Raw genomic sequence first — 144179 nt, forward strand, 5'->3', positions numbered from 1 at the left:
AGAGACATAAACACTGTCAAGGGATTTGGGGTCTAGCCAAGAGCTGACAATATCAAAAAATAACTTTGCAGAAGACAGCAAATTTCAAAGCCATACACTGTGACTGACACTGGATATTTAGTACTAAATTTCAATTAAGTTTTGTCAGGCCAAGAGAGAATGGAAATGAACATCAAGAACAAGTCGAGGATTTACGCTTCTCATTTTTTATTTTATTCAGCAAATCATACACCTAAAAAGTACATAAAACCACCACGTAAGCAAAAACCAGACAATACAGCAAACATGCCACAGACATGAATGAAATGTACCTAAATCCTCTTGCCAGGAATGTATTTTGTTTCTGAATTACAGTGTGTGTGTGTGGGGGGGGGGCACAGGTTGGGTCGGGTCACAGAAACTCATAGACTTGGTAATGTTTGCACACCCGGAGATTCTATGTGTATGTTTAGGAAGTATATGTATTTGAAATAAGGGACCCTGAATTATAAAACCGTGAATGGCTTGTAGAACGCAGCCTATTAAGTTAGGGCTTTGTTCATAGGAACCAGAGTAATCTCACCCTTGGAAAGTTGAAAAATATGTATCTTGTGTATTTCCAAAACTCGAGATCTGCTGTTAGTTTTCATCCTGGGTGGGGCTGGAGGGCCGCCCTCTCTCTTCAGTTGGCTGGCTGTGTCCCCGAAGGCTTGGAATCGCTGGGAGCACCCGGTTGGTTCTCAGGGGTTCTCCAGATAGAACTGGGTTGGAGAAGGGGGAGGGGACAGAATGAGAGACATTTAAGATTTTCTTCTCCCAGAGACCACCCATGGGATGGTGTAGGAGAAACCAGGCATTTCTCAAGGAGTGGAAGCACGTTCTAAGAGGCCAGCTGTTGTTGGGAGCTGGACTAAGGAGGAAAGTTGTGTGTCCATATCTAATCAGGGCTTACAAACACATCACATGTCAGGGATCTGAAAAATGCACAGGTACAAGATTGCAACGGGTCTGATCCCTCGGGCTCTGGCTGTGCATGCCGGCAGAGCGGTTCTCTGGGGCGGGGCAATAGTGGATGATCCAGTTAGCACTGGGCTCTGAACAAGCCTGGAGACGCCTGTTTCATGCAAACCTCCAAAGGCTCTCTGGTTTCCTTTAGGAAGAGCTCAGCTGCCCTGTTTGTTCTGCACTCAGCCAAGTGGATGAGATAACTTTGTCTTGTCTCTTGGAATTTAATTGTGAAAACCTTGGGCTGGACGTGGTGGCGCACACCTTTAATCCCAGTACTCAGGAGGCAGAGGCAGGCGGATCGCTGTGAGTTCGAGGCCAGCCTGGTCTCCAAAGTGAATCCAGGTCAGCCAAGGCTACACACAGAGAAACCCTGTCTCCAAAAACAAACAAACAAACAAACAAAAAAAAAAGAAGAAGAAGAAGAGGACATCAGCTTGAGTTTCCTCAGATGAGAAAAATCGACACCTCCCAGAACCTTCACTTTGACAAGTCAGGGAGGGCAGGGCGTCAGTCTGTCGAGGAAGAATCTTGGATTTCAACATCCAACTTCTTCTCTGGATAAACAGCTCCAGCTCTGAGCTTACCTCACTGTGAAAACTGGCGTAGCTCGACCTCAGAGCTCACTGCTTTGACTTAAGAGTTCTCCAACTGTTGGTTGCCCCCATTCAAACTCTAGCCTGGGGAAGAAAGGGCATCTTGCCTGCTCATTCTGTGTAAATAAATATGCTAAGTGTTTTAGGCATGTAAGTATGCATCTCATTTGCTCCCTTGACAGTCTCATGATGCGCAGCCACAGAGGGGAAAAGCTTAAGAACTTGTTTGAAATTGTTAGGCCGGTTCCAAAATGATCTAACTCACAGCTGAATGCAGAGAAGTTTTGTGCGAGAGAGCATGCCTCTGTGTGTGTGTGTGTGTGTGTGTGTGTGTGTGTGTGTGTGTGTGTACATGTACAAAGAAACTAATTGGCTTCCAATAAATGTCGCTTGTTTCCTGAGGTAGCTGATTCTCTACCGTTTAAGTTTTTTTCTTTTTCTAGACAGTATGTATATAGCCCAGGCTGTACTTGAACTAGCTATGTAGCGTGGGCTGACCTCACCTTCTTTGTGTTCTTACTTCAGCCTTGTAAGCTGTATACTGACAGGCATGGGCCACCAAGGTTGGGTTTGCCCCTGGCCGTGCTTTGTGCTACTCAAGTGCTGGGAAACCTCTTTCTGACCTTAGTTTTCCTGCCTGTCTAATGGGGATTGTGATAAAACCTGCCTCCTACGATGGATGTAAAAATATGAAAGCTCATAGTTTCTAGGTGTTGGGTCCCCTATAATAAGCGTACCAGGTGATGTTTGAGCTGGTTTCATTTGAAGGTTTCTGGTCTAAGAGAGTATATTTTACATTATGAGAGCTTTACATAAAATATTGTGGCATAAATAGATAAAGCTAACTAAATAAAGTAAAGGAATCTGGCTGGGCATGCTGGATAGATTGATAATCCTACGTTTTTGGGGGTGGGGTGGGGGTCTGAAGCAGGAGAATTGAGAACTTAAGCCCAGAGTGGGCTGCACAGTGAGACTATGTCTCTCAAACAAAATACCACAAAACCGAACAATTCCTTTCTGTTTAGAAATGTTTGGGCTGCACACAATTTCTGGATCCCTCACAGTAAGGAAATCAATCCCCTTCAGAGTCCTGCCCCAACCAGATCCCAGCCCCCTTTTTGAGACTTGTCTCATGCAGAACAGGCAGGCCTCAAATTCTAATATTATACATCCAAGACTGGACTTGAACTTCCATCCTTCTGAGTGCTGGGATTGAAGCCTTGCCCCAACACATCCAGCTTGAAGTACAGCCTTAAAGACATTAAACAATACATAATTCAATAAACTTTTGCTGCTGTGTTTGCACTCCAGGGGAGGGAAGACCATTTTTCACTTATTATTATTTTTTTGAAACAGGCATTATTAATTTCAAGAACCTTTTAGGGATTTTTCCTTTTTCCACAAGTATGTGGCACCTGACAGTCTTTTGAAAAAGGAAAGGAAAGCAAACTGCTTTTTTTTTTTTTTTTTGTCCAGACAAGTTAACACCTGTGGAGGGAGCTGGGGAGGCATGTGAGGACTTACATTTTTGGTCCGGCAGCGGTGCAAGGCTGTTCCGAGTGAAGGGTAGATCCCTGACTTTAGGTCTATTTGGAGACAGATGCTGAAGAGCTTGTCCTGGGAACAAACACATTCGTATCAATCATTTGAGACCCAACCAGAAGCAAATTATAAGGTGCAACGGACATGGGGAAGCATAAAAGTTGGTGAAGATCCCTTAAAGTAACAGACACAATGATGGTGATAATACCCACACTCTGTTATACGCCTCTCACGGAGTGAAAGAAGTGGCACCAGAAGGTATTAAAAATGTTTTGTCATGCTGGGCGTGGTGGCACACCCCTTTAGTCCCAGCACTCGGGAGGCAGAGGCAGGCAGATCTCTGTGAGTTCGAGGCCAGCCTGGTCTACAAAGTGAGTCCAGGACAGCCAAGGTTACACAGAGAAACCCTGTCTCAAAAACAAAAAAACAAAAACAAAAAATGTTTTGTCATATTTACACACCCATGGAGGATATCCCCAAGGGGAAGCTGAGTTTTTTTGTTTTACTTTTTTAAAAACAATTTTAGGGGTGTGTGTGTGTGTGTGTGTGTGTGTGTGTGTGTGTGTGTGTGTGAGAGAGAGAGAGAGAGAGAGAGAGAGAGAGAGAGAGAGAGAGAGAGAGAGAGAGATGTATGTGTGCACTTACATGTGAGTGTGGAGTTTGTTTTTTAAGCACTAGTGTCACAGGCAGGAGCCACCCCCTATGCTCGGCCTTTGGCTTTGCCCCCGGGCATGCTATGTGCTACCTAAGCGCTTTCCACCACGTAGATCCCAGGTCTAGCACTAGGTAACAAAGGGCCCTCACTCACCCCCCACGGTGCTGTCTGGCCACATATAGAAGTCACTTTTCGACTGAACTAATTTAAATAAAATGTCATGAACAAGTGCAATGAGTCCTTCCAGAGGGTTAAATTTATGAACTCTAAAGTTGGGTGAATAACAGTCTTGAGGATTGCAGTTACCGCCCCCTGCCTTGGCGTCTCTGCTAAGTGTGGTTGATGGCTGGGATGCCCTCCTGCCAGGACAGTGTCTCTCACTCCCTGCCTGTGCAGACCATCAGGTGAGCTTAGGTAAAGTGAAACGGCTGTCTTGGCCACACCCAAGTCCATGAAACCAGAACCTCTACAGGCGGAGCATCAGATTTTCACCTGCTCCCAAGTGATTTACACGTGCAGTCGGGATTAAAAATGGCAGGCCTATATGAAGGAAACTGAGTGAGACCTATAAAGGAAACTGAGTGATGCATTCGGGAGACGGAGACCAGGCTGACCTCAAACTCACAGGGATCCATCTGCCCCTGCCCCCCAAATGCTAAGACCAAAGGCCCGGCGTTGCCACACCTGGCCAAGAAATGGTTTCTCTTTGATGGAGGCCTTTGGTATGCAGGAACAATTTGTGAGTGCAGGCGAGCCTACTCTTCCGAGTAGATGGTTACATTGTTGGAACTTTATTGAGATTTTTAAGGACGCCCTTGGTGCTTTGTCTGTGGCTACAACTGGCAATAATTCCACCACAGAAGTAAACAAGCATTGATTTTTGAAGGCCAGTTGTTTAAAATGTAGCACATAAGTGATCACAAGAGATAGATTTTTCCAGCCCAGCATGGTGGCACATGTCTGTAATCCCAGCACTCAGGAGGCAGAGGTAGGCCCATCTCTGTGAGTTCAAGGCCAGCCTGGTCTACAAGGCAAGTATAGGACAGCCAAGGCTAAACAGAGAAACTCTGTCTCGGAAAATACCCAAAACAAAAACCAAAACCAAAAAAGCAGCTACGTTTAAAGGGGTAGGAGGCTGGAGAGATGGCTCAACTGCTTATAACTCCAGGTTCAGCACCCTGTTTTGTTTTTAGCCCCTTTGGGCACTGTACACAGGTGATGCACATATTTGAAGGCAAACATAGTCAAACGCAGAAAATAAAAAGTTAGGTGCTGAGGAGATGGCTCAGCAGTTAAGAGCACTGGCTACTCTTCCTGAGGACCCAGGTTCAATTCCCAGCACCACATGGTGTGGTTCACAAAACTGTCTGCAACTCCAGTTCCAGGGTATTCGATATCCTCTTCTGGCCTCCTTGGATGTCAAGGGCATATGTGGTGTACAGACATATATGAAAGCAAAATACCTACGCACAGAAAAAATAAAAATATGTATAACCATTAAAAAGCTACCTAAGCCCATCTTGCACGTGGACGGGGTAGAATGGTGTGAACAAGAATTCTGTCTTTGTCATCAGGCAGGAAAAGCCTTTTTTCCTGCTTCACCATGCTCTGGCTGGGTGGTCTTGCTCAAGTGATAGAAACTCTCTAAGCCCCAGGTTCCTATATGTAAAACGATGACTTGTATCTGTCTTTTCCAATTGTCCTGAAGACTGAGTCGGAGACTACAAGGAGGTCGACTTTTAGCTTTCAGGATGAAGGACTCAGTCAACCTTAGCTAAGGAAAACAAACAACAAAGCCACGCCCCTATGTGCGCATACACAAAAAATAATTTTATCGTTTGCCAAGTAGTCTGGTAAGGAACCCGACATCAGCAAAGTTTAGAGTTCAAGCTTTCTGTTTGGACCAAGCAGTCCTTAGAGTAAGGGGGGAGGGTCGGGTGTGGGGTGGGGTGGGGGAGGGGGGCATGAGCCAAGACTCCATCTGCTTAAGTGACTCCAAGAACACGCTATGCATGGCGGTCACCCAAGCAGTGTCACAGGACAAAGACTGAGCAAACGTTTGTTTCTGTGGTTCATATTTTGCCATTATATTTTATTCTTTTAACCTTGAAAGCAAAACAACCCGAGGGTCCATAATTTAGAGAGGAAATTAAACCCCCAAATGGATCACACTTGGGGAGAAATTAATAACTAGATACTGCTGGTTATGGGTGTGATTTGTTGGGACTCACTATTGTCGGGGGCTGGGCGAACTGCTGTAGGCATGATCTCCCCTCCTCCTCCCACCCCTCCCCTCTGACCTTGTGGTTTGGAGGAATTCTAAATATGTTCAAGGTCACTTTTTGTGCAATGACAGAAGCTAGGCTTCAGGCTAGCTGTATCCGACCTTGAAACTCACATTCTCTCTCCCTAGGCATTAAAGAAACATTGTTTGGATGGGAGAATGGATAGTGATCTGAAAGGTCCCATGCTGGCCTTCTGCCCTCTTCTGAGGGACAGGAAGGAGCTGTGCCTAGCCCAAAGCTTTCACTGGTGTCTCAAGAACTTTCAGGAAGCACATTCCTTATGGGACAATAAAATAATAAAGTTGGCAATTACCTGTTTATAACACACTCATTCTAGACCCAATCTGTGCTTACAGGGAAAGTAACAGTTTACACCAGATCCCGGTGTCCCTCAGGAGGTGCCATGACGTTCTGTGTAAGGTCACCTCAGTGGAAAGAGGGGTTGCATTAGCTCCTTTGTGTGTCTGATCGCAATGTTTTGGGGGGATATCTCAGACCTAAGCCCTACGGGAGAGCTGTTCTTGAATCCTGAAGGCCTCCCTCGCCTGTACGTCTGCCTCTTCCTATGCAGCCTCTATAGAGTGGCACCTGTAAAATGAGAAATGGGAGTAAAAAAAAATCTCTCTTCCAGTGTAACTGATGGAAAGTGCTTAAAGGGGGGGGGGCTATTTATAAATGTCACTGGGACCTTCAAACAGATGTGTTTTGACCTGGCATTTGGTTTTTGTTTTTGTTTTTGTTTTAGAAAGGGTCCTCTATGTAGCCCAGGCTGGCCTCCAACTCAACTGGAATTATAGGTATGTGTCATTGTGCCTGGCTCAAGCCAGCTCTTAAAATACTGTAGGGTTCTGTCCCACGTAGCAGTTAGAAGCTAAAATAACATGGGCAAAGACATCACACAGTGGGAAGGTAGCAGGTTTTCAAGAAACTGCTTGCCAAGGAGTTATGTGGCAGGGCTTTGAGATGGGAGATCCCCAGCTCAGAGCGAGGCACAGGCTAGTCCACACTGTGAGGGCTGGGTTTGTCCAGGCTAGGAATTTGGCTTTTGTCCTGGCAAAGCTGCTAATGTATTTAAATCCAGGTGTCAGTGGTTCTAATAACCTACCCAGCCCAAAGCGTGCACTGTTGCTGCAGTAATCTAGAAAGTTCTGGAGAAAGTTCTTTCTTAAGGGGAACAAGGAAGTGAGCACCTCCTCGCCTTTTCTTGTGATTGCTTGTAAATAACCAGGCTAGCAGAAAACGCCCCGCAGACCTTTCTGTTCCATTTTCTCTGCACACTGCTGGCAATGAAATAAGCTGAGGCACTCCAAATTCCAGCTAATTAGGCTAAAGTGCTTGTGCCCATCACTCATGCCACCCACAGACAGGTCTCAATAAACACTGAGCAATCGTGGTAAGGCTGAATGCTTGGGGTTGCTGAGCAAGCACAGGGCAGCAGCTGTCTAGAACTCGGACAGCTGAACCCTTAGCTCCTACCAGAATTGCTGAACCCAGGCAGGCGAGGAGCGGGATCCAGAGAGGAAGTGAGCATTCAGCAAGAACCCGCAGCACAGAGCTGTGCGGTTGCTTTGCCGCGTTAAGGTTTGCTGAGGAAACCTGGAAGTTCTTACAGAGTTTCATGAAATTTCAACCCACCCAAAATAACAACGTCAACCACTTTAGTGAGCCCCTTTGATTTTTTAAGCAGAATTTTAATACATTTATATGTGTGTGCATGTATGTATGTATGTATGCATGCATGCACACATGTATGTATATGTGCATATGTGTATGTGTGCTCGAGCCACAGCATGTGTGTGGAGGTCAGGGAACAGCCTGTAAGAGTGGGTTCTCTCCTACCTTGTGGGTTCCAGGCACTGCACTGAGGTCACCAGGCTTGAAGGCAAGCTCCTACACCTCTGAGCCACCTCACTGGCTCCTTCCATTTGAGTTTAAGGCAAAAAACTCAATAGATACATTTTTTAATTTTTTTTTTAGTTTTTTTAAGACTAGCTTGCTCTGTGTAGCCTTGGCTATCCCGGAACTCTGTAGACCAGGCTGCCCTCGAACTCACAGAGATCCGCCTGCCTCTGCCTCCCAAGCGCTGGGATTAAAGGCACATACCACCACCACCTGGCTTAATAGATATTTTCTTAAAAACAATGCATCAAATGGTGTTAAAAATATCCACAAAAATTAAGTTGAGAAGGTAGAAAAACTCTTCCTTTGGGGACAACATAATCGATAAAGAAAATTAACTATACAGAATTGGTAAGCATGCCAACAAATTCAGTGTCGATACTTAAGAGTTAGGAGTGCTGGGTTCAATTCCAAACACATCACCAATTGACTGGGATATTTTTGAACAAATCATTTAACTTTTTCTAGGTGATGCGAGCTAGGACTAGAAAGGGCCTTATGAGACAGACACGTCACAACCCTCATGTGTTGATGGTACCCTGATGCCCTAGTACAGAATGAGAGTTCTTGCTCTGCTAATCAGAGTTCATCCAGCAGAGCTCTCTAGGTCTTTCAAACAGAGGGAACTCCATACAGATGTTTGTTACACTCCTGGTAGAAAAGCTGGGAAGCCAAACACAAGCCCTAGATTGAGAGAGATGGTCCTGGGGTAATAGGAAGAGATGATGTTACCGTGGCCCAGAAACTGGGAGTCACAGCACTGGGCTATGCCTATGAAGGGTGTTGAAGGAGATGGTGGTACTGCAGCTCCCAGGAAGTGAGGTTGTCCCAGAGAACCATGGATTCTCATCCTCCTCATCCTCTCTCAGTGCCTCTTGGGTGCCAGCTTGTCTCTTAGTTGTAGTGCTGAGCACAAGGCCTAATGAAGGGCAGGTACGGTGTCTTACTCCTATATTCCCAACATTTGGGAGCCTAAGGCAGGAGGATTGCTGTGAGTTTAAGGTCTGAGCTGCAGAGTGAGACCTTGTCTCAAAAAACAAAAAGCAAATGAACAACCCCCAAAACAAAACAAAACCCAACCCAACCAAACCAAACCCAAACAAAACAACAATATCAAAACATATATGTCTGGTAACATGTGCTACTCACTGTTTTACTTTGTCCATACCAACTCAGGCTGTTCGTGTGTGTGTGTGTGTGTGTGTGTGTGTGTGTGTGTGTGTGTGGTGTTGTGTGTATGTGTATAGTGTGTGTATGTGTGGTGTTGTGTGTGTGTGTATAGTGTGTATGAGTGTATATGTGTGTGTGTAGTGTGGTGTTGTGTATATGTGTATAGTGTGTGTGTGTATGTGTGGTGTTGTGTGTATGTGTATAGTGTGTGTGTGGTGTTGTGTGAATGTCTGTAAGAGTGTGTGTGTGTATAGTATGTATGTGGTATTGTGTGAGTATTTATGTGTGAGAGTGTGTGTTTGTGTGTGGTGTGTGTGAGTATGTGTCTGTGTGTGTGGTGTTAGTTGTGCATATTTTGCATGTGTGTGGGCACTTATATGCATGTGCATGTGATGGCCCAAGGTTGGTGTCAATAGCCATACTTGACAACTCTTTAACCTTATTCTTTAAGGCAAGGTCTCTTAATCAAACAAAGAGCTAGCTGATATGGGTAGCTTTCCTAGGCAGCTTCCTCTTGGGGGTTTCCTGTTTCTGTCTCTCAAGGCTGCCACACCCACCTAGTATTTATGTGGTTTCTAGGGATCCAAACTCAAGCTCTTTTCCTATCAAGCACTGAGCCATCTCCTCAGCCTTCAAGCCATTTAACCCTAACAACTGCACATAACCACACGAGAAGGGGTTTTCCTCCCACTTTTGAGATGAGAAATGTTATGGTTTGGGGATTGAAATGACCCTCAAAGGTCATTTAATTTGCTAAAGACTTGGCTCTTCAGGCAGCGATGTGCAGAGATGGGGCTTTTGGGAAATGATTACTCTGAGAGAGATTCACAATTGATATGCTATCAAGATGTGATAGAAACTTAGGTGGTGACATGGAATTCAAGGGAGTGAGCCCTTGGAGCCAGTGTCCCTAGAGACTGTATCTTAACTTTTAACCCTTTTCTTTCTCTCCCTTTCCAAGCCTGTCCATAAAGTTAGGCCCAACCCCCAAAGTTATGCTGGGGCTGAGGGTGGAGTGCTTGCTCACATTCAAGGGGCCCCAAATGCAGTTGCATAACCATCTAGCAATTCTGTCCCCTTTAAAGTTCACTTATGAGCTAGAGAATCTTAGAAAATCTGTGTTATTATGACTCAGTTTTATTGAATGGCTCTTATCTATAACTACCACTAATAAGTACTGGTTAAAACAAAACAAAACAAAACAAATGTCTTGATGTAAGCACTTTTCATTCCTTCAGAATCCCTTAGTGACTTTCACATCTCTTTTTCTTTTCTTTCTTTCTCTTTTTTTCTTTTTTTTGGTTTTTCTGAGACAAGGTTTCTCTGTGTAGCCTTGGCTGCCCTACACTCTCTTTGTAGACCAGGCTAGCCTCGAACTCACAGCGATCCGCCTGCTGGGATTAAAGATGTGCGCCACCACGTCCAGCCCCACGTCTCCTTTTCATTGTTCTGAAGCTCAAGGACTTCGCTGGTTACCTCTCTGGGGACTGATCAAATCCCAAAGCAATCGTATTGAACGTCCTTTTAGTCAAATGATAAAGACGTCTTCGGAGGATGTGCCAGGCAGAGTCTACTAGTCTCTCACCCAATGTCTACTCCCTTTCTTCTCCCGTAGGAGCAGGAATCTGATTTGGAGGCGAGAGCAAGGTACCCAGCTCTAAAATGCTACAGTTCCCAATGCCCTTTGTAGATCGGTGTGAGCATGTGACCCACGTTCTGGCCAGTGAGATGCTAGCAGAAGTGCGGGCTTCTGTCAGACGACTCCTAAGGGAGCTGACTGAGCTGGGGGACATCCTTCCACCTGCTTCCGCTCCCCCCTGTTGCATCAGCCTTGGACTGTGGGGTGACCTGGGGAGAGGAAGCTGGACACCAGGCTGAGGGGCATACGGATGGAAGGATCTGGTGATCTCATATTCACCAAAAGTCTGGGAGATGCCTACTTCAGACTTAATGCAGGTGAGAATAAGACCAAACTCTTGTTAGGCGGGCTCCCCACCCCCAGCCTTTTTTGTTTGTTTGCGCTTTTGCTGGGAGTCCATTAAAGGAGGAGCTTAGAATTCTAAGTCTGTATCCTTTGAAGGATAAACCACATCTCTTAAGAGCCATTCTCAAGAGTGCAGATAACAAAATAAGTAGGCTGCAGCCTCCAAAGCTCTGCTGGAGAACAGCATTTTAGCTTTGATCATCACTGTCCTAGGAACACAGTTGGCCTAGGCTTAGTTACACTAAGCCAACTCTCTTTGCGTGTGTGTCTTACTAAACCTCTATGTCCCCACCCACCCCTGGCTTGTTTGCTTGTTCATTTAGAGACTGGCTGAAGATGGCCTTAAACTCACTGTGAATCAGAGGCTGGCCCTGAACTCCCGGCTCTCCTGCTCTGACCAGTTTTTTTTGTTGTTGTTGTTTTGTTTTGTTTTTGTTTTTACCCCTCCAGTGGTCTGCAGGTGCACATGCAGATAGAACAGTGTATACATAATAAATAAATCTTTTTTAGAAATTGAAAAACCAAAAAATAATTAATAAATAAATTGTGTTGGGCATAGTGGCTCATGCATATAATCCTAGGACTTGAGAGGCTGAGGCAGGAGGATTGCCGTGAGTTCAAGGAATACTATGTCTACACAGGAAATTCCATGGATGTAGAAAGAGACTGTCTCAAACACAGATGAAAGCAAAAATCACCAAATGGTAGTCACACAGCCACGTGGTGTGTTATTAAGTTTCCCCTAGGATGGCTTAGGTAACATCTCTGATGTAGAGTTTCCTGTGATAAGCAGCTGCTCAGATTATTTTTCACAGACTTGAGGTGAAACTTCACTGGGATGGTGCAAATGTCTGGTGAGGGACCCTAGGAGGTAAGAAGGTGAAATTCTGCTCTCAGGTCACGCTCGCAACGCCTTCTGAACACATGTCTTTGAAGAGTTGGCAAGTTAGATGATGTATGCCTTAGTCACCTCGCCTCCAGTCATCTTTCCTCCATGTCCTAGGTCGCCAGCATCTATACCCCATAAATACTCTTACACCCTGGCCTGGGGGAGGTGATCTGAGATGTCTGTTCCTGCCTCTTTGCTTGGTCCTGTTGCCGATCAACTCGTTCTTTCTTTTCTTTTTCTTTTTCTTTTCTAAAATGCTGAATTCATCAATTTGGTAAAGCTAGAAGAAGGCAGTAATTGAAATACCCCCTCCCCTCCCTCCCTCCTTCCCTCCCTCCCTCCCTCCCTCCCTCCTTCTGAGTCAGGGTCTCTTCAGAGACCCTGCTTCAGCCTCCCAAGTGCTGCGACAGGACTCTGCAACTGTGACGTGCCTTTGGCTCTTCTGTTACAGGTAGCTGAACCCAAATATTGCTTATAGTAAATAGTCAGGAAAAGAACAAGACGTCCAGGTTTTAAAAGGGTTCTCCACAGGAAGCATTATTAGCTTGGCCAGGCCAGAACTAACTCCAAAAGGAAGGCTTGACTGAAGCCTTCACAGCCACCAGACTGTCAAAGGTGGTAGAACCATGTGTTCCCTCTTGACATTTTTTGGGGGGTGGGGCCAACAACAGTGTAAAAACATCACCCATGCCACTAGCCAAAACTTTCAGTGCTCTGTGGTATAATCTTGATATCAATAAATCATCTTCATGCGCACATCCACAATTATCTTGTGTTGGAACATATGTATGCATATTTATGTACATGAGAAGAGCCCCTCTATTTTTCAAAAGCTTCATGCATCAAGCATATATCAATTATGGAGGGGTGCCCAACATGCCGCATATAAAATATGATGGTTGGGGCTGGAGGGGCGTCTCAGCTAGGATTTGATTGCTGTGAAGAGACGCCACGAGGATGGAAACTCTTATAAAGGAAAACATTTAACTGGGGCTAGCTCACAGTTCCAGAGGTTTAGTCCATTATCATCATGGTGGGAAGCATGGCGGCGTGCAGGCAGACATGGTGCTGGAGAAGGAGTTAAGAGTTCTACATCTGGATCCAAAGGCAGCAGGAAGAGAGAGAGAGAGAGAGTAACACTACACCTAGCTTGAGCATCTGCCACCTCAAAGTGACACACTTTCTCCAACAAGGCCACACCTACTCCAACAAGGCCACACCCACTCCAGCAAGGCTGCGCCTACTCCAACAAGGCCACGCCTCCTAATAGTACCATTCCCTGGTGACCAATATTTCAAACACCTGAGTATGTGGGGGCCATTCCTACTTAAACTACCACAAGGAGTGGCTCAGTTAGTAAAGCACCTTTCAAATACAAGGATCTGTGTTTCCCTGAGCACATGCAGAACCCCTGGATGTGCTGTTGTAATCTTGAGACCCAGCACTAGGGAGGTGGAGTCAGGAGAACCCCTAGGGCTCACAGCCAGATGGTCTAACTTAACGGGTTAACCCCAGGTCAATGAGAGGCCCTGTCTCAAACAGGTGGATGACATGCAAAACTGTCCCTTGACCTCCAAGGCATCGGTATACATGAGCATGCACGTGTGCGCGCACGTGCACGCGCACCCCCCCCCCCCAGTTAAAAAGTAATTAGTAAGAAAAGTTCCACATCCAAACAGAAACATGGCACTTCCAAACTTAGAAAAAAAATCTTAGTTTGTCCCTTTTCAAACTTGGGCAGAGGTATGGATTAAATAAGCCATTAATTTTCTACCTTTGCCCTACTATAAGGAAAAATGATAGCTGCAGTCTGTTGATAAGGAGTAGGTGAGGGAAATAAGTGGCACTCTGGAGAACAGCAGTTACCCCGAGCTAGTCAATTAGCATCCCATGAGAATGTCTGCTTCACTTTCTCAAGAGAAACTAGAATCTTTAGATTTTTATGTAAAATGTTTTGTTTAAACATTGGCAATTGATTCATTACAAAAACAAAGCCAAGGCACGGTGTGAGTGAGCAGAGTTTAGAAATCGTTGGGCAGCCTCAGAACCCCTTGTGAATCCCTCCTTTTTTCTTTTAAAGAAAAATAAGAGCTGGTCAAGATGGCATAAGCCAGGATCCAGCAATTGGAGGGTGAAGGCAGCAGATTAGGGGTCAAGGTTATCCTCAGCTCTGTAGCGAGTCCAGTGCAGCCCTCTCAAAAGGCAAACAGCAAAATTAACCGGGCAGTGTGATGCTTTATTTACAACAATTGGAATATTAAAATATCTAATATTCACACACACACAAATACACACACACATATAATGAAAGGTTTTTAAAATTAATTTTTTGAGAAAGGGCCTCACGATGTAAATCAGGCTGGTCAGGACCTCACTATATAGATCAGGCTAGCCTTGATGCACACATAAAGATCTACCCCTCTCTGCCTCTTGGGTTTTGGGATTAATGGTGTGAACCAACAAACTCTGCCAAAATTTAAGTTTTGTTTGTTTGTTTGCTTTTGTTTTGGTTTTTTGAGACAGGTTTCTCTGTGTAGCCTTGACTGTCCTAGACTCACTTTGCAGACCAGGCTGGCCTCAAACTCACAGCAATCCACCCCTCCTCTGCCTCCCAAGTGCTAAGATTAAAGGTGTGTGCCACCATGCCCGGCCCCAAAATTTAAGCTCTTTAGTGTGATAATTATTAATTTAAGTTCCTTAGTGTGATCGTGTTTATTTGTAGACATTATTTTAAAAGCCCAGGATAAGATTATTTGAGTTTGAGAGCAAAACAGCCAGCTACACAGAAAAGCAGAGGGTCCTTGAAACTGTCAGGAGCAGAGAGATAGAGAAGAGGAAAGAGAGGTTTCATGCCTGTAAATATAGACGGTTACACCAATCTGTAAAGTGTATCTGGAAGCATAAGCAAAAACCAAGTGACACTGGTAGTTTTGGATGAGGGGAGAGGCAGGAAGGAGAACAGCCGTGAACGCCTTTGGTGTGTGGGGAGATAAAAACCGTACATGTGCAAGCATGCCACCTTTCTACACAGGTACGAATACGGTGTTGCCATTTTTCTCATGGAAGGTTTTGGTTGGGTAGAACTTGGGTCGGGACTGAAGATGACTTAAAAGACACAACCACTGCACAAGCGAATTAGCAATTGGGGAATGAGAGTGCCACACAACTCCAGCACAGAATCCCTTCAGCCCACTCAGGGTGGAAAAGCTGAAAGTTTTCACTTCCCAGGAATCTTCAGACCAGGGCGGAGGACAGAAATAAAAGCGGCTATGGTTACCATTTTATTGCCCTTGCCTGCAGGCTGCACTCACCTGGCAGTTACTAGCTTAGTTCTACAGGAGACACTTCCTTCGCTTGAGAGAGGCCTTGAGGAAGGAGAACTACAATAGAAGGCCATTACCTGGTGAGGGATTATGTAGATGAGGAAGATGTGGTGGCCCAGGGAGCTCCTGGTGACCAGGCTGGCCAGCCAACAGCCTGTCTAGCAACTTATCAGAAGAAGACACGGTCCAAGCCTTGCAGGAGAACGTCTGCCTGGTGTCACCTTTCCAGGGACTGTCTAGTGACACTGGGCAGCCAGTCCTGTTATTTAATAAGTCCTGTTCACTTCGGCTTTTCTGGGAACGTTGGGCAGGATGCTGAGGACCACAGCCCAAGGCAGCATGGGAAGTAGTTCCATGGGAGGCTGTCAGGAAGTGACTGCCCAGAGTGATGGGTGGGAGACTCTGTGTTCTGATTGGTGGAAGCCCCTTCCGGGCCAGGGGTTTCTTTTCTGGCAAGAGATACTTTGAATTCTCGGAGGTCCTCTTCTTAAAGACAACCATAGGCACCTGGTCACCAGGCTGGTCTTGGCAGTTGGTATCCGCGACGCCGTCAAAGGCAGTGATGATGTCATTGACTTCCGAGGTGTCCTCTTGCTTGTGTTTGTCCCTGCTCTGGTCCTTCTGGGGGACTTTCTGCTCTTCCTTCTTGGTTTTGCAGAAGATTTGGTTGAACACGCTGAATCGTCCTTCCTTCTTCTGTGGTAGACTGATCTGGGAAGGAAGAGGTCGGACAGCCTCTGCTCTAGAGAAACAATAAAGAACAAGAATGCCGTGTGAGGACAGGAACAGGAAAGAACAGGCTACTGACGCCCCAACCCCATTCTATCTGCTTGAGCAGCTGGTGGGCTCACCCACAAATGCCCAGTCTTCAAGTCAAGGCTTCACTCAAAAACTCCCATCTTCTATTAACTCTTGCAGAGGTGGTACCCTCAATCTCTCTCTCTCTCTCCCTCTCCCTCCCCCCTCTCTCCCTCTCTCTCCCTCCCCTTCCCCGCCCCCTCGCTCTCAGTGGGGAATTTCTACATAATATAGCCTCAAACTGTTTGCTTCAGCCTCCTGAGTGCTGTGTGTGTGTGTGTGTGTGTGTGTGTGTGTGTGTGTGTGTGTGTGTGTGAGAGAGAGAGAGAGAGAGAGAGAGAGAGAGAGAGAGAGAGAGAGAGAGAGAATGAGAATAAGGGTTCTCTGAAAGAAGCTGTATCTCCCACTGACCCTTCTGTAATTAACGGATTAGAAGCAGAGAGATTGGGATGTTTCAAGTACAGAGCCAAATTGTCTCAGGACACTCTTATCCCTTTTAATAGCCATTGACTGCCCTCCTCTGTTGGCGACCATTAGGTAAGCCCTGTGGAACGAACAGACACCTAGCTCCCATCAACCAAAAGGCTAAGAGTGTCAGCTGATCCCTGAGGCCCATGTCAGAAGTTCTCCTGCTCTGTCCTGCCGGCCTACCAAATGTTCCCATCAATGGGTTGGCACAGTGCCTTGATGTGCAGCTTTCTTGGTTATGTTTCTGTAAAAACTTCATCTTGGAACATTTGAGGTAAGCTAAATCTATGTTCCCAGGCCATGGCCACTTATACTTGGCTCCAGAATAAACCATCTCTGTTCCCTTTTGAGGTGAGAGTGTGTTTTTATTCTGGCATTTGTGTATGTATGGTGTATGTAAGTGCGGGTACTTGCGTGCCAGGGCTGTCTGTGAAGGTCAGAGGACAACTTTGTCAATCTGATTCTCTCCTTTGACCTTTAAGTTTGCATTGCAAGCCACTTTACCTGCTGAACCATGTCTCTGGCCCAACCTCACTTTATCTATCTATCTATCTATCTATCTATCTATCTATCTATCTATCTATCTATCCACCTTTCCATCTATCTATCTATCCATCCATCCATCTATCTTTCCATCTCTTTCTTTCTATCTGTCTATCTATCTATCCACCTATCTATTTTTGTTTATTTGAGACAGGGAGTCTCACTGAGTCTGGAACTTGCTGTTAAGCTAGACTGGCTGGCCAGAAAACCACAAACACACCTTGGCTCCATTTCCCCAGTGCTGGAATTACAGCTGTGCCCTCCTATGCCTGGCTCTTACATGGTTGCTGCGTGCTCAAACTGAGGTCCTCATGTTTGTTGCACAAGCACTTACTGACATAACCATCTCCTGGGCCTCCAGAGGCTAAATTCTTTCAATTACCTCATGGCAATCTGTTTTCAACTATCAATTGACTAAGCTGAAAATAGCCTAACGTGACAGTCCACAGTAACAGGGGCCTAAGAAGTGTAAGGTGGCAGAGAGAGGGTGGGAGCTGCAGATGTGATGTGGTTTTATGTTTCCTCTGAGAGATCCCAGAAACCTAGCAGCACTGACTTTTATGTACCTTAGAATCTTGCTCGATTTATACTGTTTGTTCTTTGCTTTTCTTTTACATCTTAAAAAAAAAAAAAAAAAAAAAAAAAAAAGTCTAAATATGGTAGTAAAAATACTCTACCAAAGGAAACAGGTAGAGAAGACTTAAAGTTTGAGCTCCAGTGGAAGAGGAAGTTGTGAGTGCCAGAGGCTGGGCGTGGCAGGTGTGAGCCATGCTTAGCTCACAAGCAAATGCAAATGTAAAAAGGTCAGGATCAGTTTTTGTCAGTCTCCCTCAAGCAGAGTTTCTTTGGAAAGCCAGTGCTATTCTTTGACGCTACAGTCAAGTCAATGTTTTCTGCAATAGGGATCAACCATGAAACTGGACCCACAGCAGCTACCAAGAGGGAGATTACAACGTTGTTACTTTTTGGAATGAGATACTGTAGTCTGAGAAACACCAGCACTAAGTTTGGATGCAGAAATGGATGTTTTCTCCCTATTAATTTTTGTTCATATATATACATTGTCATTTGTTTTTCTTTCACATCACATATATATGTATCCATTTACATTTTTAAATTGTTAATACATTTTTAAAAATCTCCCTTTCACCATGGCAATCACATGATCAAATGAATGACTTCCTCAGAATGGAGACTACCTAAGTCACTCAGGTAGCTGCGTAGCAGAATGTATTAACGATGAAACAACACAAGGGCATGGATAAGAATAAAGGCTTTCAGGGAGAGAAGGGAAAAGCTGACTAAATTTTGTATTTATTCTCTTCACATTTTTTTTTTATATTAGTTTTTGATCTGATATTTTGTTGCTTCTGGATTTATAAATGAAACACTTTCTAGTGCTATAAAATATATACTCTACTTGGTTTGAAATCAAATGATTGGGACAGTTCTCTTTTAATTTATTTTAATATATTTTTATAATTTATATTTTATTTACTTTTTTTGGTTTTTGCTTTTGGAGCATGCTATTGATTGAACATTTCATCGAGACAGCTGTCAGTCAGCGTTATCAGTCTTATTCTGCAATGAGCCCAGCAACTAATGACAGACTCTGGAGGAACAGTACTTAAACTGGTTTGTTCTTGAACTGACCCAGTAGATCCGATGACATTTTGTCACCTTCAGGCTTGATCCCTCATACCCAACCCCTGTAGAATGAAGCATTCTGACATTGAAAGCTTGCACAGGGTTGTGTGGAACAAAGGCTAGTGGGACACGAAACCTGTAGATTGAATGGTAATCAGTCCTAGTGTGATGAAAGGAGGGAAAATTTTAGTGCCATTAATTTCTCTCTTCATTGGTATTGGGCATTCCTAGATGAAATTTCTGTACCGCAGTGAAGCTTCAACCAAATTTGGCTTAGTTGCCAAGAACATAAATAATTTGCTGAGAATGAACAGTGCTGCTCTTACTATTTTTTTTTGAAAAGAGCAACATTAAATGAAATTAAAAGCTATGTACTTATTCATTCATTTACTGACAGTGTCTCCTTACATGGCTAGCCCAAACTGGGCTCAAATTCATAATCATCCTGTTTCAGCTTCCAGAACCCCAGGGTTACAGCTACAATATTATTAATTAAAACACGGCTTTTATTCTAACACATAGCAATCACAAACTTATTATTACTTAAACAAATAACAAAACAAATATTTTATTAAAAACTTCTCAACTAAATATTTGGACACCATGATGGTGACTTTAAAAGCTCTTTGACATCTTCAGAAAGTTTTGAGGATGTAAAGCAATCTTGAGAAAAAGTGATTTTGGCAGAAGGAGGAAGAAGAAAAGAGGAGGAAGGGCGGGTTTAGCCCTATGAACCATCCTCGCCTGATGGATTCACACCTGTTACTATTACCGTGTTCCACCCAGTGGAGACCACGTCTCTCTGTGTTAGATGACAGCACACACATGTAATTAATTGGATAATTAATAATGATACTTATGTAATTCTTATACTATTAAATTACTGCAGCCAGCTAGATGGCTCAGTGGATAAAAATGTGTCACCAAGCCAGATGACCTGAGTTCCAGCCCTATAAGCTGTCCTCTGACCTCTATGTGTGTGTCACACACACACATGTGCACATGCACACATGCACTATTATTTTGGGTGTGTATGTTGATGGCTTATAAAAACATTAATGTTATGAGTATTTGAGAGGAAGACACTAGATAGACTCACCGGCCTTCTTGGGAGAGGAGCCTGACACAGGCTGTGTGACCACAGTACAGGGCATAGGCCAGGGGCGTGCTCTCATTAATGTCCCTCAGGTTGCTGTCCATGCCCAAATCCAGCAGTGACTGAACACATTCTGCCTTTCCGGCAGCTGCAGCCCAGTGCAGGGGTGTCCTGGAGGAACAGCACAGAAGAAACACAGGGGCCTGAGTCAGAGCCTTACAGGCTGTTTAGCCACGGTTGGCTTCCACCCAGAGGCAGGCCAAAGGAGGACAATCCTGTTTCTATCCAGGGTATGAAATAGCGTGCGTGGGCCTGGGGTAGGGAGGCGAGGGCGTGTGCAATGCTGCCCTGTGAGCTCTCTCTGCCTTCCCATGTCTGCTCTTCCTGGGAATTTCCTAGAAGAGGAAGTATGAGTGACTTTCAAAGTTCTTTATACACAGTGCCAACTGCCTTCCAGGAATGCTGACTCAATTTACCCTCTTACAGCTGCGTCCTTACTCCTTGAACACCGAGTATGTCACCATTTTAAAAACCTTTGCTCATTTGTTTGGCAAAGTGATACTTTGATATTGTTTTATTTTGCATTGCTTTACTAGTAAGGTTGACTTTGCCATATGAATTTCTTCATTGAAATCACTTTTAATGCCTTTTGTTTGTTTTTGCTTTTTTTTTTTTTTAAGGTAGATTCTCACTGTATAGCAGGGACTAACCTTGAATACACAATCCTACTGCCTCTGCTTGCATGTGTTGGGGTTATAGGAATATATTATAAACAGTTTCTATCATCTATTTCTTTATTACAGTATTAATGTTTTTCTTACTAATTTATATGGGATTTTTATGTATTAAAGATACTGGTCATTTATAGGTCACCTATAAAAAAAAACTCAAGATATTTTTTTTGTTCAATCCTTAAGTTTTTAGTCATTTTCCATAAAAAATAGAAAACCATTCACATTAAATTACATTTCATTTTATCTCTTTCATGTTTAGAAAGTTCTTTCTTAGCTAGAAGACAGATAATCTCTAGTACTTAATACTTTGTTAAATTGCAAAACCAGCATTTTCTTAATAGAATAAGGAGAAGTCAGAAAACAGGAAGAAATACTTACAAACCACATGTGCAACAAAAGGCTTAATATCAGAGTGTGTAGCGATTTCCAGAAAGTAAATTCGTTTGGAGAACAGCAGAAAATGAGAATAGACATTTCACCAAAAAAGATGTGTGTGTGTGGTGGGATGCCCAGCAAGAAGTGCTGTGGGCTCAAGGACAGTTTGTGAGGCCAGCGTGGTGGGACACACCTGAAGTCCCAGCATCCAGGAGGATGGGGATGAAGGTTTCTGTGAGCCTGAGGACAGCCTGGGCTACATAATGAGTTCCAGGTATATCTGCCCAATAGAGTGAGAGCCTGCCTCAACAACAACAAAATTGTTCTTAGGGAAATACAAATTAAAATGGCAAGGAGATACTACAGGCCTGTACAAAATGATTAAAATAAGGCAAAATCCAACAAAACCTGACAACAATTGATGCTGGCAAACCTCGAATTTGCCTACAGTCTTAGTGGGAATTTTACAGGGTTAACTATCTCCCAACTAAGTGACCCAGAAATCCCACTTCTAGGTAGCTAGGTGGAGAAACAAAAACTTGACACACATGCCCGCTCTCAAATGTTTATGGCAACTCCATCATAACGTCCGTAAACCGGAAGCAAGCCACCATCCTTCATAAAAAAACTGTGGCTCCTCTACACTGTGGGATATAACCCAGTGACAGAGCAAGCAGGCTGCTGATGGGATAAAGCCGCAAGCATGTCCTGCTGAGTGACATGAGCCAGTCTCAGCAGGCCCCGTAGTGACCTTTCCCCGTTTCAAAAATCTGGAATCTGAAATGGTCTGAGCACGAAGCACTGATGTGTCTCTGTCTGACCCTGTCTGACAGGTCAGAGCTAAAGTTGAAGCGCAGGTAAAATGCCATGTGGAATCACTCTCGGGCTGTGCTTAAACACGTTTTGTGCTCAGGCTTGGCTTCATCTCAAAATGTCTCATTATGTTGTATGAACGCCTTCCCAAATCCCAACAACTCAGAAATCAGAAACACTTCATTGAAAAGAAACCCAATATTTTCTTCTAGATTTATTTGGATTAAAAATAGGAAATGTGAGCCAGGTGGTAGTGGTGCACACCTTTAATCCCAGCACTTGGGAGGCAGAGGCAGGTGGATCGCTGTGAGTTCGAGGCCAGCCTGGTCTACAAAGCGAGTCCAGGACAGCCAAGGCTACACAGAGAGATCCTGTCTCAGGGGGAAAAGAAAGAAAGAAAGAAAGAAAGAAAGAAAGAAAGAAAGAAAAGAAATGTGTTTGGCATGGTGCTCACCTTTATACTTTCAGCATTCAGGAAGCTGAGGCATCAAAATTGGAAGTTATAGGCCAGCTGAGGTTATAAAGCAAATTCTTTCTTTTTCGAGACAGGGTTTCTCTGTGTAGCTTTGGCTCTCCTGGACTTGCTTTGTAGACCAGGCTGGCCTCAAACCCTAGTACCATTTTAAAAAATTTAGTTTCCTAAGAGCATAAAGGATCACTGAACTAAACAACACTAGGTACCGGACTCAGACTCTTTGGTAGAGCTTCTGGGAGGGAGGGGCCAGTCATGTCTGAGTGATGTGTCCAGGCAGTGGGACCCCCTGCAGCTCAGGATCAGCAGGCTCCCAAGAGCCGCCCAGAGAGAGGGAAGCCACATCAGCCATGAAAGGACAAAGATACGTATCAAGAGGGTCGGTCATCTCCCATCTCTAGTCTTACATATGTTGGTATGAAGAAAACTCTGTAATCAGCCAAAAGAGATGGAGGTTAAATTTTCCACTAGTCTATTTAGATGATAAAAATGAGAAATTACAGGGCTGCCGCGAGGGCTCAGAGGTAGTGTGCTCGCCTAGCATACTACGGGCCTAGGTTCAATTTCATACTGGAAAAAAGAAAGAATTAAATTATAGATAACAAAATTATTATTGTTTCTAAATATTTTTGGTTGTAATACAGCATTAATACTTTATATAGGGAACAGTCCACTCTTTCCCATGTAAGAAGAAAATAAGTGTATCTCACTTACTGTCTTGTACCTACAGCACACAGCACAACACCTAACCTTAGGGTCTCAACCAAACAGTTACTGCATGGATGCTTCCATATTACCTCGTTATTATACTATGGATAAAACAATTCTGGGTAACAATGTACTGTGGCTTTTCAAAGCTCCATGAGACATGAGATTTTGCACAGTTCCCTGTTCCAGGGGAGTCTTTAAGCATTTCACTGTGTACCAGAACTTCTTTTTTTGTAAAGCAATCTTAAAAAAAAAAAAAAAAAAAATATTTATTTATACGTGAGTGCTCTATCTGCATGTACACCTGCAGGCCAGGAGAGGGAATCAGATCCCAGTGTAGATGGTTGGGAGCCACCATGTGGTTGCTGGGAATTGAACTCGGGACCTCTGGAAGAGCAGCCAGTGCTCTTAACCGCTGAGCCATTTCTCCAGCCCCCCAGAACTTTTTATCTAAAGCAGAAGTTTTTGGGGCTCTATGACTTAGCCAACACACGTATCAACTTAACCACAGAGTGTGGCCAGGGGTGGGATGAGAGCACTGTGTCTCTTCAGAGTGTGTTCACTGTCTGCAAATGCCTTTTCCTTAGCTGTAGCTGTTTGCTGTTCTGCACTCATGTGCTTCTGGATGTCATAGACTTGTGATTGCTTGGAAGTGTCTATCAGATCAGAGGTGGCTGAGTAAGTAGCCTTGGCCTCCAGGCTTCTGGAAAGTACTGCGTAAAGGAAGGAGCCGCTTGAATCTACTGCAGTTTTAGTAAAACTTGGATAGGCCATATCTTGGATGATGTAATGCCACATGGGCAGGCTTCTTCTTCTTCTTCTTTTTTTCTGGGTACTGCTATTAGGAAAGCAAATGAGGGTCCCCTTGCAGAGAATGACCAAGCTTTCTGTCTGTCAGTCAGGAAAGGAGGCAGTTCTGGGACAGCAAGGAAGGGCATGTGCATGGCAGGCCTGGGGGTGCTGGAGAGGGCCAAATAACCCTCAGGCGCGGGAACACCTGGAGGTGGGCAGACAAGGGCCTTGGACCACAGTACGTGGAGGGCGCCTAGGTACTGGGTCCCCATGCTCAGGTTGTGTTCTCTGTGAAACACCCCTCTCTGCTCTTTGACACCTCAGAGCAGTGTTTCTCAGCCTTCCTTAATGCTGAGACGCTTTAACACAGTTCCTCATGTTGTGGTGACACCCCCCCTCACCCTCCCTGCAACCATAAAGTTATTTTTGTTGCTATTTCATAACTGCAGTTTTGCTACTATTATGAATTGTAATGCAAATATCTGATATACATGTGATATATGACCCCAAAGGGGGGGGGTCCCAACACACAGGGGACCACTGTCTTAGAGCAATGTCTCAGTCACACAGTGACTACACTGTGTATCTGAGTGTAGCATGTAGAATTTGTTCCATTCTACATAAGAGAGATCTCAGGCAATATTTTAGAACAGAATTAATCTTCAGCAGAATAATCTCTCCACATAAAAGGAAGCATTAACAATAACTTCAGTAGATAGAGGACTAAACATTGATCTAGTCAGGCTTACTGACATGCAACATTTCACTCTGAAGGTTTGTGAAATAAGTCCTGCCTTACACTTGCCAACAGCCACCATTTTGAATTGTTATGGCCATCATGGAAGGGGTACAGGAAACAAGCGGAACACATTGACAACCTCCGATGCACATACCGAGCACCTCTGTGGCAAATGTGTGACGCAGATTCTGCGTTGTCTGAGTTACGGTTCCTTTCCTGGCTGCAGGCTGCAGGATCATCCTGTAGACACTGCAGGCTGGCCTCAGCCATTGCAATTTGAGCAGGTCAGGACCCAGGATTTAAGGCAACGGAGTGGAGACCAGCACTGGGCGATGTGCTGGTCTCTGGGTGGTGAGGGATGATGGGTGGGACGGTTCAGGGTTGCTCCGGCTCTCAGTAGCTAACTAAGGGTTGATTTGTGAGGCCGATAAACATCCCTGGAGAATTCCCAGAAATACGCAGGGAGGAGAATCTGATAAAAGGCCGGCCTCCCTGAAGAGAAATGAGCTGTTTATTGAAGTGAATTATGACCTTGTAGACTGATGAGATTTGGGACATTTAAAACACGCAGGCTACTTCTGTGTTATCTATGACATGGCATTAATCTTAAGGTGAGTGCCATAGTATTTAAAACACCACAGATTTAGTATGTGACTCAGTCCCCCCCCCACCAACACTTATTTATTGTGTGTGAGAATGTTCAAGCATGCTTGTGTGCCATGCTGCTTGTGTGGGGATCAGAGGATAGCTTTGTGGGAATCAGGTCTCTCCTTCCATTGTACAGGGCAGAACTAAGTTTATCTGACTTGGTGACAAGTTCTTTTATCTTCTGACACATCCTGCTGGACATTAAAAAAAACAAAAACAAAACTGGGGTGTTTGTGAGGCAGAGTTCATGCAGTAGCCCATGTCGGCCTCCAGCCTGTGCTTCTCCTACCTCAGCACCCCCCCAGGGCTATGGTTATGGGGTGAACCACCATTGCCTGCTTCCTGGGGTGCTTTAACGTATAGGCAGACGAGCTCAAAAATCTTTGCTAGAAAAAAGGTAAGAAGGAAAGGGGTCGTGGATGCCTTAAGCATATGCTGGGTTTGAATGATTCAACTACGCACAGAGACTCATCGTTTCATGGAAGAGACGGTCTCGTGTTCAACGTGAGAATGCAAGAATGGGTTAAGCAGTGGCTTGGAGCAGGGGGTGAGCCTCCTGGAAACTGCACCTCTCTTCTCACCCTACCTCTTCGTCTGTCTGTATTGATTTTCTTATGTTTGCTTTCTTCCCCGAGGCCCAGGAAAAGGAATTTTCTTTGTTAAATGTGAGGCTCTGCAAAGTGGGGAAGCACCTATTTTGATCTGATTCTAGCAGCTTCTTGAAGTGTGCAAACTCTCTTTCATCTCTCAGTGCTAAAATGTGGTCCTTTCTCTCTATGGATCTTTGACTTCCCCACCTCATCTTACTAACATCTTCCTTTCTTACCTTCTCAGGATCAACACCTGCTCTTAGGAGACAGTATACTTCAATTCTAATTCAAACCATCAGGTTAGCCAATTCCAGCTCCCAAGACCCATGTGGGATGGGGTGCGCGTGTGCATGCGCATGTGCGCGCGCGCGCGCGCGTGCTCACACACACACACACACACACACAGAGAGAGAGAGAGAGAGAGAGAGAGAGAGAGAGAGAGAGAGAGAGAGAGAGAATCCCACATATCAGGGGAGGTACTCTTGTGGAACATTTAAGTTTAGGATATGCTCACTTTAACAGACAATGGCAAATACATACTCAGTTTGTAATTCTTACACTTATAAATAGTTTTGGTTATTGCTATATTTTTTTTTGTACTTCCATGGACTCAATGCCTAAACTAAACAAAAGGCAGTAAGCATATTGTTGAAGGTGGTGAGCGCTACATTTACAAGACACAGGTGCAATCCTTCACTGGGCTACTAGCAATCCCTGAGACAAATCATCTTACTTTTCTGGACCCAGATTCCTTTTCCAGACAATATACCATCAATGACTGAAAAGAAAATCCTCATTAGTAAGGTTTGTGGTTTCTAATTAAAATACTTTTCACACTCTATTCTCTGGATAAGAAATTGTGGGCATTGTGTTACAGCTCAGGGGCGAAGAAGAAAATACGAACTTCATTAAGAACCAGGGCCCATGGCTCAACTGAAAGCCTTCTGAGAACACTGCATATATTCAGTGCACAGGTGGAAAGTCTGACAGTGCTGTAGTCGTGACTTCTCTGCATAACAATGATTTTTCCTCCTCTTACTAAAATAGACCAAGGTGTGTTGTCACAAGCCCATGTATCACCAGCGACAGGATACGATCGGTCGGAAAGGAGAGCGCCTTCAATGTCAGGGGAAGTGCTGGTAGTTCCCAGCACTTTCTGAGTTGCCATGGATACCTGTCATCCACATCTAGAGCCTGCAGGTTACACTCAGGGACTTTTGCCAGATCGTTAATAATGTCACCGAAACCCGAAGCTGCTGCGATGTGGACACATGTCTTCCCACTCTCGTCGTCATAGTTGATAATGGACGGGCCCTGATGATGACTCAGGATGATGGAGCACAGAATCCGATTTCCACTCTGCGAAAGGGGTTGGAGAAAACCCGTCACGGGTCTGTGCATTGGGTAGGGGTTGGGGGAGGGAGATAGAGAGATAGAGAGATAGAGAGACAGAGAGAGAGGGAGACACACACACACAGAGACAAAGAGACAGAGACAGAGAGAGACAGGGAGCGAGGGGGACAGAGACAGAGAGACACACACATACAGAGAGAGAGACAGAGAGACAGACAGACACACACACACACACAGAGACAGAGACACACACAGAGACAGAGACAGACACATACACAGAGAGACAGAGAGACAGGGAGAGAGAGACAGGGAGAGAGACAGAAGACAAAGAGAGAGAGAGACAGACAGACAGACAAATAGACAGACAGACAGACAGACAGACAGGAAGGCAGACAGAGACAGAGCTTTAAAAGATAGAGGATGGCTCAAGAGGGAAAAAAACAGAAACAAGAAAAAACAGGTCAGTCATTTAAAAAATTCTCTCCTTGGAAGATAAGGACACCAGCTTGTCAGGTACTTGTCGGCATGTCCGGCCCTCTGCCTTTCCAATGTGACAGCTGTGTCACACGTTCACACTTTAGAAATACACAAATTGTTCCCTCTCTCCCATTAAAAAAAAAAAACTTGTAATGTTTTAAGTAAATTTACAGTTTGTGGTGGGTGATTAAGGCCTGGAAGAGTGAAAAATTGAAAAGGAGTGAACTTTATGAATGCATGGTTTGATCTGTGGAGAAGCTGCCGCCCTCCTCCCTCCTCTCCTGCCTTCTCAGAGGTTCAGGTAACAACTTCACTTGGCTTTGGTGAGATGCCGCTTAAACATGGTGACTCTATTTTGACTTTTCAGTCCTGGGGCCAGCACAGAAATCTAATCCCCTACAATTCATACTGAGTTTCTTCAACAAATTTCCATTTATCTCAGTTCTCTGTCAGGATTTTTTTTTGTCTCCAGTCGGGGTTAAGGTCTTCCACACCTAGTGAACTGACAACGGACGGCAGAGCTAGCCTGACAGACGGGTCACCTAGGCGACAAACTGCTCACTAGATCTCTCTTTTGACATCCTCATTTCACTGGACCGGTGGCCGTGAGGACACTTGTACATTTAAATTCAATGTTAATAGAGCGATGAGAAGGAGGACCGAGCAGTGACGTGAGCATGCAGAGAAAAGGCCTGTTCCTCAGTCCTGCATGATGGTATTTTGTTGCAGCTTACATTGGAGATTCCTACCACACCTCCACATCCTCTCAGGTGCCCAGGATCCATCCTGCAACGTGGCACATGCTGAGCTTTTCCATCCCATAGGACAGGGAAAGTGCCTGAGGACAGGAGCAGAGGGCAGTGGCAGAGGCTGGGCAGGAGCTGGGCTCCTGACGCAGGGACTCGAGGGTTAGAATTGTGTGTGCAGGCTTCATGGCCTAACCAGAGAATTTCAAGGTGGTGACCACACCGTCCTGGATCTCAGGTGTCTCAGGGAGAGGGCTCCCTCCTGGACCTTGGTCATCCAGCTAGCCTTTGTTCTATGGGACGTGGATATAACTCCATCAACTAGGTAACCGTGCGCCGTGCCTGCCTTTCACAAGAAGCGGGCTACTTTTATCACACAGGGTTTTTTTTTACCAGTTTTTTCTAGAGTCTTTCACAGGATATTCCTCAGTGCATTTTAAATGCTCAGGAATACAGATGAAACAATCAAGAGACTTTTTTCTTTTCTTGGAAAGTACCAGCTCCTAGGAAAGGAAAGGAAAGCAGAGAGTGCCAGCATGGTGTATTTGCTTTGTTTACAGTTTCCTGGAAGAGAAAAGGACTTCAGGTTGCCAAGGGGATTCAAAGGGCAAAACACCCCACGTACAGTTTCCCCTCTTTGTAGAAGAGGGAGCATTAAGGACAGATGAAAAAAAAAAAAAACAAAAGGATACACCTCACCTCTCTGTCCTTTTTCCTCGCCTGACCCATGCGAGGAGTCACTTGGCAGTGGCTGCAGCCCAGCTTAGGGTACCTGTGTCTGCCTCGTCTAAATTTCTGACCAGCTTGGGGCTGGAATACTGTAGACCGCCCTCTGAGTAAGGGCAGGCTAGAAATCGCACCTCACTCTACACTTTTCTTCCACTGTGGCTCTTGTTGTGGCTTTTCCAGGTAACTCCTTTGTGTGTTGCTGAGTCTCACATATAACATTGTTGTTATTTGTATTTTGCTTTTTTCTTTATGAGCTTTCTACAGACATAAGGGTGGTAGCTGAGTACATAGAGAGAGTGCACACTGCTTAATTATTTTTTTTTCCCTTCCTTCCTTCCTTCCTTCCTTTCTTTTTGGAGACAGGGTTTCTCTGTGTAGCCTTGGCTGTCCTAGATTCACTTTGTAGACCAGGCTGGCCTTGAACTCACAGTGCTCCTCCTGCCTCGGCCTCCTGAGTGCAGGGTGTGAGCCACCACACCGAGCTTGCTTAGTCCTTTTCTAAACCACTCCTGACAATGACCCCAGGGGGAAGCTACTGTCATTCTCTCCATAGTGGGGAGGTCAGACAACCAGGGTGAGGGGGACTGGGGAATTTGCTGCAGACTACAGCTAAGAATTAGCTGAGCCAGGATGCACTCTGGAGAGTTTGTATGCTTTGGTCTAGGAGAAAAGGGATCTTGAATTAATATGTTGCTGTATGTGAAAAAAAAGAAAAAAGAAAACAAACAAACCAAACCAAAACCCAAATCAACATATCCTGACTGTGGATCCCTTTTATTTTAGGTGTCTGTCTTGGTTTGAATGAGAACGGCCCGTATAGGCTCGTATATTTGAATGCTTGCTCCCTAGTTGGTGGAACTGTTTTGGAAGGATAAGAAGGTGTGGCCTTGTTGAAAGAGGTGCATCACTAGGTGTGGGCTTTGAGTCACAAGTCCAGTTTCTCTCTCTTTCCCTCCCTCCTTCCCCCACCCCTCTCTCTGCTGTCTGTTGATCAGGATGTAAGCTCTCAGCTACTACTCCAGCACCAAGCCCGCCTGCTTGCTGCCATGTTCCCCTCCATGATGGTCATGGACTAACCCTCTGAAACTGGAAGTCACTAAATACTTTCTAAGAATTGCTTTGGCCATGGTGTTTCATCACAGCAACAGAACAGTAACCAAGACAGCGCCCTTTGCAGGAGGCTCCGTAGGAGGCAATAGGACCAGTTGGTTATCTGCACATGTGCGGGGAACTGTAATGGTTAATCTTCATTATCAACCTGACTGTACTAGAATCATCAAATCACCATGGAAACACATCTCTGGGTGTCTGTATTGTGAAGGTGCTTCCACAGAAGTGTCACATCACTGGGTGTGTCTGTGAAGGTGCTTCCACAGAAGTGTAAGAGAATGGTAGACTTACTCTGAATGTGAGCAACACCATGCCACTGGCTAGAGTCCCAGACTGTATAAAAAAGGAAGGCAGCAGAGCACAAAAGTGCAACTGCTTCCTCCCTGTGGCTGCAATGTGATCAGCTGCCACCAGCTCTTGCTGCCGGCTTCCTTCCATGATGCACTGCGGCCCCTCAAAGTACCTTTTTATTCCTAAGTTGCCTTTGTCATAGCAACAAGGATAATAATTAATGCACAATAAGGTTTCAGGAAATTCTGGTAGTCTTCCTACCTTGAATGAGGGGATATAAACATCACTCATCATGTGCTAGTGAGCGTACAAAGCTCAGGCCAACGTGTTAGTGTCTATGCTTTAGTCACGTCTCCTGAAAAGCCTGCGTGTTTCTATGACGTGCTAAAGCTGTAGCCAGACAAATTAGACCGGGATGGAGATGATGAGTCTGCAGAGTAAGCATTTGAGAATTGGCTCCGGGCTAAGCAGCAGCTGAAAGGAACACAATACCTCTGAACTATTAGAGTCTGAACTGTTCCCCATCAACCTTTTAGGGGCCAGAGTCCTAACTATTGCAATAAGACAGGAGAATGGAGGGAAAATAGGATGACTGGGAAGGAAAAGCTATAATGGACTTTTCAGGTATAATGTGGGGGTCTAGGTAGAATAGTTGAAAATACAGCAAAACCCAAAGCACTAAAAGTAAGAAACAATCATAAGTTTTCAGGATATAAGACATATATTATACAAAAGACAAAATTTTGTTTTTGTATATATTGGCAACTAACAAATTGAATTTGAAATTAGAAACTGCTGTTTGGGATGTGGTTTGTCTTTTATAAAACTCATTCTGAAATTTAATTTCCAATAAAATGGAGTGTGTGTGTGTGTGTGTGTGTGTGTGTGTGTGTGTGTGTGTTGGGGAAGGGAAGGAGGGAGAAGAAGGGAGAGAAAAGGAGAGGAAAGGGAGGGAGGGAAGGAAGGAGGGAGGGAGGAAGAGAGAGACAGAGACAGAGAGATGGGTAGTGTGTGCCCGTATATGTACTAGTGCACACTCATATGTGTGCATATGTGGGGGCCAGAGGTTGATGTTGCGTGACTTTGCCCTCCACTCTCTACCTTGTTTTCTGAGACAGGGCATCTCATTGAACATGGAGCAGTGAGCTCTAGGGATCCTTCTGTTTCTCCAATGTAAGAGTATTGCACAGTGGGCCATCTAAGAGGTAATTACATTGTGTGTGTGTGTGTGTGCGCGCGCGCGTGCATGCACTCTTAGGAGATAATGTCGTTCTGGGGAGTGTGCCCCGGTTCTTCTGAGCGTGGGTTGTTGTGAAGTGTCTCTCTCCTCTGTTTTTATGTGCTCGCACACATGCCGTTTTCCTCCCTTCCTAGTTACCTTTTCTTCATGGAACAGTATGAGGCTCTTGTCAAACACTGAGCATACCTGGCACCATGCTCTTGAATTTCCAAATTATGAGCTAAATAAACATCTTTTCTTTCAAAATGACTGAGTCTCAGTGCTTCTTTTATAGGAAAATAAAACAGACCAAGATAAAAGCACAGTGTCAGCTTGGAAGCATGGCTGAGCAGTTATGAACACTGACTGCTGTTCCAGAGGACCTGGGTTTAAACCCTAGCACCCTCATGGTGGCTCATCTATAACCAACTCTAGTTCCAGGGCATCCATGCTCTCTTCCGACCTCCACAGACAACAAACATAGACGTGGTGCAAAGACATACATGAAGGCAAACTACCCATACACATTAAAAAGTAAATGCCATGTAGGTGAGCCTGAAATACTTTAACTAAACAAGGAAAGTTTTTCCATGATCACAGTTGGCAAAAGCAGTGTTGTCAAGATGCCTTTTCCTCTCAACTTGATCTTCTGTTTCAATGTATTTCCAATAAACATTGATTAACTGACTCTGAAGATTATATGAAGAAGCAAAACACCCAGAAAAGACAAAAAATGTCGAGGAAGAACAGTAGTCTGAGGACTGCTATTTTACTTAAAGACTTGCTATTATCCATAGCTGTCAAGACAGTATGGCTATAGACACACAGTGGAATCTTCTAGACAGACAGGAGGATAAGAAAGAGCCAATGGCCATTGTAGCGTATCCTTATAAAATAGGAGCCTATAAAATAGGAGCGGAAGTTGAAGTTAGTTTGAAGGTCCAATGTTCCACATCTCTACTGCTCTGGTTATTTGTGTCAAATACAAAGGCCTAATTATTTCCAAGCATTGTAGTTTCAGAGGTGATCTCATTGTACAGTCCGAGAGAAAGGCAGGAAGTTGAGGAAAGGACTAAGTGACAATGGGAAGTAGACTCATTCATGTGGAAACACTTGGGCCTGAGCAACAAGGAGCAAGATGCAGAAGACCAGGGTAGCAGTGATCGCCACAGTTACTCCTAGTCTTCGCTGTATAAAGGGCAGAATACACAGCCTGGGAATTTGACTATCAATACTAACCACGTGGAAGGGAAAGGGGACACCAGCCCTCCAGAGCCAGGGTTCTTTATACGTCGCTGTAGTTACCAACTGTCATTGAGTAGAGAGAGCTGTGGACTCTTGGCTCATTAAAAAGGAATGCAAGCACATACCACCTGCACATAGAATACTGGGCACCACTGTGGGGTACTGAAAGGAACCAGATCTATAGTAGATGCTCCAGAAGAAAAAAAAAGTTGAGTGATGGAGTAAGTACATGAGGCATTACCTGGGCACCATCACCGTCAGAATGCAAGCATTGAAGATGAGAGTAGATAAGACACTGGCGTCCATTAATGTGAGTTCTTCTATGACAGCAGTTCTTAATCCTAGAAGCATATTTTAATGTTCTGGGAGGAGGAAGGAGCTTTAATAACACCCACATCTGGGATCCATCTTAGAACAGCTGAAGGAGAATGTAAGAGCTGGGGCTAAGCATCCATATTACTTAAAAGCTCTTTAGATGAGCTGGCGTTGCTATCATTTACAGCACGATCACTTAGAGCAGAGGCTGTCAACCTTCCCGATGCTGTGACCCTGTAATACAGTTCCTCGTGTGGTGGTGACCCCAACCATGAAATTGTTTTCATTGCTACGTCATAACTATAATTGCTGGTATGAACCTTAACATAAATATCTGTGTTTTCCATTGGTTGTAGGTGACCCCTATGAAAGAGTCCTTCAACCCTCAAACGGGCCACAATCCACAGGCCGAGAACTGGTGATTTAGAGAGTAAGGTACTCAATACAACAAGCAATTGTCTTTAAAAGTTAGGGATCATGCCGTGCGGGGTGGCCTTTAATCCCAGCACTCCGGAGGCAGAGGGAGGCGGATTGCTGTGAGCTCAAGGCCAGCCTGGTCTACACAGAGGGTCCAGGATAGCCAGGGCTAAACAGAGAAACCCTGTCTAAAAAAAAAAAAAAGTTAGGGATCATAACAGAGCCACCCATTTCTTCCAGCTCCATCATACACCCTATAGCCGTCATGTGAACAGTTTCCTTCATACCCTCCCTTTCCTGTATAATTGGAGTTGAGCTGCACGGGTATGGGGGGCTCTCCTTAGATCAAACCCGGGCTGTCATGGAAATTGAGAGTGTGTTGCTCTGGCTTTAGCTAAACTGCCATCTGGATGATAGGAACAGAGACCTCATCTCCTGAGGGCTGGGGTGGAGTTCCGGAGTCAGCCATCGCGCAAGGCCTGCTGGGACTTCTTTCCATTGCGAGGGCTAATGTAGGGGCTGACCTGTGGCTGGGATTGAGGACAAGGGTGCACGTATGATTAAATAATGAGAGTGTGTAGGAGGACGCCAAGGCAGGAGGGGACGAAAAAAAACAACTCTTGCTCACTTTGTGATTTTGCCCAGGGCTGGGTCCAGTGCCCTGTAACTGCCCCCGCCAAGTTTAGAGGCATGAAAACAGAGCAGTTTCCAAATGGCTTGTTTTTCCTTTACCTCAGGCACACGTGTGAGTCCTGAAAGTCCCAGGTGCTACCTCTATCAACATGAAAACACTGAGTGAAACTGCAGCTGGGTAGCAGAGGTGACTTTCCCGCGGTTCTGAAAGGCTACCCTGCCTGGCCAGTCACAGGAAAGAGTGGGGGTCTCTGCAGCGGTGTGGAAAGCTGACTTGCTGAGGGCAGCAGCACCCAGCCGTTCTCCTTGAGGGTGAGGAATAGCTAACTCGGCTCATTTGTTTGTGAGCCATGCCCTTGGCAATAGGCTAGGCTTCAGAGCGATTAGCTGGCTTCTTCGGCTCAGTCTGACTTTCCTTGGACTCTAGAATTCACAGGCCTATTCTATTTATGGCTGTGCAGACTGAGGTGGCTTGAGTCCTGTAACTGTGACAGGGGAGTGCGAGTCCTTGGTTTTTTCACTGTTCTGTGCAAAAGTCAGGATCGTCTTCAGTGGCATGACTAGGGAGGGTTGGGATGGAAAAAAGTGAGCTCCAGTTGAAAGAGTTTGAAAGGATTTGCCCGATAATTCTCCGAAGGTTTCTGTAAACCAATAGTAACCGTTGAGAGTAAAGCGCACAAGCATGTGTATGTGCCTGCCTGGATGTGCGCATGCGCTCCTGTGCGTGTAGCTGTGGGTGGGTGCGTGCGTGCGTGCGTGCGTGCGTGCGTGTCTGCGTATCAGACTTGCTATTGCCTTTCTGGAGATGGGAGGAGGTAAAGGAGCAGAGACTGTCCTCGTTCTATCGTATACATTTCAAATAAATGTCAGGACCAGCATGTGTGACCGGTCCCACTTTTGTGGTTGACCTGTTCAGAAAATGCTTAACATGGCTTTACATCCTTTAAACGTGAGATAAGCTCACTCACGGCCTGCTTTCTCACCTGGACTGCCCAGTGGAGAGCTGTTTTAAAGTCCTTGTCCACGAGGGTGGGGTCTGCCCCCTTCTTCAATAGCATTTGGGTGTGCTGAGGCCGGTTGTGGAAAGCTGCCCAATGGAGTGGCGTCATTCCCTGCAACGTGATGATCAAAGGGAACAGAAGTAAACACAGGCTCCTGGGGGAAACAGGATCACATTCCTCCGGGGGCCAGCAGGCCACAGCCCCTATGGCTGCTACTTTTTACTTCATTCATTCATTAAACCGTTTGAGGGTTAGTTGGCGATTAACTTTTTTTTTTTTTTTTTTGTCAAGTTAATAGCTGTTGATTATCCAAAAGTCAGTGTGAGAAACAAGATGCCTGCCCTGGTTGGGATTGGGCTGTGGAAAAAAATGAAGGTGCATCTCAGTACTCGGGGAGGCAGAGGCAGGCAGATCTCTGTGAGGTAGAGGCCAGCCTGGCATCCAAAACGAGACCAAGGCAGCCAAGGCTACACAGGGAAACCCTATCTCAAAAAAACTAAAAACTGAAAATGAGAGGGGGGGGGGGATGTAAAATGAATTCTCCTTTAGTCTTTAGTGATTGCTGCTACCCGCTGGTCAATCTACACTTCAGAATTTTTGGCGAGTGTTCTAAAAGATCTCATTCTTAGAACCTCTACTAACTGAGGAGGAGATGGCCCAGTCTGTGAAGTTCTTAACCCCAAAGGCATGGGAACCTGAGTTTGGATCCCCAGCAGCCATGTTAAAAGGCCAGGCCCAGCAGCATGCATCTTTAACTCCAGTGCTGGAGCCGTAGAAGTAGGGTCATCCCATGGCTTTCTGGCCAGTCAGTCTAGCTCAATTGGTGAGCCCGGGGCTCACAGAGATACCCTGTCTCAAAAAATGAGGTAGAGGTTGACTAGGAAAGACATACAACACTGATCCTAGATGCAGAAGTCTGACTGTCCGCCCCTCCCCCCGCCCACCCACAAACAAAAGGAAATGTGCACGGAATGGCAAGGACTGTGCAGAACTGTGATGTAAGCATGCGGAAATTCACTGTGAAACACGGTTGTAAATTAAGCTGTGGTTGGCTGTACAGGGCTAGTTACTGTGTCCAACACAGCTTGCTGCATTTTAAGTATTATTCTTTTAAAACAACAGAACTTCAAAAGCAACCCACATACGTTTTGGTAAAGGAGCAGGACAATAAGAAAGTTACTATGTTTTGAAAATATGTATTTATTTATTTTGTATGGGGGGGGGTTGGGGGAGGCAGCCCACCCATGTGGAGGTCAAAGGACATCTTGTAGCTTTGTGTTTCTTTCTTTCCTGGATACAACTCAGGTTGCCTGGCTGGCTGGTAAGCACCTCTTCCTGCTTAGGCATCTGGACAACCCAAAATGTTACCTACTTGGCACCAAGACATGTGTATGTATTATCCCATGGACTTTTTACAGATAGGAGTTTTAGAATCATTTTTAAAGTGAGGAAGCTGAAACAGGCAGGTTAAGCAACTTGCCTAGGGCATGGGCTGGGCACTTGGTAAGGCTGGAATTCAAACCCATGTGTCTGTGTTCCTGGAGATAAGTGGTCTTCATCATATTGGTCGGCTTGGAAAGGCGCTCAGGAGCTGGGAGATTCTGTGTGTACGTGTGTGATCTTAACTGACTCAGGTTTTGTCGCTCTATGCACTGGTGGTTCTCACTAGGGCACAGGCTGTCACCCTATAGCTTGTGTTAGCTGTGCTATTTGACTCCGTTTGTTTGTTTGTTTGTTGTTTTCGAGACAGGGTTTCTCTGTGTAGCACTGGCTGTCCCAGAACTCGCTCTGTAGACCAGGCTGGCCTCCAACTCAGAGATCTGCCTGTCTCTGCCTCCCAAGTGCTGGGATTAAAGGTGTGTGCCCCCCCCCCACCCTCCTGCTAAGGGTACTATTTTATTTTTGCTTTATTTTGTTGGTTTTTTTTTTTCAAGACAGGATTTCTCTGTGTAGCCTTGGCTGTCCTGGACTCACATTGTAGACCAGGCTGGCCTCGAACCGCCTCTGCCTCCTGAGTCCTGGGATTAAAGGTGTCTGCCATCACTGCCCAGCTGAGGGAGTACTATTTTAAATGTAATTTTTACCCCACTTTTATTGGTTAGAAAAGCAGTCAGGCATTCTGTCAGGCATTGCCAAACCTTCATCTCCAGTAGGGTTCATTCTGAAAGAACAGTAATGGGCCTCTTCTCATTTCCCCTTTTCTACTGAGTGCTGGGATTAAAGGCGTGGACAACCATGGCTGGCTAGAAATGACTCTATGCCCACCCACCATGACTTGACTCAACTTCCCTGAATACTATTATATTGTAAACAATGTGTAAACTTTCAGTCAAGAGAAATTTCCTGTTGCTCCAGCTGAGCTAATGAAAAAAATAAAAATAAATCCCTGTAGCATTAGTAATCTGAAAACCAAAGCATTCAAAAGCTCCCAAGCAGCTGGCTAAGTCATTCAGGCAGCCTGGCTGGGTAGCCACCGGTATTGTGTAAGTCATCACTGAGGGACATTTTCCCTCAGCATCTGTGGAGCCTGCAGGCTGAGCATAGTGAAGGCTCTAGGGACCATATACAGGCAGGCTTGAGGCTTGGAAGCTGGTCTGCACTAAGCAGCGATAGTCATCACAATGCAAATGTGACACAGGTAAATGACGCTGTCTACTGCACCAAGCACACAGCAAGTTACTCAAGAAGTGGTGAGTTCCAGCTTATCACAGATCTCTGAGACATAGGAAGTATGGAATCTGTTGGATGTGAGACAGCTACCCTCATCTTCTCTCACCATCTGTCTGCTCAGTGCCGTTGAGGATTTAGTTGGGCCATAGAAACATTCAGGTGATTTGTTGGTTGGTTGGTTGGTTGGTTTTTTGAGACAGGGTTTCTCTGTGTTGCCTTGGCTGTCCAGGACTCTGTTTGTGGACCAGGCTGGCCTCAAACTCATTGAGATCTGACTGCCTTTGCCTCCCAGAGTTCTGGGATTAAATGTGTGTGCCACCACACCCAGCAACATCAGGAGGTGAAAACCTAGGAATCATAGACACAGTGGGAATAAATCCCCAGATGGCCTTGGTGACAACAAAGTTCCACTTTTAGGAAAAAATAAACATCAGTTCAAAGACTGAGAACAATTCATGGTAAGTTAGGGATACACGCTCTCCAGGGTGTGTTTCTTTGACATGGGATGTCCTTTGAAGTTACTCCAGGCCTCAGGGCCCTTTGTTGCTGGTGGGTGCACAGCAGGGCTGTTGTGATCCATGATGTGCCATTTTATCTTCCGCTTAGCTGTCACATTCTGAGAGAATCTCAGATCTCTCTCTCTGACAACCACTGGTTTTTTTTTTTTTCTTTTTCTGAACCACAAATCTGATTTGTGGGAAGCAATTTTACCAGTGCTATTCAACACTGAAAGCAATGTTGATCAGGCCACAGGCAGTGCCTGGCTTGTCTAGGTATGTGAAGGACAGATTAGCAGGAGGCTGAGAGACCAGCAAAACAGCCCCACACCTTGAAGGGTCTAGAACTGCACAGAAGCCTGGTCTCTTCCTCACTGATATTTAAAAGCTGAATTAAAAAAAAAAAATAAGGACATGATTGTGCCTAGACATGGACTGAGAAGGTTTTCTACCAGAGACATCTGGAAGGGTCCAGACTGAACAGGGCCATGAGTGGAGAGGGGGAGGGGGGAGCAAAAGAGGAAGAGAAGAGAGAGGGTGGGTGAGAGGCCAGGAGTGTGCCAGCAGACCAAGAGGCCGAGAGACCGACGTCCAAAATGATGGAAGTCATATGGGAAAGAGAAGCTGAGGGGAAGAGAAGCCATGAGGGTTAGGGTAGGGGTGGGGTGAGGAATGCCAGGAGGAGCCACAGATACTGGGATGCTGGGAGAGCTAGCCAAGGTCTCCTTTGATATAGCCTCGGCACCTCAGTTAGCCACTGGTGCCTGGTTTCCTTGAAATCTAACAAAATGCACTTGACATTTAGTCCCCAACCACATGTGGGTATTCCCCACAAAGTTAGAGAGTATCCCTGATGGCAGTGGTGGGGGTTGGGGGATGCGGGTGTGGGGTAGGGGTAGGGGGAATGGGTAGTTTAGGAACACATGATGTACTCTAAAGGACTTTTAAAACTCTCTGGTGTTACAAGTGCAGTAGTGAAACCATTTTATTTCACTTCTATTTGGAAAACAACAACAGCAACAACAAACCCCAAGGTCTCACAGATCAGAAAGATCAGTAATCAATCCCTGCCTTTGCCTTGGAGGTTTCTAACCTAGAAAACCAGTTAACATCACAACAGCCAAGGATTACTGCTGGGGATGGGCATCTGCGGTTGAAGATGGCTACAGTAATGTTGCGTTGCAGGAGCTTTCTCTCCAAATGAGAGAGGTTGCCAAAATGATGAGGCCACTAAAAATGCGTTTAGAATGGAGGCTTCTGTAATGTGAGTCAGACACTAATGCAAGGGGGAAAAAATAAACCACAGTAAAATGGAGGTCATAAAGTACAAGCAAATTCTAACAGGAACAAACAAACATACAAAATAAGTAGAAGTTGTGTGTAGTGGTGCAGAATTTTGGAGGCAGATCTCTGAGTTTGAAGACAGCAGTCTGCACAGTGAGTTCCAGGTCAGCCAGGGCTACATAGAGAGACTCTGTCTTGAAATAACAACCAACAACCAAGACAAAACAAAAGAAAAGTAAGAGACCAAAGTTGTGCCTAATTTTCAACAGAATTGACTAGTTCCATTCTTCTAAACTCCATGGTAAGCTCCGCCAGAGCAGGGATAAACTCTAAAAACATAGTAGGGACATAACAAATACTTATTGAAAGAATAAAATAACTATACTGGCTGGGGAGACCAAGTATTCTATTCAGTGCTCAAAATGTTTTTGTAAGATATTTTCTTTGAAAGGCCACTAGCTAGAGTAGCAGTTATACTCATGAAATAAGGAAAGAAATAGGCGAGGTTGGGTCAGAGAAATAAGCCCCATCTTCCTGTACATTGGGAATGACTTACAGTTGTCAACAGTTTTAACAGTACCTGTTACCTTGCCACAGGGATACTCAGTGACCACAGACACCTCACAGTATCCTTTACATGAGTCACTATTTCAGAGTTGTAGATGTTGGTCCCTGCGTCAAATCTTACTTAATGCATCAATAAAAAGCTTGTGTAAGTCAGACCTAGTGTTAAGGGCTGGTAATCCCAGGCATTTAGGGAGATGGTAAATCCAAGGCCAATCTGTGCTATGAAAGTAAGTTCAGGGCTGGAGAGATGGCTCAGAGGTTAAGGGCACTGACTGCTCCTCCAGAGGTCCTGAGTTCAATTCCTAGCAACCACATGGTGGCTCATAACCATCTATAATGTGATCTGATGCCCTCTTTGGCTTGCAGGTGTACATGCAGCTAGAACATTGTATGCATAATAATTAACTAATTAATTAATTAATATAAAAAGGAAAGTAAGTTCAAGGCTGATTTTGTCAATCTAACTGGACCGTGTCTAAAAATGAAAGAAAGAAAGAAAGAAAGAAAGAAAGAAAGAAAGAAAGAAAGGGAAAAGACTGGGAATATAGTTTAATGGTAGAGCTACTAAGCTATTTCCCCTGGAATATGCTAGACCATAGGTTCCATCTATGGATCCCCAATACCTCAAAAGAAGTTTGCTCAACAAATACAGCTTGTGTATTACTATTATCAGTTTGCTCCTCGAAACATTCTGATAGCTATATTTCAAAACCATTTATTACTTTTGTACTATGTATTAGTTTGTATTATGTTTTGTTTTGTGTAGCTCAGATATCTTCTGAGTAGAGATCCACAGGCCTCACCAGCAGGTAAAACCTATCCATGCTGCAAAACACAAGTAGGAATTTCCTGCTCTTGAGTCTATAGGACATTTTTAGAAGATACTAAGTGATAATAATAATAATAATAATAATAATAATAATAATAATAATAATAATAATAATAATAATTTTATTTTGGTTTTTTGGAGACAAGTTTTCTCTATGTAGCTTTGGCTGTCCTGGATTCAACTTTGTAGACCTGGCTGGCCTTGAACTCAGAGATTCATCTGCCTCTGCCTCCCTGAGTGCTGGGATTAAAGATGTGTACCACCATGCCCAGCAGAAAATATTACTTTTGAGAATAGATTCTGAAAATAACTAGTGTCACCAAGAATTGTCTAATATTTGAAATGTGTAATTCAGTTAGATAACAAAACAGAGGGGAAAATACACTTTAATATAGAAAAAACATGAATTGCACAACTTTTTCTTGAATTAAAATGTTCTATTTCTTCCTATAATATGTATTGATATGTAATGTGTATATCATATTATATGTAATGTGTATATCGTATTAAAGAAAATTTATATATATGCACAGTTTTAAAGATATTTATTTTATTATATTGAAGTGTGTGTGTGTGTGTGTGTCTGTGTAAGAGAGAGACTTGCATTCCAGTATCCATGGAGGCCAGGGGAATTGAGTCCTCAGATGCTGAGTTAATAGGTGATTATGAATCATCCTGATATGGGTGCTGGGAACTAAACTTGGGACTCCTGAAAGAGTAGTGCATGGTCTTAGCCACTGAGCTACCTTTCCAATCAAGCACACACCACACACACACACACACATGCACACGCACATGCACATGCACATACACACACAGGCACACACATGCAGATACATACACATACACATGTGCACACACATGTGTGCATGCATGAACACACACACATACACAAATGCATGCACACACATGCAGGCACACACAAACAAGTACCCACACATGCAGGCACACACAAACAGGTACACATAACACACTCACACACACACTTTTCTGTAGCTACTATGTGTAAGTAACTAGAGTCATGGAGAACAAAGATGGTTGTCCTCACACACTTCTGGAGTTGGGGGACCAGGATGGAGGGAGTGAAGGCTCTTAAGTAGGTGTGACCTTACTCCACTTTAAAATATGGTCAGTTTTAGCATAAAGTTTTGGTGTATTTGGAAATGCTTTAATGTTTTGCCTTTTCTTGACCGTCATGTGAGATGTCTACAGTCAGGGACTGTTTCTTCTGGTTTTGCCTTTTGGGCGCACACTGGCCACGGTTACACATTAGGAATGCAGCGTGGAGCTGCTGCTGTGACTCCTGGCCAGAACCTCACATCTGGCTTTGCAAATTAAGCTTATTTTCTCAGAGTAGTGTTATGACTGGTATTTGGATTATGAGGCCACTACCCCAAAAATCTATTAACATAAAATTGTGCATATGATCAACAGTGAGTGTATCAACAGTGAGTGTATCCTAATAACCACGCAGGATGGTGCTTCGGGTGGATGCACTGAGAATTCTAAGCCTGATACTAAGTTATTCTAGAATAGCATTATTCTAACCAGATACCAAAGCTAAGATGAGAGCAGGAGAGGCTAGACTCCAGACCCACGGCAGCTGGAGAGTACACTTTCTGAAACAGACAAGCCTCTGCTGATTTTTCTGAGCTCCTTTTAGACTGACTATGCAAAGGACACCTGGCCATCCTGCCTTCTTCTGTGTGGAGAGCTTCCAAAGAAGTCACTTTGCAATCAGATGACACAGTAAGAATGAAACAGGAAAAACAAGAAAACAAGAAAGAGTTCAGAAGTGAAACCATAGACAAAACTAAGAGAAAATTTAGCACTGTGTAATCAAGTTTCTGAGGGTAGATAGGCATTCTTTAAAAAAAAAAAAAAAAAAAAAAAACCCTAAGTAAAATCAGTAACAGAAAAAAACAAACAAACAAAAACAAAACAAAAAACCCAAAACAAACAAACAAACAAACAAAAAACCCAAACAAAACAACAACAATCTTTTTTTTGGGGGGGGGGTTGGGTTTTGGTTTTTGGAGACAGGGTTTCTCTGTGTATCCTTGACTGTCCTGGACTCCCTTTGTAGACCAGGCTGGCCTCGAACTCACAGCGATCCGCCTGCCTCTGCCTCCCTGTGCTGGGATTAAAGGCGTGCGCCACCAAAGCTGGCACAACGATCATTTTGATAAATCGGATTCACAAGTCTCTGAACATGAACTGTGAATAGTTCAAGAAGCTGAGAATATATTTTAACCCTAGCCTAGGCAACGGCCGAGCATCCAAAATACATGAAACAGTAAGAAAGCGACAAGTGTCTCTGCAGATTAATCAGATAGAGATGTAAAAGAGACAGACCATGAGAGAAAGTATAGGAAGAGTGTCAAACGCATGGGAGATGCAGCCTCGAGGGAGGAGTGCAAACAAACGAGAGAACAACTCAGCAACACTGAGAGAGGAGCGCTCCTTAGCCTGCTGGGGGAACTATACGTTGATGTTTGGGGAAACAGGTAGGCAGTGTCCATTAAACTAAAAACTAACATGCTGACATACAGATATGAGTTTTCTAGAGGAGTTCTTCCGTAAGGAGCCCAAGGAGACGTGCACAAGACTGCATTTAGATTGGTGTTACGAAGGAGGAAAAACTGGAGACAACTGGAAGATCCACCCACAGGGAAATGGTTACGTGGAACACTGCGACGCCATTCAAAGGAATGAACCAGATCTCTACCTAGGAGCATGGGGAGCTGAAAAAGTGAACCCGAAGAATGTCAACACACAGAGTGTGACGCCTTCTATGTGACATTCTGTGGTTTCTACGAATGTATGGGAAGACTGGGAGGGCGAAATAATGACCTGGGGGCAAAGGTGGTTGGTTGGAATCAGTGAGGGGCTTTCAATGGTATGTGCTATCACCGAAGTCGCATGCCACGAGCTCACATAGGGCTGTCCTTGAAATAATGCCCGTTTTTTTGACATAAGAGCATCACATTCCAGTCTTAGTATGATTTCAGAAACTGATATTTTTTTTCCCTCTTTTCATGACCCTTTACGTCTTTGGGCTTCACATCCACAGATTCAACCCAACGAGGATTAAAAATATTTGTGGAAATCACCACTGTCTTAATCATGCACAGAGGTCTTTCTTGTCATTAAGTCATTGCTTACATTGCACTAGGTATTTATTGTAATCGATCTAGACAAGGTTTCAAGCCCAAGAGAAGGTGAGAAGTTACTGGCAAAAGCTACTGTTTTATAGAAGGCACTTGAACTTGCGATTTTGGGCATCCTGGAAAGCTCAGGACTAGTTAGTTCCCCATACATACAGAGGGCAGACCTTATATTAAATCTATATATGTAGTCATCTAGACGCATACTGTATGAGAAACACAGGTGCTAGGAACATAAGTGGAACCATTTTTGTGTGATTTAGTATAAGCCTGTAAGCTTGCGGCCAAGCAGCTCCGGTAAGAAATAGGCCTCAGAAGCAAGCTCTAATGTGTTAATGGACCAACCATGTAACCGTGCAAGGTGGCATTGATAGGTTAGTGAGCTAGCCCACAAGCTTTGAACCCAGATAGCCCCGAAAGCCTAGCGAAACGATACAAAAATTGGAACTTTGGAAGTGCTCTCTAGGGTATTACAGCCATGCTGCCAGATGCCTTCTCTAGCCCCTGTGTTGATGATACTCTTCAGCACAGAACCTGAGATTGGCTTCTGAGTGTGGCTTTGGCTTCAGTGACCTTTGAACTTCTGACACCATTGCTGGGCTCACACACACCTGCCCATCTGTTAGCACTAACCACTGGCCATGACCTTCTAAACCTCCACCGGTGCCAGCCTGTCAGCCTGCCACAGTGAAGGACTTTAGTGCTGAGCTAAGCTGAGTCTGCAAAGTTCCTGAAGAATTCTCTCTGTAGAAAAATCCCCAGTTGAATCCCACAGAAATATTTCCTGCCCAACTAACTAACTGTTCCCCGATTGGTGAGATGTCTGTAGCATGGCATTCATAAGAGATATTTGTGTGAATATACCAAGATTGTTTGCAGAGCACCTCACAGCCCACCAGCCGTGCTGTCTGCAACAGATGGGTGCAGACTTGCTGAGATACGGGTCAAAGAGGAAACTGTGACATTGGGCAGAACATCTTCAAAGCTGTCGTTTTCTGTACTTAGAACTCAGTTGGTCCAAATACCGGCATGACAGTAGGAGAAATTTTTGTTGTTGTTATTTTGAGATAGGGTCTCTCTATGTAGTCCTGACTATCCTGGAGCTTGCTATACAGAGCAGGCTTGTCTCCAACTCAGAGATCCTCCTGCCTCTGCCTCTGGAGGTGTCCAGGGATTAAAGGCATATGCCACTATGCCCCTCAGATTTTTTTTTTTTAAACAGAGGTCACTTTGCATGAGGAAGAACCAGAAGTCTTTGAAAGATCTGTGTTCGTCTCAGCATCCCTGGGTGGAGGAGGGCATGGAGAGCTATGACTTTCCTGGGAACACGAGTTCAGCTTCCAAGTGGCCAGAGTTGCAGGTCTGCCAATGGAATCTGGCTTTATGGTATGGATGCCCAAATCAGCAGCTACCTAAAATAAGATCCACTCTGGGTGTGAGGCTGGGGCTGCAGTAGTGGAAGTGGTTGGTAGCTTGCTTAGCGTCTAGACACCCCCAGCATGCTGACATAACTGCAGCTGTCCAAACATTCTGCTTCACACGTGGACACCGAGTGATCGATATGCCACCCAGCCTCTGCTTCTCCTTTTTTTAAAAGCAGAAGTCTAAAAGCATACACTACTCTGTCCTCTGAGATTTGGCTCTGGGCCATTCAAGATTTGTGGAGTGAACACAGTGTGCGGCCACAAGTCAGGGGAGATGTCTGGCCTCAAACCCCAGTTGTAAACAGGGGCTTTTGGGTGTGGTCAGGGGGCCGGGACCCCTGATGAAAGGCTCTAGACAGTTGAGGGGCAGAGGTGTATATCAAAATCAGTGTAGTGTGATGTCTTGTGTAGCTATGTTTTTGGGGTGACTAGACTTTTCTCAATATTTTCAGCTCTTTTTTTTTTTTTTTTTTAAAACAATTTATTTATTTTATTTGCATCGGTGTTTGGCATGCATGTATGTCTGAGAGAGGGTGTCAGATCTTCTGGAACTGAAGTTATAGACAGTTGTGAGCTGCCACGTGGGTGCTGGGAATTGAACTCAGGACCTCTGGGAGAGCAGCCAGGGCTCTTAACCACTGACTCATCTCTCCAGCCCATTCCAGCTCTTCTCAACTGATGAGTAACCTAACCAAGCACACGTATGTAGAAAGCCCATTAAGAGCCCCAGGTATTTCATTTGGATTTGCAATGCTTGTAATAGAAATCCATCGGCCAGTGAAAATCAGTACTCACCTTTGAACAACTTGACATAGGTGTAATAAATAAACAGCTATAACAAACCCCTAAGCTGCCCTGGGCAGCATTGCAGGGTCTGACCAAGAACTCTGCTCAAGGATGGGGACGGATGATTTGGAAGCCTTCAGCAAGGATGCTTTAGCAATGTGAAGGAAACAACAATTGCAATTAACAAGGACTAGTAATGCTGACAGGGGACTAGCCCATCTGTTCTCCTAATTCAGAAAACACAAAAACAAAAACAAACAAACTAAAACACATCTGGAGCCATTGCTTGTTATTTATGTTTGGGGGTGGGGGACTGAAGAAGACAGGACAGGGAATGCCTAGAGGGAAATTATAAAATTTCAGTCACATGATTAATGCTTAAGTACTTACTCAATGCAAGGAAACCCCTCCTTGGTAGAAGTCGCCCGCACCCAACATGCTAGAGGTCAGCCTGAAGGTAGGAGTGGAGAGGCTTGCCTGCTGGGAGGGGCGCACAAAGGACAGCTTGCACCCTCGCGTGCAGAGACGGCCGACTCACCTCGGTGTCCTGGTGGTTGATCTCACCGAGGCTGGACTGCTGCAGGAGGACTAGGAGAAGCCTGTTGGGAAGGACAGGACGGGCTCAGCCGCAGGGACAGCCATGGGTGCTTAGAGTGGCTAGCGAAGTGCAGCCCCAGGAAGGCGGTCAGAGGCCTCAGAATAAAGCGAGGCCCTTCCTGTCTATTCTAGATGTTAACATAGAAAACAGAGGATCGCACCTGCCTCCTCATGGTGGTAGTGCTCCTGGAGACTGAGGCAAAGCAGGACAGCAAGCCTTTAGCCTCACCCTCTGTCACGTAGGTAGCAATCTAGTAGCCAAATGCATGTGCTGTCTGGTCTCCCCCCCACCCCTTTGCATAAGTATATGCAGTGCTTGCGTTCACACCTTCACATACCAGTAAATCGAGAACATCTGAACAGGCAAAGACAGGACTCAGTGTGAAACATCTTGAACTTGATTCTCAGGTTCACACTGGCCTGTGCTTGGTTGTCTGAGGGTAAACATTCCTTCCAGGAGACAGAGGCCATTGGCTGCATTGGTTCTAGAGCAAGGCTCTGGAGCCAGACTGTGTGAATTCATATGTCAGTCCTGCCAAAATCTGTACTCTGAAGGTAAGTTACTTACCTTCTCTGTGCCTAAGCTTCCTGTCTTTGGGTGTAAAAAGTCCTGGTCTCACAGGTCCAGTGTGAAGATCTATTGAGGTAACACCCATAGAGTGTGCAGACCATGGCTCAAAGACAAAAGTGTTATTTATAGAAACATTAATCCTAGAGTTTTGAGCCTTGGCCCCATCTCTGAGCCACCAGGGACAGTTTTAAAATCACAAACAACTGGACTGTACTCAATGGGTCTTGGAGAAGCCTAGTCCCTAGTGTTGAAAAGCACCTGTTTCGGATCAATCTGGTGAACTGACAGGTTTGGAAACCATTGAGAAGGTGCTTGTGCCTGGTCAGCGAACTCCCACATTGAGGGCTGAGGAGAGCGCAGGCAAAGAGGCTCAAAACGATTTTTATAAGAATCATTTGAAAAATGAAATTGTTTATTCCTATTCTCCAATTCAGTTTTCTTCTCTCTTTGCATGTGTCCTGTATGTGTGTGTGTGTCCTGTGTAAGTGTGTGTGTCCTGTGTATGTGTGTGTCCTGTGTGTGTGTGTGTGTGTGTGTGTGTGTGTGTGTGTGTGTGTGTGTGTGTGTGTAGGGCAGAGGTGGGTATCAGCTGTCTTCTTTAACTGCTCTCCATCTTTTTTTTTTTTTTTTTTTTTTGAGACAGGGTCTCTCACTGTGCCTGGAGCTCTCTAATTGTTCAGGGTGGCCTTCTCAGGGGTCCCTGGAGTTTCTCTTGTCTCTACCTCCTCTCCCCCAACACTGGGTTATAAATCTGAGTTGTCATGATTTTGTTTGGGTGCTAGGTTCCACACTCCCAGTCTCCGTGCTTGCACAGCAAGTCCTTTGGTGACAAGAGCCCTCTCCCCAGTTCCCTCAAACCAGTTTTCATTGTGTCTCAGCTTAGATGACATCTCAAACCCTAAGTATGGAACCACCACCACCAAGAGAGGAAAAGCATGATGGGCCAATCGTATTGCCTTCGTAATAGGCATGATTCAGGGAGAGCTTGAACAGGCATGAGTTATCCTTGTTTGTATAGCTGTGACATGGCTTGCAAAGCCTGCGCTTGAACCTAGCTTTTCCACTGTCTTTTGGGGAGCTGAGCTGCTGCTGGGGCTTAATTCTTGCCTCGTCATGGAGTGACCTTCCTTACACCTAACAGCAGTGGCCTGAAGGATCCAGTGGCTGCAGCAGGCTGAGAATTCCTTGCAGGGAGATTTGTAGGAATGGGTTAAGGCTGTGAGCAGTTGTATCTCTTTTGTGCTTTCGGAATCCTAGCCGCATTCCTTTATCGGATAGGAAGTCAGTGGGAAAATAATTGTGCCTACTTTTAGTCTCCAGGGCCGCTTTGGTCTGCAGCGGGTACAGAAGCGGGGGTGGGGGGGGGCGGGGATGAATGAAGGTTCTCAACCTTCCTAACATGGCAACTCCTGACCACGGTTCCTCATGCTGTGCTGCCCCTCAACCGTAGTTGTTTCCTTGTCTATAATAATGAAGTAGCAATTATTTCATTGCTACTTCACAACTGTGATCTTGCTAGTTATGAACCGTAATATAAATATCTGATATGAGAACCTGTGAGCTAGGGCTGGTGTTACTTCTCAGCTCGCCCGCCCGAGTTTGATGGGTTCCTTCCTCTGTACTCATCCAGGCTCTCCTTCCTGGATCCAGTGGAGGAAGATGGCTTCCAGAAAAGTTAGGTTCATGGAAGATTGGAATAGAGGTAAACAGAGGAAGCTGGACACAGATGTCCTGATGAAGAGCTCTCCTCCCCTGTCTCTGTCTCTGTCTCTGTCTCTGTCTCTGACTCTATCTCTGTCTCTGTCTCTGACTCTGTCTCTGTCTCTCTTACCCCTGAGGCACACTGCTGGCTAAAGCCACCGCTTAGTGTTCCTCTGTTTCAGCCTGACTTAGAAGACATTAGATGTCTACTGTGCAGCCTGCTGATCCTTTGCTGTCCTGCTGTGTGCAGATTATCTGGCTCGGCGGGGGGGGGGGGGGGCGGCCTCCCACCTGCCTCAGCTCTGATGGCTTGCTGGCCTCAGTCTTGTTCTCCCAGCATGACGCTATGGTGGCCAGAAACAGTTCTTCTGCCAGCCTCACTGGAACCTGTTCAAACTGCCCTCAGATCGCAGAGCAACAGCCCCAGGCCATTACAGACCAGGTACCAGGATCCCAGCAGGTTCCTTCCCTTCCCTGGGGCCATGATTGGGTAACAAGACTGCAGACGCCCCGCCCCACTATGAGAATTCTTGCGTCCTGTCAACTATCCACCATTGGGCCTTAAACAAGTTACAAAGCTCTCAGGACCTCATTTTCTTTCTTTCTTTATCTTTCTTTTTGTTTGTTTTGTTTTTCGAGACAGGGTTTCTCTGTGTAGCCTTGGCTGTCCTAGACTCACTTTGTAGACCAGGATGGCCTCGAACTCACAGTGATCCGCCTGCCTCTGCCTCCCAAGTGCTGGTATTAAAGGCGTGCGCCACCACCACCCAGCGAGGACCTCATCTTCTTATCTATACAATAGAGAACATACTTTCTAATTCCTAAAGATTTGCCACAATTTTGTTTGTTTGTTTTGATTTTTCAAGACAGGGTTTCTCAATTTGCCACAATTTTAAGTGAGTCAATGTTTAAAAAGCATTTTAGGATCACTTTTACACGCCCACCTTCAACTTCTCTATAATGGTTCGTTTTTTTAAAAAAACCTTGCTGGGTCTTATCTTTTCTGAGTCTTCCCTGCTCACTTTTAGGTGATTCAGGTGGCAGCAGGGAAAGCTAAAGACACCAGAGCATCAGTTTACTTCTGCTAATCTGTTTTACTGACACACACACACCCCAGCCCTCGCAGGCTCCCAGCCCTGAAGCTCAGTGATGGCGGTGAACTGGGGGTGGTCCCCCAAGCCAGCCATCTCCCCTTCCTGTCTATCCCTAATGCTATCTAGAAGAGTGTGGAATAATGAAATAGCCACAGCAGGTTAGAACATTAGTAATTTATAGGACCCCATGGTAATGAGCCAGGAAACCCTCTGGCTGTAGTCAAGAGCGATGAAAAGCTGCAGAACTGCTGGCTCCAAGGCAGGGAAAAGTGAAAAAGAAAGAAAAGAAAAAGATCTGCCTGTTACCAAGGAGACCATGAAGAAGTCCTCCAGAGCCCGGCTTCTTTCAGAGGAAATTGCAGCTCGCCTTTCAGCACTAGCGCCTATGGGTCTGTACACAACTCTGTCTCCTTGGGACTCTGTCCTAATGATCCCTTCCCCTCTTTCACTCAGGCGCCCTCTGGATGTCCTAGCCAAGGGTGCAAGAAAAGCACAGGGTCACTGACAGGGGGAGACTCGGCCTGCTAAGAATCACAGAACTCGGAGTGAGCACGGGACTTGTGGGATGAAACCTGGGCTAATGTATAAACCACGTATCCCCGTGTCCGCTCCAATCCCTGCTACCATGGACCTTAGCTGAGGATGTGGGTCCAAGCCCATCAGAGAACCCGAATCTTTGCAGCAGGCTAAGGGCAGAATGTGAGCGTCCCTCTGGACTGTTTAAGAGCAGTTTCAGTCTGAGGCTTCCCTCTCGATAACCTCCAGTGACAATCACGTGGGAGGAGCTTGCTGTTTGGAAAACCTAAGGGTCAGCATATTTTTACGCCAGTGTAAACATCTTTTCACGAGGCCTCTGGCTGGGTGGCTGTTTGTACTGTTTACCAGCATCAAGAAAATACAGATGGATCTGAGCTCATGAAAATTGCAAAGGGAGTTTCTGGGGGCAAGCAAATGGCCTGAGCTTAGTTCTTAAGCCCAACAGCAGCCAGTTTCCTTGGGTCTACACAGAGGGGAGTGAGTGTTCCTCTCCCAGGATCCTTTGCAGTAAATGGGTATTGGACACGGGCACAAGGTTGTGTGCACAAATAGCTATGTGCTTATACACACCCTTTGCAGACCCATATGTGCCAAGGTGGGAGCTGGTGGGGTGGCAGTAAGTGGGTCCTATTTGCCAGCATGTGGCATTCATAGCTGTCTAGGGTCATCATTAATGCTTTCTGAACACAACACACTAGGTACGATGTTCAGTAGCTTTTAATATATTTTCCTCTAATTCTGACTCTCTTTTTATAAGAAAAGAATTGCACACACACACACACACACACACACACACACACACACACACACACAGACACACACCATTTTCTAGAAAAGAAACTTATTTGAGCCTTGATATAGTAACTCGTCCAAGACAAGGTGGTTGGTCAGATGACGCCAGAGTCAAGTTCAGCCGTCTCCCAGGCACTGTTTCTTGATCTCAACCCAATGAGAATTTTAGGTGGGTTTTGGTTACATGAATAAAAAACAAGATGAGTGAAGAAATTAGGCAGAGAAAACAAGAACAGAGGATATAAGACATGCAGTCCTCTGTGGTGTACACGTGTGTGTGTGTGTGTGTGTGTGTGTGTGTGTGTGTGTGTGTAGGTTTCAAACTGAGTTTTGAAATGTCTAAGCACAGAAAGTGAGGGATCATAAGCCACCGTGTTCCTACAATACAAATTCCAACTATTTTCTCTGGAGAAGACGTGGAGCCATTCCTCCCTTAGTGAAACTGTTTCTGTGGTTTCTTGTACAGGGATTTTTGAAGATGTTGTAATGAATAAAATATGACCTGATCTCGAGCCAGTAAAGGCTGTTTCTCATAAGGTTCTGGCAAAACAGGCCAAGGTCTTGCTGATAAAATAAGATCATTGCAATGAACTGTGCAAGGCCTATACTGGTGGCTCTCGGGAAGACAACAGACCATCAGGCCGGTTTTCTTCATGCATGTATCAGTTAGTTAGCTTATGTTTGCCCCATTCTTCATCTGTGAAGTGAGGATAAAAGTATGGCATTCTGTACAGAAGAGTGGTGCATCAAATGGGTCAGGACCCAGAAAGCACTAAGGATTTTGTTCAGAACATGCTTACAATAGCAATACCATCCTCCCTCCTTGTCAACATCATCTTCATGTTCGTCATCACTGTCATGACTGCTATGCTAAGCATGTCTATACCCAGGTACAGGCTGGTGAGCTGGCCCAGTGGGTAAAGACGTTCCCTTTCGCGTCTGACGACCTAAGTTTGATGCCTGGAACTCACATGGGTACAGGAAGAGACGCAAGTTCTCCAAGTTACTCTCTGACTCGACATGCATGCCATGCCATGGGGTACACTCATGCATGTGTACACACACAAAATAAATAAAAGAATGCTTTTCAAAAAGTTATGTCCATTTAAGAAACAAGGCTCACATGACTAATGGAAGAGGATCTGCTTCTCCAGGGCAGTGGAGTGTTGGAAGATAGCCACAAAGACAGACAAGGTCTGTTTTCTCAGAAAGCCATGGTTTCTGTATGCTGATGCTTAAACAGGTGGCTGCAGCCCAACTCTGCGATGAAGCATGGCTTGGCTAGTTTCTGCTTCAAGCCCCTAATGCAGATGTAACTCTGCTATAAATTTCTCAGTAAAATAACTATACACACACACACACAGATACATACATACATATACATATATATGTACATACACACACACACACACACACACACACACACACATATTTCCAGGAGGGAGCCTTTAAGACACAATGCTTCCCAGAGAGTCTGCAGGTGATTCAACTACTTTATTTGCTGTCTGTGGCTTAAGGGGTTGAACCAATCCATTTGGAAGAAGATTCGCTAACAAAATATTCCTTTGAGAATACTCAATCACAGCTTTTGGGTTTCATTAGTTGAGTACCATTGTAACTAAAGTAAGATGTTACCATTCAGAATCAAACTATCCATTTTCAAGAAGAAAACTGTTACCTTTGGCACAGAGAAAATGGATGTTTTCTTTCCTGGATTCAACAACAGAGGATGGTGGCTGGGTCATTGGGTATAATATCCAGAGAAGAGGAAGCCTCAACTCTTTGCTTTCAAAGTCTCAGGGATGTAGGATAGTTCCTAGAGTGTCTAGAGACATTGCTATATGTAATAAGTCCATGGGGCAGGGGGGCGGGGTGGTGGTGCACATCTTTCGTCCCAGCACTGAGGGGTGGGAGTGGAGAGGCAGGTGAATCTGTGAGTCTCTGAGTTCAAGGCCAGCCTTGTCTACAGAGTGAGTTCTAGGACAACAGCCAGAGCTACACAGAGAAACCTTGTCTTCAAAGAACCAAAAAACCAACACACACACACACACACACACACACACACACACACACACACGTCCACAGAAGAACACATACACTTAGACTTGATTGGGTTTTCAACTAATTATTTCAGAGGTTGAACCTAGCTAACTCAAGGAATCTTGAATATGATTTTGATTGAGAAGACTTGATTCACACTTCAGGTGTAGAAGGCGATGGCAGAGAGCTTTTCTTCCAAATGTGAGTTCCCACTTCACGGGTGGAATCCTCAGATAGATTTCCCTACCCAAAACTATATTTCCTGAGGGTCACTCTAATCCAGTGTGTGCGGACTAGACCTTGCTCACCGAGGGGGAACAAATGTGACTGGTAACAACTGCCTGAGCAATGTCAGAAGTAAGCATCTCTTTGCCCATCACCAGTCCAAGTGAGGGGCATTAGGTGGCCATTCAGGATGCTGGCACTAAAAGATGGGAGATGCTTTGGTCCTTAAATCACCCCATGGAGGGAAGCTAGCCACCACCCAGCAACACTGACATTCGGACTGTGATATGTCTGAGGAGTAAAACTCAAGCATGGAGCACTGCAATAAAACTACACTTACGGTAACCTAGTGGGCACTGATCTTTCAAAATCCATGGCTTTAAAAATTACTCAAGAGAAGCAGATAAGGTCACTTATGTTCAGCAATCAAAGCAGAACAATTCTTGCAGGATATATTTTAAAACTTATTTCCTCAAGGTAACTCTTGTAGAAACAGTATACTTTTGTGACTAAACATTTGTGCAAAAGCTGTCTTTAAAAAAAAATATTTTCCTCCCCCTCTCTCCTTCTCTGCTCCCTTCCTCTGCCTTTTTATTGACTCCCCCCCACCCACACCTTTCCTTTTCTGTAAACAAACCATTCCATTACCCATGATGCTTACTGATAGTTAATGGTCTGGGCTTGCTCAAGGCTTTGGGTAAATTTTGTTGTTTCTGGATATGGTCCAGGATGACAAACAGCGAGCCTCAGGGATAGTCCTGGAACTTCCCAAGCCTTTTACTTTCTATAAAAAGTGACTAGAAGTCCTGCTATGTACCAACACCCCCCCACCCCCCCCCCCCACCCCATGTTTCCACCTCTTCTGCTCCACAGAGCTTCATGTCTTCTTTATGGCTCTGGGTGCTGAGGGAGTGGCATGCAGCATATTCCCCTGTCCTGCTGCTGGCCAGGGCCTGGGACTGAGAGATGCTCAATCACCATTAAAGGCATATTGTATGCAACAGTGAGAAGAAGGAAGAGCCAAGTGGCAACGTTGCTATTTGTAGCAGAAAATGTTATCATCAGCTGCCGCAAAGGGCTTTCAAAACGATGGCGACAAGAGCCAATTCCACACCAAGGAATGAGGAACTCAGTTAAACTGGGCAGATTTTTTGTTTGTTTTCTTAATTGTCTCAGCAAGTTGTAAACTCCTCGATAGTTGGCTTCCTTCCTTCCTTTCTTCCTTCCTTCCTTCCTTCTTTCCTTCCTTTTCTCATCACACGGGCCCCATGTGTATACCCTCCTGTTTTTTTGTTTCAGCCTCAGGCTCCTATGCGTCTCCAGCTCCTAGACTCTGGCTGTACGCTTCATTTAGACAGGACTCTTACTGGCATGTCATGGCTGTTTTAGCTTGTTTGATATGTTGGGAAAGCCCTTGTCGTATCTTGTTCCTTTGTTCGCTAGTGTGCCACTTGATTCCTTCGACAGTGTCGGCTCCGAGATATCAGAGACTGTCTTGTTTATTGTGGTATTGTCAGGGACTAAAATTCCATTTGGTTTATAATAAAGGCGCAGTAATAGTTAGTTGAGTTAATAACTGGCTACTAGAATGAGTGAATGAATTTATGGATTCCAATGACAAAAAAAGCAGCCTTTCTCCTTAAATAAAAGACAACGAGGAAAAGGGTTTCGTTGAAATAAGAGGGAAGTAAGACTGGAGTTTAAGATTACTCTAGAACATTTTGTTATGGTCCTATCTGCAAAAGATAGGTGCGTTTCATTTTTATTAGCCACAGAGGTGTGGATTCAATGCCCCTCTCATGCAAGCTGGCTTACCTCACATCAGGCTCCGCAGTGGCAGCATGCAGTGGTAGGCGGCCATTTTTGTCTGGGATGTTGTGCTTGGCTCCGTTTCTGAGCAGACTCACACAGCCTTCAAGCCAGCCCTGAAAAGCAGCAGCAATCACACCGTCATATAACATAGCCTTATCACACAACACAGGTCTACACAATTTCTATAGGCTGGGTTTGTGTGGGTGTGTTTTTGTTTTTTGTTTTTGTTTTTGCCACTTCTTTTGTTTGGCTAAAAGCACATTTAAGTTGAAATCATTAAGGACCACAGTTCCGCCTCAGGCACTTCCATCAGAGAACTACCGTCTGAGCTTCAAGCTCTCAGGTTTTCTGTATGACCATTGCCCTTTCATATGCTGACTGATGCACATGCTGCTCTCTTGATGCTCTCTTCTATTTCCAGGACCACTTACTGGGATTCAACTGCTACATTTAGGCTACATTCACATGCCAAAGACAGCATGTGATGGGGAGTGCTCATCTGCTATGGCCTCCCAGCATGTGGCTTAGCCCTAAATTATATATATCACCTGTCTGATCTGATTTGAATAACTGCTGCTGCTGCTGCTATTACTACTTCTTCTTCTCCTTTCTCCTCCTCCTCCTCCTCCTTCTTCTTCTTCTTTTCTTTTCCTTCTTCTTCTTCTTCTTCTTCTTCTTCTTCTTCTTCTTCTTCTTCTTCTTCTTCTTCTTCTTCTTCTTCTTTCTTCTTCTTCTTTTCGAGACAGGGTTTCTCTCTGTAGCCTTGGCTGTTCTGGACTGACTTTATAGACCAAACTGGCCTTGAACTCTTGAAGATCTGCCTGCCCGAGTGCTGGGATTACATCTACTTCTAAGATTTAGGTTTGTGTGCTACGTCTGTATACCAGTTTGCATGCTTAGCCTGCTTCTGTGCCTAGTGTGTAGGCCTTGCTTATTTATTATTTCATGTTTTTTTCTACTAACCCGAAAGACAGAATCTTGCTTCCTTGACTCAGTTTCACCATGGAGCTTAGATATAGATACCTACTGTGCACACTCTGCCAGCAGCTGAGACTCAAATGCTGACGTTTTGAATCCCTAACATGAAGGCATAACTGGAGAGGTCTTCAAGGGATACCCATTGCAAGGTTTTATGTACTTACACATTTCCTAGGGAGCTGTATGAACTCCCTACACCCTAATTGTACCAACTGAACCTTGGGTCATTCCCCCCCCCAACTATCTTATGTTAAAGGACAGGAGTAAACTGAGGCTAGCCCTGCCCAGATTTGTACCACTTTCTTAATATATCCTTCTTTAACTGACCCAGCCTTGCTGATAACCAAGTTTGGTTTTTATTGCCACGCATAAGGTCTTCTACATTTATCTACAACCCTTGGGCTTCTTGCCTACTTATATGCAGACAAGTTAACAGCTGACACTCTCACTGAGAAAAGCCTTTTATTCAAGAGCAGTTTTTAGCCTTCCTTGGGATGTCCCAGTGAGATGAGATGACTGAAGAGTCTCTTTCTTAGTGTGACAATATTGGAAGCACTGAAACTCCAAGAGTTAATAACGTTATTGAAGGATAAAATAAGAATATGAACAGAACCTTTTGGTTTTGAAGAGTCTGGGAAATAACCGTCAAGCAAGAACACATCAAAATTCCTGGGCTAAACCAGGCAGGGAGATGGAGACTTAGAATCCCAGAATTTGGGATGTCATCAACAAGAGGGTTGGGAGTTAAGGGTCATCCTTTGCTATGTAGTGATTTTGAGACCAGCCTAGACTACATGAGACCTTGTCACAAAAACCAAAACTTTAAAAAAAAAAAAAAAAAGAAAGAATAAGAGCTATAATACTAAATAAAGTTCTGTAGAATTGGCCAGCAATATCTATCTTAAGTAGAAACAAATATTTGGGGGGTGGGTGGCATTGTCAGTATTGACTCATAGTTTACTAATGTATTAAATCTGTTTCTAGGTGCTAATGTCCAAGTCATCGAGTTCTCTGCTTAAAAGGAAAAAAACAAAAAACAAAAAACAAAAACATTAATCAGGGAACCCAACAGCAAAGCTTCAGAATTGCCCAAGATTTACAGTTTTTGAAAAAGCAGATCTTTTGGTGGGTAAGCTTTGAAACATCTGAAATATTTTGCAATGTTTCCTAGAACTCAATGTGTCTATGTGGTTTTCTTCATTCATTTTTTTTTTTTTTTTTTTTTTCTCCAGAAAGAAAACTTAAAATCAATGAAGATATTTGAAACCCTCGACACCATTCGGAAGCAACCAATAAGTACCATACCTGCTGCGTGGTAGCTGGCGTCTCCTTCAGGTATGATAAACTTATGTTATTGTTTTTGCTACATCTAAAAAGTATGGATAAGGGTCCAAAAAGGTGGAGTGATTTGCTCAAGGTCACATGTCTATAAATTTATTTGTACCTTGAGTTGAGACTCGGTTTCTTGTTTTGCAAAGTTTCTCTTTATGGGGCAAATCCAGACATTGCTGGATTTCACAGAGGCCCTCAGACTGCTCCTTTTCCCAGTGAGCCTTGGGGACTCACACAGAGGCCAGGCACAGTTAAGCAGGTCATCCCACCCCATGTCACGCCTTTACGTCCCTCGCACAGCTCTTTAGAACTGCAGGAGCTGCCTGTAACAATGTCGTCCCCTTTCTGTGTTCCAAGTTGCCCCCCGCCCCGCCACTCTCACAACTGATGTTTAGTCCAGTCCTTTAAAGTTTTGAATTTTAGAATTTTAAAAGCCATACAATTTGTTTCCAGCATATGATAGAGTCTCATGGCAGTCAGCTTTGGAAGCCATTTCCCACCCCTTTCCTCTGACCCTTAATTCAAATTTTTGCTTTTCTTTAGCTCAGGCACACAAAAAAAGTTTGTAGGCAGAGCAGTTATGAAGGCACATGCTACAAGGGAAGTGATGGAGAGGGTGATCAGACATCTGCCTGAGACGCAGAGGCCACTCAGCTAAGACATACAGAGCAGTGGCCTTCAAACTCAAGCCGACGCAGAAGTTGCCAGGGAGGTTAGTTTAACCAGAAGACTCCCCATTCTCCCCTCTCCTTATGCTATCCCAGGGGTTTCTAACTAAGGAAGTCTTAGTGTACCTCAGAACTTGCCTTTCAAACAAGCCCTCTAAGGGATACTGATCCAAAGAGGCCCTGTGGACCACACTTGAAAAACTTCTGCCTAGGTTTGTTTGTGGGTTCTAGAGGAAGAGTCGTGAAAAGGAAAAAAAAATTAACACGGCCTCTGAAGAAAGTTTCTGTGGGACTTGAGCAATGTATCACAGCAAACTCGATGAACTGTGGCAGGAAGAGGGTGGCGTGCTGGGGGAGGGGAACTGTTTCATTTCAGTGGGGACACCCTGGGGGGGGGGAAGGGCGCTGGCTGGGGTGAATCCACAACTATCAACTGGCAGCAGTAGCGAACACAGAGGCGGCAGAAGTGAGAGGACAGTGGCCGCGTTTCTGGAAAAGAAGAAAAGCAATGGCCTGTCTGTCACATGGTAGGCAGAGCTTGTTTCCCATGGATGTAAAGCCAGCCCCGGGAGCTTCCAGAAGGACCATGGAGAACATCTGAGAGGGGAGGGGCTACAGGATTTTCAGAGTCTTAACCAAGCTGACCTGAAATCCCTGGCATGAGGAATGACGCTATGGTTTCTAATGTGAGCACTGGCTATGAGTCCTTGGCCCAGTGTTGCCCCTCTGATCCCTGGTGTGTCTCCCATGCCCTAGACCTCTCACCCTTCCCACTTTTCACCATTTCTCACAGTCTTCAGCCTGGCGCTTCCACTCAGCTCATTAACTGAATCTTCACATCGTTACCACCCTCCAGGAGTTATTTGTCACCCTTCTTAGAAATACCAAGAAGGACCAGAAGTGTCCCAAGTGAAACCCTGGTATTGAGACAGATCATATCACCTCTATCTTAACTTGTGAAGGAACCAAACAAGCCTTGAGGATCATGAATAAAATCCCAAATCCTATTCTTGCTGACCTACTGTGGTCATTCTATTTGTAGAATGGATACCTACTGGGTACCATTCTATAAGTAGGATCCACGTGGCATCTTCAGTCCCCTTGCTCTGTAGCCCCATTAACAAACAGAAATTCATACCAAGTAGGTTGCCAGGCATAAACTGGTACGGCCGTACGCATCCTGTGTATTAATGTTGGCACCCATCTTCAACAGCAATTTTACTGTGTCCACTTGGCGTCCAGAAACCGCATGCATCAAGGGCGTACATCCTGCAATGAGACGTTTCAACGGCCTTTACAAATGTTTAGCTTTGGAGATTTACGAGCAAAGCACTCGTCTGTTCATTTACTTTGTTTTCCTGTAGCACAAATCCAGCAGCTGGATTTTTGTGGGGCTGAAGGGAGCCGAAGACGATGGTCTCTGTTTACTTAAGCGACATGTTTCTTTCTAGCCCCGCCTCCCCTCAGTTGTTTGTAATAGTTGGTGGATTGAAACACTTTTGGGCAGATGACCAAAACTAGCTGTTGTTGCCCCGGGGGGTGTGAATAACTCCAGATCTGCCAGGTAAGCTGAAGTAGGTGCAGAATTTAGAAAGGCTCTTGGTTCACCCAGGCAAATGGGTTCAGTAGACTTTTGGAGACAGTAGGTAGTAAAACGCGTGGTAGTCTAGCCTACACAAGTTCTCAGTAGAGTCTACTTCCCTGAATTATTCTCTTTAACAAATCAACAAAGCCAAAGGCATTTCATTTTTCAGTGTGCTTTTTTTTTTTTTTCCTGGATAAGAATAAAGATGAGTGGCCAGGTTTTGTTTAACTTTGTGGGGCTCTTGGAACAAACAGGAGTGTCACATTCCTTCAGTCCAAGAGGCCAAGCTTAGATCCAACCCTCCGCTGAGCTGATGTGTGTTTAGATTCAGTTGAGCTGGAGACCCATGCTGAGATTGTGGCTCCCCTCTGCATGAACCCAGCTGTGGTCCACAGAGATGCTTGAGGATGGATGAATCTCTGGACTGCCAGTCTCACTGAAGGTGGCAGCTGGTGACCCAGCATCCCTAAGATCCTGCTCAGACATTTGTGCTGTGTGAAGCAGCAGTGAAGTGATTCTTAGAACGGTGGCAAGATTTCCCTCTCTTCTTCCTTTCTTCCTCCCTCCCATCCTCCTTCCCCCCTTCCTTCCCTTCCTTCCTCCCTCCCTTCCTTCTTCCTTCCCTTCTTCCTTCCTTCTGGAGAGAGACAGAGGCAAGCAGATCTCTAAGTTCAAGGCCAGCCTGGCTTACAGGACAGCCAGCCAGGGCCATACGGAGAAAGTTTGTCTTGAAAAAAAAAATTAAAAATTAGAAAATGAAGTGGTAGTTACAACCATTAGAGGGGAAAGAAAAGACATAATGAATAAAAAATTGAAACACAATTTGTGAATCTGAGATATTCAGTAAATAAAGCAAATTAATTTTACATACTATTTTCATAAAATTACATGATTAGTCTTACTAGTTTATATCTATATTGAGATTGTACTTTCTATATACATTTCTTTAGATAATAAAGAACAGAAAATTACCATATTAACAGACAAGATTTATTACAAAGTTATGTCAACTAAAACAAGAAATAGCTCAACAGTTTCAAAAGGAGAGTCCAGGGAACATTTGGACTTGCATGGAGCTCACTGTATAGTTTAGGTGACATTGTATATTGGTGGAGAGGATGAAGGTATTTAATAAATATGTACTGACAAATTGGCTGCACACAGGGGCCAGATTCAAATATAGCCAGACTCCCTACCACCCACAAACACAGTTCAGATGGACTAGAGACAAATCACAGAAGCAAAAAGTAACATTTTGAAAAGAAAATATAAAAGCATATTTTATGATGGGAAAGCTGAAAATTGTGAAGGAATTACCTTGTTAAATTCAGTGACATGCTTCTTCTTCCATGGGAAAACACCAAATGGCGGATGATGCCGGTGCAGCGGGAGGGCCCGGAGGACCCCGGGCCCAGGATTAGGAGGGCGAGGCAGCTTCCGCGGAGGATTGGCAGTGGTCTTAGGGGCGGTGGTCGTGACCGAGGCCGTGGCCGTGGTCGAGGCCGCGGGGCTCGTGGTGGAAAAGCCGAAGACAAGGAGTGGATCCCCGTCACCAAACTGGGCCGCCTGGTTAAGGATATGAAGATCAAGTCCTTGGAGGAGATTTATCTGTTCTCCCTGCCCATTAAGGAGTCCGAGATTACTGACTTTTTCCTGGGTGCATCCCTAAAGGATGAGGTTCTCAAGATCATGCCAGTGCAGAAGCAGACACGGGCTGGCCAGCGGACCAGGTTCAAGGCTTTTGGCACTATTGGGGACTACAATGGTCACGTTGGTCTTGGTGTTAAGTGCTCCAAGGAGGTAGCCACTGCTATCCGAGGGGCCATCATCTTGGCCAGGCTTTCCATTGTCCCTGTGCGGAGAGGCTACTGGGGGAACAAGATTGGCAAACCACACACTGTTCCATGCAAGGTGACAGGCCGCTGTGGCTCTGTTTTGGTGCGTCTCATCCCTGCCCCCAGAGGCACTGGCATTGTCTCAGCTCCTGTGCCCAAGAAGCTACTGATGATGGCCGGTATTGATGACTGCTACACATCAGCCAGGGGCTGTACTGCCACCCTGGGCAACTTTGCCAAGGCCACTTTTGATGCCATTTCCAAGACCTACAGCTACCTGACACCCGACCTCTGGAAAGAAACTGTGTTCACCAAGTCTCCTTATCAGGAATTCACTGATCATCTTGTGAAAACCCACACCAGAGTGTCTGTTCAGAGGACCCAGGCTCCAGCTGTGGCTACCACATAAGGGTTTTTACAAGAAAAATAAAGTGGATTAATTCTGTTAAAAATAAATAAATAAATTCAGTGACATAAAATTTAAAACTCCATAGTACATATTATCAACCAAAATTCAAAGGATAGCTACACATGGGCATAAGTTTTGTTTTTTTGTTTTGTTTTGTTTTTTGCTTTTTTACTTTTTGTGGGAAGGAGTAAGCTTTGTCACAGGTGGGAGCAGTCTTGGTGGGCTTTACCCTTGGGCACCCCATGAATACCTTGTGACAGACTGAGTGGAGCCATCCTGGGTTTGGAATTCTGGAAGCAGACCTGGGAACCCCACCTGGTCTATTGTCTTTCTAATGGACCCTCACTGGGAGAAGGAGCCGGTCCTCCCCACGTGACTGAGGGAGTTGGGGAAGAGAGAAAAACAAAGTCGGCTGCAGGGAGAGGGTGCAGGAGCAGCGGACAAGCTGGATCAGCACGCCTGCCAGAGAGACACCTAAGGATCCGTCCCGTGGAACGGCTACCGGAAGGTTCACTCTTTCGTCCCTTTAACCTTTTTCCTTCTTTTATAAGCTAGTTGGGTTGCATAATAAAGTTTAATTGCTAAGAAATAGAGACAACATCTGGCGCACGACGTGGGGCCCGATGGGTTCCACAGTCCCTAAGGGTACGGAGGAAGAGTCAGTATTCGAAGGTATAGAAATGCTGTTTCAGGGTATCAGCAAAGTTGCAACTGCTGTTGCAAAACTTTTTCCTGCATTATACTTAGAGGGAATTCTCTGTTTTTTCATTATCCTTTTATTACAATATTTCATGTTTAGAAGGATTAAAAGAAAGGCTAATGACATAGAAAAGCCGGAAGGGGCAGTAAGTTCTATCCTTTTGGAAAAGATTGCAGATTTGACTGGACAGATGGAAAGGCTGAGGAAAGAAAATGAAGGGATGGGAAAGCAGAAAGAATTTTTGGTAATTGGTAGTGATGAAGGACAGGAAATAGAGAGACCGGAAAGCCAGAAAAAATCAGAAGAGTCAATAAGCTCTATCCTTTTGGAAAGAATTACTGACTTGACTGAACAAATGGGCAAAATGCAGAAAAAACTGGAAAGGCTGGAAAAGCAGAAGGCACCTGTGGTTAAAAAGGATGGAGAAGGTCAGAAACCAGAGGCAAAGGAAGCTAGACCGACCAAAAGGTCTTTGGAAGTAAATGTCCCAGTGGAGGATACCTCCACAGTCGCCCAGACACCTTCAGCTTTTCCAGTCACTGTAAGACATGTGCCTGAGCAAAATGGTGCTGAGGGTTATGAAATGGCCTGGCGTCCTGTAGACATGATGGATTTAAAACATTTTAAGGAATCCGTCGTCAAATATGGTATGCACTCTACATTTGTTAAACAAATGTTAAATAGCTGGGCCACACAAAATAGACTTGTTCCCCAAGATTGGAAAATTTAGTTTCAGCGGTATTGGAAGCAGCACAACAGTTACAGTGGTTATCATGGTGGCGAACAGAGGCTATAAAAATAGAACAGGAAAATACGACACAGGGAATAAATATTAATAGAGATCAATTGCTTGGTGAAGGACAATATACTAATATTAGAGAACAAATTCAAGCTGAAGATAGGGTGATTGAACAATGTCGTAAGGCAGCCTTGAGAGCTTGGGAGCTGGTAGAGGAACCTGGGAAAACAACTATTCCCTTTACTAAAGTGTTCCAAGGACCCTTGGAGCCCTTTACAGAATTCTTGCAGAGGTTAGGATCTGCAATGGATAAGGTGATGCCAGATTCTGACAACAAACAGGCATTAAAACTTATCATGGCTTATGAGAATGCAAATGCTGACTGTAAGAGGGTGCTTAGACCATTAAAGGAAAGAGGCGCTCCACTAGATGACTGGGTAAAGGAGACAGTTAATATCAACTCTCAGGAGTATCAAAATAATATTGTGGGACAAGCTTTAGCCAGAGAGCCCAGATATCCTAATACTCGGTGCTTCAATTGTGGTAAAATTGGTCATGTGCAAAGAAACTGTAGAGATAGAAGGCGCAATAACCCAGGAGAAAACGTAACTCGTAGGAGAGAACAAGGAGGTTCTGGTTATGATGGTAATGAGGTGCCAAGACTCCCAGGGTACTGTAGTCGCTGTGGGAAAGGGAAACATTGGTCTCGGGATTGTCAGTCTAAGAGAGATGTACAAGGCAATATCTTGCCGACGGGAAACGGCAGGAGGGGGCCATCGGCTCGGGCCCCCATAAACAATGCCAGCCGAATTCCTTTGGCCAGTCAGGAAGTGACAAACCCACAGGAAAACGGGAACTGAGTGTTAGTGATCTAATGCATGCTACTGAAGGCAGTGCAGCCTTGGATCTGGCTTCAAATATGTCTCTTGCCCTATCTCCCCAGGTTGAATGTTACAAATTAAATACTGGTGTTTTCGGACCTTTGCCTTCAGGCACAGTAGGAATGGTTCTGGGAAGAAGTGGGCTGACTTCTCATGGTTTTATTGTGCATCCCGGTATTATAGACGGAGATTCTAAAGAGGAAATAAAAATCATGGCATGTGTGAAAAAGGAGATGAAAATCAATGCCGGGGATAGAATTGCTCAACTCCTACTGTTTCCTTACATTAAGGGCAAAGCCGCTCCAGTGGAAAGGACTGGTGCATTCGGAAGCACAGGGACCCGGGTGTTCTGGCAAACAATAATTAATGATCAGAGACCTAAGTTAATTGTACAATTGAATGGTGTTAAAATAGAAGGCTTGGTAGACAGCGGAGCCGATGTCTCCATCATTTGCCAGAAGTCTTGGAACCAAAATTGGCCACTTAAGAAGGTTTGTACAGAAATTGTAGGAATTGGTAAGCTATCTCAAATAAAACAAAGTGTACAGTGGCTTGAGTGTGTGGGACCAGATGGGCAGATAGGGAGGCTGAAACCCTATGTGGCTGACATTCCCATAAATCTATGGGGAAGAGACCTTTTACAGCAATGGGGTACTCAGATTACTATTCCTGCAAATACTGAGATAAACAAGGTTGAAACTATGGGTGAACTGGCACATGCTTCTGGGGAAGAGATTCATGTAAGTGATCAGGGGCGACCACAAGCTATGCCCATTGTCCAACCTCAGAACTCTTCAGGTTTAGAGTGTCAAAATTTTTAAGAGGGGCCACTGCTGAGATACCAACCGCCTTGCCTCTAAAATGGATTTCAAACAGACCTGTATGGCAGGAGCAGTGGCCCTTAACAAAAGAAAAGTTACAGGCGCTTCACGGGTTAGTGAAAGAGCAGCTGGAGGCTCAACACATCGAAGAATCATCCAGTCCCTGGAATTCCCCTGTGTTTGTGGTAAAAAAGAAATCAGGTGGATGGAGAATGATAACAGATTTGAGGGCCATAAACAAGGTGATTCAACCCATGGGCTCACTTCAACCTGGAATTCCTTTGCCTTCCTTGCTACCTAGGTCTTGGCATATAATTACAATTGATTTAAAAGATTGTTTTTTCACCATACCTTTACATGAGAAGGACAGGGAAAGGTTTGCTTTCTCAGTACCTACTCTGAACAGTAATTCTCCAATGAAGAGATATCATTGGAAGGTACTTCCACAGGGAATGTTGAATAGCCCAACTTTATGCCAGTATTTTGTGCAGCAACCTTTAGAAATAATTCGTAAGCAATTTCCTCAATCTATCATATACCATTACATGGATGATATTCTGCTAGCTGATTCTGATCCTAGTGTTGTAGAAAAAATGTTTCAGGAAGCACAAAGAATTCTACCATGCTGGGGATTACAGATTGCTGTGGAAAAAATACAAAGAGGAGATTCAATTACCTATTTAGGCTATAAAATAAGTGAACAAAAAATTCGACCACAAAAGGTACAGATCCGTAGAGATCAATTGCAAACTCTTAATGACTTTCAAAGATTATTGGGAGATATTAACTGGTTAAGGCCTACAATTGGGTTAGCTACCTATGAGCTAAGTAACTTGTTCCAAACTTTACAAGGGGATTCGGATTTAAACAGTCCTAGATGTCTGACCGCTGAGGCAGAAAAGGAGTTAATTCTGGTGGAGCAAAAACTTCAAAAGGCATATGTGGATAGAATCGATCCTGAACTTGGTTGCATTCTGGTTATTTTGCCTTCGAAACATTCTCCCACTGGGCTTCTTATGCAAAGGGAAGACAGGATCATAGAATGGATATTTCTGGCAAATAAACAGAGCAAAAAATTGAAAACATACATAGAGAAAATTTCTGAATTGATTACAAAGGGAAGAATAAGATTGCGCCAACTGTCAGGGATGGACCCGACGGAAATTGTAGTGCCTCTTACTGATTCTGAGATTATGTCTTTATGGGTAATTAATGAAGATTGGCAAAGAGCTTGTAGTAACTATTTGGGAGACATTAACAATAGATACCCAAAAAGCAAACGTATACAGTTTATAAAAAGAACTAATTGGATCCTTCCACGTATTGTAAAGAGGTCACCAATCTCAGGGGCACCCACCTTTTTCACTGACGCAAATAAATCAGGTATGGTTGGTTATAAGTCTGAGAAAATGACCAAGGTGATTAAAAGCCCATTTACCTCAGTTCAAAAATCAGAATTATATGCAATCCTTATGGTATTGTTAGATTTTCCTGAATCTCTTAATATAATTACTGACTCTCAATATGCTGAAAGAGTTGTTTTGCATATAGAAACTGCTGAATTTACCCCTGATAACACAGAATTGACTACCTTATTTATAGAACTGCAACAGGTCATCAGAAGCAGAAATTATCCCTTGTATATTACTCATATTCGATCCCATACAGGTTTACCAGGCCCATTGGCACAAGGAAATGAAGAGATCGACAAATTATTAATAGGTAATGTATTCGAAGCCTCAAAATTTCATGAAAAACATCATGTCAATGGTAAGGGGTTGAAGAAAAGATTCTCTATCACTTGGCAACAAGCCAGAGAAATAATTAATAAGTGTCCTACATGTTCCTTATATAGTCAACTACCATTACCTGTGGGAATTAACCCTAGAGGTAACAAAAGGAATGAAATTTGGCAGATGGATGTGTTTCATTTTGCAGAATTTGGGAAAATGAGGTATGTGCATCATACCATTGATACATATTCAGGTTTTCAGTGGGCAACTGCCTTAAGTTCTGAAAGGGCTGACTGTGTGATTACTCATTTGCTGGAAATAATGGCATTTATGGGAATACCTGCACAAATTAAGACTGACAATGCTCCTGCATATGTGTCCCTTAAGATGAAAAACTTCTTTATGTATTATAATATAAAACATGTTACTGGTATACCTCACAACCCCACAGGACAAGCAGTTGTGGAAAGAGCTAATCGTACCTTAAAAGAAATGCTTATTAAACAAAAGGGAAGGGTAAAGACACCCCGGGACCGATTAAATAATGCTTTGTTGACTCTAAATTTTCTTAATGTGAATGATGAAGGGACGTCAGCTGCGGAGAGACATTGGGTGATAGAAAGAACTGAGGAATTGGGTCAACCAATATTCTACAAGGACTTGTCAAGTATGAAATGGAAACCTGCGGTAGTTTTGAGATGGGGTCGTGGGTATGCATATGTTTCCACAGGAAATGAAAAAATATGGCTACCAACTAAACTTATAAAGATTAGATCTGACCATATAGCAAGTGAGTCTTAAGAGCTACCTGGTCCTTAACAACTTGACATTGTTTCTTACAGCTTGGAGAACTAATGCCCTCTTCTGTCCTGTTGGTGTATATGCAGGTAGAGCCCTGTATTTGCAAAAAGCAGGACAAGGCTGTAGACAAAGCAGGCAGCATGGGTGATTTAACCTCAAAAGCATGCCTCTGGCATCTTGAGCAAGGTGCCTCAACTGATGTTTCCTTGAAAAACTATACATGTACTAACATCCATATTAATGATTTCAAAAGTCTGTTTACTTTCAGAGCAAAAAACAGGACAATTATGAAGATCGAACTTCTGCCACTGGCACTACTGCTTCTTCCCGAATTTGCATGCATATTAACAATAAATCGGCTAGCCAAAAGGATCGATCCCAAAAGGACTGGACAAAAACAGCTAGCTTTTCCAGCACTTGGCCAATATATTATTTTTCTAGGGTACCCGAAAAAGATTTTTCTCCGAAACAGCATAAAGTAATTTTGAGAACACGACGCCCCCATTCCCAGTAGGTGGAGTGGGTGTTTTTGGTGGGTTACCAATGCTCATCTTTGCCTAACGGGGTTAGTTACAATTAATAAACGTTCATTTGGGGGTTTCTTTCTTCTATCTTTCTTTCTCTCTTACTTTCTATCCCTTTTAATATTAAGGGAAAGGAAGGAAGGAAGGGAGGACACATGTTTGTAGACTAAAAGTAGATTATTGAATCTACTAACTTCAAAAATCTTACATTGGTATTGTAGATTGAAGAAAATTTAAGACTTTTGATTGATGGAAATTTAAGACTTCAACTTTTGCTTCATTGATAAAAATTTAAATTGTATATTGTCTTTCATTTTTGCCTTATGTATTGTATGTTATATGTTGACAAAATATTATATATTGTATGTTAGAATCTTAAATTCATTTTATTCAATGTTTATTTAATGTATTATTCATGTACCACTAATTTCTTAGGAAAAAATGTTCAGGAAGATTGGGGATAAGAGTTGATATTTAGTTACGAAGAAATACTACTAGATACTAACTTACTTTGTCATAGAGCAGGTTTGTTTAATTTCTTGTATATGTCTCCATAGGAATAGTAGCTAACTGTAGGAATAGATAGAGTTGGTTTTCAAACTCTTCAGAGATCCACAGAATATGGCATTTAAAGATGAGGGCTTTCCTGACAGAGAGGGACATCCACTCCTGGCCGCTTCTCCATTTGCATCACTGAAGATGGGGGCTTCAAGAGACGCAGGTGACAGAATGGTCACTGGACAGAGAAAATGCTCTTATCTCTACTGCTGATGACAGGCTGACTGGCTGCAATGATCAACAGTGATGCTGGAAAGTTGACTGTCCAGCTTTGAAGAGACTAGATGGACCGGACCGTCGGATTTCCTGCTTCAAAAAGCAGTTTGTTGGATGTTTTGGGCCGATAAGGCTGAAGACTGATTGCCCCAATGAAGGAGAGACTTCGGTGAATATCCAGGCAGTCTGCTCTCTCTGTCCTATGCAACTTGAAAGTTGCCTGCCAGCACATCCTTTATTAGATAGATTTTCCTTCTTGGATCTCTGATGGGATTGAAGACTAGATAGCCACAGTGTTACTAGAAGCTTTAGTTTAAGAATTAAAAACACCTTTATAGATGGATAATTGAAATTTCTCATGAAAAAAAAAAAAAAAAAAAAAAAAAAGGGACTCTCTTTGGTAGAATAGTGGAATATTTTTTCTCAGGTTAACTAGTATAAAAGGACTTGGTTATGTACTTGATACCTGATGATTTTGTATATATGTATATGTGTGTTTATAGTTCTTAATTTTTTTAAAGAGAAGGGGGATGTGTGGGAAGGAGTAAGCTTTGTCACAGGTGGGAGCAGTCTTGGTGGGCTTTACCCTTGGGCACCCCATGAATACCTTGTGACAGACTGAGTGGAGCCATCCTGGGTTTGGAATTCTGGAAGCAGACCTGGGAACCCCACCTGGTCTATTGTCTTTCTAATGGACCCTCACTGGGAGAAGGAGCCGGTCCTCCCCACGTGACTGAGGGAGTTGGGGAAGAGAGAAAAACAAAGTCGGCTGCAGGGAGAGGGTGCAGGAGCAGCGGACAAGCTGGATCAGCACGCCTGCCAGAGAGACACCTAAGGATCCGTCCCGTGGAACGGCTACCGGAAGGTTCACTCTTTCGTCCCTTTAACCTTTTTCCTTCTTTTATAAGCTAGTTGGGTTGCATAATAAAGTTTAATTGCTAAGAAATAGAGTCAACAACTTTTTACTTAATTAACTCTCTGTTGAGACATAGACATGGTTGGTCTTATCCATGTAACCTAGGCTGGCTGTGAGCTACAGAGCTGTCTGCCTCAACTTCCTGAGTGCGGGGATTATAAGTGTGTTCTGCCACACCTGGCAGGAAAAATTAATTTAATTTGTAAAATTAAAAGACTATTAGGCAAATAAAGAACAATTAGCCAGAAAGACCCAATGATCCAAGAGGGAGAAGAAGAGGTACATAATTAGCAATTCCCAGGAGAGCAAACAACAAACTAAGCGAACATACAAAAGAGTGTGCCATCGTTAGCCAGAGGAGACACACTGATTGACACTGGAAACCACTTGTTACATATCAAGTTAATGATAATTATTAAAAGAATAAATGCCCCGTGTTGTCAAGGATTTGGAGCCACCATGTGGTTGCTGGGAATTGAACTCAGAACCTTTGGGAGAGCAGTCAGTTCTCTTAGCCTCTGAGCCATCTCTCCAGCCCAGCAAGGATTTGGAAACCAACAACAGCATCATCATTTTTGTCATTATTGTCCTCCTCCTCCTCCTCCTCCTCCTCATCATCATCATCACCATCACCGTTGATACAGGGTTTCATTACATAGCTCCGGAAGCTCAGGCCAGCCTTCTGCATTGCTGTTCGCTGATGCCGTGCCCGAGTAGTTTGCCTTTTATTACTCATCTTTGTTCATCAGTACGAAAGTTTCTTTATGAAATATACCCAGAAGTGGAATTACTTGGTCACAGGTACAAACATCTTGAACTTTTGTTAAACGTTACCAGTCTTATCACTAAAATGGCTGTCCTAATTTACACTTTAACAAATAGTATAAGGTCTCCCCCTCCTCCACCTCCGCCCCCAGCTTTATGACCTCTGCTTCAGGACCAAGCACTGACCTAGGTTGCAGAATGCTCTTGTTCTTTCGTTAGCTGTGGGCTTTGCCTAAGAAACGGAGCCATTCTAAAACTCCTTGTCTCGCCCTGGGTAAGCGCAAATAACCCCCTGTGGCTGCAAGCATTGTTAGTCTGCATTGAGTACTTGTGATGGGCCAAGCATAACTCTACACCATCTAATTCCCATTAAAAATAAAGTCTAAGGGGGTCGGAGAGATGGCTCAGTGGTTAAGAGCACCGCCTGCTCTTCCAGAGGTCCTGAGTTCAATTCCCAGCAACCACATGGTGGCTCACAACCATCTATAATGTGATCTGATGCCCTCTTCTGGCCTGCAGTTGTACATGCAGGCAAACACTGTATACATAATAATAAATACATCTTAAAAAAAAAAAAATCAAGTCTAAGAAACCAAACCTTTTGTGCTCTCATTATTATCCCCATTTTACAAAAAAGGAAACTGAGGCACAAGAGCTAAGTTAGGTGTTTTTTTTTTTTTTTTTCCTGCTGACAAAAAGGAAGAAATGGCATAATTTGTTTTGGCTTGGCTTGATTTATTTATTTATTTTTTTTTTAATTTTTTGAGACAAAGTTTCCTTATGCAGCTCTGACTCTATGTAGACTGAGCTTACCTCTTCTGACCTGGAGCATCAGGCATGCACATGGTGCACAGACATACATTCAGGCAAAACAAGCATACACATAAAACAAATCTAAATAAATAAATAAATAAATAAATAAAAATAGATTGTAGAAATCAGTAAGACCATTGAGGGCTGGACATAGACCTCTTTAGAAATTTTGTTTTTTAGATTTTTATTTATTTATTATGTATATAGTGCTCTGCCTGCATGTACACCTTCAGGCCAGAAGAGGGCGCCAGATCTCATTATAGTTGGCTGTGAGCCACCATGTGATTGCTGGGAATTGAACTCAGGACCTTTGGAAGAGCAGCCAGTGCTCTTAACCTCTGAGCCATCTCTCCAGCCCCTCTTCAGGAATTTTTAAGTTATGAGTTTACTTTCCTAAAACAGTTATAGGAATATTCAAATAGTTTCATACTAGAGCTATTAACAGCCATTAAGTGTGCATATTCCTGGTGTCTTCATGTATAGATACAAGAGGCACTGTAACAACAGGAGTCTAACCTCCTCTCACCCTCTGAGTTTATTTTATTTCATCTGAGTAATTAATCCATTTACTCTAAATTGTCAAATTTATATGTGTATGGTTGTTTGCAGCATTTCTGTAGGATCCATAGAGATGTCCTTGGTTTTATTCTCAGCAGTGGAAATTTGTGTGTCCTTCAATTAGTTTTTCTTGTCAGTATTGCTGGAGGCTGTTCTTGCTTCTTTGCTTTTTCTCTACTGCTTCTCTGTTTCCGGTTTCATCTTTTGTTGTTTCCTCTCTCCCCCTTTGTGTGTTTTGAGATGCTTCTCTCTTCTTCCTCTAAGTTTCTGAAGAAAGGATCCACACAGATGATAAAGGTATTGGACCAGTGATGGAAGTCATGTGAAGTCATACATTAGTAAATAGAGTTTCTTCTTAGCTTTCATAATATCAATCTTGGTATTTTGCCTGGAGATGGAGGTTTCCAGGGGCTTTTCTTTTGTGCATGTCTCTCTGTTGGCACTCTGTGTTGCCTGCTCCTTCAGGCCCCAACTCTGGGGTTCACAAGGCAAAAAGACAACAGAGAACTTCCCACCGTGCCCATCTTTGGATGCCAGGACTTCGCCTTTCTCTTTCCAAATCTATTTCATTCATCTTATCCAGAATTCTTAAGAATTCTGTATTTAGAAAGAATACAGGTAGAAATACCTGTCTCCGCCCAAAGCCAAATTCATCATAGATTAAAAAAAAAAAAAAAAAAAAAAAAAAAAGAAGGAGGAGGAGCAGCTTACCTTCACTGTCACAGCATTCCAGGATAGAAGGGTCTTCTCGAATCACAGCAGTCAGAGCATTGACGTCCCCATTAGATGCTGCCTGATAAACCATGGTCAGGTCGACTTCCTCAGATGAGTCACCTCCACGAACCAAACAGACACTCTGTTAGTGTGCGGAGTGAATTCACTCCAAGGATAACACAGACCAAATTGTCACCCACACAGTGATTCATTGAATCTCCCTCCCAGGCGAATCCAGACAGGAGCTGAGTCAGCTTGGTCACACGCTCCCTGGACACTTCTGAAGAAAAGTGGGCAATTCGCACCACCATCATATGTTGGCAAGGAAGCCTTGGGATTAGACACCCTTTGACATGTTATGACTCTTATTTATTTATTTTGGGTTTTTGGAGACAGGGTTTCTCTGTGTAGCCTTGGCTGGCCTGGACTCACTTTGTAGACCAGGCTGGCCTCGAACTCACAGCGATCTGCCTGCCTCTGCCTCCCAAGTGCTGGGATTAAAGGCATGCACTACCATGCCCGGCAATATTATGACTCTTCAGGCATTAGGGTTTCCCAAAATTAGAGAGAACAGAGAGGGAAGAAAGGCCTCTTCTTGGTTTCAATCTACTCTTCAAGATCTGAAACATGCTATGTGGTCTTCTCTTTTGTTTGTTTCTTGTTTAGAGGCAGGGTCTGGCATTGCCCAGGCTGGCCTTGAATTTTCTATATGGGTGAGGCTGGCCTTGGATTCCCGATCATCTGACCCCCATCTCTTGAGTGTTGGCATTGCGGATGTGGGCTACCACGCCTGATTTTGTGTGGCTGTTGGGGACTGAAAGCCATGTACTTGCTAGGTAAACCCTCTGCTAACGTTCAGGGCCCTGTTACCTGTCTCCTTGGTAACTTAGTTCTCCCATCTTTGGGACGAGCATTCCGTTCCTCACCCTTTCTCTTCCAGAGATGCTTAGTACCTCTTCCTGTCCTGATCTTCGCTGACTGTATCTCCAGATGCCCTTGCCCTCTAGTCACACATGGGAGGCACGGAAGACTCGGAAGGGAGAAGATGGGGCTATCCTCGCCCTGCTCAGCATTAACTGCCTCCTTTCCAGCAGGAGCTTTCCTTATGCTAAGCCAGCTCTCACATGTCCCCCTCCTAACCTGCCCAGCACTGTTGCCCTTCAACTGTCAGCTGAGCAGTAGCTTTTCACTGGTGTTCATCTGTTGCATTTGTATCTGGACCTTTTGCCCTATCTTGCACATCTGTCTTTTCATTAAAGCCTGCTCGTTTTCAACCACTTGGGTTTGCACAGATGCTATTTCTAGAACTGAGGGTGCATGACACTGCTTTGAATGAGGTAGCCAACTGTTTCCCGTGCCTTAGTGAAGAATCGATCCAACAGGTTTTACTGCCAAGGGTGACAACAGACTGTGGGTCAGGTGACTCCGGGGACACACAGAGAAGGCTAGGAAGCAAGCTCTCCTGTGGAGAGCCTTTGAAGGAGGCTGTGCTAAGTCCCTCTATTACAGTTGCTCCACGGGTAACCAATACTCAGAGAAAGAATATCTCAACAGTTTTAAAAAGTTTTGTTTTGTTTTCTAATGTGGACAGAAGGACCATGTTGGCTTTTTAGTTCTTTGAACTTTAGCCGGCACAAGTCCTAAAGTTTTGGCTTGGTTTCTCTGTCCCAATATTTCGGAGAAACCATTAATGATTTTTAACCAGTTAACCAGTTCCAAGCAAGCTTGTTACTGAGAACAGCATGCTGTGACAACATTGTTTTGGAAAGTGAGTGACTGCTTTCTAAATCATCCGTATTTCATTTCATGCTTTATACTTTGAAGCAGGCGCCTCTGCTCAACGGCATGACAGGTGGAGGCTGTCTGGGACAAATACCACTCATGTGCGGTCGGTCTGATGACCTTGGAGCCAGATACCTAGGGTACAAGCCGCACCTGTGATAACACGCTGTGTGGACACGGAGCATTCACCCTCACCTGGCTGTGAAATGGAAGTGATCTTGAAGACACAAACAACCTTAGAAAATTGTGTGGGGTCAGTGACTCTGTGTTGATATTAATCCGGTGTGTTTCCTGGCATTTAGTAAGCACTTTTTTTTTTTTTTTTTTTACTTTTTGCTGCTTCTACTGCTCCACTTAAAACTTATTTAAACAGCATTACATGTCTGAGGTATATATTTAAAATGGGGCTCTCTTATTGATGGCTAATAAAGAAGCCATATATTGCTTAGACTTCATTGCAAATCTTCACACGAAGCCAGGGCATTTTGTTCAGACTATTCCCAGGGTCTCTGAGCATAAGAATTAGCGCCCCGACTTAAAAGATGGACCTAGTTTCTAGTTATATGTCCACATTCAAAGGTGCTGGCAGTGGCACCTTGGAGGGAGCAGCCTGATAGGGCCAGGGATCTGCTAAAGGTGGCAGCAGAACTATGAGATGTTTGTTACTTTCCCGTTTTGAGACAGGGCACCACTGTGCAGCCCTTGGTGGCCCAGAACTCACTGTGTGGATCAGACTGGTCCCAAAGTCATGGGCGGTCCTCCTGCCTCTGTTTCCCCTGTGCTAAGATCTCACCAGATTCGACTGTGGGTGTTTACACACTGTAATACGTAATGATATTTCCATGTGCATGAACATGGCTCAGTGCAGTAAGATACATACGGCGCCTTCGTCACGGTGCGGAGCTGCACTGCCTCCTAGAATTGAGATCCCCCAAAATTATTTTGTCAGAGGATTTGAATATCATGCTTAATGTGCAACATATCCGAGTCTGTAAACTACCTGTGGGACTCATCAAAAAGATGTCTGAATCTGCCCTTTCTGTCGCTCAACCTCCCCTTACCCTGACGCTAGCTGTACTCTGAATATTCTCGGATGATCGACAACGCTCCACTTTCAGCCAAACAGCTGGTTCGGTGGATTCCTTTTGTCCTGATCCAGAGGCAGAACGGAGCTATTAAGAATTTGCATCATCATGGTCAAGGTGACATATTTAGGGCTATACACTGATTAGAGTTTGTGAAAAGGCAAATATTCTCTAGCTGGGTTTGTTGAGAGCACTGCACGCGCGCGCTCTCTCTCTCTCTGTCTCTCTGTCTCTCTCTCTCTTACACTACCTATGAGTCGGGAGGCTTGACCTCAACTTCAGAACAGATAGGAATCCAGCTAAGAAGAGTGAAGATGAGACAGAGAGCAGAGGAGAGCTGGGTGAAGAGTTGGGACCGGCTGACATCACTTAAACTCCCACCCACCACACCTTTGCCCAACAGCACCTCTAGAACATTCACATGAGCTGATCCTTTCCTTTGATTCGTTTTTTTTTTTTTTTTTTTCCTCTTTTTCTTGTCATTTCATACTATGTTGTGAATGTGTTTTAGTTTTCCATTTAGTCTGTGAGGGAGTTCTAAGCAAGGACAATTTCAGCAGTGGCACGTTAGTTAGCAAAGGTCATAAGGTGTTAAACAGATATCAGCTCTACAGGAATTAATGTATTAATGCACTAGGCAGAAACTGTAACTGCTAGCTGATTGTGACCATGTTGAGGGAGGTGATAGGGCCCTTCCATCCTTCGCAGGCCAGCATCACAGGGAAATATGCAGCCTCTGTGTTAAATGTGGCTGGAGGAGGCTGGAAATGGAGGAGAACGGTTAGAATAAGGAACAGTGGGCTTCATTTGTGTCTCATGAATGGTTTAGGAGAGCAGGTCACTTTGTTCTGGAGATAACTCCATGAGGTCACAATAGTGGGCTGGAGAGTTGAGTTTATGTAAAACATATAATTTACCACTTTAACCATTTTTAACTTTACAGCTCTGCAGTCTTAAGACGTTTATAGTATTGCACAACTGCTCCCCTCTCCAAGTTCCTTTCATTTTCTAAAACTCTGTTCCCATTAAACAGTAACCCCCATTTTTTTCCAGCCCAGTCCCTGGAAAGCACTATTCTATTTTCCGTGTCTGTGAATCTGACTTTAGGTGTGTGTGTGTGTGTAATCAACAGTATTCGTCTCTGTGGCTACACTATTTCAGTTAGCATAACGTTTGCAAGGCTCACTCACGGAGAAACATGCATCCAGTTTTCCTTCCTTAGATAAATGTTGAGTGGTATTTAGTATTCTTTCCTATATATGAACCAACTGTATTGTATTTCTCTATTTATCTCTTGATGGACACTTGGTTTTCCTTTCTTTCTTTTGGCTGTTGTGAGTAATCCTGCAGTGAACATGTGTGCCCACATTGCTTTGATACCCTGCTCTGGACTCTTTTGTGTATGTGCTGGATCACGTGACCATACCGTCTTTACATTCAATGTTTAATGATCTGCTATACTGTTTGTGTTGATTTTTTTTCTTCTGTCAACTTGACCCAAGCTAGAGTCGTGTGGGTAGATGAAATCTCAGTTGAGACAATAACTCTGTAAGATTGGCAGTTTCCTGACTTATAATTGAATGTGGGAGGGCCCAGCCCACTGTGGGTGGTGTCATCCCTTTGTAAGTGGTCCTGCCTTATATAAGAAAGCTGGCTGAGCAAGCCATGGGAAACAAACACTGAGCACTGTTGCTCTATGGTCTTTCTGCTCTTGCTCCCATGTTCCTGCCCCCACTTCCCTCAGTGAGGAGTCATGACCTGAGAGTTATAAGATGAAACACAACCTTTCCTCCAGTTGCTTTTGGTCATGCTATCTTGTCACAGCAACAGAAAGCCCTGCTAAGACACTGTTTTTCAAGGCAGCTGTACCATTTTATATCACTCCATCTGCACACAGGTTCTCACTTCCCTGCATCCTCATCACACTGATTACTGCGCATTATTTGTTATAACAGCCATCCTTTTGCATATAAAGTGGTACTTGGATGTAGTTTTGAATTACATTTCCCTAGCAATTGATGACGTCAAACATCTTTGTCATGTGTCATTGGCTGTCCCTCTATTTTTAGAGGAATTCTTTGCTCACTTTGGAACAGGACTGCTGTTGTTTTGTGGTTTTGGCTCGTAGGGATCTATAAAGAACTTGAGTGTTGATATTAACTCCTGCATCAGATGGTTGATGAACAAAACCTACCTCTGCTCTGTGGCTTTCCTGTTTGCACTGTGGATAGTGCCTCACAACTCAGCCTGTCTACACCTCTCTCTTGTTGCCTGTACATTCGATATCATATCCAGAAGATCATTGCCAAATCCATGGCTGGAGGCTCTGTCTTTGGAACCTTTTCTAAAACATTTTTTTTTTTTTTTTGGTTCTAGGCATTATGATTAGACCTTTGATATGCTGTAAGGTGAGAGTCTAATGTCTTTCTTTCCAGTTATTATTGAGTCTTTCAAGCACTATTTTGAAAACTGTTATTGAGTGACCCTTGTTAAAATTTAACTAACCGTAGATAGATGGGATCATCTGAACTCATAGTTCTATTCCGTTCATTTATATTACTGCTGTCTTTATGCCAGTACCATACTTTTTGATTATTGCAACTTTATAATTTCTAAAATCAGGAAAGGCAAGGCCTGCCTCTCATTTTGTTTTTCTTTTATAAAACTGTCTGAGATGTCTAGGAAGTCCATTGAGATTCCGTATGAATTTTTATAATGAAATTTCCCACCCATTCCCCCCCCCCTTTTTTTTTTTTTAGAGACAGGGTTTCTCTGTGTAGCCTTGGCTGGCCTAGACTCACTTTGTAGACCAGGCCAGGCTCGAACTCACAGTGATCCTCCCTGCCTCTGCCTCCCGAGTGCTGGGATTAAAGGTGTGCGCCACCACGCTTGGCCAGAAATTTCCCATTTCTATAAAAATGTCATTGAGTCCTTGACAGAAATTGTACAGAATCTGCAAGCTTCTTTGGGAACCAATGACATCTTAATATGTTTTTGTCACTCGGCAAGCCCAGGATGTCTTTCCGTTCATCGGCATTTTCTTTAATTTAGTTTTGAGGTAGGCAAGTCTTTCCCTTCGAGGTTGAGTTTATCCCTAAAAACTTTATTCTTTTGTTGCTATTGTGAGTAGCACTGCTTTCAAAGAGCTTTTATGCAAACAGTGCTACAATGAAATCATTCTAAGTGGAAGTAACAGCAAATGAGGGAGGGAGAAATGCATTGGGGTTACTAGAGCTTGACAGAAAAGTTTTGGGTCACACCATGAGGTAGCAAGCGTCCTGTTGAAGATGGGTAGATCATCCAGGAAGTATACTTAGGAACTCTGAGTGATGCACAGAGAAAGGAGGAGGCGGGACCTACACAGCTGATCAAAATGAATTCAGAGTTCATTTAGCTTAGGATATACTATGAAACTAGCAATTGGGAGGTGGAAGACTCTTCCTTAGAGGTTGTGCAGAAATGCCCAGTCTAAACCATGGTCAGTGTAGACTCCTAATCCTAACTTTGGAACTGCTGCAAAAAACTTCTGCAGAGATGAGAAAAGATGTTGCCGAAATAACAGGTTCAAAGAAAAGAATAACAGACAGTCCTTTGGAATCTAAAATGGTGGCGGGATTTTATTTTCAACAGGAGGCCACAAACCCATTTAACACCACCCAAATATCCCTGTGTATTCCAACACTACACATTCCTTTCTTTTCTCTATGCATGCAAGTTGTGAATGCTCCTTGCCCCTCCCTGTATATGAAGCCAGAACAGATGGGCCTGTGCACAGCTGCATGCAGACAGACTCCAGAACAGACAGACCTGTGCACAGCTGCATGCAGACAGACTCCAGAACAGACGGACCTGTGCACAGCTGCATGCAGACAGACTCCAGAACAGACGGACCTGTGTACAGCTGCATGCAGACAGACTCCAGAACAGACGGACCTGTGCACAGCTGCACGCAGACAGACTCCAGAACAGACGGACCTGTGCACAGCTGCACGCAGACAGACTCCAGAACAGACGGACCTGTGCACAGCTGCACACAGAGAGACTCCAGAACAGATGGACCTGTGCACAGCTGCATGCAGACAGACTCCAGAACAGACGGACCTGTGCACAGCTGCATGCAGACAGACTCCAGAACAGATGGACCTGTGTACAGCTGCATGCAGACAGACTCCAGAACAGACGGACCTGTGCACAGCTGCATGCAGACAGACTCCAGAACAGACGGACCTGTGCACAGCTGCATGCAGACAGACTTCAGAACGCACACAGAGGGAGAGAGACTGGCAGTGGAGAAGACGAGAGAGGCATGACGCGAAGGGAGAGGAAGACCCATGAGAAGACCCATTGGCCCTATATTCTAGAACATTTTATATGTGTACAAACGTGAAATACAAAGAGGACCAAAGAAGGAGGCTGAAAACAGTTGAATGCCTTGCACGTGCTCTGAACCTACTATCTTTTTAGACTCTGTTGATGCTCATCAAAGTTAGCCAAGCTTTTCTTCTCCTGAATGTTGGGAGAGATGCAGCTTAATACCTTTCCCTAGTATTTTACTGCTAACACAGTAGACAGAGCTGTGTGTGGTGGTCATGGTAATGTGCTTCCTAAGAGGTTCGTGTATTAGGGGGTTGGGATGCAGCAAGTGGCGCTGCTGGGAGCTTCTGAGATCGTTAGGAGGTAGCTTCTAGCCAGAGGAAGTCATGCTGGACGTGGGTCCTTGGGGAGGGTCTCTTGTTCCTAGCCCCTTCTGGATTTATTTATTTACTTTACATCCCTTGTTGTAGCCCCATCCTTCTTCACCTCTCTGCTCCATCCTCTCTCCCTCTTCCCCTCCCTCCCTCCTCAGAAAAGGGAAGTCCCCCCCTTCCCATCCACTCCTGGGTATATCCCTAAAGATGCTGCACCATACAAGGACATTTGTTCAACTATGCTCATAGAAGCTTTATTTGTAAAAACTAGAAACTGGAGACGACCTACATGTCCCTCAACTGAAGAATGGATAAAGAAACTGGCACATTTATGCAGTGGAAAACTACCCTTCTGGATTCTTTATGACGCTTCCTTGCTGCTGTAATGGGACCTGCTCTGCCTGCCATGCCTTGCCTACAGGATGGACTGAACCCTCTGCTGCACGAGCCAGAGCAAAGCTTTTCTTCTTTAAGCTGCTTTCTGAGCCCTTGGTCTAAGCTGTGCAGACACTTCGATGACACAAGTAAGGAAACAGTGGCTTTATAATGTGAGATTCTAAAAACCAAAGAATCTAATTTTTAAAATTTCTACCTTTTAATAGTAAATGTATGGTATGAAGAAGTTAACAGAATGAAAATATTTCATGATTTGTGCACAGACTGAAAAGGTTGGTAATGGGTAAAGTCATCTGATAGGTTGGTTATTCCTGAGGCCGTGGTGGGGATCTGGGGTTTGTTCAGAGGGGACTTTGGGTTTACTTAGAGAGTGACTTATGCCAATACAGTTATTGTAAAAAAGAAAAATAAAGGTAAAATGTTTAATGATGAAGGAAAACAAAAACTATGCTGCAGCAGCGCTATGTTGCCTGTGAACCATGTCCAGCCTACAATGAGATGAGGAATGCAGACGCTGTGGGCTTAGAAACTGTACAGCATTTCACAGAGCAACACTTGACTGTTGAATCTAATCAAATCTGAACTTAACAGAAAATTCTGACCTTTATAAATACTCCATAGGTGACAAAAAACAAACAAACAAGATAACTATTTTAAGTGATTTTTTTACTTAAAAATGGAAGGATCGTCACACATTTTTGGTATCGTCTCTTTCCTTACTTTGCATGGCCAAAGCCCTACTTGGTTTCTGGTTGTATCAGAGACTGTCTCTTTAATCCCGAGGGCCTAGGGTTAATATTAGAGCTTCAGCTGGCACAGCTGGCGATTAGCACTGTTCTGGGTGCTTGGAGCTCCCCCAATGTTACATATGCACTGGTTCCATTTTTAGAGTTGTGGGGCCCTTGCATTCATTACTGATCCCTTTTTTGTTGAAATTGCTGTGAGGTCAGATTAACACCTGCACTGCTTCAGCCACGGCACCTTTGTCACTGTAGAGGCTATTTTAGTTTTCGGAGTCTAAACCAGATGATTTGAGATGGCTTTTAGTTTACTCTACTCTGAGGCTCCTTGGGTGACTGAGCTCACCACTGAGTCACCCATGACGTTTGAATTCATTCTGGGCCTTTACAGATGGAATCTGTAGATCTCAGAGTTGTTTTTTTTTTTTTTTTTCAAATAGAACCGATTGCCTCTGGAGAATTTAAGTATATCCAGGCATCCATGGACTCTGCATCTCCTATAGACAGCAGAATCCTGGTCCCAAAGGTGCAGTCTCTTGTCCTTTAAAACAACATGATCCCATGGGGAGATAAATATCTAAGCGATGATGGAGACCTTCATGGGCAGTATAGTCATTTAAAGAGATACTTCATGGGGCATTTCTCCTAATTTAGATTTATCTCTCTTCCCGTACAGTTATCCTGGCTATTGTGGGACAGTAGAGAAATTACATCTTTGGGGCAGCCTAGAAGCACCAAGCTCTTCCTAAGAGGGTAAGGCCTTTATACCAGGCCTTCACAGCACCATAATGGCTCCATGGGACAACATTGCCACCCACTGGTGAGGAAGAGTCTTTATGTGTCTGACTGGGCTCTGAGCCAGGGGAGTGGCAATGCTGTTGATTACAGTTCAGAGCCAGTTTGGAGCTCCCTGACCAAACAAGGACAAGTAAAGATGCCTCACTTAAAAATACCATTTTCCCCATTTTTTTTATTTGGGGGTATTTATTTGTTGATTAATTAAATGATTATTTAATTTTACAAAGAGAGTCTCCTTTGATATGTAACCTTGGCTGGGCTGGAACTCACTGGCTTCAAATGTACAGCAATCTTCCTGCCTCTCTATTTGGAGTGCTGGGATTACAGGGGTGCTTCCTCATGCCTAAGGTTTTCATGCTTTTGTTCAGACACAGAGTCCTGGTAAATTGCTCAGGCTTGCCTTGAACTGGCTTTGAACTATTAACCATCCTCCTGCCTCGGTCTCCCATGTGCCGAGACTACACACATGCACTCCTGTGCCCAATTTAGGAAGCATTCACAGAATGCTTTGTCACTAATGCTGCTTCTTAAAAAGATTTTTTAAAAAATGTATAAAACCTTTAAACTTGGGTAACTGCGTTTACTGATCAATTTAGGGTACAGTTGCAAAGGCAAATGGGTTTTATCATCCACTGAATTCTCATTGGACTCGATGTTAATATATTGCATTAGGCATTTGTTAGGCAAATATAAATTTTACATTAATTTTATAAAGGGTTGGGTTAGTCTGGCTAGCTCTGGAAACTAAATATAAAAGTAAGCGTTATGTTAATTCCCCCTTTGTTAGTCTGAAGCAACTATGTGGCTGTCTTTACCTTCTTCATTTCTCCGGTGATAGTTTCTGGCTTTTTTCTATTCTGTGGGAACTCCGGGAGGGGTGAGAGCCATGTAAAGAAGCAGGGTTTGGTGCAACTGGAAAGAATCAGACTCCCTTAAATGCATAGCTGCTTTCAAATACTGGGAACGAGTTTGGAACTGATGGAGTTAGGCCATGAACTAGTGCTTTCCAGCCATAGCCTGTGTCTCAGTAGGTTCTGACCGAGTGTATCCTGGCAACGCCCTCTGAGGAGGAACTGGTGTGGAGTAGACTGCTGACCGCTACGTTTCCTTTTACGACTGATATTCTACCTGTCTACCTAACATCTGTGGAGAGCCAAATAGTGGGTCACTCATCATCGCATGAACAGAAGGTCGTCTATTAGATGACTTAAAATACAATCAAATTGACAATGATGGTCACTCACCAAAGACGCCTACAGGGAACTGAAATACGAAAGCTTTTCATCATTGGGATAATTATTAGGTTACTTACTTGCTTCCTAAAAGCAAAGAACGAAACCCGAGCTGGTGTATAAATGTCCTCTGTAGGACATCACTAAATGCACAACTGTTTGGGCTTCATGGCTTTCCCTTTAGTAAAGAAAAAAATTCTAGATTTTAGAGACGATGGGTAAGAGCAGTGTTTGATACACTGTTTGGGTATTTGCTGATTTTATTAGCATATTCTCTCCAGATTGGCAAACCAAAGATTTAAGAAGTGAAGGCTTATAGATCACAAACCTTTGGGCTAGCTCAGGCTGACGTGCTGGAAGAAGGCAGCTCCTCTTTTAAGCAATTTTAGAAGGCATGCTGTTGGCATCGTAAGAGTCGAATCCACCTTCAACCCTCACATGCTGTGGGCATGTAGTTTAAGCAAAGCTGTCTTAAACCATTGCCTCAGAATACGCAGCACACAATTGCAAGGCACTGAAAAGGTGACAGCAGAAACCATGTCTTAATCTGATCTCTTTCTGAAAAGCAAGCAAGTCACTGTGTACCACTGTGAGTCCAGAAGTCTGTCTGGTAAAACAATAGAGTTAAGACACCCCTAGATTTTAGCCCTGACTCCTCGTTAGGATTGCCCTGGGAATTTGCAATAAAAACAATAAATAAATAAATAAGAAAAACCCTGATATCTAAGTTGTATTCTTAGACATTTTTATTTAATTGGCATGCCATTTTATACAATTTCACCCTTTCATTTAAAAACTGTTAAAATCCAGATAAGAAGAAAAAAATACATATGCAAAGATAATCAGCATTAAAACGATGTTGGGGGATGGAGATAGGTCTCAATGGTTAAGAGCACTGGCTGCTCTTACAAAGGAACGAGGTTTGCTCCCCATCATCTGCATGGCAGCTCACACCTGTCTGCAGCTCAGTCTTGGAGATTCAGTGCCCTTTTCTGGCCTCCAAGGATGCCAGACACACAGGTGGTGCACAGACAGACATGCAGACAAAATACCCGTACACATTAAATAAATACACAAAACTCTAAAGTTGGTGTCTTGTAGATATTTGTCTTATTTAAAGGCCCAGAGGGGTCCTATCCTTCCCCCAACCCCTTCCTATGAGCCCTTCTTTCTACCCACTGTGTGATCTTGTAGGAGGGGAGAGGAGTGTTAGTGGGAGCCGGGCTTGGAGGTGGAGATCTAACTGTATCCGAGTGTGTAGTTACAAGCGTCTGTTAGCACCTTCTTCCCCTGCCACCAAGACTATGACCTCACTTTTATTCTCCAACTCCAAATAAGCAAGAATGAAGTCCTGTTTCCAGGTAATCTGAGTGGTAGTTCTGAGAAAGAAAGTTCTGGAGGGTGCTACTTCTTGAAGTCACCATGGCCCTCGAAGGTTAGGATAAGGGCCTTCTGACTGTTCCTGAAGTCTGGATGGCTGTCAGCCATTGAGACAGGGCCAACTGACAAGAATAGAACCATAGACCCCCAATTTCTCTCACATGAGAGACTTTGACAGGATTTGAGAAACTGAATGAGAGTCTCTGAGCTCCTGTGTGAGTCTGGCCAACACCAAGGCCATTCTTAAAAAGGAGTTTAAACTAATTTTTTTTATTAGTGTGCTTGTATGCATTGTGTGTGTGTGTATGTGTGTGTGTGTGTGTGTGTGTTGTGCATATGTGAGTAAGGGTGTGATGGTCAGAGAACAACTTTTAGGATTGGGTTCTATCCTTTCATTGTGGGTTCCTTGGATCCAGCTCAGGCTGTCAGGCTTGTCCAGCAAGGGTTTTACCCACTGAGCCATCTCTCAGGCCCTGGGACTCTTTTACTGTTGAAGTAAACAATAGTTAACAGCTTTGAGCACAATGTAGAAATAATATGCTACTTATGAAAGTATGACCGTGCTACTAGAAACAATTTGGGGTTTTGCTGTTTTCCACATAACACCTGATTTATGAACAAGTTACCATGTCAAAAGATTTCAAAATATTACTTGTAAAATAAGGCTAAAATAGGAATTACTGAACTTAGCACAACTGGTTTGATAATTTACTTATTAATATACATCTGAGTACTCACTTTGCCTCAGCTTCAAGGATACTGTATATTAACACTCTCGGTAAACTATTACTACTGTGAAAGAAGATTGCTATATCATTTTCAATGATTGTTTCTTTTATTGTTCCTACGAGCTTTTTTATGGTCATTTGTGAATTAGCTATCTGCTGTTGTCCTTTACACTTTAATATTTCAAGGCCTTAGTCTTCCACCTCTGAAAGAGCTTCGTAGGCAGTAAGGATGCTAACCCTTCATCCATTAGTGACGCAGCAGCTGTTTGGTACCTGTTTGCCACTTAAGTTCTTGTTGGGCTTTGTCAGTTTTTGCTCGGTTTTAAGAACAGGTTTTTCAGCATTTTATGTAGACAAAACTTTGTGCACATTGCTTTTATGATTAGAAAGATCTTCCTTGTTGGACTTTACAATGACTTATTTATAAACATTTAACTTTGCTTAAATGTTTTGTTTCTATTTTTTTAAAATTATTCATTTATTGTATGTGAGTACTTTATCTCAGAAGAGGGCATCAGATCACATTATAGATGGTTGTAAGCCACCATGTGGTTGCTGGGAATTGAAGTCAGGACCTCTGGAAGAGCAGGCAGTGCTCTTAACCACTGAGCCATCTCTCCAGCCTCAAATGTTTTGCTTTTAAGAGTGGCTTTTGTACAATTGACTTTACTCAATGATTGGGTAGTTCCTCCCCACCCCCCACTAATTTATAGCAGCCACCTCAGTAGATATTAAATCATCAGCATTTTGGGAGAGGAGCCGTGGGTAGCCCTGGCTGTGGAGCTAAGGCATGGGAAGCAGGGACGGCCCAGGACTGCCCTCATGCAGTGACTCATGCATGAGTTTGGAGATGCAGCTGCTGCCTGCCACACCCACATCCCACAGACTCTCACGGAAGGTCCATAGTAAAAGTCTTCTCTTTGTTCCTTGCACCGTTTTGAATTCTAGAACTCATGGGAACACTTTTGAAGAAATCAGAACACAAAATGGTGTCGGTGAAAATCACCTGACAAAAACATCCACGGAACACCTCTGGGCCACAGTGAAGGGACACACTGCTGCTGCGGGGCTACAGGGTCCTTTGAGGACATGCCATCGTCTCAGTAATATTTGTAATTATGAGAAACCCTTAATAATGCTTAGTATAGGCCAGGTGCTGTGCTAAGCACTCTATACATCTAATTAATTTTTACCTTAAGAAGTGGGGCCTGCAATCACTTTTATTTTGTTGAAGGAAACCAGGTTCAGAGTGAGTGACTTACCCAAAGTTGCATAGTATTCAATGGTGAAGCCCAACTAAGGCTGTTAGGCCCAGATTCTATCCTTTGACCATGACCCTGACACTATGATCTGTAATTGCCCTTTCACCAGCATGCAAAGACCCCATATAATCCATTGAACTTTGACCTCTCTTTGGTTCAGGATAGACACCCCACATTCCCATGTTCTATTCTGTCTTACAGCAGCCTGGGCCCCATTCTCCACCATTGCACAAGCTTTACAGCTCAGAAGCATCACGGTGTTAGAGTTTACACTCACTGGAGCAAAAACACATTTCACAGTCAACCCAAAGCTAGAAGCACAGCAGTGATGCGGATCACACAACCAGGGACAGTGGTAAAGCTGGTGGAAGGAGCACAAAGTTCTACAATGTATGTGAGCGGGTTTCCTTAAAGTGTGAAGACAGGTGCTTAAATGATCAAGAGATGAAAAATTCATATAGAAAAAGTGATATTCTTTACAAGTTGTATGTTTAAAGCTTACTCCAAACTGAAGACACACACATACACACACACACACACACACACACACACACACACACACACACACACAAAGAGAGAGTGGGAAGAGAATGGGAGGGAGGGAGGGAGAGAAAGAGAGAGAGAGAGAGAAATTTATGGAATATTTGAATTTGTAAACACAAAATTGTAAATTAAATTCTACTGGATAAGTGCAGTAATAAATAAATTCTATTGCTACTAAAAGAATACACCAGTAGGTCATAAAGACACTTAATTTCTGGAGCAGCATTAGTGAAATATCCCCCACCATTTGGACAAGGTTGATGACATAAAAAAAAGACCAGTAGCAACATTCTAAGATCCACCAACTGCCTGGGGGATTAGTTTTCTTCTGCTGTGGTTTTTACCACCCCCCACCCCTCCCACACCCTGCTCAATGGAAAAGAGCTGCTTGTCATGAATCCACTACAGGGGAGAAGACAGCTTGAACCTGGGGAGACAGCTTGTCCAGGTGACCTTAGGCGAGTCATTTGTAATAGTTACCAATACCATCTCCCTGAAGAGAAACCAAGCCCAGGGGCAGCAAATGAGAACAAGAATACGCTCTGTCAAGAACTCCAGCTGTCTCACCATTCTTTTATTTTTATGTTTTAAAGATTTATTTATTTATTTATTATTTATACAGTCTTCTGACTGCTTGTACACCTGCATACCAGAAGAGGGCACCAGATCTCATTATAGATGGTGTGAGCCACCATGTGGTTGCTGGGAATTGAACTCAGGACCTCTGGAAGAGCAGCCAGTGCTCTTAACCTCTGAGCCATCTCTTCAGCTCTGTCTCACCATTCTTATTGTTGTATTGCTACATGTCAAGGAAGACCTGGTGGGACAAAGAAGTGCATCTCGGGGTGAAGGATAGTGTGAGTAGAGACTGGGAACAAGATCCCTGGGTGAACATGGCTGCTCTACCCTTATCTTGTTGGCTTGGGTAGTCATGAAACCTTGGGTGACCCAAAAATGGACTCTCTCTCTCTCTCTCTCTCTCTCTCTCTCTCTCTCTCTGAGACTGTGGCAAGGATTAAGTGAGATGGCTGGCGTGGATACTGCCACCACTGCCTGCTACAGGAACTGGAGTGCTAGCTAGCTCTTCTTGCAACTGTCAATCTGGGCTAACGGTCTTGGACTGCTTCTCCTTGGAAGCTGACACTCAGGAGGGCTGTGGAACCATCCTGCTACCGAGGAGCTGGGAACAAGCTGAGGGAAGGCTATGAAGAACATATTTCTTCAATAAATAAGGGAATACTCCATCTTTTTCCCTTTGCTTATTCTTGTATTGCTCTCCCCGCCCCCCATAAAGCAGTTATCAATTTCATAAACAGGAGAACAGTTTGGCCCTGTTAGAATCAGTTGACATTGAATACGGCACAACACTCCCCCCGCCCCCCGACACACACACACACACCAGCTGATCATTATAAAGGACTTGAACAACGCTGTGATAACTAGAGACATGCGCAGGCACTTGAGAGCAATGCAGCCTCTCTCTTGAACTGTGAGGAAGACTCAGGCGAACTATGAAAGTGTGACTCAATTTTTAACAAGTGAGGAAGATGATTTTCAAAACTCTCAACGTCACACAAGACAAAGAGAGTCTATAGAAATGTACCAGATAAAAAGAAAGGAAAGAGACACAAATAATTAAACAGAATGTCCCCGACTCTAGCCTGGATTCTTGACTGGAGTTGGGAGTTGTAGCATAAAAAGACATCATTGGGTCGGCACACATCACTGGAATGCCTACAGTACACTGAACACACACAGTTACTGGAGGTGGAATCTTCTGAGGTACTAATGGCTGTGAGTGCTGGAAGGCTCTAGAATAGACCAGTCTCTCACAACCTGACCCAAGAACTGGCTCAGGGGAAGAAGTGGGCAGAACAGAGAAAGGAACAGAGCCAGGCTTGGTCTTCAATGGCCCAGAACTTGGGCAAAAAGATTCTTCCACCACTCTTCCTCTGGTCTCCTTTTTAACCCAGAGAGAGACAAGAGGCAGCAGAGCAGAGGAGAGTCCCATTCTAATCCCATGGGTTGGAGATTTGATTGGCCTTGAGCTCTCCTTTCACCTGAACTCAATCAGAGAACCAACCTCAAATCCAGTCTTTCAGCCTACAAGCATCAACGGAACTCAAGGAAGACACCCTCTTCACCCATCTTCCCCTCAGCTCCTTTCAAATGTGTTTATTCTCCCTTTGGAGACATCTGGCTGTGGCCCTGCCACTTTAACTTTTGCTTTTTTCAGCAAAATTCAAGTTTCTCTGGAGTTCCCGTTTTAGATGAGAAGTGTTGGGAGCCGAGAGACCCTGGCTGAGCTGAGAGACCCTGGTTGCGCTGAACTCCAGCTGACCCTTTCCAGCCAGCCTATACAGAAAGAACTTATCAAACATTTTGCCTGGCAATAGACAAACTGCAAACATCGTGCTTGGCCCCAGGAGAGGGAACTTGGCCCTGAGAAAAGGGACACTCAGTGTACCGTGGCTTTGTAGCCTTTCTCAGAAGTCACAGTACATGAACATCTGACGTGCTGTGGTCTCTGGGAAAAGACCGCAGGGCCACCTGTCTTCTCCCCCCGCCCCACACATTGTCCCAGGGGTTCCTACCCTGGAAGATTCTGTACTTTCCCACTGCTCTCCCTCCTTCCCCTGCCCTTCCTGAAGCACACTTTAAAAATCATACACCTGCTTTCAGTAAAGGACTCTTGATAAGACATACTTTCTTGAGTCGTGCCTTCTCTCTCGCCCATTCTTCCTTCACAGGCCATGACCCCTTTCGAGACCCCGAATAACTGAACCCGCGGGACGGGGACAGTGGCACCCAGATGTGGTTGTTGGAGTACGGGTCGCCCCCCGGACAGATTAAGATCGCGATCATCCCTGTGACTTCATGGTTGTCGCCGCTCGCCTGGCCGCTACAACTATTAGGTGAGTCATCTGTCCAATTTCTCAGAAAGGGTAAATCTTTGTCTAAAGAGGTGGAATTCATCAAGGGCCTCAAAGGGGCCCTCAGAGAGAGAGGCATACGGGTTAAAAAGAAACATTTGGTTGAATTTTTCATTTTTGTCCATGAGAAATGTTCCTAGTTCATTATTGATGGGCCGACCATAGATTCACACAAATGGCAGCGAGTCGGTCGTGACTTAAATGTCCTCATAACTAGGGATGGGAATGAGGCCCTAGGACACAACATTTTTTCATACTGGGGTCTCATTCGTGACATTATTCAAGCCTCCGATTCGGAGACTGGACACAAACAACTCCTTTCTGTTGCAGAGTACTGTCTCAAGTCTTCCCTGCCACCTTCTCGTTCCTCCTCTCACACCTCTGCTCCTGCCTCTTCTCCTTTCACCCTCATAGATATCCCTCAGGACTCCCCTGTTGACCCATCTCCAGACCCTCCCCAGCCGCCGCCTCCTTCGTCTACGGCCCCTCGTTATTCTTCTCTCTATGACGACCCTCTCTCTTCTGTAGACCGCGGCTGCTCTCCTTTATGTGCTCCTGTCTTTCCTGTGACCAAAAACCCTCCCTCTAACCCCCCTCCCTCTGCTCTGCCCACCGTCCTCCTTGCTCAGAATGGTGACGACCCCCTAGATCCTGGAGACGCTGCGACCCTTGAGGATAAAGCCGCCCGCTACAACTCCGAAGAGTGGCCTCCCTTGCCCTTCTCGACCCTTCCCCCTCCCATCAGTGCCTCCTTCCCCGCCGCTGTTCCTCCTTCTCCTCTTCTAGCTCTGACTGCGCCGGAGTCAGCTGCTCCGCCGGCCCGCCCGCCTGCCTTTTTGCCTGCCATGCCCCCTTTGCCTTCCACTGCACTCACCGCTATGAAATCCCGCCTGACGCAGCAGATCCAAGACCTTATGGAAGTCCTCCAACTTCAAAACCGCCTCTCTAGCCTCTCCGTTCTCTGCTCGTCTCCCCTTTCAGACTCGCCTTCCGTCTGTCTCGCCTTCCCTGTCACACGCTCCCTGACGGCCCCTGAGTCTGGCCGAGAGACTGCCTCAGCTCCCGCCCCGCCATCTCAACCTTCTGCTTCCCGACCTGCTGGCCGTTCGCCTCATCCCCCTTCCACACCTTCCCGACTCCCCCCTCCCGCCTCTGCCTCATGGCGGTCCACTCGCAGGGACCCTTCTCCCCTCATTAATCTCCATTCTGACTCCGAGGTGGAGCAATCTGACTCCGACCATGATCCAAATAGTGAAACCGAAAGCGACGCCGATGATCGGGCACCCGCTCCTACTGTTTATCGCAAACTCCCCTTCAAAAAATTGGAAAAGTTAAATGCTGCCGTCAGAAATTATGGTCCCAATGCTCCATTTACCCTCTCCATGCTTGAGAGCCTCAGCAGCAACCGGTATCTCACACCCAATGAGTGGACTACTGTCGCCCAGTCCATATTGACTCGAGGCCAATTTCTCTCTTGGCGCACAGACTGGTCAGACCGCTGCCACTCCACAGCACGGTCTAACAGCCAAAGTAGCCGTGCTTCCACCAGACGGTGGACATTGGATAAGCTTCTTGGACAAGGCAGATATGCTCTTGATGATAAACAGAGAGGCTTTTCTTTAGGACTTTTGGCTCAGTCCGCCTCCGCCGCCATGGCCGCTTGGAGGGCTATCCCCACCCAGGGGTCCATTCTCTCTCCTCTGACTAAGATTGTTCAGGGAGCACAGGAGAGTTACAATGACTTTGTGGCTCGCATTCTTGAAGCCACTGAAAGGTCTCTTGGCCCTGGCCAAAATGAAAATAAATTACTAAACCAACTTGTCTATGAAAATTCTAATTCTGCCTGCAAGGCTGCCCTCAGAGAAAAATACAAGGGTAAAGATCTTGATGAGATGGTTCAGCTCTGCTGAGAGGTAGATCCCTTTACCCATAAAGTCACCGAGGCTGTCAGCCTTGCTGTGGGAGCTGTAGCGGGGGCCCCGCCTAACAATCAGCCCTGCTTCCACTGCAGACAGCTAGGTCATTTTGCCAAAAATTGCCCCTAATCTAAACCTTTACCCACTCCTCCTGCTGCTACTGGTATGGGCTGCCCATCCCCCACAGTGGTCTGCCCCCTGCTGCCACTGTGGCCGACATTGGGCTAACACCTGCCACTCCAAAACCGATGTCTTGGGTAATCCTCTCCCCCATCGCCTGGGAAACGGGGTGCAGGGCCAGCCCCGGGCCCAAGAACCCATTCAATTCCTGCCAGCCTCGGGGGTCAGCCAGCCACAATTCAGCCCACTGTTGCCTCCCTCTCAGCCACTGCCCCAAGCCTTTGCCAGGCCTCCCCCGGAAGTGCAGGATTGGACCTCTGTACCTCCTCCTGCACAATATTAAATCCTGATTTGGGCGTTCAAGTCATCTCCACAGGAGTTTTTGGGCCCCCACCGCCTAAGACCTATTATTTAATTCTAGGGCGTGCCTCTGTGGCTCTTTGGGGCATTACCATTTTCCCTTCCCTTGTAGACAATGATTACACTGGGGAGATTAAAATCTTGGCCTCCTCCACGAGAGGGCCCCTCACCATGCGTCAGGGCCAACGTATTGCTCAGGCTCTATCCCTTCCTCTTGATACCTCTACGCCCTCATTGGGGGCCGCCCAGGGGGCCCTCTGCTCCCGGATCCTCTGACATTTATTGGGTCCAGAAAATTACTAGAGAACGCCCACACCTTAAACTTAAAGTTAATGGCAAATACTTTGAAGACATTTTCGATTCAGGAGCAGATTCCACTGTTTTATCTCAGGCCTCCTGGCCTTCCTCCTGGCCGTGCCAGCCCTCCCTAACCCACCTGCAGGGCATAGGCATATCCACCAACACCCTCCAAAGCTCCCAGATTCTGACATGGGAGGATCCTGATGGCAACACGGGCTGTGTTCAGCCATTCATCATCCCTGGCCTGCCTGTTAACCTTTGGGGGCGAGATATATTAACCCAGATGGGAGTTTACCTTTTCAGCCCCTCTCCTACTGTGACACAACAAATGCTAGATCAGGGATTCCTCCCCATCAGTGCTTGGGCAAAAATAGTCAGGGATGCCCAACCCCTGTTCAGACCACTCCCAAACTAGATCGAACAGGATTGGGTTACCGTACTTCTTTTTTATAAGGGCCATTGCTCCCCCTGCACTCCAGGCTGATAAGATTACTTGGAGAAATGACTGCCCTGTCTGGATCGAACAATGGCCCCTCCCCACCAAAAAACTCACCGCGGCAATGCAGTTAGTGCAGAAACAGCTGTCCGCAGGCCATATTGAGCCCTCTACGTCTCCTTGGAACACCCCCATTTTTGTCATCCAGAAAAAAGGGGGTAAATGGCGTCTACTACAAGACCTTAGAGAAATAAATAAAACTATGGTTCCCATGGGAGCCCTTCAGCCAGGACTCCCCTCCCCTGTCGCCATTCCCAAGGGCTTTTCGAAAATTGTTATTGATCTTAAGGACTGCTTCTTTTGCATCCCTTTACACCCGGAAGATTGCAAACGCTTTGCCTTTAGTCTACCCATTGTTAATTGTATAGGACCCTCCCTCGCTTCCAGTGGAAGGTACTCCCCCAAGGTATGGCTAATAGCCCTACTCTTTGCCAAAAGTTTGTGGCCCAGGCCATAGATCCCTTTCGCCTTGAACATCCTGATCTCTACCTTATCCACTACATGGATGATATCCTTTTGGCGGGAGTGAATGGTGAAGAACTCCTGTGAGTTGCGTCCTCCCTAGTAGCCGGACTCCAAGAGTTTGGGCTCCATATTGTGACAGAAAAGGTTCAGCTTCAGCACCCTTATTTGTTTTTAGGATACGAATTACATTCTCATAAGATTCTCACTCAAAAGATGGAACTTAGAAGAGATTCTTTACACACCCTAAACAATTTCCAAAAGCTCCTGGGGGACATTAACTGGTTGTGCCCCTATTTAAAACTCACCACTGGAGATCTTAAGCCCCTTTTTTCTATTCTTCAGGGCGATCCTGACCCCTCTTCCCCTCAACAACTGACCCCTGAGGCTATAAAATCCTTACAGGTTGTTGAGGCTGCTATTTCAAATCAGACCATTTCATATTACTCCCCCTCTTCCCCTCTCTGGCTGCTGATCCTCCCCACCACTTTTTCGCCCACAGGTTTGCTATGGCAAAATAAACCGTTATACTGGTTACATTTACCCGCTACCCCTTCAAAAGTCCTTTCCCCATATCCCCTCCTAGTGGCTAAAATACTCAGGTTGGGAAGAGAGAGTTCCCTTAAAATAGTTGGAAAAGACCCAGACATAGTCAGCCAACCCTATAGCCCCACCCAAATCCAATGGCTACTACAAACATCCGATGGCTGGGCCGTCAATTGCTTTTCCTTCCAGGGAAAGATTGATAACCATCTCCCCTCTGACAAACTTATCCAATTTCTCAGAAAACAAGCCCTAATTTTTCCTAAACATACCAAGAGTACCCCTATCCCACAAGCCCCCTTAGTTTTTACTGATGGCTCCTCCTCCGGTGTGGCTGCCTATGTTATGGATGGACAAACTACCAGGTTTCAAACTAATCTATCTTCTGCTCAACTAGTGGAATTGACTGCGGTCTTCCAAGTGTTCCAAACCCTACAAGACCGTCCCTTTAATTTATTTACAGACAGCACTTACGTCGCTTGCTCCATTTCTCTGTTAGAAACTGTGCCCTTTATTCGGCCAGATACTAAAGCTTCCCCCCTCTTTGCTAAAATCCAAAAAAGTATCCAGCAAAGGACATGCTCCTTCTTTGTCAGACATATTCGTGCCCATACCGGTCTGCCTGGACCTTTGGCCAGGGGCAATCATTTGGCCGATCTAGCCACCAGAAACAGCTTCTTAATTCTGTTATCCGAAGAACGGCACCCCGTTCAGATGGCCCAAAAGGCTCATCAACTACACCACCTAAATGCTCAAACTCTGAGACAAATGTTCTCCATTTCCAGGGAACAGGCCCAACAGATTGTACGTCCGTGTCAACACTGCATTACCTTCCTCTCTGAGCCACATCTGGGAGTTAACCCTCAGGGACTCACCCCAGGAGAGTTGTGGCAAATGGACGTTACCCATTTTGCCCCTTTTGGAAAACTAAAATGCATCCATGTGTCTATAGACACTTTTAGTGGATTCCTTTATGCCATCCTTCAGTCCGGGGAGGCTACAAAGAATGTAATCAGCCATGTTCTTTCCTGCCTCACAGTTATGCCCCGGCCCTCCACCATTAAGACAGACAATGGGTTCTGGCTATACTAGCTCCTCCTTTAAAAACTTTTGCGCCCAATTACAAATTAAACATGTTACTGGAATTCCCTACAATCCCCAAGGACAAGGCATAGTAGAAAGAGCTCATCAAACCTTAAAAATATGATTTTAAAACTCAAAAATTCTGGGGGGATATTATACCCCATCAATAATAATCACAAAAATTTATTAAATCATGCCTTATTTGTCCTTAATTTTTTAACCCTTGAAAGACAGGGAAAGTCAGCTGCCAATAGATTCCGGCATCCTTCAACCACCGATACTTATGCTCAAGTACTATGGAAAGATCCATTGAGTCATCAATGGCATGGACCAGATCCTGTGCTCATTTGGGGCAAAGGACATGCCTGTGTGTATGACCAGACTCAAAAAAATGCTCGATGGCTTCCTGAAAGGCTAATCAAACTGGCTAACCCAATGACTTCCCCAGGGAAAATCCCTGAGAAAGATCAATAAATGTGTTTTCTCATAGAATGTCCCTGCTCATCTTCTTCCTCGTTCTCCTGAGCCCAGTGGTAAGTACTCCCCTCTCCCTCCCCCACCATAATCCCTACGTGATATTCAATTACACATGGGACATTGTAAACCAGGCTGGCGACATCGTTAATTCCAGTAGCCACCTGGGAGCTCAGCCCCATTGGCCGGTCCTCCAAGTAGACCTCTGTGCACTGGCACTCGGGGCTAACCCCGACTGGGGTACTGAGAACATTTTTTGGCCCACGCATGAGTCTAAGGCTCCTGAACAGCCCATAAGAGGAAAAAACTATGTTGGATGCCGCAATGATTTAGAACGAATACTGCTTCATAAGGCTTTAAGAAGACAAGGGTACTGGGGACTAAATGGAGGCCTATATGTTTGCCCTGGCACTTCTCATCGTCCCCAGACCAATAATTACAAGTGCGGAGGCTCTAATGATTTCTTTTGTGCCTCCTGGGGATGTGAGACATCGGGACCCACTTATTGGAAGCCATCTTCCCCCTGGGATTATATCTCTGTCACTAGTTCTTGGGTACACCCTGAAGTTAATAATTACTATACGCCTGATGACATAAAAATTCTTTGCAATAGCGCTCGTTCCACCACCCTCGGTTGGTGCAATCCCCTATCCATCTCCTTCACTGCCCCAGGTAAACATCAAATTTGGACTGACAGAGGCTTTGAGTGGGGCCTACGCCTTTATAAAGTAGGTTATGACATGGGATTACCCTTTAAAATCAGGCTCTTTAAAGAAGTCCCCAATAAAAATGCTGCCTCTGCAGGCCCCAATAATATGCTTCATAAGCCTGTAACAGCCGCCCCTAAGACTCCTGCTCCTGAGCTACAGCCAACCCCTCATCCTTCTGCCACCCCTCACTCTTCTTTCCCTACCCTGTTCCAACCCATCATCCCTGTTGGTCCCCCTAGTACTGCAGAACTCATTATTGATCTCGCTAATGCCTCTATCCAGACCCTTAAAAGTGCTAACTCCTCCAATTACCCAGAATGTTGGATATGTTTCTCCCCCACACCCCCTTACTATGAGGGCATCGCGCTCTTTTCCACCCCCTCTTTTACCAATGAGACACCTCCCGCCCTTTCCACATCCGAACCTGACAATTCCATTACAGTTCAATCTATTTCTGGTTTCGGCACCTGCCTTCTGGGCCCAAATATGCTTCCCCCCAGAGACCTATTGGAAGTTTGCAATCAGACTCTTTTATTAAATACCACCTTCCAATTTGCCTTTGCCCCTAATGGCACTTATTTTGCCTGCTTTTCAGGCCTGGCCTCTTTTCTCTTTACCCCTTTATTTACCCACAAACGTGACTGGTGTGTGACGGTCCTATTATTCCCTTGCCTCTCTGTCCACAACCCTGAAGATTTCCTGAACTTTATAGATAAGGGCGTCTCCATCCACCCCCGATCTAAGAGAGAGCCCATTATGACCCTCACCGTAGCCACTATTTTGGGCCTTGGTGCAGTGGGGGCAGGTACAGGAATTGCCTCCCTGGTGACCTCCAAACAAGGTTTTGCTGAACTCCAGACAATTATTGATAGAGATATTTCTAATATGAGAGATGGGATTCAGGAGGTAAAGGACTCCCTTGATTCCCTTGCAGAGGTAGTTCTTCAAAACCACAGAGGCCTTGACTTCCTTTTCCTCAAGGAGGGGGGCTCTGTGCTGCTCTTAAAGAGGAATGTTGGTACTATGACAGTAAAACAGGCTTAGCACAAAAGAGCCTTGACAAAGTTTCCAAGGCTCTGGAGGAACTTCGGCGAGCCAGAAAGAAACAAGAATCCTGGTATCAAAATTGGTTTTCCTCCTCCCCCTGGCTCTCTACCCTCTTGCCCAGCTTCCTGGGCCCCTTTGTGGGGATCCTCCTTCTCCTTTCTTTTGGGCCTTGGGCCTTCCATCGTTTAACCACCTTTGTTAAAAGCCAGGTTGACTCTGCTACCAAGAATATACAGGTCCATTACCACCGCCTCTCCTCAGAAGATCTTAAAAATAATGCCTTTGAAACAGAGACTTCAAGGGTCCAACAGCCTTCATAGCAGCCCTGTGGACAACTCCTACATTTCCAGGCATTACACGATGCCAAATGGAGGGCTCGACTCTGCCCCAGGCGTTTCTGGTAACCTCATCAAACCCCTTCCCATCATCCTCAGTTCTTACCGCACAGCCTTTTTGCCTTAGAGGTCAGATCATTCCCCCAGGCCTGGCAGGCTGCCTGTAAGTCCTACATAACTAACTTGCAGTGAGTCTCTCTTCTCTCTGCGTGGCCTTCGCACTCGACTGGCCCTGGTTGCCATTGCACGTCGTAAGGCACCCTATATCTGCGTGCACCCAGTGGCCATTGCACCCCGCAGGGAAGCTTGCCCATTGCACGCGGGATGGCACTGAGTGGCACCTCTAAGATGGTCCTCGATCGGTTGGCTCTGAGACAGGCTCCAGCCTTGATCGGACCATTTCCTTTTCCTAAGCTCACTGCCCATATAACACCCTATGGAGAGCTGCGAAGTACTGCGCCCACATGTGGCACCAGTTTTCGCCTTCCACCACCCCGATGGCGAGCGCTCTCGGGAATGTGTGAGAACTTCCTTGGCATGTGGTGTGCTGGGCCCTTATTAAATAGGGAAGGGGGAGATGTTGGGAGCCGAGAGACCCTGGCTGAGCTGAGAGATCCTGGTTGCATTGAACTCCAGCTGACCCTTTCCAGCCAGCCTATACAGAAAGAACTTATCAAACATTTTGCCTGGCAACCGACAAACCACAAACATCGTGCTTGGCCCCAGGAGAGGGAACTTGGCCCTGAGAAAAGGGACACTCAGTGTACCGTGGCTTTGTAGCCTTTCTCAGAAGTCACGGTACATGAACATCTGACGTGCTGTGGTCTCTGAGAAAAGACCGTGGGGCCACCTGTCTCCTCCCCCCGCCCCACACATTGTCCCAGGGGTTCCTACCCCGGAAGATTCTGTACTTTCCCACTGCTCTCCCTCCTTCCCCCGCCCTTCCTGAAGCACACTTTAAAAGTCATACACCTGCTTTCAGTAAAGGACTCTTGATAAGACATACTTTCTTGAGTCGTGCCTTCTCTCTCGCCCATTCTTCATTCACAGGCCGTGACCCCCTTCGAGACCCCGAATAACTGAACCCGCGGGACGGGGACAGAGAAGTTGAGTTTTAAAATCAGCATATTTGTGCGTTGATCTAAAACACCACGGAGTAACTTGATTGTGAAAAGACATGGCTCATCAACTCGCTTTGTTGTTGTTTTTGTTATTGATGCCTTAACTTTCCTGTTAAATTTTATGGCTCCCCAGTAAAACAACATACTGTGGCAAAAAAGAACGTGGGGTTTGAGGAAAAACAGGCTTGAGCTGGAATCCCAGCTTTGCAGTCTAACTCTGTGGTAATGCTGGGTTAGGTCACAAGCTTTCTGATAAAAAGAAATAAAAAGAAAGAGGTGGATAGTAGAATTCTATGAGTTGGTCTAAGTGCAGTCTTTGGCACAAGAGACCGCTGAGTGCTCTGTGAACATCAGCTCTCCCAATGGGTTGTGCACACAATGCCTGTTCAGAGTAGGCACCAAAGAGATGTTCTCTCTCACCTCATACATGCCAACTTGCCATTTAACTTAAATAAGAATGTATTTTTAAAAAGATTTACTTATTTATTATTATGTACACAGTGCTCTGCCTACATATACACCTGCATGCCAGAAGAGGGCAGCAGATCTCATTCTAGATGGTTGTGAGCCACCATGTGGTTGCTGGGAATTGAACTCAGGACCTCAGGAAGAGCAGTCAATGCTCTTAACCGCTGAGCCATCTCTCCAGCCCCGAATGTATTTTTGTTTTTAAACCAAAGACCATGTTAAGATTTTGCCTTACATCCCAGTTTAGTTCTGTAGTGTTGTTCTGAACACCATAACCAAAAGCAATGTTTGGTAGCAAAGTTTATGCCATGTGATAGGTCAGAGTCCATCATGGATGGAACTCAGAGCAGGAGCTCCAGGTAGAAACCGAAGCACAGGCCACGCAGTAAGGCTGCTGGCTCCTTATTCGCCACAGCTTCTTCAACTTCCTTCCTTCCTTCCTTCTTTTTTCTTTCTTTCTTTTCTCTCTCTCTCTCTCTTTTTTTTTTTTTCCAAGACAGGGTTTCTTTGTCTCTGTGCAGCCCTGGGTGTCCTGGAACTCAATCTGTAGACCAGGCTCCTTCCCATCTCTGCCTCCTGAGTGAGAGCTGGGATTAAAGGCCTTTCTTTCTTTCTTTCTTTCTTTCTTTCTTTCTTTCTTTCTTTCTTCTTTCTTCTTTCCTTTTTAAGATTCATTTATTATTTATACAGTGTTCTGCCTGCAGGCCAGAGGAGGGCACCAGAACTCATTCTAGATGGTTGTGAGCCATCATGTGGTCACTGGGAATTGAACTCAGGACCTTTGGAAGAGCAACCAGTGCTTTTAACCTCTGAGCCATCTCTCCAACCCATGCATTACTTTCTTATTCAGCTCAGGACTACTCACCCAGGGATGGCGCTGCTCACAGTGGGCTGGGCCTTCTCCCATCAGCCATTAATTAAGAAAACGCCTCTATAGACCAGCTGTACGCTAACCTGATGGAAGTTTTGTTTTTCAGTTGAGGGTCCCTCTTACCTGATGACCCCAGCTTGTGTCAGGTTGACAAAACAACCAACCAAACAAACAAAAAAAAACCTAACAGGCACATGTGTTTTCAGAGAGTTGACTCCTATTTCATGTAGTCCTAGAGATATGTTTATATGCCAACTCATGGAATTTATGATTACTGCTTTATATGGCATCCATGCACACGCGCGCGCATACACACACACACACACACACACACACACACACACACACACACACACACACACACACGCCCACGCCTTAGATGTAAAGAACTGGGGTTAAGTCATAGATTATGAAGTGTTTCTCTTGCATTCTCTGGAGCAGGAGTTTGAGACTTGCACGATGCAGTGCACACACAGAGGAGACACGTGCACACAGCCTGGGAGACCAAAATGGAGGCAGAGATGAAAATAATGAGGTCATGACAGCCTGAAACTGAAAGAAGCAAAGAAAGATTTTTTTTTCCCTGAAAGTTCTGGAAGGAAAATGGTACAGCTAGCATCTTGATTTCAGACTTGTTTTGTTCTTCCAGAACTGTGAAAGAGAAGATTCCTGTTGTTTTAAGCGCCAGTTGGTGATGCCTTTTTCATTGCGTCAGTTTACGGATACTAGGCATATGTACTAACCCGAGCACAAGACCAGCCCTTCCTCTCATCCTCCCAGCAATGCATCTGTAAGAGTCACAGGCTGTGAAGAGCCTGCTGTCCTGAGGTGGCTGCCCCATCAGACCCATATCCCAACAGCACAGCAGAAGGGCCTGCCTCTCCTCACCCTGACCCACAGCGGGGCCTGACTGGGACACAGGGGGCTGTGGAAACCAGTGTGTCTCCTGTTTTCTCTCTGAGATCAGGAGTTCCTTTAGACACAGCAAAGCCTTCCTTTCTACAGGATGCGGCAGAGCTGCAGATGCAGGTCCCCCTCAGTTACAGGGCACGCCGACTTGAGCAGGAACCTCCGTGTTCTGTAGTAAATCATTTTACTACAGTGCTTCCTTGCATGTGGGCTTTGAGAGGGAAGACAGCCAGGAGGAACACGTGGGATCAGAGCTGTTGCTATGGTGAGAGTGGAAAGCACAGGACACAGGAACAGGGAGCCTTGCAGATTCAGGTTTTTCTCCTTCTGAAGTTTACAAAGCAAGCTAAAGTCTGGGCTGGTCAGGTAACCTGAAGCCTGCAGAGATCTTGGGGACATGCAAAGCCATCTACAGAGCACTGGAGAGGAGACCAAAACCAAACCAAACCAAACAACAACAACAACAACAACAACAAAACCATTGGCTCAGGCAGCCATGGAGGCTTGAGACAAGACTTTCTAGAAAAAAACGTCATGGAAATATATCTCATCAGAGACGCACATATGGCTGCCCCCACTTTCCCAAGCATGACCTGAGATCTGATCTGTGCTTACCCCCAGCAGTTGCTGGGCCAGAGAGCTTGATGAATTACAAGCTTACAATTGCATTGCTGTCTGCACAGAGAGCTCCTGGGTCCGGGTCCTCTCTGCTCGTAACTAGCACATTGTGATTATCACAAGAGCTACCTTGAGCTGCTCTGTGCATCAGTTACCCCACCTGAAATGTTAAGGGGATGAACTGAGCGGTCTGCAATCTTTGCTTCATATTGGAACATCCTGGGGGTGGGGAATCAAGCCAGATCCATACCCATCTTATTGGGACCTCCACAGGTAGGTCTCATTTTCACCATTTTCAATGCACCCTCCCCCCCGGAAATCCCCAGCTTGTTTCTTGTGCAGCCAAATTCAAGATCTAGTGGACTGTGTAATATCTGCTGCAGAGCATGATCCTCTGAGCATAGCAGCTTCCTTTGTCACTAGAGCAGCTGTGGTTCCTTGCAGGAGACCTTCGCAACGGAGCCTGTTGACAGTGGATGGATGTTCCTCCAGGGAGAAAGGGGTGGGGAGGACCCCTGGAATCTCACCTTAGACTCTCCTCATTTCCCTCCCACATTACCCAGCCACCTGTATGTAATTCCACGTTAAGTGCAGGTAGCCTCGGTGTCTCGGAAGGTGCTGGGATATACAGGCTGTGGATGTCTCCCTAAGACTCTATCTATGTAGCAATAGAAAAGTTATCATCTATATTGGGGTGTTGGAGTATGGTCTGGTGCTTTGTATTTGTTAATTGGTTGCCTCCCCCTCCACAACCCTGCCCCCAGATTCTTATTGGAGACTGTCACGCAACCCAAGTATCTCACTGTTTAACCTTGCCGCCCTGTTTGACTAATAAAGATACTTGAGCTGGACCAGAGGAAGGGGCTGAGTGAAAGTTCAAGGGCTTGTGGGATAGAGAGGAGCTTGGGAAGGACAGGGAGGGAGGTTGGAAGGGAGGGAGGGAAGGAGGGAGGGAAGGAGGGAGGGAGGAGACGGTCTGCCATGATGGGTTAGGTGGAAAGAGCACATGGCCGGGTCAGCGTGCATGGAGGAAATGACCAGCTTTAAGAAGTGTTTTGGGGTTATGGATGGGAGGTAGCTCAGACAGGACTGATTACATGCAGATGGCATGGGGTGGAGGCTGGGCTACACATGAAGATGGCTTAGGAGTAAGGTACTATCTGCCTTGCCCCAGGTGAAAATAGGCTATTCTGAAACACAGCAGGTGTCTGTGTCTTTACTGATTTTAAAAGTGAGGATGATAATACCACCATAACAATTATAAGCCTAGTAATAAACATTTATTAGGCCATGCCATTAAACCAACAGCAACACTGGGGTGAGACTGTTGTTCCGGTGGTACGGCAACTTCAGGTTCACTTATGATCCTGTCAGTACCTCCTTGTCGCTGCTCTGTGAGTAAGCCCAACAAATCCATGGGTTCTCCCGGTGCTCAGTGGTCAAAAGGAGAAGGTGGACATTTGTCTAGATGATGTCCCTAAGCTTCTTCCAGAAGAAATGTCTTTGTCCACATGTGCATGTGAATTTGGTGCTGTGGGCTTTAATTCTCTGGTCGTAAGGATTCATAGTAGACTCCTTCCCTAAAGTCCCACGCTCATCCTGTTTTTATCTATTTACGTTTTGATGTCCCTTGAAGGGGTGCACGGTTCCTGGGGATACTGCAGTACCAGGCCTATGCATAGAGTGAACGAAGCAAGCTCCCATTTCACCTCCCAGCCACATCTGGCAAGAGCAGACACCCATTTCATCTTAGCTAAAAGGGAAGAGGCGATCACCCTCATCTTTCCCAGTCATTTTTACCACACTTTGCTAAAGGATCTAATATTGAAATGTATTCAGATGTTTACCAGTTGTCAGGCTCTCCCATGCTTTTCAGGGAGAGGAAGGCTTAGTGGGGCGCTAGAACTAGATGGGCTTCGTTTCTGTTATTATTATTATTTCTCAGAACTTACACAGAGTGCCCCCTGGGGTTCGGAACAAAGAAAGACTGCAGCCTAGTCACCTAGCAGCAGCCAAGCCACTTGATTGAGGAGAGCTACATTTAAGCTGGAGGTCAAAGGGCAGGTTGGGTGGAACTAAAACTACCACCACCACCAGCAGCAGCGGCAGCAGCCGCTGTCACCACTGTTTGAAAACACTCACTGCACCCAGCAACATGGCAACTGCCCCTTAAAGTATCGGTTTGTATTTTTTAATATAGTTTATTAATTTATTCATATTACATCTCAATTGTTATCCCATCCCTTGTATCCTCCCATTCCCCCCTCCCTCCCATTTCCCCCTTACTCCCTTCCCCTATGACTGTGACTGAGGGGGACTTCCTCCCCCTGTATATGGTCATAGGGTATCAAGTCTCTTCTTGGTAGCCTGCTATCCTTCCTCTGAGTGCCACCATGCCTCCCCATCCAGGGTCAGATATGGGGCATCAGAGTTCGTGTGAAAGTCAGACCCCACTCTCCACTCAACTGTGAAGAATGTCCTGTCCTCAGTTTGTATTTTTGTAATGACCCCGCTACGTAAACATTTCCTTCCTTTTACTCCAGAGGAAATGAAGCCCCAAAGAGGTTAAGTAAAACAAACAAACAAACAAACAAAACAAAACAACAACAAAAATGCTAAGGTCACAAAGCTAAGCTGATTTGCCATTCAGAGCCACGAATGTATAAGCCTCTGTTCCAGTCCTGCAGCAATTTCAGAGAGAAGGGAGTAAGAAATACAGAGGCAGCAAGGAGAGAGTTAATATTATGGGAAGAATCAGACAGAGGAACTGCTCCCATACAAGATGCTGGAAGAAAAATATTCTACACCAGCACTTTAGTTATGACCTGAGCCCGCTTGGATTCAGAGCGCCAGGTTGGAACAGATGAATTTGTTTTGAAGGCCTTGTTCCATGGTAGTCACTCCCCACTCTGTCACATTAGTCTCCAAATAAGCTCACTGTTTTTCTCTGTGATTCTGTGGCTCAGAGACAACTGCTCCCCAGCCAGCATGAACAGTTAGAGTCTAAGCAGAGTTCTCAATTCTGTTGATTTCTACCAGTAGAATGAAAGGTACAGAAAGAGGGGGCGGGGGAACTAGAATAGGCCCCCTTCCTGTGGTACCTGTCTCCAGACTCAAAGTGAATTGAGATGCTCTCAAGGCAATCTCCCCTCTCCCCCTCCCTCTCTACTTCCTCCTCCCCTCCCCCTCCCCCTCCCCCTCTCTCCCCCTTCCCCCTCCCCCTCCCCTCTCAGCCTTGGAGAAGGCTCTATCTACCAACTGCCTCAGAAATCTAGATCTAAATTCTTATTTGAGAAACCTACCGAGCAAACATCATTCACTCATGAAGCCAGATACACATCCAGGGGAGGGCACACTGGCCTGAAAGCAGCGACATTGGGAAAAAAGGAAGAAGAAATGGGTTTTCCTAACCAGGCTTCCACCAGCCACCATTTCAGGCTGTAGCTGAAAGGAAGAAACTATCAAAGGATCCTAATAGGCTAAAGAATCCTAGTGTGGGTTAGAGGCCAGATATTTCAAAACAAGATCCTAGAAATAAATGCCTGTTACATTTAAACAGTGGAAACGCCCCCCTCCCCACCGCACACAGAACCGTACAGATGCCAAACACATGTGTGGAGGCTCACAGCATATGCAAAGTCACACACACAGACTGAAGGCCGCCTGTCTGATGGTGATGTATTAATTTCACAGCCAAGGCCTGTGGAAGATGACTTCCTTTATGCAAATCAAGGGTAAGAAAAAAATATTCTGTCATTGCAGTGAAATAATATGGCATTAAGTCACTGCACAGCCTTGAATGAGCTGCCGGTGGGTCACGACTCTCTTGGAGTGGAATCCACAGTGGCTTGTGAAGGAAGGCTCTAGTGACGAAATATGGGATTTACAGGCTGAAGGAGGCATGGTTTGTATTCTGACACCACTTTCTCTAATATGCTTAATAATAGGACATAAAGATGGCACTATCTGAAGTAGCGGATACCCCTTAAGCCCAAGCGAAAGAATGGGGCTAGGAATACAGTCAGCAAGACGGAAAGCCCAAGAGCTTGTTTGTTTGTTTGTTTGTTTTCTTCCTGAAAGCTTATCAAGTCAGAACTTAACAGGTTTGCTTACACACACACACACACACACACACACACACACACACACACACCTCTTTCCTTACAGCACCAAAGGACTGAGAAAAACATCAGTTTACCTTTTTGCTGATCAAACACAGACGAGGTGCTGAAATCCATGGTAGCCTGTCTCACAGCTTACCACCACCATCCGAAGGGCAAGAAAACCATTCAGGGCTCTGGAGGAGAAACCCCCATCTCACACGCTGCAGCCAACACGTCAGTCAGCTTCAGCATCGTTGGCTGAGGCTCCGGTTGGAGAATTTAAGCGTGCATTAGATCTGCAGGTTGCCTTCAGGGCCACCGTTGAAAAGACGTAAAATATTCTTCCTATAAAAACTGTGGGGGAGGAAGAGTTACTCGCAGAGCCCCATTCATCATCTACACTTCTGTGTGAGTATTATACATCCTTCCCCGAAGCAGACAGAAAAAAACCGTTCCAACCCCTAAAATAAAACCGTCTCCACGGGGGTGCCTGCTTTGGATCTGGGCCAGGGAAATGCTGCGGCTCCTAGAGCTTTGGCGGCTGGAAGGTCGCCTTAAACCAATAGAAATCTCAACGAGTAAGTGAGGAATCCAAGAGGGAATCCAAGAGGCCAGACAGAGCATGTGCAAAGCTGCCAGCGCAGACAGACTGCCTGCGCGTTTGGGCTGTTTGTTCTTGGTGGTGTGAGACCTGCATTTGGGTCATGTGAGCTGAGGCGCGGGGTAGGGGCGGGGGAGGGAGCGGGGTGGGGGCGAGAGGGGCGGGAGGGGCGCATCTCAATGGAGTAGGACGTAAATATTGTAGCAGGAGGCGGTAGGCCACGTGCCCTGCTGAGCTGCTGCTGTTTTTCTTCAGGCTCCCTGCAGTGGTGCCCTCCCGACAGAGAGACGGGGAGACTTGTGGGAGGGAGCGGTGGTATTTGAAGGGTTGTTAGGTCAAGGTTCGAGTATCTGTGCCAACTACATCAGAACAGCCTGCAGTCACAAGGTTGTGCGTCACCCCACTCTGCCTGAAACCTAACAAGTCACCAAATGCACCCCTTTGGGAAGCAGCTGAGTAAACGGTCAATTCATCCTCTAGGCTCAAAAACCTGAGGAGGGAAAAATCTTGTTCTGATTTGCATGTGGTGGCACTAACCTATTGCGGAGTGAAAAGCATCTATACGGTTCATTTGTTTGTGTTTTTACAAAATGAAAACATTTCATTTGTGTTTCTGGCTTTGAATCTATGTGTGTGCACATGTGTGTAGGTACATGTGCATGTGTGCACATATGCATGTATAGGTCAGAGGTCAACCTTAAGAATCTCTCTTCAGGAGTGCCTTCCTTGTTTTTCTTTTCTTTTTTTGTTTATTTGAGACAGGGTTTCTCTGTGTATCCTTGGCTGTCCTGGGCCAGGCTGGCCTCGAACTCACAGCGATCCACCTGCCTCTGCATCCTGAGTCCTGGGATTAAAGGCGTGTACCATCACACCCAGCTCCTTCCTTGTTTTTCTAGATAGAGTTTCTCCTTCAAACCCAGGTCTTGTCCATATGCCTAGGCTGGCTAGCAGCAAGCCCCAGGGCTCTCCTATCTGTCCGGGATCCCAGTGCCCTCCTCCCTCATATGTCGGGATTGTAAGTGACATAAGGCATTTTATGTGTCATCGATAAGGACGAACCCGTTTTCTTTTTAACTACCAAATATTTGAACTTGGAAATAAAGGCAGAAAGTGTGATTCTTTGCATATGGTTATATTAATACATTTTTTGTAGTGCTGGGAATTGAACCCAGGCTTCAGGTACTGGATATGTGCTCTACCCCTGAACTACACGCTTAAGCCCTTACAATTGCTTTGACACACAATAATCTAATTTATTATCCATGTTATTTTGTAGACAGGTACTTTTCTTCTCTTTTGCCTCATATTTTCTAGGTGCCTATCATTTATTTTCCATAAAAAAAAAAAAAGTTGAAGGGCCTCATGTCCCTGTGACAGTGCTACTGCTCACTCACTGATAATATTACAGCCACTCAGCAAACCTAGCACTCTGTCATTCACCAGCACCCTATTCATGCACAGAGATAGTGCCCTGGGGTGCTGTTAATTACCCAACAATGGCATTAATCACTTTCCTTTCCCTTATGGTCTCCTTCTTCCAAAACACTCTGTATTACTTTATTTAAAAATACAAGCAGAAGCAGAGCATGGTGGCACATGCCTGTAATCTTAGCACTCGGGAGGCAGAGGCAGACAGATCACTGTGAGTTCGAGGCCAGCCTGGTTTACAAAGTGAGTCCAGGACAGCCAGGATTACACAGAGAAACCCCGTCTTGAAAAAACAAAACAGAACAAAAACGAAAATAAACAACAACAACAACAAAACCCCAAACCAAGATCAAAAAAACAAAACAAAAAAACAAACCACAAACAACAACAAAAACAAGCAGAGGCGGAAGAGATAGTCCCAGTGTGTCAAGTTCTTGCTTTAGCATTTTTGGAGTTCAGACCTCTAGCATCTGTTTGAAAGGCGGCTGGCTGGGTGCAGCTGTCTGACTGTAATCTCAGTTCTAGGGAGGTGGAGACAGGTTTTGGGGGAGCAAGCCAGAAGTTTAGATTGTCAGTGAGCCCTGGTTTCAACTGAGAGACTACGGCTCAATATATAAAGTGGGGAGCGATCAAGGAAGGCACTCATGTCAACTCTGGACCTCACATGCATGTGTGAACATGTTCACCCACGTGTGCACGTGCCCCCGCAAGCACACATGTGTGCACACACGCACTCATGCAGAGAATTAACAATTTTAAATATGAGCAGACATATGCTTTATAACCCAGCACTCAACTATATTTCATAGGTAAATCTGTTTCCTAGCACCAATTCTATTACTGATGAGCGGGGTGGGGGAGGTTAGGGTGAGCAGGGAGCAGATTGGGGAGTCTATTTATTATTTTTCTTGTCGCCGTGACAAAATGCTTGGGAAAGCAACTTAAGAAGGGAGGTCCGCTTTGGCTCAGTCTGAGTACACTCTAACAGGTTAGGGAGGTCACACTGGCAGGGGTTTGAGGCAGCGGGTCACATTTTGAGTCTGCAGGAAACAGACCGCTGAATGCTGGTGGTCAGAGCACTGTCTTATTCAGTCCACTACCCCAGCCCACAGGATGGGGCCACTCACAATTCGTGGGTCCTTCTACCTTAACTAACCCAATATAGAAACTCCCACTAGATATGCTCAGCAGTTTGTGTCCTAGGAATCGGGATCCGCATCCTATCCAGTCGACGAATTAATTAGCACAGGAGGAAAACTGCTGGTTATTGTAGCAGATACTCAGGAAGGCATGGCTGAAGGCCGCTGACCGGACCGGCATTGCTAGCACTCAACCCCTATGCAGAGAACGTTGAGGGGCTTAGGTGACTTTTCCCTGTCATCCATCCTGGTCATACGCTCAGCACTGCAGCAAGAGGATTGTGCTCCAGTCATTTCTAGGGGCACTGGTCATGCGCACGCACGTGAGCAAGGCAGGAGTGATGCGGCCTGCCAAATGAGCTCCACCTGTGGGTGCAGCTTCTGCTCTCGGCCCGTGTTGGAGCCGAAGGGCTGGGCTTGCACCTGTGGGTGGAGCCAAGAGGCTGGGCTTACTTCCTGCCTTGAACCACTAGGAAACTAGAGCGACTCTGCTGCAACCCATTGTCGACAGGTGAGCTAGGCGATGCGGGACGTGTGGTCTTGGGAGAAGACCAACAATTGGCGCCAGCCTGCTGTTGCCCAGAGAGTTTGCAGGCTGTCCGAGTGGGTGATGGGCTCAGTGGCTTGCGGAATGGGGCATGAAAAGATGTACCCGGTCTGGTCTTCAGGACCCACGAACAGGACCTTGCTGGGGAAAGAAGTCTTTCCAGCTATAATGAGATAGAGGGTTTCCACTTGAAATCAGCCTCAGTGGTTTGTATAATTTACAGGAATGCTGGGAGGGGGGGAAGGGAGGGGGGGAGGGAGGGAGGGAGGGAGGGAGAGAGGGACCGTGGGGGCCACACAGCCTCCAGCTAGGTGTCAAGAGCAAGAAGGAGTCAGGAACCCATGGTCTCCCTAAAACTCTAGGAGGAGTTGGGCTCTGTCAACAGCTTGACTTTGAACTTTCGGTTTCTAGAATGTGAAATGGGAAGTTTTTGAGGCGAACTCTCAAAATAAAATCTCCCCGATTAATAGATTTCTGTGAGAGCATTTATCATCATTTAAACCAAAGTAATACGTATACAGATGTTTTCATGTTTGGGGGGGGGCTCATGCTGAAGAAAGGCAGGCAGCTAGGCTGGGAGGGCGTGGGCTTGAGTGTGTTACGTAGATGTGGTTTGGGCAAACTTCACAACTTTTTGGAGCTCTGTATTTTAATCTGCTGTGTGGGAACCCAACCCACTAATTTCTTATGAGAATTCATGGTTATCATTCAGTCACCCTTCTGGGCTTCAAAAATGTTGGATTTATTTATTTATATTCATATGCATTTTTGAGACAGGGTTTCTCTCTGTGACCTTGGCTGTTCTGGACACATTTTTATAGACTAGGTTGGCCTGGAACTCACAGCCATCTACCTGAGTGCTGGGATTAAAGGTGTGTGCCACCGTGCTGGGCAAATGTTGGCTTTTTAAAAACTGCATTTTCCAGCCATTTTGAGTGAGGGTGTAATGTCTCACTGCAATTAAGTTTCGGAATATTTCTATCACTCTGAAAGTCCACTGGTGCTCCCTATAGGCAAGCCCCTCCCTGGCAAGCACATTCTTACTGCCCATTGGCTATTCTCCCTGTCACTGTGACACAGTACCTGACAGAAGCAACTTAAGGGAGGAAAGGCTTATTTTGGCTCCCAGTTTCAGCCCACTGCAGTGAGCAGGATAAAGCATGTGTGCTGCACGGAGTCCCTGGTGGAGGAGGAGTGGGAGGGTAGCTTATCACACTGTGGCAGATCAGGAAGCAGAGCGAACAGGACTGGAAACATGGCCAGGCTGTAAGCCTCAGTAGCCACTCCTGAGTGACCCACCCCTCCCAGCCGGGACAGGACACATGAGCCCCTATGATAGCGCCACCATCTGGGGTCCAACCCTATGAATCTGTGGCTCACACTTCAGACACCAGTCAGGACAGCCATCCATGGCCTGTGGTGGAGCGCCAACTCTCATCCATGATATGGGATGAGAAAAGAGGACACATGATCTATGAGGCCACACCTGGCTCTTTCCTTCATCTCCCGTTCATGTCTCACTACCCCCTCCTCTCTGTGTCTAGCACCTGGTCCCCTTCTGCTTCCAGAATGCCACACCCTTTCCTGTGCCACATATACTTTGTTACTCTGCACCTCACTTGGGCTCCCTTTACCGCAGCTCAGAGGGCACCATTTCCAATGGCTTCCCTGATCACCAGGTCAAGAAGAGTCCTCCACTGACAAAACCATCGGGCACTTCCTTCTTCAGAATGCTACTTCCTGAATTTAGAATGGACCATGTGGCTTCTAGCAAGTCAGGGCTTTTGCCCGTGATGTGATACCTGGCTGGCTGAGGGTGTCTCAGACTATCCATGGTGAAGGACCAGTTTTACAAATTTCGAAACCATTGGGGATGAACATGTTGTTAAAAAACAAAACAAAATAAAACAAAGAAAACCTTCAGCCAGGTGGCGGTGGCCCACGCCTTTAATCCCAGCACTCAGGAGGCAGAGGCAGGTGGATTGCTATGAGTTCAAGGCCGGTCTGGTCTACAAAGTGAGTCCAGGACAGCCAAGGCTACACAGAGAAGCCCTGTCTTGAAATAAATAAATAAATAAAATAGTTATCGCTGTCCTGGTATATGGCTTTTCACAGCAGTTTGAGCTTGCTCTGGCTGATCTCTTCCACACGCAGTGACACAAACCTGTGGTTGCAGGTTTAGGTGTTGCTGCAATGTTTCATTGCTGTGACTGTGTCTAGGTGTCACCCTTGTCTTAGGGCCTGCTTCTGAGGACAGGCAAATGACACTCTGCCAGTGATCCCATCACTCAGGAGATGGAGGCAGGAGGACCAGGAGTTCAAGGTCATTCCTGGCCACATAGTGAATTCAAGATCAGTCTGGATGACCTCAGACTCTATAAGAACACAACAAACAAAAACCCAAATGGCACTTCTCCACTAGAAGGTGAGCTTGACACAGGCCGGGTCATCTGTGTCTATTCCATGTCTCTGTAACAGCACAGAGAGGGAACCAGAGGGGATTCAGTGACTGATGCAATGTCTCTGAAGGTCTTTCCGCACTGAGGCTGAGGTCTTCTTCATTGATAAGGTGACATTAGCCATTTGGTCATCAGAATAACCCACAAAGGGACTTTCTGATGTCCTTCCAGTCTTCCAATGAGAACAAGAGGGTGAGGATTAGGAGGCTTGGATGTGCTGGTGTATTTGAATTGTATTCCGACTGTGTGGCCACGCAGGTGAACCGACATGGGTTTTAGGAAATCAGAGCTTCTAAGCCATGTGCTCAAGTGGAGGACGTGTGAGCTGCATGGGGTGAGTGTAGACAGTGCCTGAGCTTGGGGTTGGTGCACATGACTGGGAGCCGGAGTCCCACTACAGCGTATTTCCACCTATGCAATCCTGAGCAAATTACTTCGGTTATAAATGAGAAACAGAACAGTCATTCTATGGGGCTGTCATAATGTTTATGAAGTGCATCAGAAGAGAAGAGTTTGCAATGGTTTCAGAGAAGTTTTGTTAATCTACAATTTGATTTTTAAAACCCCATGGATTTGTTACTGGCTTTAGAAGGACAGGCTGACCATCCTTGTTGAGTTAATTAAAAGTAGACTCGGGTGAACTCAGTTGGTTAATTATTTATAAAACTTCCAAGAAAGATCCATCTCTTCTAATAAATACAGCTGTAACTTAAATGAATAGAGAGTGTTCCCTTCTGTAAAGTCTATAAATTCTGAGAACGAAGGAAGAGACTTTGGCCTTATTAATGCACACATTTCAGCGTGATATCTCCTTCTTCCTTAACAAATAGACACAACTTTATAAGGCACAGATAACAAATAAGAATAAATTAAAATTTAACTTTATGGCAACAGGTAAATACTATTTTGGCTACATTTTATAAATTTTAAAATTTATGTAAACCTAGCACTTTGGCAAATTTTGGTTAATATTTTGGTCAACAATTCTATATTTAAAACTTGTCACTGGAGCTCATGAAATGTAATTTCAATTATATTTCTATTGAATGTTAAGTGTGTTAGTCAGTTTTAAGACCCCGATAAAAGGCCCGCGGTAAACGAATAAAGCAGAAAGGTTTATTTTGTCTCATAGTTTCAGAGGTGTCAGTCCATGGTTAGTTGGCGCCTTGTTTTAGGGGACTGTGGTGATGGAAGGGTGTGATAGGACAAACACTGCTCATTTCATGGAGATCAGGAAACAACGAGAAAGGAAGGGGCCAGAATCCCCATGCTTAGGACACGCACCAGTGATAAACTTCCAACCGTCAGGCCCCACATCCTAAGGATTCCATTATTTCACTGGCACAAATGCTAGCACACCATGCTAGTGACTAACTCTTCAGTGCATGACTTTTTTTTTTCATCATGCCTGGATTAAATACAGAAAAGAGGTTATGATAGCTGCATTTAAATAGGCTCATACTAGCTGCTGGGCTTTCCAGTTCCCATAGTACTCACAGTTCAGAAAAATTGTGGCCTTTATTTTCAAATAAATGTTTTTGAATTTTGTTCATTGTCAAAAGTACATTTGTTTCATCATTGGATCTCAAACTGTAACCACAGCAACCAGGAGCAGCAGGAGGTGAGCAGCAGTCTTCCTCTTCTTCCTCGGAGCCCCCAGTCTCTTTTCTGGCTCTGGCATTTATTCCTTTTCCAGAGTCTTTGGAATTAAACTATCTACAGCTGGCAAAGAGCTCCTCTCAGAGTATGCATGAGGCAAATAATTTGCTATTGTGGACAGTCTGAATCAGCCCCATATCCCACACCTAGGATTAAAACGAAAACACATTTACATAGCATAACTGAGTTTTTAAAGAAACCAAAACTTCCACTACAAACACAGCCCCCAGCATGTTCAGATACTTATGTGGATGGCGAATTTGCTGATCATCCTCAAAACTGTTTTAAAAAATGTTCTAACGTGAGCCACCTGTTCTCTACTTCTGCTTTTGGGCATTGAGTGGTCAAGTTCAAACGAAGTCTTGAGGCGTGAATTAAGGTAGCAGGCTGTAGAGGGGTCTCTCCACTAGTACCACTCCCCAGTTCTGTCCTTCCTTGGCAGCTCTGAACTATCCAGAACAGTATTTTCCCTTTGTGTTAATTTTTTTTTTTTGTTTTTGTTTTTGTTTTTGTTTTTTTTTTTGTTTTTGAGAGGGAGCCCTTGAGAGGAATGTAATTGAATTTGTCTCTCCGAAATCTCTTGTAGAGTTAGGGAAGGGAACTCTGAGGTTGAGGCAAAAGTCTTTGTAGATCTAGACCCCCCCTCCCCCCCATCTTGTGGTTACAGACTGTACCTACCTGCCTGACACAAAGGGGACATGGAAACACCGCAGGGGATGTTCTTGGTATAAGCTCTTGGATCCAAAGCTCTCCCAAAGGCTCCTGTATTAGTGACTTGTCCTCAGGCTGTTGTCATTGGAAGGCGGTGCCTTTGCGAGAAGGAGAGCAGTTGGAGGTTTCCCAGTCACTGGGCATCTACCCTGGGTGAGATTTGGCCTCTCTCATCCCACGAGGTAAGTGGTTTGGCTCCTATGATTCACTCCCTCATCACAAGCAACAGTGCCGACCAATCAGGAACCGAAACCTTAAACCCAGGAGTCATGAAAGCTTTTTTGCAAAAAGAGTTTTATTCAGTATTTGTGACAGTGTCAAAAATTCTAACACAACTGTCTTCTCCGAAATCTCCCACTCCTTATGGTCTGGGGGGGGGCGGGGGATGATTTTTAAGAAGCAGTGCATGTGGTGGGGCTCCAAACTGGAGGATGCGTGAAGTCTGAGTGTTCGCTGATACCCAGCCGTCAATTTGATTATATCTCTATTCTTGGTTGTCAACTTGACCACATCTGGAATTAATTAAAGCCCCAATGGCTGGGCGCAGCCGTGAGGGATTTTCTTCTTAATTAAATGATTTGAAGTGTGCAGACCCACTTCTAAACTGGATCTTTGTGGCGTGAAGATACACCTTTGATCTGGGCCGTGCCTTCTGCTACCAGCCGCTGTAAGGGACAGGGGAGAAGGAAGCTTGCTCTCTTTTTGTCTGCTTGCTTTCACTCTTGCTGGCAAGTCCATGCCTTCACTGACATTAGAGCCCACTTCTTCAGGATTCTGGCATATACTGAAGACCAGCCGAGACATCCAGCCTCGTGGACTGAACAGCTACTGGATTCTTGGACCTTCTGTTAATAGACAGGCATTGTTGGACTAGCTGGACCAAAGCCTGTGAGCCACTCTAGTAAATCTCTTTTCTATATATCCATGTATTTATATCACCTATATCTATCTATCTATCTATCTATTTATCTATCTATCTATCTATGTCTGTATATTTATATGTCTATATATACTTCTGTCTATAGGTAGATAGATATAGATACATAGATTTATTCTATATGTTCTGCCCTTCCAGAGAACCCTGACTAACACACCTGCCTAGGACCAGCCAGTGATTTGCTCTTTCACTTCTCCTGGGAAAACACTAAGCACAGCTGTGGCCCCTTGGCGCTCATTGCTCCAACAGCTTTGAGCAACCCACAGGAAGCAGCAGACTCCAAGCTTCGCAGCCTCAGGATGGATCCTGCTTCTCCTTCGCTTAAACATATGCTCACACTGTTCAGCCTCAGAGACATATCAAAACAAAGCTGGGCCATTTCTTTAAAAGTTCACACCCATAACAGGCATGCCAGAATCTGCAAGCAGAGCAACTGGATACCCACACTTGCTGCTAAATTGGTCTGGGCCCTTCACACATCTCCCCACACAATTGTAGCTGGTACATTAGCGGGAAGACACCAGCTGCTGTAGCAAGTAGGTGGTAAGTCCCTTCTGAGTATCTGTATTGACAACAGGGTTTACTTTCCAGATTGTAAGGGACCTGAAGATAGCCTTGTCAGGTTGAAGGAAAACTCCATTTCCCCAAATTCCGACTGTTAGGCAAAAGCCAGCATTTCTCAGGGACTTGTGAAGCAGGGTTCCTCTCTACCAAAAGGAGCCACTTTCCTTATGACTGGCAAACGGGACAGATGGCCATCTGTGGTGTCTGTTAGCACACCAAGGCACACGCTGGCCTCCAGGCTCCCTCAGTAACACAAGTACCTGTTACAGAATCCATGCTGTCGTCCCAGCCCTTTTCACATGCTCCTCTACTGTAAACTTCCCCAGCTCCCGGGCTTCTCCCCACCCCCAGGTACTCACTCTTCTTATAACCACGCTATTCCACATTTCTGTCTTCCCCTCTCTTCCTCCCTCTTTGTCTCCCACCTCCCTGTTTCTCAGCTCTGTTCTCTTTAACCCTCCCCCCCACCCTGCTCTGCTCGCCAGGTCCAGTTGGCTCACCATGTTCAGTTGTCTTCTCTCTCTCTCTCTCTCTCTCTCTCTCTCTCTCTCTCTCTCTCTCTCTCTCTCTCCTCCAGATGCTTCTGGCTCTTCTTTCTCTCTTATCCACAATAAAAGCCTTCCTCTAAACCGCAGCCCAGGGACGGGTCATGCCGTCAGTTGTATGTAAACCTCATGATCCAAGGTGCATGACCTTAGCTCTTCTCCCTAGCCATTTTCCTGTGCTTTCCCCTGGACTCCCTTCAATGCCTTCTGCTGGAGAGAATGTGAGTCTTTTCCTTTTCAGAAAGTGGTGCCAAGCTGGTTGGTGGTGGTGGCACACACCTTTAATCCCAGCACTCGGGAGGCAGAGGCTGGCGCATCGCTGTGAGTTCAAGGCCAGCCTGTTCTACAAAGCAAGTCCAGGACAGCCAAGGCTACACAGAGAAACCCTGTCTTGAAGAAAAAAAAAAAAGAAAGAAAGAAAAAGAAAAAAATCGGCGTCATTATCTGTGTGCCTCACTCTACCCAAAGCTTTCCCCCAGAGAGGCCAGTGTGTACCACTGTTGAGAATCTGGACTCTGAACTACTAGGGTTCTAGTTTCAATGTCAGGGCTTGGCATTGTGTGACCTCTTCCTCCACTTTCCTTATCTGTGTGCTCAAAATAACAGCAGCGCCTTTTTTCTTTTGCATTATTTTGAATAGGGATTTATAAAGAAATGGAGGCAGGCAGATGTGATATCAAAAGACTAAGCCCACTTCACTGAACAGTGAGGGGTCTCAGCCTTTCCATGGGATGAAGGTTGAATGCACTTAGTGGGGCTGGGGGTTGGGAACACACGCGTGCACGCGCGCGCGCGCGCGCACACACACACACACACACACGTATCTAGGCAGCTATCAGGAAGTTGCAGTTATTCTTCTGTGCTTTTACTGGAAGCAGGGTGAATTGTTCTCCGTACCTGAGCATATTGCTTCTGCAGGCGGAATGGAACGGTCCGGCTGGGCCAAGCAATTCCTTATGGCTAGCGGGTATTGCTCAGTACAGTCTGACTCAGTTCCTCGTGACCTGAGGCTATTACCCAACAGAATTTCCTATGTAGGCCGAACTGGGCTCAACCTTGTGATCTTCCTGCCTCTGCCTCCTGAGAGCTGGGGTAGCAACAGTCAAGCCACCACCATGTCCAGTGCATAAGGTTCTCGAGTAAAGCAAATTGATTTAAGTGTGTCACGTTCTCAGCGAAATGCTCTCTGTAGTGATATTTACATATATTTACTACTGTGATTTCTACAACGTTCCTACTTCTACCTTCATCCTGGTCCTTCCTTGAGAGATTTCCCTTTAGCCTAAAAATGTGCTCTCATCTTTCAGCCTTAAAAACACCAAACGAAACACCAGAACATTCCTTTAATCCAATCTATCACTCCATTCTCAACATCCCCCCAGAAAAGCAAGTAAGTCTCCACACACTCAGTGTCTTCTGGAAACACCAGTCTCTTCTCAATTTCCTCGGTTCCCTGGCTTCTGGAAGGAGGCTGTAGTGTCAGACACTGACAGACAAGCTTAGGGGACCCATTTCAGTTAGGTCTTTAAAAGATTTACTATTTATTATTATGTACACAGTGTCTTTCCTTCATGTACACCTGCATGCCAGAAGAGGGCATCAGATCACATTACAGATGGTTGTGAGCCACCATGTGGTGGCTGGGAATTGAACTCAGGACCTCTGGAAGAGCAGTCAGTGCCCTTAGCCTCTGAGCCATCTCTCCAGCTTAGTTAGGTCGTTTATTGTGATAGTTGGACTAGGAAAACCAGGAAGGCACAAACAGCATTTTCTACAAAGCCCGGGGCTCTCTCCATGTGTGCTTTTCTGGTTGGGGGCAGTGGATGTGGGATGTTGGGGGCAGTGGATGTGGGATGGCAGCCTATGCAGTGTAGCGTGATGGGAATAAGAGGGAACTCAGTCTCCTGAGTCCAACCTGGACTCTTCAAGTCTGCACATTGCTCTGCAAATGCTAGATGCTCAGTCGAGGCAAGTTTATTTGCTCAGAAAGACATCCAGGATTCCTGACTTCTTGTTTGTTTGGAACACTGGAACTTTGGTTGGGTCCAATGTTGGCAAAGCCTGAACATGTGAGATATCTGAATCTTTAACCAATGTGTCTTTATGTAGAAGAAGTCTGGGAGGAACTTCTCACTGCAGGGAAATCAAGGGTTAATGATATGCTGCTGGACCCTGACCTGACCCTCTAGTTGGAAAAGTGGGGTCCTTCAGAAATGGTAGACTGTAGCTATCTTGAAGCTAGTCTTGAGCTTCTCAGTAGGATGTGTTCATCCCTTCTCCCTCTAGCTCGGCCTCAGGCTCCCTTTTCCTCTCAGGGGACTCCTAACTGCTGGATCCCTGTACTCACATGTCTTGAAAAAGTTCCCAACGTTCACACGATTCTGAGCTACACCAAGAAAGACACCGTATCCACCTTCATTTATTTTTACAAGAGGATCCAGAGGAGAGTGGATAATTAAAGCAATAATTATCAAAGAAACACAGTTTCATTGCTCCCACTGTACAATGTGACATCAATGGTTTAACAATGTCAGGGGACCTGGAGTTTCCTTCACACAGTGAGAAAGAGGATGCTTTCACAGGTGGTGGTGCCAGAATACAGTTTCGAGGTGTTGAGAGAACTCTTTCTGTTTATTTTCACAGTCTCCTTTTAAAAGACATATTTTAAAAAAAAACACTACTTTCTTCTTTCTGGAAACACAGCTAACAGATTTCTATTGAGTTTATAGTACAGAAAGAAAAAAAAAAAAAAAAATCAGTGGAGCCCCAGGACAGACTGTTTAGGCTACATTATGCAGAGCAGCTAGTTTGAATGGACTGCCCAAGATGGCGGCCACGCTAATTGCTTCTTTAGCATACTAGGTCCTGTTTGTTTACGTAAGGTTTGATTTCTACATGCGCTGGTGAAATTAAGCAAGTTAGCTTGATGGGACATGTCACGTAAGTACAGCCCTTCAGGACTCAGTAAGTTACATTCTGACATGTTTTCCTTCTTTCCTCAGGCAAGGAAATTCTACCACTGAATCCGAATTGAGAAATTGAGAGGAAAATGAGATCTCAATAAGCAGGGTGGGATCTTTAGCACAACCAGGCCCACTCACTGAAACAGAAATCATTTTCAATAAATAAATCTGAATTGATCACTCAGTCTTCAAATGACAGAGTCAGATATTCCTTCACCTAGTTAGGCAAGCAAGAAAATAAAATGACACTCTATAGGCCATGAGCACACTTGTTATTGGTTAGGACATCTCCATAACACATTATAATCTAATGATTTGAAATACAAAGAATATACTGGAAGCATTGATTGGTTAAACTGAGGTACGATTTTCAGTATCAAGCTAGTAATAATATTTGTGGGAAGCCAGGGATATTATGATGGTCCTTGAGTTCTTTTGAGAGAGAGAGAGAGAGAGAGAGAGAGAGAGAGAGAGAGAGAGAGAGAGAGAGAGAGACAGAGACAGAGACAGAGACAGAGACAGAGACAGAGACACAGACAGACAGACAGACAGACAGAGAGCATGAACCTATAGCTCTAATAAATGGCCCATTCACCCTTGATGGGACAGACTCCTGTGCACTAAATCCTATAGTTCCAGGCACAAATGAAATGCAAACCAGAAGCCTTGTTCTCCTCTCACTGAAACCCCCAGCGCTGAGTTCGGATTGTGCGTGAGATCTTACCACCTGTAATGTCGTAACAGGCTCTTTATGCTTCCTCTGAGGTCTGACTCACCCCTCACTCCCCAAACCGACACCCAAACCTTGTGGCTGGCACAAAGCCAACTCTATGGAAATTCCTCCTTTCCTTGTCAGAAACAGCCGAATATGGCAGGTTCTCATTTCACAAAATCCAATATTCGATTGACATGGCCAGAGCATCTTCAGTAATCAATCATTTCAAAGTAACATGAGAATCTTGACATTAGCTCTGTCCTTGGAAAATCTTTCCCACAAATATGCCAAAGAGATAGCAGTTTTAATATTCAAAGACTGTAAGTAGGATATTATTGATTACAACAGAAAAACAGATACAAATAAAAAACTTTATAAAGCAAAAGGATACCAAGTATTATAATAAAATATTGACTTTTAAATTTATTTTAGTCTACCCTATGGTAGCTGATGAATAAATATTTATCAAACAAATGAAGGAATTAATAAGTAGAGAAAAATGTTCAATCATGGTATAACTAAAAATGTTTTAATGAAAATAATATCTTGCCCATCAAACTAGTATGCCAGTCTAGAAGATATGTAAATTAAACCACAGATTTAATAGGGAAGTTAAATATAAAAGAGTAGCTATAAGAATCTATAAGCTGTATGGAAAAATCTCAATGGTGACTTAGAACACTCAGTGGAGAAAGCTTATCACAGTATACAATAGAGAAATTTGGCATTTGTCTAATGTCATTAGACACTCAGGTGACAGCAGGCAGAGCACAGGAGAGGTGATGCCATCAGCAAGCAATGGGTTGGGAGATCCCTTAGGCTACAGATGTGAGGCACAGGGGTCTGATGGGGTCAGCATACCCAGGGGTTCTACAGTGTTGGTTTCCATATTCAGAGAGCCAGAGAAAGTCATTTACAGGAGAGGCCATAAAAATACCTTGACTTGCTGGGTTTCCTGGGTCCAGAGTTGAGGCAGAGCTCCATGCATACTGCCAATGCTGATTCTCAGGCCACAGCTAGGAATCTTGGGAGAGCCTCCTTCACCCTGCAATGTCCCCATTGTATCTAAGTGAAAGATTTGTTTTTATTTGATGTGTGCAGGTGTTTTGCCAACATGTATGTCTGTGTCCCAAGTGTACATAATATTCATGGAGGCCAGAAGACGACCTCAGATTCCCCAGATCAGGTCTGAACCACCATATGGGGCCAGGAATTGAACCTGGGTCCTCAGGAAGAACAGCTAGCACAGTGCTTTTATCTGCTGAGCCATCTCTGTGGTGACTACTTTAAGGGGGAAATGCTGACAAGAATTCTGCCTGTTGTCACAGAACATCCACATCCAAAGATAAAGGTCATAAACTGATCATTGACTTAGTTACTGTTAAATAAAGAATGAAACAAAAGTGATAAGTTAGTAGTGCCATGTGGAAAAACTCTTCCACATAAAGCTGAGTCTGTCAGAACATCTCAGAAGCACAGAGTTGGTGACCCTTGGCTAAGCAAAGGAGAAACCAAGGCACACAGAGTACTTTGGCTGCATGCAGAGTTCTGTCTCTGTGCCAAGCGGCATCTTGCTGGATGCTTGAAACTTACTACTGGGTTATTATCATAGGGACCCCCTAAGGGGGTAGATTTCTCTGCAAGTTAAAGAGGTAAGCAACAGGAGAGCCTGGGTATCATCAGTTGTGCCTTTCAACACCTCCGTACATCTTCTAGAAGTGTATCAGCCCAATAGACTTCACAGCTCAGTCTGGCCCCTCAGCTGTGTGCCCCCCGGACATGTTGCCCACTCCCACATGATTTTCAACTTTGATGGCCCTACATGCTATCTCGTCCCCAGCACTTCATTCAAAACTCTCATGAATTTATAATAACTAACACACAAAATCTAGGGATATACAATGGAACAGAAACTACGCTAGGTTCTTAACAGCTATCCCCAGCCACACTTCCTTAATTCTTAGAGCAACTCTTTATCAGGATAGAGTTAACGGGTCCATCTTGTGCGTGGGACTACTCTAGATCAGTGTTTCTCAACCTCTGGGTCATGGCTCTCATTGGGGGTCGAATAACTTTTGCCCAAGACTATGGGAAACACACATGATGATTGATAATAGTAGCAAAATTACAGTTATGAAGTAGCAAGAAAAATAAGTTTAAGGTTGGGGTTCACCATGACATGAGATATTGTATTAAAGGGTCATATAATGGTTGGGTACCAATTATAATCAGACTGTCTAAACCCACCAGCTTCCGAATAATGACACGGAGACTTTTTATTAATTATGAAAACTCAGCCTTAGCTTGGGCTTGTTCCCAGCTGGCTCTTATAACTTAAATTAGCCCGTTTATACTAATCTACGTTCTGTCAGATGTCTCTCCTTAGTACCACAACAAGACAGGGCTGGGCAGCGCAGGGAGGAGGAGCTGAAGAAAACAAGAGTGAGGAGGAAATCCATATGGAAGTTCAGCACGGAAGAGCCTTAGCGGAAACAAGGGCCGCCTGGAGATGGTCTGTCTGACCTCTGACCTCTCCCCCTTTCAGTTGGTTACGCTCCTGAGCAACGAGGATCTAGGTGAGCTGCTCAAGTTTCCCAGCCTATATTTTTCAGGCCTGTCCTTAGCCAGAGGACCAGGGCTGGGAGTGGAAGGGAGGAAGGAGCACAGGAAAGCTAATGCCTGAGCTTGCTGTTTCCTAGGTGCGTGGCCCTCCCTGAATTTCCACTAAGAAGCCTTTGAGTGCAAGCAGCAGAAACCACAGTCTCGACCAGAGGAGCCCTCGTTTATTACAGAGCCCCAGGCAGAATTTGTCTGCTGCTGACAACTGAATAGTTCCAGAACACCAAGACCCCAGGCCCTGACCACCTTCCTATTCTCTTCTTCAATGTCCTGATGTCAACATTAGCCTCTCATCTCCCTGTGTCACCTGGATAGGGGGACTGATGGGAGAAAAAAAAAAAAAAACTTCTTCCCTTGCCTTTCAATCATGAGCTGGTGGCCCTTTTCCAGAGAGTGCGCCCCAGCGCAGTCCCCAGAAGACTAGCCCTTAAGAAAATGGAACAGCAGACCACTCACCTCCACCTAAGGCAAGTAGAATTGAATTTCTCTCTGGGTTTTCCAAATGTGTATGTAAAGCTGCGCTCGGGATGGGATGGGCAGGAGATTTGTTGACTTTTCAGTTTGGCCGGCAGGAGAGGGGCGCGTTGGGCAGGCAGTCACCAGGTGTCTGCTATGCTCAACTTGGCCGAGCATCGTTTATCTTATCTACAACACAGCGTTAGTAATGTCTGCCCCGCGTGCCTGCTGACCCACACGGCTGTTAGAAAGACAAGGTGCAACAGTTCACGGAAGGCACCTAGCATGCTTGACAGTCTCGGCTGCCACAGTTGTTCCTGCAAGGTATCAGAGTCCAATTAAAGAAAATTACTACAAAACCTGTTTCTAAAAGCCCTGGGCATTTCATCCATATGTATAAGTGGGCAACTGGTCCCTCCGTGGCCAAGTGGGTAGAATGGCCTCTTTTCTGTTGATGGTAGGCATGCTATGTGTCTTTATTTATTTTACTTCGGATCTCAGGTGTGTAGAAGCAGGACCAGTCCCATCTTATATATAAATCTGAGAAAGGGGATTATGGAGTGAAATTTTGTTTTCTTCCTTGCCAAATAGCTTTATGAAGAGAAATACAGTAAATGCTTTTTCCATGTGTTTTGCTTTTCTAATCCTATTCACAAAATGCATCCATGTGCCCTGTTCCTTCAGTCATTAGATAAATACTCAAGCTCATGTCACAGACAAGGGATCTGAGGTGTTGGAGAGACTTAGTAATTCAAAGTGACACGGATGGTTAAGTGGCCCCATTTGTCACCTGTGCCTAGGCCTCTTTGGTTCTGCTGCCTGCGAATCCTTTCTAGTCTTTTTTTTTTTTTTTTTTTTTTTTTCCTTTCTAAAATCTTCTTCCATGTTTGGCCTCACCAGCCTTCCCTCAGTTACTGAGTGTTTACATATCTGGAGTTTAAGGAGACAGTAGTGTTACACCTCCACTCTGCTCATTGGCTCATAGTAGCACCCCTGGAATCTGGAATCAGTTCTGCTTGCCTACAGCAGGTGGCAGGCTTGTATAAGTCAGCACTCAACTCCTAAAAAGAAAAATTATTCATTTTACGTTCCAATCATAGTAGCAGCCGCCTCCTTCCTCTACTCCCAGTCTCACCCTCTCTCTCCCCTTACCGTAAGCCCCCCCCCTACCTCTCAGAAAAAGGGAGCCCCGTCCCAACCCACCACAGCACATCAAGTCACATCAGGACTGAGTGCAGCCTCTTCCATGATAGCATGGCAAGGCCGCTTCCACCTGGGGGAAGTGATCAAGAAGCAGGCAACACAGTCATTGTCAGAGATAGCCAGAGCTCCCTTACTATGGGACCCACATGAAGACTAAGCTACCCATCTGGTACTGTGTAGGGGAGCCTAGGTCCAGTCCATGCATGCTCCTTGCTTGGTGCATTAGTCTCCAGCCCTGGGCCCAGGTTAGTTGGCTCTGTTGGTCTTCTTGTGGAGCTCCCGGCCCTCTGGGTCCTTCTATCCTTCCCCCAACTCTTCCACAAATCTCCCTGTGCTCCACCCAATGTTTAGCTATGAGTCTCAGCATCTGTTTTGATCCCTTGCTAGGTGGAACCTCTCAGAGGAGCGCTATGCTAGGCTCCTGCCTGCAAGCATAGCAGAGTGTTGTTAATCCTGTCAGGGGTCGGCTCTCTCCCATGGTGTGGCCAGGCGTCCCTCAATCTCTGTTCTGTCTTTATCCTGCACATCTTATAGGCAGGGTCAATTTTAGGTAGAAGTTTTTGTGGGTGGGCTGGTGCTCCTCTCCCTCCACTGGGAGTCCTGTTTCATTAGAGGATGTCCTTTTCAGTCTCCTGTCCCCTCTGCTAGGAGGCTCAGCTAGAGACAGTCTTGCATCTTTCCTGTAGCCTACCCTGTCGCAGGTCTCCAGCTTGTCTCAGTGATGTGACCCACTCCCCCACCTGCCTTTGTTTTCCTGTTTCCTGTTTCTCTGCAGGCACTCAGACCTTCTCTCCTCACTCCCCACATCTGATCCCCCAACTCATTGCCCTCCCCCACCCTCTCCTACCCAGTTCCCTCTCTACTTCCTCTTCCATGGTCTTTTCTATTTCCTCGTCTAAGTGAGATTCAAGGAGCAGCTCCTTTGGGTGCTCCTTGTTACTTAGCTTCTTTGGGTCCCTGATTTTTCGTATAACTATGCTGTAATATGTGGCTACCATGGACTTATAAGTGAGAACATACCTCATGTGTCTTTTTGATTCTGGGTTACTTCACTTAGGATGCTCCTTTCTAGTTCCACCCATTTGCCTGTAAATTTCCTTGTTTTTAATAGCTAAATAGTATTCAATTGTGTAAATGCACCACAGTTTCTTTATCCATTCTTCAGTTAAGGGGCATCTAGGTTGTTTCCAGTTTCTGGCTATTACGAATACAGCTGCTGTGAACATAGTTGAGCAAATGTCTTTGCTGTATGGTGGACCATCTTTTGGGTATATGCCTAGGAGTAGTAAAGCTGGGTCTTGAGGTCAAACTATTTACAATTTTCTGAGAAACCCCCAGATTGATTTCCAAAGTGGTTGTACAAGTTTGCACTCCCACCAGCAATGGAGGAGTGTTCTCCTCTCTCCACATCCTCGCCAGCATGTGTTGTCACTTGAGTTTTTGATCTTAGCCATTCTGATAGGTGTGAGATGGAATCTCAGGGTCATTTTTATTTGTATTTCCCTGTTGACTAAGGACTTTGAGCATTTCTTTAAGTGCTTCTGGGCCATTCAAGATTCCTCTGTTGAGAATTCTCTGTTTAGCGCTGTACCCCATTTTTGAATTGAGTAATTTAGTTTAGTGGTGTTTAATTTCTTGAGTTCTTTATATACTTTGGATATTAGCCCTTTGACAGATGTAGGGTTGGTGGAGATCTTTTCCCAGTCTGTAGACTGTCATATTGTTCTGTTGACAGTGTCCTTTGCCTTACAGAAGCTTTTAAGTTTCATGAGATCCCATATATTAATTGTTGATCTTAGAGCCTGAGCTGTTAGTGTTCTGTTCAGGAAGTTGTCTCCTGTGCCGATGAGTTCAAGGCTGATTCCCAGTTTGCAAATGTACTGCTGGCACTTACAGTTACCACCTCTACTAAGATCATTAATGCAATCTCCACGAATTCCCCAGAGCAGTGGGTGTAAGTCATGTGTTTTTGGGGTAAGGGTGGGGACAGCTACCCCATGGGCTGACTTCAACCTGGTTTTATTCATGAACACTGGAATTTGCCAGTTAGTTTTCCTACATGAAGTGTCTGCAGCAGGCAGCAGACAGGCAGGCAGGCAGGCAACAGGCAGGCAGGCAGGCATCAGACAGGCAGGTAGGCAGGCATCAGACAGGCCGGCAGGCCGCAGGCAGGCAGGCAGGCAGGCAGGCCGCAGGCAGGCAGGCAGGCAGGCAGGCCGCAGGCAGACAGGCAGGCAGGCATCAGACAGGCAGGCAGGCAGGCATCAGACAGGCAGGCAGCAGGCAGCAGGTTCACTCTCAGAACCCAGGGGACGCATGGTTCTCACTTGCCAGCCATGCATGGTCTCACTCCCTCTTTCCACAGAAGACTTCCCCTTCCTCCAGCCAGGAGCCATGCCAGTTCCCCAGTTCTCTGCCTGCTCTGCTAACCCACGCTTTGAGCTTCCTGACAAGCAGATCCCCTGATGTGTGAGAGCAGGATCTGGTTTCACTTTGGACTAAAATCTTGACAAGTTGTTTAAACTTTGCGAATGTTTTCGTCTTCCTACGATGAGAATAATAACAATTTCAACCTCATAAGGGTGCTCAAGGGATTTAAAGAGATAACATTTAGAAAGTGCCAGGTACAGAGGGCAGAACAAAATAAGCTTCCAGTACTCGGCGGCAAATGTCAGCATTAAACAGTGTATGTGATGTATTTTACTGTTCTTGAGTATGTCTCCTGTTTGTGAGTAGGCAGTTAACTTCTTGTATTCAGAGCCTGTAGTTAATGCCTCTTGATAGTCTCTAAACATGATAGGTACACCAACATATCTTAAAAAATATTAACCATTCTTTCCTTGCCTTATGAAATAAAATTCATCTTCAAGACTTAATTTTTTTTTTATAGCAAATCTACCTAGACACTGGCTGAGGGTCACATAGCCATGTGCCAAGAAACGGTAAAGTTATCCACTCACTAAGTAGGGTTCCACTCAAAACAGAGTAGTGTGCTGGGCTAATAGATATTCATTGAGACGAAGAGTTTATTTTCTACACTTCAGATGTTATCAGGCCAGGAAGCAACAAAACAAGCAGAAGACTACACGAAAGACAAACGAATATTGATGAAAAAAAAATAGGACATTTGTAAAGTTTTTCAATTGAGAGAATATTATGCACACATGTTGGTCCTGAGCTCCTCCAGCGCCCAGCCCGGGCTTTAGTGAGCTTTTGTGTGGTAGAAACAGCTTAAAGGGAGGAAGTTTTGATTAAGTAATGAGAAGCAAGCTCCCGGTTTCAGAGGGCTTTGTCTATGGCTGCTTGGCCTCATGCACTTGGGCTAAATATCATGGTGGCAGAAGATCTTCTTCACTGTGGACAAGAAAAGAGAAAGGAAGGAGGGAGGAGACCAGGGCAAATACAGTTGCACAGGGCGTGCCCTCGGTGACTCTGTGCCCTCGGTGACTCTGTGCCCTTGGTGACTCGGTGCCCTCGGTGACTCAGGTCCTTCTTGTAAGCCCTACTTTCTACTTTTCACTGTCACTCAATAATGCTGGTGAATAATGAATCTTTTAAGAATCCATCTACTGACTAGAGCAGGACCCTCGTCGTCTAATTGTCTGGAAATGCCCTCACAGACACACTTTGAGGTGTACTTCTCTACCCCCCTAGGTTTTTCTTGATCCAATCAAGTTAAACGTAAAAAATAACCATCACAGTTGCCAACACTGGATAATGGCTTAGAGCTAGAATTTTGTTTCTTTTTTTCCTTTTAACTTTCTCTATTCTCAAAAGGATCAAAATGGCTTTCTTTTTTTCCCCCTTTTCTTTTCTTTTTTCCTGCCATGGGTGGATGTGGTTGCAAAGATCTTCCCTACTCCAAATGACTAAGAGGGCACCTGTAGTCCCTGGAGGCTAGCTGCACCTCTCAAGCCTTTTGTGTGTGGACTGGGAAACCCAGAGGTTAAATGTCACTTCTCTAAGAAAGCAATACATCTTTCACCACCCGAATGGCCTAATCCCACACTTTGTCTGAGCAGTGCCCTGGGGTTCCCTGCTGCCTGTGAGAAACAGGAGCAGAGAGCAGTCCTTAGGGAAAAAAAGCCTGGATTTTGTGGCTGAAAACTGACACCTAAGAGGACCAAGAAAAGCCTTGTTCAGTATGGAAGAGTCAGTTAGGCCATTATGGGAAACGATGAAAGATGCCGGGTGTGAGGTTGGAGGCCTGTGATCCCAGCACTTAGGAGGCAGAGGCAGGAGAAGTGAGACAAACCAGCCCAGTAAGCACCAGGGTAAGAGATGCCATAGGAATGCCAGACTGGATGAATGAGCCATACAATGAGCGCAGTCATACATGGCGCATCCTAACTCTATACAGGACTCCGTGGCCTCGGGCTTCATTGACTGCTGTGGCTCTCTCTGGAGATTTGGTGCCTGGCCCAGGCCTGTTTGGTTTTTGTGTTTAGTGTCTTTGTTTTACAATGGGCATCAGAAGAGAGGATGTGCTTTGAGGGACAGTGTCACAGAATGGGTAGTGGAAGGACATTTATTATTTAGTCTTTGAAAAAATACATACGTGTATTCAATGTACTATAGTCATACCCTCTCCCCACGACCTCCCTCAAACTCCCTTGGAACACTACCAGCCCACCCCTCCCAACTTCACATCCTCCTTTATTATGAATGACAATGTTACCAATAACTCCCTAAGTTCAATTAGTGCCTAAGCAGCGGGGGTGGGGGTGGTGGGGCGGTGGGAGGGGAGGGGCATAAACTAGGGCACGGTCAACTTAGCATTGGCCACATTTCCCCCTGAAAAAGTGACTCTGTCCCTCAATAGCCACTAACTGCCAGTAGCTCCTATGTTAGGAAGGGGTCTTTGTAAGCCCCTCCCTATCTATACTGGAATTTTGACTGGCTTGTTCTTCTCTAGGTCTTGCGTAGGCAGCCAGAGCTGCTTTGAGTTGATTGTGTGCCACAACTTCGTGGTGCCTGAAACACGGCACTTCACAGAACATAGCACCCTCTCCCCCTCTTTCCACAGCTCTTACATTTCTTTCTATTCCTTCTTCCCACAGTGCCATCCTTGAGCCCTGGATGGGAGTGAGTAGCGTTGATATAGATGACCCGTCTACTAGTGAATTTTCATAGTCACTTGTTCTTAGAGTTTTGACTAGATTTGAGCCTTTGAATCAATTACAACCCACTGCAAAAAGAAACATGCCTGACCTAGGTTGAGAGCAGCACACATCGATGAGTATAAACATAGTTAGTGAGAAGCTGGTTTGACACATTATCATTTCAGGACACACACTGTTAAGTCTCTCTCTAGAACCCGTGATTTCTCTAGTCGCAGGCTTTTGACTAGGTTTGTAGTGCCAGACATGAAATCCCTCCAGTGGGATAGGTCTCAAATCCAGCTGAAAGTGATCGGTTACCGCCATAACTGTTATGCCACTATTGTACCAGTGGGTACAACTCGCTGTCAGGTTCCTATTGTGGCGGAGCCCAGCATTGGGTAAGACTGCTGATGTGTTTTCCCTCCCCAGGCACAACACCCTTCAGCACTATGAAAGCTAGTCAGCAGCAAGAGACTTTCCTGATGAGTTTGAGACTGATTTCTTGATGTCTTGCAGCTAAAGTGTGTAGTGTCTTCAGAAATAGAGCTTTCCCCCATTTAGTTATGTTGGCAACCAAGATCAAACAACAGCCTACATTGTTTTGGGTGTCTCTGGGGCCTCCCTGACCAATAACTTGGTGGGAAAAATTTCATGTCCGGCACAGAAATCTTCAGGAAGGACTTCAACAAAGAAACAAGGCCTGGTGTTTTGCCAGAAAAAGGACCCGAGAGTGAGAAATGAAAACCAATTACACATGTAAAACCTTCAGATTTTCTCTTCAGATGATTTCTATCCACTGTATAGTGACAGAAGAATTGTCCACCACCCCAGAGGAGAAATAAAACAGGAGCAGCAGCAGCAGCAGCAACAACAACAACACAACAACAACAAAGTCAGGAGGTGCACAGGGAAAAAAAAAGTCACGCATTGTTAAGACACGGTCTTTTAGATGCAGTGCACTTCAGCAGCCAGTTGGGGGCAGAAGTGCTTCATCTCAGAGAGCATCTAGCCCTTGCCTACAGCTATCTCTGTCTTTAGTCCCCAAACCTGCAAGGACTACAAACAGAAAGGCAGTGTAAACTGTTCTGGAGTTCACGTTTCTAACCAGGTAGAGCAGTCACTTGGACAGTGAGAAAGCATCTGATCTCGCGGATCTTAACAAGGAGATTGGCTTTGATTTTAAAACCCTGAGACTTCCACGTGTCTGTCCACGATCTCTCTTCTGTTCCACTTGTCTCCAGCAATAAGAGCTCTGTAGATTATGGATATAGAGCTCTCATGGACACTGAGCAGTCACGGACACAGGACAATCATCTCCTTGGCTTAGCATGCGAACACCTGGAATTGAAGGCTCTAGTCTAACTTTCTGAATCTTTATCTCCTTGGTAGCCTGAATGCATTGCTTAAGTGACATATGGGTGGAATCCATTCAGAGATATGCATAAACATCCAGGGAAGAGGCTGCTTGTGAGACCCAACTGCATATATCTCTTTTCAAAGACTACTTAAGTGATATCATGTGGATAGCTGTACAGGAGCCACTGTTAGGATCATCAGTGCCATAGAAATGGGCAGATGCCTGAAGTCAGGACCCTTCCTTTATGCTAACCAGCTCCGCTACTACAACAAAATACCTAAGACAGTCAAATTTAAAAAGAAGAAAGGTTTACTTTGGTGTTGGAGGTGTCAGTTCATGCTGGCTGGTCCTGTTGCATGTGAACTTGTTTAGCAAGGCAAGGCAGAAGCACATCATGGTACTGTGGTAAAGTAGCCTGGTGACCACATGGCCAGGATGTGCTGGAAGAGGAAGAGACTGGAGCCCCACTATCTTCTCTGAGGTTGTGTCCCCAAGGACTACTCAACCTCCTACTAGGCCTCTCCTCTTAAAAGTCTCTGTCATCTCCCAGTAATGCCAAGCTGGGGATTAACCCTTTAGTACGTGGGCCCTTGGAGGGGGGCATTCCAGATACAAACTGTAGTGTTACTCTTCAGAGAGTTGGTTGCAAAATGCCTATGTGCACATTAATGATTGCAGACATCAGGTACACAGGCCAGAATGCATCTGTGAATGAGGAAGGGGCAGCCCTGAGAACCAGTACGAGGACAATCCAGTACGAGTCATTCTAGAGACTGCAGTCAAGAATCCCAGAAAAGTGATTTTCCTGTCAAGAGCAAGGAACACATGAAGTCAAAATTTCCTATAGAATTCTTAATGGTTGGATGAGGGATGATGCTAAGTGGCCCCAAAAAGCCATGTGCCCTCTTTCCCTTTCTAATCTTAGGCCTTGAGAAAAAGCCATACCTCTTTAGAAAGAAGCATTATTGTCTCAACAAAGTAGGGGGTAGAGTGGGAAGGCTCATTTGAAAGAAGGAGTGGCTGTCTTTCTCTTTTTTCTCCCATCAGGAGTCATTGGACAATGTATGTTTGCTCATGTCACATAATTGTACAACTCAAGAATTTAAGCCCATAAAGTCAGCTTTGCTTAGGGAAGACAGTTTCACAGGCATAGATGAGCATCCAGCCAGGACTTCAAAGTTGCTGGGAGACGTGGCCAAAGGTCTGCTGAAGCATAATGTTTGGAGCATTTTCTGTACAGGAAACATTTTAATCTACATTTTTATTGATGTAATTAAGTGGTCCCGATGGTGTTCTGGCCATTTAGGGAAGATGGCCAAATAGGGGAGATGTCCATCTACGGGAGATGACCATCTACGGGAGATGTCCATCTATGGAAGATGTCCATCTAGGAGAGATGTCCATCTAGGAGAGATGTCCATCTAGGCGAGATGTCCATCTAGGGAAGATGTCCATCTAGGGAAGATGTCCCTCTAGGGGAGATGTCCATGTATGGAAGATGTCCATGTAGGGGAGATGGCCATTTAGAGGAGATGGCCATCTAGGGAAGTTGGCCAAGTAGGGATGTCATCTTGTTGGGTTTGGAAAATACATCTAAACCAGTGGATGAGAGGACAGAGGACCATATGTCACTGTCATAAAGTGAGGGAAAGAAAGGGTATTCACTGCAAGAGAAGAAAGTAAAATATGCAGATGAAGAGTATTCTAAAATAAGTTCTGTGTTGGGATTGGAAGATATTTGGATTTATCAAAACAGCACTTAGAGCTTTCAACAGGGAGAATTAGACACAGAAATAACCGAGAACACGCATGTGCATATACATGTATCTTCATGTACACATTCATATGCACATGCAGAGACATATACAATCACATACACTCTTCATGCACATATTTTGATAGTGGTAAAGGTCACACAGCATTGTGAACATACTAATAAACAGCAAGCTGTCTTCTTTCCCACCCTCCTCCTCCTCCTCCTTCTCCCCCCGCCCCCCGGCTGGCCTGAAACTTACTCTGTAGAGCAGGCTGTCCTCTAACTTACAGAGATCCACCGGCATCTACCTCTTGAGTGCTGAGATTAACAAAGTATATGATGACGCCTGTCAGCAGAGCTGTACACTTCAGAGTGATACATGCGATTTGAAATTAGCTTTAGAGAAAACAACAACAACAAACCCCAAAGAAATCAATTGCCAGTGAAGGCCTGGGGAAACAGACATCAAGAGGTAGAGTTGGAAAAACCACACTGCTCTGAGGATGACCCAGGGCTGAACGGAGCTTTCTGGCATCACCAGTCCACTTGTGGCTCTCCAGAGGGGCACGAAAAGGCTGGTCTGGGGTCTCTGAAAACTGGAGTCATACCCACAGGAAGTGCACCAAACAGGAAGATGGGTCTACTTCCTTCCTCCCACCTGTCGTCATGCACCAAGGCTCTTATTGACAGGAAAGCCTAGGACAGCCCTGCTGTGGTCCACCATGTTAAAAGGCAAAGGCTGGGAAGCCGAGTTTGGAGTTGAGCAGCAACAGATGAATGGTCAGCACACAGGGAATATCCTAAGCTCAATGTTGCCTAATATTGGAGAATTTGTAGAAATTACAAATAAGAAACAGTACCTATATGTGTTTCCCACCTTGCCCGTCACTCACAACATCATCTCAATTGGAGGCTGCTCTCTCCTTTTTTGGGGGTAAGTTCTGTTCTTCAGTCATAAAATTTTTTCTGCCTTCCGCCTGTTTTTACCTCTCCTATGGCAAATACCCCAGGCCACACCGGCATGCTGCCTTGAGTTGGCTAGTTTTCCATATGTGTAAGTTGTGTAAGTTGTGTGTGTGTGTGTGTGTGTGTGTGTGTGTGTGTGTGTGCCTGAAGTAGTGCTAAGGCTTCACCATTCCACTCAACTTCAGTAAGATTACCTTTTTCTTTTTTCAGCTTTTGGAGACTCAGTCTGACTATGTAGCCCAGGCTGTCCTTGAACCCCTGGTCTTCCTGCCTCAGTCTCCTAAGTGCTGTGGTTTACAGATGTGTCATCATGCTTGGCTAAACGTTCCACGTGTGAGTCATGCGGTCCTTGCCTTTCTGTATCTGGTTTATTTCACTTAGCACAATGATCTCTGGTTTCACCCATGTTGTAGCAAGTGACAAGATTTCACTATTTTTATGGCTGAATTGCATTCTGCAGAGCATATTTATTCTGATATTTTGGCTGTTTATAGTAGTGCTGTGGTGAACCCAGGAGTGAAGGTGCCTCTTTGGCATACTGGTTTCGTTTCCATTGTTTATCGATACAGAAGTAGGGTTCTGAGACATTTTTGTAATTCTCTTTCTAATTTTTCTGATGGGCGACCACACTGTTTTGCGTAATGTCATATGGGCGTTCCCACCCACACTGTACACTCATTCTCTTTCTTCCATGCCTCCGTACCCATTTGTTAACTTTATCTTTTTGATAAGGGCTGTTTTTACTGATATGTCTAGTTTTGCTTGATATTTCACAGATGATGGATGATAGCGAACATTCCTCATCTATCTGTTTAGAATCTGTCTGCATTTCCTTTGAGAAATGCCTGCCTACATGAACCTTCCCCTCATTTTTCATTGGGTTGCTTGCTTTTATTTTTTTCCTACTCTTGATTTTTTTTTTTTAAAGTTCCTTATGTATTCTGCACACTTACCCCTTGGCAAAAGTATAGGTTGCAAATATTTTGTTCATTTGTTAAAGTCTCTGACAATATTAACCGTGGCATAATGTTTAGTTCTCTTTTGACACTTTTCATATTATCTACCTAGGGATATTCTCCTCACTGGCATTAGCTGTCATTTTCATTTCTTAGCATTTTAGTTTATATGATTACTTCTGCTCTGAGGTACTCAAAGTGGAAAGGAACCACTCTGCCCATATTGAGGAGAACAAGCAGGTTCTACGTGAACAAAGGAGGCTACAGAAAACTGAAAATCTCCACTCTATATTAAGAGCCATACCTGGGGCCTATAAAAGACAGATGGCTGGTGAGGTGCTTGCTACAGAAGCGCATGGCCCTGAAGCATTTGATTCCCAGCACCCATGAGGAGAGGGGAAAAAAAATCTGGATTTGGATGTTTAGGCTTGAAACTTTAGCACTGGGAAGTGGGAGACAGATGGGTCCTGGAGCTTATTGGCCAGATGTTGCATCATGCGATGTGATGAACACCCACAATTAGTAGACTTTCAAATAACACAGAGTTCTCTCCACACTGTGGTCATCTCACCGACAGAAGCCCTACAAGTGAAGAATGATGCTTCCTGAGAAGGACACATTCTGCTCCAGGAGTGTGGCTACTCTACCTTCAGGCTGATCATGTTCAGGATTGCAGACACACACACACACACACACACACACTCCACACATGCACATACACACATACACACACTCCACACACATGCATACACACACATGCACACACACATACACACACTCCACACACATGCACACACACACTCATAGTCACATTCCACACGCATGCATACACACACACACACACACACACACACACACACACACACACACACACACACCGATGTTCATGTTTCTCTGACAACTCTGCCAGGAGCAATTTTGGATTCAGAGCCTTTTGCACGTTCAGTTTGCTAATTTCAGGTCTGCTCTAGTCTCTCAGAGAGTACTACTCTCATCACACTGTGAAAAATGAATGCTGGGTGCTAGGACTGCAGCTCAACTGGAAGAGTTTCTGCCTAGCATGTACGAGACCCTGAATTTGATACCCAGTGGGTGGGGCTGGCAAGGATGTGTCTGTAATCCCAGTGCTCAGGAGGTGAAGGCAAGAAGAACACAAGTTCAAGGTCATCCTCGGCTACATAGTAAATTTGAGGCCAGGCCAGGCTGCATAGGAGCATTGCGTGCGCGCATGCACACACACACACACACACACACACTCACACAGAGAGAGAGAGACAGACAGACAGACATACACACACACACACACAGAGAGAGAGAGAGAGAGAGAGAGAGAGAGAGAGAGAGACAGAGAGACAGAGAGAGAGAGAGAGAGAGAGAGAGAGAGAGAGAGAGACAGAGAGACAGAGAGACAGAGAGAGAGAGAGAGTTATGAAAATTAATCAGTTTTCATTCCATATTTAAAATTCCCAGAACCTACTCTAGTTTTTCCCACGGCAATGTCACATTTTACACACAGTGATCATTTATTTTGTTTATTTTCTCTCATCTCTAGTATGTACACTTTGTGATGGCAGGTGTCTCAGGACAAGTTCCCTGGGAACAGGACTCTGACTTAGGGATTTGTGTGCAGAAGGCTCACTTGGAGCAGGGCTGTTCCTGGGCACTGAAGCCAAGAGAGTCAGGGCAGTGGGACATGGCAGAGCTGGGAGCTGAACTGTGATGTAACCGTGACAGGGGCTCATCCGATGCCTAGGATCCTAAAAGAAGATGGCATGAGTTCAGTGAGACAGAGAGGCCTAGGCCTCTGTACCTCTACATCAACCAGTCCTTGGAGGTTGGCTGTCCCAAGAAGACACATTTCCCCGAGGGACAGAGTTCACTTTGGCCAAGGACAACTTCCAAGAAGGACTCAGTTGTGAGTCACCAGCTAGCAGCATTCCTGTCAGCTGGGGAGAGAGTAGCTTGGCCTGGAGCAGGGGTGACAGTAATGCCCCTGAGGCATCAGCCACTTTTAGTCACCTATTAGTGGCTTCTTAACTCTCTAACTGGGTGAAGATCATTGAGTAAATGCGTGAGTGAACAAACTAATGAGTGGGTTCTTTTCAGAATGGGTAGTAGGCACAAACAGAACGTAGCAACGGCTTTCAGTGGGCAAGCAGAATAGCCACTGTGGAGTTAGAAAATGGGCCAATGTGACTCTCAAAAACAAACCTTCAAGTCACTTCAGCATGGTAAAGGCCAAAACTTGATAAAGGGTATCATAGCAGCTTGGAAACAAGGGTTTGCTTATCGCTTGTGTCCTGGCGAGCTTTGAAGTCTCCTACACAGATGCTGAGCACTTGTGGCACCATGGTGCATTTTCAGAGGCCCGAGGCAGGCCCGGGGTTAAAGAAAGCATCCTGCCAGCTTAACGGACAACTGGCTCTCCGTGACAGAACCTTTAACAAGCCTTTTCTTATATCTGTTGACTCAACGCAGGCCAGGGGATTCTTTGAAAGACAGCGGGGCTGTAAATCAGCAAACCCTGTGAAGATGCATTCCAGGGTCCCGGAGGAAAAAGGCTGCACACAAAAGCCCTTCTTCTAAGTCTTCAGGAATGCTGCGAGTGGCCTTGGAGGTCTTGGGGTTAGACTGCTGGGCTGGGAATGGAAAGCGACCAGAACAGAGGCACCAGGAAGCAACAGCAGCAGGAACAGCCACGCATGCTTCTAAGAGTGGTGAACTTCCAGCGAGCAGAACCATTCCCAGTGGATGTGAAACAGCCAGTGAATAAGTGAGTGAGTGACTGCCTCTCTGGCTCTTACTCCCAGCCTGTTGTGGCCTCAAGGAAGGGTCCTTCAGGGCCTTGCCCGTACTGTCTGTAAGAAGTTCGGTTTGATCACACGTGGACTCAGGGAGTGAGTGACTTTTGAGATCCTTGAGTTTAAAAGCATCTAAACATATATCTGTATCTGAAGCTAAAAGAGGGGCCGTGCAGGAAGAAGGAGGTGGAAGGGGAGGGGCGAGAGGACAAAAGGACAGAAGGCGGGGGAAAGTGACAGAACCAAGGCACGATATGTGCATGCGTGCAAATAAATGCCTCAGCGCAACCGATTAAGTTGAATAATTAATGTGTTAACCATAAAGCATTAGCAGAGGACATAGAAAAGTCCTGCATGGCAGAGAGGACTCTCCAGCTCCCTGGCTACTATGGGCACTGGTGCTGGGCAGGGTCTGCTAAGGCAGATGAGTGATTCCTTCATGTCTGCCAAACTGTGTGGGGTCTTCAGGGAGTACCGAGACACTTCTGTGCCCATCGAGCCTCAGAATATATGTCTTCCAAGGCTTTCTAAGACACACAGCTCTCCCAATGCAGTTGGCTGAGGGAGAAGAGGAGAAGGCAGCAGTGCTTGTTCCCCTGGGGCATGGCATCCTCCGAGGCCTCCAGAAAAAGAGCAGAAGTGGGTTCCGGTCAGTGGCGGCTTGATGCAGTACAAGAAATGCCAGGGTTCTGTCCAGAATGTGAGAGTCAAAATTCTAGCCTTCACAGTACTTGCAAGATCTGAAAAACAAAATGGGGGTGGGGTGGGGGTGGCAGGGGGAATCCTACCTACACTCTGGGTACAAGCAAGAGGATTTGTATGAAAGCATCAGTCCTCCCCCCCGCCCCCAACATTGGTCCATTCCTCTTTTCTTCTGTTCCCTCTTCGCTTCTGTGCATGGCAGCCCAGATAGCTGGAAGAGAATCCAAGCAAAGCCTATAGCCCAGTGGTCTGACACCCATATAGAACCAGGGTCGTAGGCAGACATGTGGGTTGGATACTCCCATCTCTTTGTCACAGAGCAATGGACGTTTGCCACTGACTAGTATCACTGTGGACAAACACTATTTATTCAACAAGGATGCCAAGCATTTTCAATCCCTGACTCATCGGGAAGAGGAATTTGGAAAAATGGGGGAAGAGAGGAGGGGACAGAGTCGGGGAGTGGATGGGAAAAAACCCAGAGAAGGCAAGAATGTCATTGTGTGGAACTGTGTTTTAAACTGAATGAGGAATTCCAAGTTCAAGTATGTTCTTTGGGTCTCTGCAGGGTGGTCACCTCAGGAAAAGAGGCCTCAGAGCCGTCATCACTAGGGACCATCAAGCAGGACGCATACATGAAACCCATGTCATCATTAGACACAGTAAAATCATGGCCAAACTTTGGGTTAAATTTGGATCCTTATGTTTAGATCAGCTGGAATTTAGACCCACATGACAGCCAGGAGCAAGAACTGGATCCCCCATTGCTCCAGACACTCCTTTTACCCCAGTGTCTCCACACATGGGTTTCAACAGCCTGTCCAGAGCTTCACAGAAACATTTCTTTTTGGCCTGCTGGGGGCCTTCCCTGCTTCTTGTGAGCTGAGTCTGGCCAAGGGGTACCTAACCCATCCCGGGGCTGAGATGGTTGTGCCTCATGTCCTGACATCCGTTTGCTGTCCTTGTGCAGATTCACTCTTTCTTTCCCTCCCCGCCCTCTTTCCCCAGCCACAGGGCTTTACTGTGCTTTCTCTGCCCTCTGCTTCGGTATCAATGGCCTCCGCCTTACCCTCCCACCTTTCTTCCTTCTCAAGGTTCTTGCTTCTTCGTGTAAGTCTTTCACTTAGCTTATGTCATGGGTGTTTCCTCCTCAGCATCGCCACAGAGGCTCTTGGTATCAACTTATTTTGCATCAGTCTAGAGAGTCAACCAGGAAAGTGGACAGAGCCATAGTCCTGAAAATCAAGGAAGTCTGAATGAAAAGGGGCTAAATGAAGCTAGTGCCGCTGACTCAATTATGAGAGAGCAAATTTATACACAACGCATGTTTAACCTTCCCAGTATCCTTCTGGGCTATTACTCCCATTGAATGGATGTATTACTTGAAGCTCAGAGAACACAAGTGCCTAAGCTTGAGGTCCTGTTGGCACCTGACAGCAATGTGTTCCAGGTCTGTCTGAGTCTGGATCCCACTCTTTTCTGCCCTCTGCCCCCTGAGGACTCCACTGCCATCTTCACACTCACACCTAGCTAAGCCTGCTGTATCTTGGCTCTCAGCAAAGTCTGATGGGTTGGGCTGGAAATCAATCACAATGGCCCATAAATTTTGGTTTAAGAAACGTAACTAAAGTGTCCAGATAATTTGTTTGATGGTGATGAGACACAGGTGCTGACAGTGTCACTCGAATTGAAAGGTGCTATGAGACTGTGTGCTTTATGATTGCCTGTGGGCTGAAGGAGAATTGCAGAACAAGGGAGCAGCTTAAAGCTATTGGTCCTGAGTAGTCAGGCAAGATGAGACAAAGCCTAGAAGATGATTTCAGTGAAAAGAGAGACCATCACTTAGGAGAGCTCCTGTTTTAGGATTAGGAAAATATTAAACTTCTTAGGCTTGACTTTTTAAAATAAGGAAATCCTCCAGATGATCAATTGCCATGTATCAGAAACACACATAAAAGAAGAGCAAATGCTGCCTAGTTGGTGACTATTACACATCCTGGAATTTGGCCCTGCCTTCCTCCCTAAGTCATGGCTCATTATTCACTGATTCAGTGTTTACATTCCTGCCTTAAAAAACAAGAATCCACCATATGCTTTCTGTTGAGCTGTCCGCCAGTGCATCTCCAATTCAGATATATCCTCTGTGAGAATAAGCATTGGCTCAGTTTTCTTCACTCTTAGATCCCTGCTGTATATATGATAGATGCCAGAAAATGTGTATTTTTCTATCAATCAATCAGTCAATCAATCAATCAATCAATCCATTTATCATCTATCTGTTTATATCTATCATCTGTCTATCAATTATCTATCTATCTATCTATCTATCTATCTATCTATCTATCATCTATAATCTATCAGCTGTCTGTTTTTATATGTATTGGTGTTTTGTTAGTTTGTGTACCACCCGTGTGCATGATACCTGTAGAAGCTAGGACAGGGCATTGGATCTCCTGGAACTGGAGGTAGAGAGATTTGTGAGCCACCATGTGGGTGCTGGGAGTTGAACCTAGGTCCTTTGGAAGAGTATCCAGTGTTCTTAGCCTTTGAGCCATTTCTCCAGCTCTATATTTTCTTAAATGAATGAGCAAATTAAAGTCAGGATAAAAATCATGGAAGTACAGGCTCATGGAAGTCAGATGAGTCTGGAGAAGGTGTGAGTGGTCACCCATGCAGATGGAAGCAGAGAGTGGATGGGATTCTGGAACTGTGATTTGTGAGAGTAGCACAGATGAGGGATCAGTTGTAGCTAAAGAAAGGTATGGAAGCCAGAGTGGGGGAACTAAGAACAGGGTAACAAGGAAGGAGTGACAAATGAGGTTGCATTTTTTAAAAAGTTTGGTGAGGAAAGAAAGAGAAAGATTTATAGGAGCTGAGGAACATATGATCCAAAGCAGAAGTCTCTACTGCAGCAGTCTATAGTTACGCCCAGGCCCATAGGTGGTTTGAGAGAGAAGAGCAGAGAAAGGTGGGAAGGATGGGGGGAGTTGTGGTTTAGGACAGAAACTGACTCTGAACAAGGAAAGGAAGATCTCAGCCTTGTGAATGAGTAAAGGCTAAAAGGATGAGTGACAATGTGAATATATTTGTGGTGAAGGGAGTGGGAAGTTGGAGCCCTTCCAGATCGCTCTGATTTTCTTTACGCATTAGAAGGCTGTGGTGGTTTGAATGAGAATGTCCCTCACAGGCTCAGATGTTTGAATACTTGTTCCCAGTTGGTGGCGCTCTTGGGTAAGCTTAGGAAGTATGTTACTGGGGGTAGGCTTTGGGGTTTCAAAAACACACATTATTCCCAGTACTCAGCTTCCTGCTTGTGGTTCAAGGTATGAGCTCTCAGCTACTGCTATAGCCACCATGCCTTAGCTCTGCTACCATGACCTCTAACCTTCTGGAACCATAAGCCTAAATAAATAATTTTTTCAATAAGATGCCCTGGTCATAGTGTTCATCACAGCACTAGAAAAGGGAATTATACAGACACCGAGTGCGAAACAAGAGCTGGCACTTGGAAAGAATAAAATAGGACATGCTGGACATAGAAAAGGATCTGTAGACACACTGCCTGAGGACCTGGACATTATCCATAGCAGCCAGATTTAACAGAGTAAGTTTTAGCAAAAGGCATTTGTGGTCAGCTGTGGAACCAAGGAGAAGGACAAGCAGGCATGGTAGGTTGAGGGTGAGCAATGCCAGCGCTCTATGAGGGAACGCTCCAGGGGTGATCAAGGCCAGAGTTCCACCATGCATGTGAGAGGTTTGTACCTTTCTTGGTGTTAGAACTGAGGGACTGCAAAGATGGTGCCATTGGTCTTACACTGACTTACCACCTCAGGTGTTGATTTAGTTGAATTGATTTTTGTACCGATTGAATCATGCTTCAGTGAATGCATCAAGGCTCTAGGCTTTGGTCAAGTAGCATATGAGTTATTTCAGTGAGGTCATCTATCATCATGTAAAAAAAAGGAAGCATTAGTCTCACAAAGTCATGTACAAGTCACACAGCCATCCTTTCCTTTGCACACCCTGCAAAATATAATAGGGTGGTTATCTGAAGGAACTATGAGAAAGAGTTTTGCACTTGGGAAGGATAGGATGGTTGTAGGATGAAATTCTGGCCTCAAAGTTAATTAATTTAGCATGTAGTAAGAAGGCCAGGGTGCAGCTCAGTAGTTGAGAGCTTGCCTCATATGCCTGAAGCCCTTATTCCAAGCTCTGGGGCCATGAAATAAACAGAAATGGGCTCTTTCTCTATTTAGTGATATTATTGGGCAGGTTGACTGCTCTGGGTGCCATTGTCTCAGCTGGAACAGCGAGAGCCTCTTGGTATCTAGAGTTAATTCTGATCCTGAAACCATAGCATTTCACTGTTCCTCAAAGACACTGTGCTTGGTGAAGCCCAGAAACAGAGCCTGATGGGCAGTGGGTCCCAGGAACCAACCCAATCAGGGATGATGAGTCCACGTGAGTCCACCTTCTCCTGGTGTTATGGATGACTGCACTTCAAAACTAGCCCCCCGACCTTTGCACCTGAGCTGTGGCCTCCAAGACTCCAAGATGCATTCCAAGACTCCATCCCTCCAAGTATCCCTTTCTGTGGCTCCTTCTCCACAGAGTGTAAAGTGCCCATCCCGAGCCATGCTAAAAACAGCCTACTCTTGGACATTCCCTTCCCTTCCTTCCCAACTTCCAGGACTCCGCTTCTCTGATGATGTCACATTCCTTGAGGGAGGAAGCACACACTTCCATGCTCCAGATCAGTTCTTCTGAGCCCCTCTTAGCCACTGTGTTCAGGTTTCCACCCCCAGCGTCTCCTGAAGCTCCGTCTTCACTGACTGTCTTGACTTGAGGATGGAGCCCTGGAACTGTAGGCTCCCCTTCTGTGGGCATCTTAACTTTACTTCAGAAGCACTCCTTTGAGGTTGACTGTTCACCCCTTTTCTGGCTCTTGAGCATGTGTGCAGCGGACCCCAAGGCTCTCCCCTTAGCTTACTCCCCCTTTTCTTTGCCTTCACCCTTGCTGTGCTCTTTCTCAGCTGCATAGTGTCAACATTCACCTCTTTGCATC

General features: G+C 45.2%; 1 protein-coding gene across 1 annotated transcript; it reads right to left on the reverse strand.

Annotated features, from left to right (window-relative positions):
* Window positions 1–448: 448 nt before the first annotated feature.
* On the reverse strand, window positions 449–107520 carry Ankrd55 (ankyrin repeat domain 55). The gene is made up of 11 exons (XM_051172369.1): window positions 107024–107520; window positions 73423–73545; window positions 59996–60126; window positions 55883–55992; window positions 47049–47109; window positions 35269–35397; window positions 26925–27109; window positions 19883–20050; window positions 15405–16069; window positions 3105–3197; window positions 449–740 (listed from the first exon to the last, which is right to left on the reverse strand). Exons 1-11 carry the CDS (start codon window positions 107061–107063, stop codon window positions 619–621), a joined length of 1827 nt encoding a protein of 608 aa, XP_051028326.1. The 5' UTR covers window positions 107064–107520; the 3' UTR covers window positions 449–618.
* Window positions 107521–144179: the final 36659 nt, after the last annotated feature.

The sequence above is a fragment of the Acomys russatus genome, chromosome 30 (assembly GCF_903995435.1).
Source record: "Acomys russatus chromosome 30, mAcoRus1.1, whole genome shotgun sequence".
Classification (NCBI taxonomy): domain Eukaryota; kingdom Metazoa; phylum Chordata; class Mammalia; order Rodentia; family Muridae; genus Acomys; species Acomys russatus.

What these genes read in the sequence shown, in the direction of transcription:
- Ankrd55 (XM_051172369.1), bottom strand. Translation starts at nt 107,063, where the DNA reads ATGGATTTCAGCACCTCGTCTGTGTTTGATCAGCAAAAAG. An exon ending in CTCTCCACTGGGCAGTCCAG is followed by an intron (nt 27,110 to 35,268) that starts GTGAGAAAGCAG and finishes CCCCTTTCGCAG; the next exon opens with AGTGGAAATCGGATTCTGTG. An exon ending in CTCCTCTCCCAAGAAGGCCG is followed by an intron (nt 16,070 to 19,882) that starts GTGAGTCTATCT and finishes TTGTTTCTCTAG; the next exon opens with AGCAGAGGCTGTCCGACCTC.